This window comes from Carcharhinus amblyrhynchos, chromosome 7, assembly GCF_965287045.1.
Source record: "Carcharhinus amblyrhynchos chromosome 7, sCarAmb.v2.hapA, whole genome shotgun sequence".
NCBI lineage: Eukaryota > Metazoa > Chordata > Chondrichthyes > Carcharhiniformes > Carcharhinidae > Carcharhinus > Carcharhinus amblyrhynchos.
Window position 1 is genome coordinate 124,548,978 of NC_137330.1, and position 130,226 is coordinate 124,679,203.

At 44.0% G+C, this 130,226-nt stretch overlaps 1 protein-coding gene across 1 annotated transcript; it reads right to left on the minus strand.

Moving 5' to 3' along the window:
- Nucleotides 1–42,108: 42,108 nt before the first annotated feature.
- znf318 (zinc finger protein 318) lies at nucleotides 42,109–117,454 on the minus strand. Its single transcript, XM_080193096.1, has 8 exons — nucleotides 116,736–117,454; nucleotides 77,799–79,172; nucleotides 53,230–53,329; nucleotides 52,105–52,376; nucleotides 51,426–51,617; nucleotides 49,874–49,973; nucleotides 48,997–49,115; nucleotides 42,109–46,349 (listed from the first exon to the last, which is right to left on the minus strand). The coding sequence occupies exons 1-8, from the start codon at nucleotides 117,447–117,449 to the stop codon at nucleotides 43,194–43,196; spliced, it is 6,027 nt and encodes a 2,008-aa protein (XP_080049222.1). The 5' UTR covers nucleotides 117,450–117,454; the 3' UTR covers nucleotides 42,109–43,193.
- Between the last annotated feature and the right edge of the window lie 12,772 nt (nucleotides 117,455–130,226).

Sequence of the window (130,226 nt, forward strand, 5' to 3'; positions counted from 1 at the left end):
TCTAAGGGTCACTGCCTCCTAAGGGTTTATCCACCTTAAGTTTCCTTATCAAGTTTGCCTCATTACATGTCACCAAGTCCAGAATTACCTGTTCCCTAGTGGGCACCGCCACAAATACCTATCCGTGGCTGACTCAGAAGTTACGGATCGTATTAGATTAAAGGAAAAGGCTTGCAATGTTGCAAATAACAGAAGAAAGTCTATGCATTGGATGTGTTTTAGAACCAGCAGGCCACCAACAAGTTGTTAAAAAGGGAAAAAATAGAAAGGAAGAAAAACTAAAGTCACCATTGCCCCAGATGACCATAGGCTGCCCTACTCTTTGAGGAGGAGAGCTGACTGGTGGTGATTTAATCTGAGGATTACCACACCGCAGGCGTGGTAATCATAGAAACCCTACAGTACAGAAAGAGGCCATTTGGCCAATCGAGCCTGCACCGACCACAGTCCCACCCAGACCCTACCCCTCTATCCTTACACATATACCCACTAATCCCTCTAACCTACACATCTCAGGACACTTAGGGGCAATTTTAGCATGGCCAATCAACCTAACCCACACATCTTTGGCCTGTGGGAGGAGACCAGAGTACTCAGATGAAACCCATGCAGACACGAGGAGAATGTGCAAACTCCACACAGACAGTGACCCAAGCCAGAAATCAAACACAGGTCTCTGGAGCTGTGAAGCAGCAGTGCTAGCCACTGTGCTACTGTGCCACCCAAATGTTGAGAAGGTGAGCTTTCATGGATAACTTAAGCTGGGACGGGAATTTATCCCACACTGTTGGCATTGTTCTGCATCAGTAATCAACTTTCTAGCCAACTGAGCCAAACTGAAACTAGCCATGAATCCAAGAACCTTTATAAGTATGTACCATAGAAAGCATTCTTTCTTTGCTGTATCACAGCTTGGTATGGCTCCTGCTCTGCCCAAGACTGCAAGAAACTACGAAAGGTCATGAATGTGGCCCAACTCATCACACAAAGCAGCCTTCCATCCATTGACTCTGCCTACATTTCCCACTGCCTCGGAAAAGCAGCCAGCATAATTAAGTACCCCATGTACCCTGGACGTTCTCTCTTCCACCTTCTTCCATCCGGAAAAAGACACAAAAGTCTGAGATCATGTACCAACCGACTCAAAGAATAGCTTCTTCCCTGCTACCAAAAGACTTTTGAAAGGACCTACCTTGCATTAAGTTGATCTTTTTCTACACACTAGCTATGACTGTAACAATGCATTCTGCAGTCTCCCGTTTCCTTCTCTATGAACAGTATGCTTTGTCTGTATAGTTGCAAGAAACAATACTTTTCACTGTATACTAATGCATGTGACAATAATAAATCCAATCAAATCAAACTGAAGTATATTAAAAAGTAGTTAAAAGTAAGCATTGGTCTCTTACAAGCAGAGACAAGACAAATTATTATGGGGAATGATGAAATGGTAGAGGCATTGAAAAAGTATCTTGTGTCTGTCTTCACAGCAGAAGCAACAAGGTGGTAACTGAGGGACTAAAAGGTGAGGAAATTCGTGAAATTAATATCAGCAGAGAAAAAGTACTGGATAAACTTAAGGAAATAAAATCCAACCCCCAGGAATTATGTCTTTCTTTACCCTAGGGTTCCAAAAGAGATTGCTGCAGAAATAGTACATGTGCTGGCTACGACTTTCTGAAATACTTTACATTCAGGAGTGGTCCCATTAGATTAAAACTTAGCAATTGTTATACTTGTGATGGTTCTGTGCCTTAAAGATATTTATATCACTTTTCTTGTAAGAGGCAGTGTTGTTGTTTCAAGTAGTCAATTTGTTTGAAAAACATATGCAGCTCCCTGCTGAGACTGCAGGATAACTCATTTTAGATAATGCTGTGTTTGTCTAAATAGAGTTAATGCATTTGTGTTTACTTTGTTTCCCCCTAGGGTTTCACAGTTGGTTTGATTAGGTCGATTGACGGGAATCAAGTCATGTGCTAATGAGAGAAGCTAAGTTTGCAGAGAAGATATCCAGTTTCTTTTTCAATTTTAAAAACAAGCAGTTTTGCTGCCTGGCTATGAAAGAAGCAAGACGTGTCTCTGTCTCTTTCTCTCCAGAAATGCTCTGAGTGTTCTAGGACTGGCATCCCTAGCAAAAGCATGTAAGCCTGTGTCTGAAGTGGGGTTTTAAGTCTCCTAGAGGAATATTGTTTGAATTGGAACTCAGAGGAAAGGTTAGCAGTTAAGAATTGTATCTTGTAATATTTAAGTATTTTTCAATTGCTAAATGTTAAGCTAATTCATTTGGTAGAGTTAAACCATGTTGTTAAATAAAGTTTGATTTGATAGAAGTTTCTGAGTTTGTCAGTTGGATCACACTTGGAGTGAAACATCATATCCTCACATTCATGTCAAAACAGCACATAACTGGGGTCTAGTCTAACTTCATAACATACCTTGCAATTTTAAAATCGTACCCTAACACACTACTTTTGAAGAAAGGAGGGAGATAGAAAGCTGCGAACTACAGGCAGAGATTAAACACATCCTGCCTCGGGACAGGTGCCCAACCAGGTGGTTTTTGGAGGGGTGTTGGGGTGGTTAGAATTAATTGATTAAAGGCTTTTTTTTACATTCGTACATGTACACTGTAGGTGAAATAAGTCAAACTGCCAAATGAAGAATTGTGAGCAAGAAACAAAAGCAATCAAGTGCTTAATGTGGTTTGTGAATGGTGGGGGAGAAGTGTCCAGCTCCCAAACAATCTTACCGTGGAGAATCGCTCACAGTTTCTGTGGCACTGTGACAATAACAATAGTCAGACGAGGTTGTCTCTCTTTAAACCTGTATCAAAGCCGATTACAGCTGATCTCCCTCTTTTATCGCCTCTTCCTGTGCTTTTCAGCGTGTCTGGGCTCGGTTGCTCTCCCACTCTCGTCCCCTGTTGATGCCATATCTCCGCAGTTAGAGTGGAATTTACTATTGGTTCACGTTTGACCCCTCATTCTCATCCCATTCCTGAGGGGTTTGCTCCTGGTGTCCTATTGCTGAGCCATCTCTTTCTGGAGTTTTCTGGGCTCTCAGTAGCTTTCAGCTTGCTCTCACCTTACGTTTTATTGTGTATGTATATGTGCAGTTGCCTTTCAACTTTGGGCTGTTGGGTTTCTGCCGAGCACTGCTCACTCTGACTCTTTTGAGATAATGATGGGATAAAAAACTAAGAGAAACAGTACATTAGGAGGTCATTTGACCCATCAAGTCTTTACCGACCACAATCCCACCAGGCCCTATTCCCATAACCTCACACATTTACCTTGCTAATCCCCTGACATTAGGGTCAATCAACTTAACCCGCACTTCTTTGGACTGTGGGAGGAAATGGAGCACCTGGATGAAACCCCTGCAAACACGGGGAGAATGTGTAAACTCCACACTGACAGTGACCCGAGGCTGGAATTGAACCCGGGTCCCTGGCGCTGTGAGGCAGCAGTGTTAACCACTGTGCTACTGTGCTGCCCAAGATCCGGAGAAAAAGGAAAAAAACATCTGGTACAATGAGGGACATGCTGTGTATTTAGCTCTGATCGTGGTACAGAGCAGCGAATCATGGTGGTTGGAGCAAGACATGGAGAACAGCAAGTGACAGGACAAGAGGAATTTACCAGAATGTACTCTTCTACTTTGAAAAGGAGCAGAGTAGTAGACCCTTAGGAATCTTTCTGATTGAAGGCTGTAGGTTCAGAGGCTCCCATCCCCAAGCCCCTAATAATGGGTAAGACCACCCTGGAGAAAGGTCAGTATGAAACCCAATTCTCTTCTGAACATTGATGTCAGCACTGGAAACAGGTAATCTGCAATCTTCACTGCATAATACAACTACAGGCATTTTATGGATTTTGGAACAGTTATATCCTGCCATCATTGCAAAATACTCATGGTATTTTTTGGAAACAGTCCAGGAATCAAGTTTCAAGATTTATGCTTTTTGAATGCTCATGTTTGCACTGGGCCAGACATTTGAGCAGTCTCACCAGATTGCAATCTTTGACTTGGCAGCCTGCAGGCTTCATTCACAAGGGTTACAGATGGGGTCTGTGCTTGTCATTTGTATTTACCACATAAATAACAAAACACTGTGAAGTGATGAGGGCACCAGAGTCTGAGAGCTCTGAATTTGCTATGGCAGAATCGGGTTCTGACAGCTGGAGTCCCCATAGAGCAGGAAAACATTGTGTAAGATCATTTTGTGACTTTGAAGCAGAGAGAGCAGGCAATAGGAATGAGGATCCCCTTTATTTAAAGCAGCAACAGTTGAGGTTTCTTAACTAGGGCTGAAGAGGCCACATCACCAGTCAGGTAGGCAGCCTGAGCCAATAGTGAGGTTGTGAGCTTATCTTGTATGGTGTGAGCTTATGGGGGCCAAGCAAGGAGGGCAGGCACCGGCTGGAGATCGTTGAGAGGGTCAGTGGGTCTTGATCCCCACATTGCCGAGCAGAGGTGAGGTGCAAAGGCTAAGGACTGGATGGAATGCATCCGAGGGTTCTGAAAGAAATGGCGGAGGTTATAGTGGATGCCTTGGTGGTTATTTTCCAGACGTCGCTGGATTGCGGGGAAGTGCCGGAAGATTGGAAAACGGCTAATGTTACGCCGTTGTTTAAGAAGGGTGCCAGGCAAAAGGCGGGGAATTATAGGCCGGTTAGTTTAACGTCTGTGGTAGGTAAAATGTTAGAATCCGTCATTAAGGAGGAAATAGCGAGGCATCTTGAAGGGAATTGCTTGATAGGGCAGACGCAACATGGTTTCATTAAAGGGAAGTCGTGTCTGACAAATTTACTGGAGTTCTATGAGGATGTGTCTAGGGCAGTGGATAGAGGAGAGCTGGTGGATGTGGTCTTTCTGGATTTTCAGAAGGCGTTTGACAAGGTACCTCACAAGAGGTTATTGCAGAAGGTCAGGGGACATGGAGTTGGGGGTAGGGTGTTAGCGTGGATAGAGGATTGGTTGTCAAATAGGAGGCAGAGAGTGGGGGTCAATGGGTGCTATTCGGATTGGCGGTTGGTGACTAGTGGGGTGCCCCAGGGGTCGGTGCTGGGGCCTCAGCTATTCACCATTTATATAGATGATCTGGAGGAGGGAACCGAGTGTATGGTGTCGAAATTTGCTGATGACACCAAGATTGGGGGAAAGGCAAATTGTGCGGAGGGTGTGGAGAGTCTGCAGAAGGATCTAGATAGGCTGGGCGAATGGGCCAGGAAATGGCAAATGGAATTTAATGTTGGCAAGTGTGAGGTGGTCCACTTTGGTAGGAAGAATGGTAGGAAGGACTATTACTTACGTGGCGAAAAACTGCAGCAGGCGACGGTGCAGAGGGACCTCGGGGTCCTTGTGCATGAGTCGCAAAAACCCAGCTTGCAGGTGCAGCAGGTGGTCAGGAAGGCGAATGGGATGCTGGCCTTCATAGCGAGGGGGATTGAATATAAAAGTAGGGAGGTCTTGCTGCAGCTGTATAGGGCATTGGTGAGGCCGCAGCTGGAGTACTGTGTGCAGTTTTGGGCGCCGCACCTGCGCAAGGATATTTTGGCCCTGGAGGGAGTGCAGAGGAGGTTTACTAGGCTGATACCGGAGTTGAGGGGGTTGACCTATGAGGAGAGGCTGAATAAACTAGGCTTGTACTCGCTAGAGTTTAGAAGAATGAGGGGAGATCTCATTGAGACGTATAAGATGATGAATGGGATGGATAGGATAGAGGTGGAGAGACTCTTCCCGCTCAAAAAAGACAGTAGGACTAGGGGGCACAGCCTCAAGATAAAGGGGAGGCGGTTTAGAATGGAGTTGAGGAGGAACTTCTTCACTCAAAGGGTGGTGAATCTCTGGAATTCTCTGCCCGTTGAAGTGGTGGAGGCTGCCTCGCTAAATATTTTTAAGAAGCGGGTTGATGGGTTTTTGATAAGAGAGGGGATTAAGGGTTATGGGGAGAGGGCGGGAAAGTGGAACTGAGCCACAACAGATCAGCCATGATCTTATTGAATGGCGGGGCAGGCTCGAAGGGCTAGATGGCCTACTCCTGCTCCTATTTCTTATGTTCTTATGAAACACTGGTGGTTATGGAAGGGAAACAGGGGTGACTCAACTAAGCTAGCAGGGCTGAGCAAAGAGCTGAGGGTGAGATGAAGAGGCCAAATAGGCAGGTGGGTAGCCAGCAAGCCAGCAGGACAGTAAGGTTGAATGAGAAAGGGCAACATGATTTGGACAGGCAAGCCAGGGCATAGCCATACAATTGGAAAGCTGCCAATGAACCAGCATTGAGCCAGCCAGTGAAAATCTGTCTTTGACTGCAGGCGAGTTAGCCTAACATCAGCATTGGGAGAATGTTGGAATCTACTATTAAAGAAGCCTTACTTCATGGAAGTAACCCAGAACTTTGCCATTTTTAAAAATTTACTTTCTGCTGAGCCAAACAAAAAGGCAATGTCAGAAACAGTATTGGCCTGGAGTACCTCCAGCAGTTACAATAATCCTCAACCCTCATGTAGAGGCCACTTGTAATCATGAAAACCACAAGACATCAAAACTCATTCTGCTTGCAGAGTTGCAAAGAGACTCATGTCACCTGGAAATGTCCAGGCCCATTTCAAGCAGGAACTTATTATTTACATCTTGCTAAGGAATAGCGTGAGTCTGCCTAAACCATGGCTTCCCGACACCAGACCCTCAAAATGGATGGTGACTCCTTCAGCAATAAACTGATGTATCAGTCCTGAAATCAAAGCCAGTTTGACACTCCAGACTTTTGGAAGTCAGAGGCAAAGATGGTTACGTGACTTGCGGCCATTTTGAAATCTATATATACCTTGGAGCACTTAACTCTACAAACAACTATTTTAACATCCAATTCAAGAAGCAAATCTGTCTCTCACCACTTACTGATGTAGAACAGCCCATTTGTCAAATAAAAGCAAAATACTGCAGATGGTGCAAATCTGAAGCAAAATACTGCAGATGGTGCAAATCTGAAACAAAAGCAGAAAACGGGGGATAAACTCAGCAGATCTGCAGAAACAACGTTAATGTCTCAAGTCCATATGACCCTTTTAGAAGATTCAAGTCAAAATGTTAACTGTTCCCTCCTTCCACAGATGCTACAAGATCTGCTGTTTTTATGCAGCATTTTCTGATTTATTTCAGACTCCTTCTCAAGCCTGCATCTGCTGGAAGATTGCCTACCACTGCCTGTAGAGCTGACCCAGTGTCTGAGTACATACTTCATTTTGCAGAATCAGCACCAACTATAAAGTGAATTCTACAGCTCCGCACACCGTCCAGGACTCAAATTCATTTGTGAACAAGAATCCTTATTGGACTCCGAATCATAATACCATGAAATAATATTTATTTCTGGAGTTCTTGTACTGAAAACTCCTTTTTCTAACCATTCTGTACCATGGACATGTATAGCAGAGTGGGAAATTGCAGCCACTCCTCTCTGAGTTAATTGTAACACGAGTTTGCTGTGTTCTTTTGGTAAACTGAATCACACCAATTGAGGATTTGGGAAAACACATCACCGCATACTTCAAAAATAATTCAGAACACCTTTTATTGAGGGAGATGAGGGGAAATCCACAAAGTTTGCCCCTCTCTCTCCTACCCATAATGTTATGAAGTTTTAAGTGCATTGTTATCATTAGAACAAGTCAACATGATTTTAATAAAGGGAAATCTTGTTTCATAAATTTGAGTTTTTTTGAGATTTAACTAGTACAGTAGACTAAGAGGAACAATACCGTGAGTTCCACAAAGCATGAAATCAGGTGCCACACAAAAGGCAACATAATGGTTCATGGAAGTGAGTGCAATATTTTAGCATGGATAGAGGATTGGGAAAGCAGAGAGCAGGCATAAATGGGATTTTTTCAGGTTCGCAGGCAAAGATGACCTGTGGGAAGTCATATCTCAGAGAGCTGTGGCTGAGGGGGGTGGGAGCCACCACCAGCGGGGGTGGGGGTGGTGAAGGACAGGCAGTTGCAAGGGGGGGGCACGAAGGGGCAGGTGAGGGTGAGGATGGCTTGGTCAGAGGTTAATGTGAGGGAGATCACATAGCTGGCGGACATATTTGTGCCTGTTTCAAATATAATCATCAACATACCTCGAAAATGTCACATTTTGTTTGTGTTTGCATCTAATTAGTGACAACATCATAAGCCACCTGGGTGTCCTTGTGCATGAACTGCAAAAAGCTGGTTTGCGGGTAGAGCCAGTAATTAAGGCGGCAAATGGAATTTTGTCCTTCGTTGTAGAGGGATGGAGTCAAAATGAGGGGAAGCAGATTTAGGACTCAGTTGAGGAGGAACTTCTTCACCCAAAGGATTGTGGATCTGTGGAATTCCCTGCCCAGTGAAGCAGTTGAGGCTACTTCATTGAATGTTTTTAAGGCAAAGATAGAACATAGAACATAGAACACTACAGCACAAATAGGCCCTTTGGCCCACAAGTTGCGCCAATCATATCCCTACCTACCAGGCCTATCTATAACTCTCAATCCCATTAAATCCCATGTACTCATCCAGAAGTCTCTTAAAAGACCCCAACGAGTTCGCCTCCACCACCACCGACGGCAGCCAATTCCACTCACCCACCACCCTCTGACTGAAAAACTTACCCCTGACATCTCCTCTGTACCTGCTCCCCAGCAGCTTAAACCTGTGTCCTCTTGTAGCAACCATTTCAGCCCTGGGAAATAGCCTCTGAGAATCCACCCTATCTATGCCTCTCAACATTTTATAAACCTCTATCAGGTCGCCTCTCAACCTTCGTCTCTCCAGGGAGAAGAGACCTAGCTCCCTCAACCTCATAAGGCATGCCACCCAATCCAGGCAACATCCTTGTAAATCTCCTCTGCACCCTTTCAATAGCTTCCACATCCTTCTTGTAATGAGGCGACCAGAACTGTGCACAGTACTCCAAGTGGGGTCTGACAAGGGTCTTATAAAGTTGCAGCATTATCTCCCAGATAGATAGATTTTTGGACAAGAAAGGAATTAAGGGTTATGGTGAGCAGGTGGGTAAGGGGAGCTGAATCCACAAAAAGATCAGCCATGATCTTATTGAATGGTGGAGCAGGCACGAAGGGCCACATGGCCTACTCCTGCTCCTAGTTCACATGTTCTTAGAATGCTTGGGATTCTCTGATACATTCGGGAGGTTGATATTCTATAGCGTTTCAAAGAATGAGAAGCTTACCTCATTGAAACTTAAAATGTTCTTACAGGGTGCAAAAGGGTAGATGCAAATAGGTTCCATGACTTGAAAAATATGGCAAACTCTGACTTAGTTAAAGAGACAGAAAATAATGTATCATGGTTTGCTGATGATACCAAACAATGTGGGAAAGTGAACTTGGGGAGGACACAGGGGCTAGAAAGAAACAGAAGACAGGTTAAGTGAGTGGACACCAAGCTGGCAGATGAAGTATAATGTAGGGAAATGTGAAATGATTCACTTATGGATTTAAGAATAGAAATGCAGAATTTTTTTGAAAGGTGTGAAACTTGTGTTGATGCTTAAAGAGACAAGTGTATGCTATAGAATGAACATAGAAGTTAAGCATGCGGATACAGCAAGCAATTAGGAAGGCAAATGGCATGTTGGCCTTTACTACGCCTGGATTAGAGTACAAGAATAAATAATTCTTGCTGTAATTGGACAGTGTTTTGCTGAGGCCACATCTGGAATCTTGTGTGCAGTTTTGGTTTCCCCATTTAAGAAAGAATGTACTTGGATTAGAGGCAGTAGAGCAAAAGTTCACTAGATTGATCCCTGCGAACGCAGGGTACTCTGATGATAAATAAATTGTATATATTCTCTGGAGTTCAGAAAAATGAGAGGCTATCACACTGAAACCAACAAAATTCTGAAGGGACTTGGATAGCCTGGATGCTGAGGAATTGTTTCTGTTGATGGGGAGTCAGTCTCAGGGTAAGGGGTCAATCACTTAGTGCTGGGATGAGGAAGAATTTGCTATCCAAGGATTGTAGATGCTCTGTCACAAAATACATTTGAGGCTGAGATAGACCAGTTTTTGGTCTGAGAGGATTAAGAGATATGGGGAATAGGTGGGAAAGCGGAAAGGTTAGCTGTGATCACAATGAATGGTGGAGTTAGCTCAATAGGTCACATGGTCTAATCCTGCTCTTATTTCATGCATTTATCATCAATGCTAGCTGAGCCAGTGACATCCACAACTCATAAATGATCAACATAAAAACTCTGTTCCATGTTTTACAACCCACATGTTTGGACTGTGGGAGGAAACCAGAGCACTCAGAGGAAACCCACACAAAGGGATAATGTGCAACTCTACAATGACCCAAACCAGGAATCAAACCTGGATTCCTGGCACTGTGAGGCAGCAGTGCTAACCACCGCGCCAATACCGTGATTTAGTGACTGCGTTTTATGGTTCAAATGTTATTGGAGTCTCACTAACCCAGGCAAGTATTCCATCATATTCCTGGCATTAAACAAACTACTGAGAAGTGATTTGATTAAAGTTTTTGGGGTCTTAAGGATAACAGGCCAGTTAAGACAGATAGACACTACTTCCACTGCTATGGAGTTCACAACTAGGGTTGATGATCTAGCAATTAGAGTCATAACATTCAGAATTGAAATCAGAAAAATACTTTTTCACACAAAGTGGAGGCTTGAAACTCTCTTTTGCAAATGGCACTGGTGTTAAATGAAATATAATTTGCAATTAAAAGCAAATTACTACGGATGCTGGAATCTGAAACCAAAAGTGAAAATGCTGGAAAATCTCAGCAGGCGTGGCAGCATCTGCAAGGAGGGAAAAGAGCTGATGTTGAGTCCAGATGACCCTTTGTCAAAACTAAAAGGCATAGGAAGTGGGAGATATTCATACTGCAGGGCGAGGGACTGAAAGATAAGTCATAGCCACAGAAGCCAGGGAAACCTGTTAATAGCTGTCCACAGAGAGAATAATTCTCCATGAATAGATTTTTGTTTGCTCCATGTCCCTGACAGGTTTGACTAAGGTAGGAATATAAAGTTAGTTGCAGATGGGCAATGATCTCACTGAATGGGGGACAGGCTTAAGTCCTAAATGACATTGCCACGTTCCCCCCTCCCTGCAACTTCTCTCGAAGTAATACCTGTAGAAAATGGATGTATTTCTTCAGTGGGCGCAATTATCAGTCCAGGATCACAGCCTGTAACCCAATCTTTGCATAAACAGGAGACTGGAGCCATTCATAGTCCAAACTGACAAAATATTATATAATTTTTAATGCGTTTATATACAAAAATAACATTTAAACAAAGCACAGTAATGATTCACAAATGGAAAGCATTATACAGAGGCTGCTATATTAGACTAGCTGTGCTACTCAGAGACGGACTGAATGACAACCTCTTCTTATAACCAGTCTCTGGTTCTATTTTATAGATCATGAGTGCTAAGATTCAGGTAACTAGTGCCATCATAACATTCATTGTACATTTCATTCCCAAAGTAAAAATTACTGAAACAGCAGAAAAGCCTGTCCAATTTTACATTGTGTTATCTCAGTGAACTGGACTTGTCATTCTCGTTTTGATGTATGGGCTGTGCGTCATTATGTCAATGATAAGAACATTATCTTACTCTTTGTCCACAAATGAAGCATTTTTCTTCTCAAGGTTGCAGGTGCTGCTCCAGAATTTTGACAAAGGAGTCTTGCCTCTTCAGTTTGAAAAGCCAATATGTTTGCTATTTATCACTACAGCATGATTGTATTCGTCTGCATACCAATGTAATGCAAAGGTGCTCAGTAGGGCAAGGGTTAATGTGGGATTGGAGAGTAGCACCACCATGGTATGATGCATAGAGTCACATGGTAACAGACTGGTAGAATACCCTAGAAAGACTGAATCTACTTAGCAGCAATGCTATTCATGACAGTAACTGGGATCTATACATAGTTAAAGACTACCAATAAATGGTTCAAGTGTAAATATACAAGTCTCAAGATCTCATTAGTAAACCAAACAACCACAAAATAACATAATGATCAGTGGTGGTTATGAAGGGTGGCCCTTAAACAATGAACCCAGAACAGAATCCCAAGATATGATAAACTAAAGGGGCTAAAGCCTGAACAGAGACATGTATCCAAGAAGAGAAATTGAAGAAACAGTGGAAGAAGCTTCACTACAGATTCCCAACTTGAGAATCTACCAGAGTGGAGGTCCACTGCAGGATCCTTGGTGACACATCATAAAGAAACCTGGTCAGTTCAGAGACAGTGAGAACATTTTTAAAAATCTGTACTTACATTATCGAACAGATGGTAGTCCCAGGAGCTCAGCAAATGGCAGCAAGTGGAAGGCAGCTGCAAGTAAAAGTTTAAGACTACCAATTATTGGTTCATGTTACAACATACAAGAATTAAGGCCACATAGAACACTACAGCACAAACAGGCCCTTCGGCCCACTAGTTGCGCCGAACACATCAACACCTACCAATCCATAGACCTATCTATAACCCCCAATCCCATTAAACCCCATATACTCATCCAGAAGTCTTTTAAAAGACCCCAGCGAGTTCGCCTCCACCACCACTGACGGCAGCCGATTCCATTCACTCACCACCCTCTGAGTGAAAAACTTACCCCTAACATCACTTCTGTACTTTCCTCCCCGCACCTTAAATCTGTGTCCTCTCGTAGCGACCATTTCAACCCGGGGAAATAGCCTCTGAGAGTCCACCCTATCTATTCCTCTCAACATTTTGTAAACTTCTATCAGGTCGCCTCTCAACCTTCGTCTCTCCAGGGAAAAGAGTCCAAGCTCCCTCAACCTAACTTCATAAGGCATGCCTCCCAGTCCAGGCAACATCCTTGTAAATCTCCTCTGTACCCTTTCAATAGCTTCTACGTCTTTCCTATAGTGAGGCGACCAGAACTGCGCACAGTACTCCAAATGAGGCCTGACAAGGGTCTTATAAAGTTGCAGCATTACCTCCCGACTCCTAAACTCAATCCCTCGATTAATGAAGGCCAGTACACCACACGTCTTCTTGACCACCTCCTCCACCTGCGAGGCCGATTTAAGAGTCCTGTGGACCTGGACCCCAAGATCCTTCTGCTCTTCAACACTACTAAGACTCTTGCCCTTGATAGTGTACTCGTTCATCCCGTTGGTTCTGCCAAAATGGACAACTACACATTTATCTGCGTTGAAGTCCATCTGCCACTTCTCCGCCCAGTCCTGCATCCTATTTATGTCCTGCTGCAACTTTTGACATCCCTCCAGACCATCCACAACACCACCGACCTTCGTGTCATCAGCGAACTTACTTACCCATCCCTCCACTTCCTCATCTAGGTCATTTATGAAAATGACAAACAGCAAGGGTCCTAGAACAGATCCCTGGGGCACTCCACTGGTGACTGACCTCCACTCAGAAAAAGACCCATCCACAACCACTCTCTGCCTTCTGCAGGCAAGCCAGTTCTGGATCCACAAGGCCAAAGGCCCTTGGATCCCATGCCCTCTCACCTTCTCAAGAACATCAAGCACAAAATTGATAACACAACAGGATTTAGGATGGGAATGAGAGCAGGTCACTGTTACAATACTTCAACTGTAACAAGATCTCCTTAATATCACAATTTTGTTGCAATTGACTTTTACTCTTTATTCAGAGCATTTGAAACAGCTTAAATATGCTGGTTGTTTTTGGGATGGGGTTCACAACAAAGGTGTGTTTACAAAGATTATCAGTTTTTTTTTGCTCCTTTTTCTTTTAAGGGATGCAGGCATTGCAAGGCCAGAATTTGTTGCCCATCCCTGACTTGAACTAAGAGACTTGCTGGGCCCTTTGAGAGGGTGGTTAAGAATAAACCATTTTCCTGTGGGTCTGGAGTCACATGTCAGCTAGCCTTCCCTAAAGGATATCAGTGAACCAGATGGATTTTTACAACAACCAATAATAGTTGCCACAGTCACTATGATTGAGACTAGCTTTATATTTCAAATTCATTAATTTATTTTGAAGTCCACTGGCTGGCATGGTGTTATTTGGATTATTAGTTCAGTGATATTACCATTATGCTGCCATCAGCCCCTGACACTGCAGGAAGTCTTCACATAATTATAGTGTATACTAAGTCATAGATTGCTCAAGAGACTTACACGCTTCATCTCAATGGTCTGAACTTTACCAATTGCCTCAACAAATATCACATGGAAAAAATGTCAGCAGATGGGGCAGTTTATGAGGCTTGACACTTAGCATTCCTCAAAGGCTTTTTGTATTGATGTGGAAGGTTTAGTGGCAGTTGCTCTTCTATTCTTGCCATTAACATGGAAGACTGATAGCACTAGTGGATGATGACATTAAAGTACAATTGAACAATCAAACAAATAGTTCATTGAATAATTAATGGACAGGATTTCTATCTTACCCAGCAGAGAAAGGTTGAGCAATGCAAGGTGAAGGCTGTTCCTTTAGATCTGGTTAAATGGATTAAATTGATGAAATGATAGATTTTATTTATTTTCGTTATCTTTAAATCTTTATTTATTTTATTTATATAGCACTCTAAAAACAAAGATATACTGGCATTAGAGGCAGTCCTGAGAAAGTTCACTAGGTTGATCCTGGGTATGGAGGGATTTCTTGATGACAGGTTGAGTAGTTTGGGCCTGTAATCATTGGCGCTTAGAAGAATGAGAGGTGACCTTATTGAGATGTACAGGGGTTCTAAGGGGGCTTCACAAGGTAGATGCTGGGAGGCTGTTTCCCTTTATGGGAGAGTTTAGGACTAGAAGGCAGAATTTCACAGTAAGGAGTCACCTATTTAAAACAGAAATAAGGAAGAATTTCTTCTCTGAGAAGGGGATGAATCTGTGGAATTCTTTATTGCAGAATGCTGTAGGGGCTGGGTCATTTAATATGTTCAAGGCTGAAAGACACAGATTTTTAATCAGTAAGTGAATTGAGATTATGGAGATAAGGTGGGAAAGTAGAGTTGAGGATTATCAAATCAGTCACGATTTCACCGCATGTTGGAGCAGACACAACAGGCCGAACGGTCTGCTTCTGGTCCTACGTCTTATTTTCAAATACATTATATGAAGTGTGCGTGATGAAATGTATGCTTGCAGTTAACAAAGATGCTTATAATACAAAAGCAAAATACTGCAGATGCTGGAAATCTGAAACAACTGTAAATGCAGGAAGTACTCACTAAATTTGGCAGCATCTGTGGAGGGAGAAACAGAGATCACAGTCTGTTTCCAGTGGGGTTCTGCACGTCTCGGCATTGGGGTCCTTGCTATTTGTGGTATATCTTAATGATTTTGACTTAAACGTTAGGAGTATGATCAAGAAATTCACGGATGACACAGAAATTAGAAGAATGGTGAACAGTGAAGAGGATAGCTGTAGAATGCAGAAGGATATCAATGGACTGGTCAGGTGGGCGGAACAAAGGAAAGCTAATAAGACAAAGGATTTGAATGGTAAGGCCCTGGAAAGTATTGAGGATCAAAGGGACCGTGAAGTGCATATCCACAGATCCCTGAAGTGACAAGGCAGATGGATGGTTAAAGAAGTCATATAGGATATGTTGCATGTTGGAGGATGATGCCAGAAGAGGAAAGAGGGATTAAAAACAATGGATCTTTATTTACAGGTGTGTGTTCTCTCACATGGCTGCTTCTTCCCAGTCTGTTTCCTGCACTGGGGACTTGTGGCGTCACTTCCAATAAATAGATGAATACATGAACACAATAGAGCTTCAGGAAGCCAATAAGAACAAAATACATATGTCCTCTGCGCTAAAACGTCCCTAACAAGTTCAAAACAATAACCAGTAAGTTAGTTACCGTTAGTAAGTTAGATGATCTGAAAGTCACCCACTCAACGATTGACAGCAAACCTCTGGTGTCTTCTTTACACTGGTAGTAATCTCTGACATTGATATAGGCACCAGATGTTGTTATCAGTGTCCGGCCCGTAGGTAAGGTGTTGCGTTCCTCAAAAGTGTCCATTTGTGTTGGGGTCATAGGAAAGTTCAAGTCAGGAATTTGTACAGTTGATCATGGAGTCTCTGCAGGTTCCAATTCTGGGGAATCTATTCTCCCAGTCAACAGTTGGTCCATATGTCTTCTCCAGATAACTTAATCTGTGGTCTGAACAGTGTAAGAGATTAAGTCCAGTCTGTGAAAGAATTGTGGCAGGTACCTATTTCGTGGCTGTGAATTAATTCCTAGCCAAAGCAACTTGTCCTTGGAAAACGCTATGCTTTGATTTGCTTACCTGCCACACCATTTGTCCTTGCTGTTGCAGTTGTACAATTTGTTTTGTTTTCAGAGGTTTCAACAGGTAAAATACTGATCGTAGTTGTCTGTTCATTGTAAGTAATGCAGGAGAGATTTTGGTCGTTGAATGACCAAAGGATAGCCCTTCGATCCTCCATGCCTGTGCTGATCATGATGCTCTAAGCTAATAAAAATCCTGCTGCCCTGACTCGGATCATATCCCTTTATTCCCTTCCTATTTATGTACCCACCCAGATTGCTAATATGGCTGCTTCCACTACCTCCTCTGGCAGTGCACCACCACTCCCTGCATGAAAAACTTTCCCCTTCTCACCTTGAACCTGTGCCTTCTTGTAATTGACATTGCTATCCTGTGAAAAAGTCTCTGACTATCCACCCTGTCCATGCCTCTCAGTTTTGTAGACCTCTATCAGATTTCCCCTCAGCCTCTGTCTTTCCAATGAAAACAATACTAGTTAATTCAAGCTTTTCTCATAATAAACACCCTGCGACCAAGCAAAATCCTGGTGAACCTTCTTTGCACTCTCACCTAAACTTTCACATCCTTCAGGTAGTGTGGTGACCGGAACTGCACACAATGCTCCAAATGTGGCCTAACCAAGGTTTTATATTGCTGCAACATGATTTCCTAACTCTTGTACTCAGTGCCTTGGCTGATGAAGACAAGCATGCTACGTGCCTTCTTAATCAGCTTGGCCACCTGTGTTGCCACTTTTAGGGATCTGTGGACTTGCACACCCAGATCCCTCTTTGTGTTCCTAAGGGTTCTGCCATTTACAGTATAATTCACACCTAAATTTGATTCCCCAAAACGCATCTCTTTGCATTTGTCTAGATTAAACCCCACCTGCCATTTCTGTGCCCAAGTCTCCAATCTAAATCCTGTTGTACCCTCTGACAATCACCGTCACTTTCAGCAACTCCACCAATCTTTGTGTCATCCGCAAACTTACTAAGCAGACCACCCACATTTTCCTCCAGATCATTTATATATACTACAAACAGAGGTCCCAGCACTGATCCTTGCGGAACACCACTAGCTACAGATCTCCATTCTGAAAAACACCCTTCCACTGTTACTCTCTGTCTTCTATGACCAAGCCAGTTGTGCATCCATCTAGCCAGCCCACCCTGAATCTCATGTGATTTTAGTTTTTGTACCAGTCTGCCATGTGGGAGCTTAGCAAATGCTTTACTAAAGTCCATGTAAACTATATCCACACGCCTTCCCTCATCAATTTGACACCTCTTCAAAAAACTCAATCAAGTTGGTGAGACATGACCTTCCTCATACAAAACCATACTGCCTGGCACTTTATCAAGGGAGACAATGGCCTAGTTATTATTGTTAGACTATTAATCCAGAAACTCAGCTTATGTTAGTACATTGATAGTCACAGGTGAGGTGCCTGAAGATTGGAGGTTCACAAATGTTGTGCCTTTGTTTATAAAGGGCTGAAGGGAAAAACCTGGGAACCACAGGCTGGTGAGCCTCACATCTGTGGTGATTAAGTTGTTGGATGGTATTTTGAGAGGATCTACAGGCGTTTAGAGATGCAAGATTTATTAGGGACGGTCAGCATGGCTTTGTAAATGGAAAATCATATCTCACAAATTTGATTGAGTTTTTTGAAGGGGTAACCAAGAAGTTAAATGAGGCCAGTGCAGTTGATGTTGTCTACATGGACTTTAGCAAGGCCTTTGACAAGTTACCACATGGTAGGTTCTTGCATAAGGTTAAATCTCACAGGATCCAGGGTGAGGTATCTAAATGGATACAAAACTGGCTTGATGACAGAACAGTAAGAAGTCTCACAACACTAGGTTAAATCGAACAGTTTTATTTGGTAGCACAAGCTTTCCGAGTGTTGCTCCTTCTTTAGGTGAGTGATTGATGACAGAAGCCAGAAGGTGGTTGCAGAAGGTTGATTTTCAATCCAGAGACCTGTGACCAGTGGTGTGCCTCAGGGATTGGTACTGGGTCCACTATTATTTGTTATTTATATTAATGATTTGGATGAAAATATGGGAGGCATGGTTAATAAGTTTGTAGATGGCACCAAGATTGATGGCATAGTGGACAGTGAAGAAGGTTATCTCGGATTGCAACAGGATCTTGATCAATTGGGCCAATGGGCTGACAAATGGCAGACGGAATTTAATTTAGATAAATGCAGGGTGGCACATTTTAGTAGATTGAACCAGTCAAGACTAACTCAGTTAATGGTAGGGCATTGGGGAGAGTTACAGAACAAAGAGATCTAGGGGTAGGGGTTCATAGCTCCTTGAAAGTGGAGTCACAGCTGAACAGAGTGGTGAAAAAGGCATTCAGCATGCTTGGTTTCATTGGATAGAACAGCAAATACAGGAGTTGGGACGTCTTGTTGAAGTTGTACAAGACATTGGCACGTCAATACTGTTTACAGTTCTGATCACCCTATTATAGAAAGGATATTATTAAACTAGAAAGAGTGCAGAAGAGATTTACTAGGATGTACTAGGACTTGATTGTTTGAGTTAAAAGGAAGGCTTGATAGACTGGGACTTCTTTCTCTGGAGCATAGAAGGCAGGCGGGTGGTCTTACAGAAGACAACAAAATAATGACGGGCATAGATCAGCTAGAAAGTCAAAATATTTTCCCAAAGGTACGGGAGTCTAAAATTAGAAGGCATTGGTTTAAGGTGAGAGGGGAGAGAAACAAAAGTGTCCAGAGGGGCAATTTTTTCACAGAGGGTGGTGAGTGTCTGGAACAAGCTGCCAGAGGTAGTAGTAGAGGCGGGTACAATTTTGTCTTTTAAAAATCATTTAGACAGTTACATGGGTAAGATGGGTATAGAGGGATATGGCCAAATGCGGGTAATTGGGACTAGCTTAGGAGTTTAAAAAAAGGGTGGCATGGAAAGTTGGGCTGAAGGGCCTGTTTCTATGCTGTATGACTTTGTTCTGGGGATCCGGGTTCGAATCCTGCCATGCAATTGGTGGAATCTGAATTGAAAAAAAATCTGTAATTAAGAATTTACTGATGACCATGAAACCATTATTGATTGCTGGAAAAAAACCATCTAATTCATTTGCTGTCCTTACCTGGTCTGGCCTACATGTGACACCAGGGCCACAGCAATGTGGTTAACTCTCAATGTGGTAAACTCTTCAGGCCATTTCCTTAGATGCAGCGGTGTTAAAGTTGGCAGGTTTCTTACCTTCATAAGTTAGAACATGTTCTGGCTCTCTCCAATATTTGTATGCAGCCCAGGCCACCAGAAGTAACTCTTCACTATTCCCTTCAAGTGTACGATCCCGCAATGACCCTCACGTAACTTCTCAACCATTCATTTTCTCAATGATGGCAGAATGATCTCTCTGAACCCCCAGCCTGACTGTATTGACAGCTCCAATCTCCAGCAGTATGGTTCCAGGTTAGGTGTTGTTTGGAGGTCTTCTCTCTCTTTTGAAAGTATCCAAGTATGTTGATGAGAAGTGATGAGCATATTATCTACTTGTTCCAAGCAGAAGATATTCCTGCTTGAGTAGTTTGACGAATCACCTGGCAGTGGCAATCTTGAGAGTCCATCTGCATTGCCATGGAGATTTGATCATCAATACTTAAACCGCATTAAGGTTGTGCAGACAAAAGCAATGACCATCTTTGCATTCTAGTTGCTTTAAGTGACTAAATTCCCATGTGTTGTCTAAAATGGTAGCCAAGATGTAGTGATGCTGGCACTGGACTGGGGTGGGCGCAGTAAGAAGTCTCACAACACCAGCTTAAAGTCCAACAGGTTTATTTGGCAGCACGAGCTTTCAGAATGCTGCTCCTTCATTAGCTGATGAAGGAGCAGTGCTCTGAAAGCTCATGTTAGCAAATAAACCTGTTGGGATTTTAACCTACTGTTGTGAAACTTATTACTAAAAATGGTAGTTAGTGGATGATGGTCCATCAATATAAGTTCTCTCCTGCACAGGAACTGATGGAATTTCTTTACTCCAAAGATGATTCCTAATTTCAATCCCTTCCAATCTGAGCTCAGTTGCTTTCAGCATTGCTCAAGGGTCCAGATGCAAAAGCAACTGATCTTTCTTCATGATGTGGAGATCACCACTCCTACACCCCCACAAGCGAACTGTAGTTGAAGATTAGGATCAAAATGCTAAGAAGTTCAGCTTTGACTAATGATTCTGTGGCTTGCATGGAAGTATTACTGTATTGATCCAAACGTTTCCACTCGTTCTAACATAGGAGCTCATGTAATGATTTCAGAATGGTTGCCAAGTTTGGAACAAATCATCTATATTCATTCAACAATCCTTGGACAAACTAATAAATATTCTGAGACGCAAGTGTCTCTGTAATAGAACATAAGAACATAAGAAATAGGAGCAGGAGTAGGCCATCTAGCCCTTCGAGCCTGCCCCGCCATTCAATAAGATCATGGCTGATCTGTCGCTGCTCAGTTCCACTTTCCCGCTTTCTCCCCATAACCCTTAATCCCCTCACTTATCAAAAACCCATCAACCCGCGTCTTAAAAATATTTAGCGAGGCAGCCTCCACCACTTCAACGGGCAGAGAATTCCAGAGATTCACCACCCTTTGAGTGAAGAAGTTCTTCCTCAACTCCGTTCTAAACCGCCCCCCCTTTATCTTGAGGCTGTGCCCCCTAGTCCTACTGTCCTTTCTGAGCGGGAAGAGTCTCTCCACCTCTATCCTATCCATCCCATTCATCATCTTATACGTCTCAATGAGATCTCCCCTCATTCTTCTAAACTCTAACGAGTACAAGCCCAGTTTATTCAGCCTCTCCTCATAGCTCAACCCCCTCAACTCCGGTATCAGCCTAGTAAACCTCCTCTGCACTCCCTCCAAGGCCAAAATATCTTTGCGCAAGTGCGGCGCCCAAAACTGCACACAGTACTCCAGCTGCGGCCTCACCAATGCCCTATACAGCTGCAGCAACACCTCCCTACTTTTATATTCAATCCCCCTCGCTATGAAGGCCAGCATCCCATTTGCCTTCCTGACCACCTGCTGCACCTGCAAGCTGGGTTTTTGCGACTCATGCACAAGGACCCCGAGGTCCCTCTGCACCGTCGCCTGCTGCAGTTTTTCGCCCCGTAAGTAATAGTCCTTCCTACCATTCTTCCTACCAAAGTGGACCACCTCACACTTGCCAACATTAAATTCCATTTGCCAGTTCCTGGCCCATTCGCCCAGCCTATCTAGATCCTTCTGCAGACTCTCCACACCCTCCGCACAATTTGCCGTTCCCCCAATCTTGGTGTCATCAGCAAATTTTGACACCATACACTCGGTTCCCTCCTCCAGATCATCTATATAAATGGTAAAAAGCTGAGGCCCCAGCACCGACCCCTGGGGCACTCCACTAGTCACCATCCGCCAATCCGAATAGCACCCGTTGACCCCCACTCTCTGCCTCCTATTTGACAACCAATCCTCTATCCACGCTAACACCCTACCCCCAACTCCATGTCCCTCGACCTTCTGCAATAACCTCTTGTGAGGTACTTTGTCAAACGCCTTCTGAAAATCTAGAAAGACCACATCCACCGGCTCTCCTCTATCCACCGCCCTAGACACATCCTCATAGAACTCCAGTAAGTTTGTCAGACACGACTTCCCTTTAATGAAACCGTGCTGCGTCTGCTCTATCAAGCAATTCCCTTCAAGATGCCTCGCAATTTCCTCCTTAATGACAGATTCTAACATTTTACCTACCACAGACGTTAAACTAACCGGCCTATAATTCCCCGCCTTTTGCCTGGCACCCTTCTTAAACAACGGCGTAACATTAGCCGTTTTCCAATCATCCGGCACTTCCCCGGAATCCAGCGACGTCTGGAAAATAACCACCAAGGCATCCACTATCACCTCCGCCATTTCTTTCAGAACCCTCGGATGCATTCCATCCGGTCCTGGGGACTTGTCCACAATCAGCCCCTCCAGTCTGTCGAGCAGTCTTGACCTTTGAAGGAGACGTGTGAAGGCCAGGGCATCCATAACATACCCTAAATGCACAACAGAGGATTGAAAAAACTCATTTGTCCTACTAGAATCAGAAGAGTGCCATCCAAATTCGGAAGATCATAGAATCCGCACAAGTGCAGGAGGCGGCCATTTGGCCCATTGAGTCTGCACTAACAACATTCCCACCCAGGCCCTATCCCCGTAATCCCAAGTATTTTACTCACCTATCCCCCTGACACTATTGGACAATTTAGTACGGCCAATCTACCTAACTAGCACACTTTTGAAGCGTGGGAGGAAACCGGAGCACACTATGCAGACATGGGGACAATATGCAAACTCCATACAGATAGTGACCCAAGCTAGGTATCAAACCCAGTCCCTGGCACTGTGAGGCAGTATTGCCAACTACTGTGCTGCCTTCTTCATCTCGTCCACTGACTACGATGGGCCTAAAGGAATCAAAGGATATGGGGGGAAAGGAGGATGGGGAGATCAGGATTCTGAATTCGATGATCAGTCATGATCAAAATAGATGGCAGAACAGGCTTGAAGGGCTGAATGTCCATTTCCATTTCTATGTTTCCAAATAACACTGGACTCTGCCCAATCCATTCAGGATCTGGTCCACTGCTTTTTGAAACAATGATAACAACTGGCAATCTTTGGAAGCATTTGTGTCTCACATTTGTCGCAAGTTCCGGTGACTTGTTCACCTTAATCCTTAAGTAAGCCTGGCTCAAGTCAAGTTTGTTAAAATGCTGGTCTCATGCCAATCCCATGAATGAGTCAATGTAGGGTAACAGATGCTTTTCCACACATAACACTGGATTAATGATGACTTGAAGTCTCCGCAAATCCTTACGGATCTATCCTTCTTTCTTGATGACTATTGGTTTGGCCCATTCACCCCTAATGCCAACAGGTTCCAAGATTCCTGTTTTCACAAGTTGTTCCTAGTTAGCTTCCATCTTTGGCACATGACACAGACCTGACCTTCAAGCACTTTGCATGGCTTCCTTCTTTTATTTTCAGTTTAATTGTAATATCTTTCACACTCCCCAACTTCATAAAACACATGATGCTTTTTTTAGAATTTTCATGAGGCTTGATTCTCCATTGGTCATCACGTTGACTTCAGCTCAGTTCAGTCAAATCTTCCCCAACCATACTCGACCCATCAACACTGGGTAGTCGCCCTATACTACACATTGAGACAGATCTGCTGTTTCCCCATTAAGTTGTATAGCTACTTCGATGTGGTCCTTCAGGGGAACCACCTGACCTATGTACATCTTCAGCACCATCCTTTGATGGCTTCAAGGGAACATAAATAGACTCTGGCATCAGTGAGACCACCGCCCAAGTGTTAACTTCTATTCAGCAGTAGAGTGACCCAGTGTCAGTGTTTAGCACCTGCTAATGGTTAGCAAATTCAAAGATAATTCCTCCTTAGACTGTGAGTCGCTTTGTTTTTCTTGACCCTTTTGTACAGCCGGAAAGTTTCTCCTTTTGTCCTGTTTAAATGATATCATGGTTCGTTTGTTGTTCTTAATTTTACTTGGAGCTTGCCTTTTCATCCAGCAGGCACACTGTGAGTCTTGTCTTCCAGTTTTGATATACCGTATCTTTACACCAGGATTCAGCTACAGAATGTTCTGGCTTAAACACCGGTGACATGTATGAATTTTGAGATTTTTGAGTGTCGATTCAGATTTGTGTATTCAAATACACATACTTAATTGCCAATCTCCTTTTGCAGCTAGTTCCATCGAAACAGCAATTTCCAGGGCCTTTATCAAAGTAAAGCTACTCTTGGTTAGTAAAGGTTTCTGTATTGCTTCGCTGCACAGACCACATTCTAATCGATTCAGAATAATCCAAACACTCAATATTCTGCAAGTCTTTTAAGCATAAACACAAACTATGCAATTGACTCCCCCTCTTTATGGTTTCTTTTGTGGAATCTGAAATGCTCTGCAACCACTAATGGTTGCAGTGAAAAATGTGTTTGCAAAATATCCATGACCTGTTCATACATTTGTGTTTGGCTTCTTGGGTTACACTAAATTACAGAAGAAATTAAGTAATTTCCCCTATCACATTCGGGAAAGTGGGCACCTTGATACCTTGAGCCATTTTGTTTGCCTGCGCAAAATAGTCAAAACAGCCAAAGAGTTCCATTGCTCCAAATTTTCATCATGTTGAAAACTCCTGCCTTTTTTTCACTAATGCGGATTTTGCAATGTGTTTCCAGCAGCTACCTTACAAGGGAACAACCTTGAGCTTCAACCTCTTATTTAACATATCCAGCTCTATAACTGCTGCAGAGTATTGTTACCCACATCCACCTACCCTGTCAGGTTCAGAGCATAAACAAAAAGCTTATTTTCTAATTTTTCTTTTCCCCTACTTTCCTCAGTAAATATGTCTTCCCAGGTGGTTACCAAGAGCCACTTGTTGTCCTCATCGCCAGTTTTCATGTTGTATATCACTCAGGGAGCATGGAAGGTTTAAAAACAAAGAAGCTTCATGTACAGATGGGTCCCTTAACAGCTGACTTTTCTCAGCCTATTTCACACACTAAGGACTTACGACGTCACTTCTGGTGAATACATGAATACAACAGAGCTTCAGTAAGTTCATAAGAATTGATATAAATACATAACACAATTCTTGCCTTTATTAGACGAGGCACAGAATACAAGAGCAGGGAGGTCATTCTGGAACTATATAAAACACTGGTTAGGGTGCAATTGAGGTACTGTGTACAATTCTGATCACTATATTATAGAAAGATGGCAGGGAAATTTACCAGGGTTCAAGCTAGGGAGAAATATTGGGTAGGTTGGGGCTGCTTTCCTTGGAGCATCAAAGTTTAAGACAGGACCTGATAGATAGGTATATAAGACTATGAGAGACAGAGGTAGGGCAGATAGGAAGGCATTTTTACTATTAGTGGAGTCAAACGGGAGCATAGATTTAAATTAAGAGGTAAAAGGCTAAAAGTGGAGTCCAGGGGAAACATTTTTACTGAGAGGGCATTGGGAGTCTAGAACTTACTGCCTGAAAAGATGGTTGAGTCAGAAACTGTTGTAACATTTGATATTCACATATTGCCGTAACCTCCAGGGCTGTGGGCTAAGCTCTGGGAACTGGGATTAGTGCAGTCATATCCTTGCTGACCAGTGTGGACATAATGGGCCCTTCTGTGATGTAAATGTCTATGAACCTACAAAACATTTCAGATTATAATCTTTCATCAGAATTAAAAAAAGTTGACACACAGCAGAATTTAAACAAGTGGCAGAGGGGAGAGGAAGGTGGGAGAGGAAAAACAAAGGGAAAATCTGAAAAAAGATGGAAGTCAGGAGATATTAAATGACAGAAAGATGATCGCACAAGGCAAATAGGGATAGGAATAGGACAAGTAAAGAAACAAAGACAGGGTTAAATGTGGTAGAAACATGCAGAGTCATCACCAATGGCTGCTGTTCTTCATCCAAACATGGGAGCCTTACTTACAGAGATGAGATGAGAGTGGCTGTCCTTGACATCAAGGAGACCTCATAAATCTGAAGGCAATAAAAATCATGGGGGAAATACTCCAGTGTTGGAATGGTGTGGCTGCTGGAGGTAAGTAAGGTCAGCCCCAGAGCAATGGCACAGGAGTTCCTCAGGGCATTGCCCCAAACATAACCATCTTTAAATGCTGCATTTGTGACCTTCTCTCCATGAGTTCTGAAATGGGAATGTCTGTTGATGAATTGCACAGTTCTGCAGATAATGAAGCAATCCAGGTTGGCATGAAGCAAGACCTGGGCAACATTCAGATTTGGGCTGCTAATTGAGAAGTTATATCTGTACCCACCAATACCAGGCAATAAACATTTCTAATTGAAAAATCTAACCATTGAGCCTTTAACCTGGAAGCTGTAACAAGAAAAATTCATAATCACTTTAACTTGTTTATTTTACAAAATGCTTGAGAAGGACTGTAATAGTTTGTACCAACTGTAACAGGAACTATTACAATTTTGGATAAGAAGACATATTGGTTCATATGACCTGGCAACTCCCAATCTGGAAGCAACAACAGCTGGAAATAAAAACAAGCAGGTCACATGGCACAGCCAAGGATACGAAACAGAAGAGCTGGCCTGCAGTAACCTAGCTAAGTCCTACAAAGAAAGGGACTGATGTTTCCGCTCAGAAGGACAATGTGGCTATGTATAGACCTATACTTAGGATATGTCTTTGTTTCTTTACTTGTCCTATTCCAATCCCTATTTGCCTTGTGCGATCATCTTTCTGTCATTTAATATCTCCTGATTTCCATCTTTTTTCAGATTTTCCCTTTGTTTTTCCTCTCCCACCTTCCTCTCCCCTCTGCCACTTGTTTAAATTCTGCTGTGTGTCAACTTTTTTTAATTCTGATGAAAGATTATAATCTGAAATGTTTTGTAGGTTCATAGACATTTACATCACGGAAGGGCCCATTATGTCCACACTGGTCAACAAGGATATGACTGCACTAATCCCAGTTCCCAGAGCTTAGCCCACAGCCCTGGAGGTTACGGCAGTATGTGAATATCAAATGTTACAACAGTTTCTGACTCAACCATCTTTTCAGGCAGTAAGTTCTAGACTCCCAACGCCCTCTCAGTAAAAATGTCTATACATAGGATATGCAATTACTACTAATACCATCAGATGGTCTGTGTTGTATCTGCTATTCAACGTGCAACATATAGTTTGTACCTACCATAATTTGCCTGCGAGTCCTTGTTAAATTTCAGTGATTCGGATTTGTGTTAAGATACAAAAAGAGTGAAATCTTGCCTAGTAATTTTTTAATTCGGGAGGGTGGGGAAAGTTTGTTGGGGGAATTTGATTTTTTTGGTTTTCAGACCACCATAGGGATCATAATAAAACTGCCAGTGAGCATATAAAAGCCATAAGGTTTGTGTATAGTTTGTAATCTCATGCTGTGAACATGCTGTCCTGCACGTATGCAGAAGTGCCATTAATCACACTCTGTAGTCTGGCTGTGCCTGGTACCAAGTGTTTTAACTGTCGTGTAAGGATTTATTGCGATGAGGGTGTGTACAGAGTTAATTGGTTTTCAGAACATTATGAACCGTGCATGCAGCTATACTACTGCTCTACTGGTGTAAAAGAGTCAGGGACAAGTTGTAATAGGCTAATGCTCTGGAAGCCTGCCTACCGACTGGGATAAGTGTTTGGAAAAAGTAGAACATAGAAGTTAGTTTTGCCAGGGTGTGCGGGACCACTGATGCCTGCCCACTCTAAGGAAAACTAGCTCCGACGTCGTAAAAGAATAAAGGTAGGAATCTTCTATCCGGAGTTGACTGATTATTATCAAACCAAGCCGAACTCAGAGCACTGAACCTTAGAAATTGTCACCAGCTCTCGAGGTCAGAACCAGAGACTGAAATAGATTCCCTGGAACTTTCCATCATTTGCTTTTGCTATGCAAAAGGGAAATCATGCTTTAACAATCTACTGGAATTCTTCGACAGCTGACAAGGGGGAGTCAGAGAATATGGTTTGTTTGGACTTTCAGAAAGCTGTCGACAAAGTCCCACATATTTGATTTGATTTATTGTGTATTTGTATGCAATGAAAAGTATTGTTTCTTGAGCACTATACAGACAAAACATAGAGTACATAGAGAAGAAGGGAGGGTACAGTGTTACAGTCATAGCTAGGGTGTAGAGGGAGATCAATTTAGTCAAGTTAAGACATTACATAAGAAATTATTTACATATCAACACAAGAAATTTGTGTGTAAAATTAAAACACCTAAGATTGAAGTAGTGCATCAAAATGGACAGAAAACTGGTTGACAGACGGGAGACAGGAAAAGGTCTTTTTCTGAATAGAAGGCATTGACCAGTGGGGTATTTTAGGGATCGGTGCTGGGACCCCAGCCATTCACAATATATATCAATGATTTAGATGAAGGAACTAAATGCAATATCTCCAAATTTGCGGACGACACAAAGTTCCATGGGAACAAGATGCAGAGATGCTTTAGTGTGATTTGGACAAGTTGAGTGAGAGTGCAAATGAATGGTAGATGCAGTATAATGTGGATCAATGTGAGATTATCTACTTTGGTAGCAAAAACAGGAAGGCACATTATCTGAATGACTATAGATTGAGGGCGGAACATGCAACAAGATGTGGGTGTCCTTGTACACTAGTTGCTAAAGATAAACACGCAGGCACAGCAGGCAGTGAAGAAGGCAAATGGTATGTTGGCCTTCATAGCAAGAGAATTTGAGTGTAGGAGCAAGGATGTTTCGCTGCAATTATACAGGGCCTTGGAATAGCGTGCGCAGTTTTGTCTCCCTATCCTTGCTATAGAGGGAGTTGAGCGAAGATTTACCAGACTGATTTCTGGGATGGCAGCGTTGACATATGAGGAGACATCGAGTCGGTGAGAATTATATTTGCTGGAGTTTGGAAGAATGAGGATGAATCTCATAGAAACTCGTAGAATTCAAACAGGACTAGACAGGGTAGATGCAGGACTTTCCTGACGGTGGGGAAGTCTAGAACCAGAGGTCACAGTCTAAGCATATGGGATAAACCATATAGAATGTTTAAAATTTAATTTAATTCTATGGGCATTTGATGTGTCTGGAAAACAATTAGCTTAAGGATTGTAAAAGTTAGTTAGTTACTGATTTTAGCAAGGAATTTGTGGCTTTGATAGAGATAATGGAGTTGTAATTATAGCTGGAAATTGTTTGAAGACAGAAGCTTTTGCAAGCTATACTGACAGCTTCATGATTGTGTTTGCTAACTGGTCAGTAGAATTACTCCTGGAGTGAAACACTTTATCCCCACATTTATGTCAGAAAGAAAAAACTGGTGGGATTTAGTCTGGTTTTCTAATATAACTGGGGAAGTTCTGGTCCAGGAGCATAACAATAGTCAAAAAAATCTTTCAATATCTTTAGTATTGTGAGACAATTGATTTTAGTCATACAGAATTTCATTTTTACTGAAAAGAGAGACATACTGTCGAAGGGTTTTGTCTTACGCTCATCAGGATAGCTCACAAGAATTTTCCAACACTAATAGGAATAACAATTTACACTGCATGAGAAAAGAGTGTCTTAATTAGTTGGCAAGTGGATGCTTATTGGTGCAGTTGTTGCTATGGGAAACACAGCACTAACAACTAACTGCACAGCTTTGGTTTGTTCACCAGCAGAATCGACTCTGATTGATTAAGTGATTGCCCCAAGGAATGAACCAGTAAATGGCTGTCATTCAAGCTTTTGTTTAGTTATAAAGGCAAGTAAAGCTTCTACTCTCAGAAAATTCATGCAAACTATCCTGATCAGTGCGCAAGGTTTTAATTCTACATCTGCTCTGTGCTAACACTTAATTCACCGACTGTCATACTTACCACAATGGAAATTTGACAGCTCTTACTGCTCACAAACCATTTACCTGCTTTTCTTTGACATCAGTTTACTTTTCTTTTTTCAAATCTGCTCACTTTTGGCTCTCGCTGACTCCCCGCTGCTGCTTTGAACTGTGGATCTACAGCACTGTTCTCTCTCAGACTTACTCGCGCTGGCCTTCGCTGCTGATTATAAGAAGCATTTTCCTCTGTCAGGCTTCCTCGCTCTGGCCCTCACTGACTCCTTGCTGTTGCTTTTAGCAGTGTTTCTCTGGCACTGTTCCCTCAGTCTCGTGCTGTCTCTGGAAATGAAAAAACAGAGGACTCTGCACAGTTTATAAACATAAAATGATGAAATGGTTTAAGCCACAAGCTATCTGTATGTTCACAGCAATTAAACTACTATATTGGGAAATGGTATATTATTGATTATATCATTAGACCAGTGATTCAGAAACCTGGACTATTAACACAAAATGAGAAAATCTGGAAATAAAAATAGAGACTGGCATCAATGGAATGAACAATCAAACACTGAGCCTGCTCCACCATTCAATAAGATCTTGGCTGATCTGGTTATGTTTCAAATTCCATATTCCCATCTACCCTGATATTCTTTGATTCCCTTGCCTAACATGAAACTACCTCCAGCCTAAAAATATTCATTGACCCAGCCTCCATTCCCTGAGACTCGGAATTCCAAAGTTGCACAACCCTCAAACAGTAAAAGATTTTCCTCATCCCTGTCCCATAAGGGTAACCCCTAGATCTGGACTCTCCCACAAGAGGAAACATCTTATCCCAATCTAACATGTCAAGGGCATTCAGAATCTTATATACTTACATCAAGTCTCCCCTCATTCTTCTAAATCCCAATGGAAAAACCCATTCTGTCCAACCAGCTCATTCCGAGTATCAATCTCATAAATCTCCTCAGAATGAACGATCTCCAACGTACTAATATCCTTCCTTAAATGAAACCAGAACTGCATAATATTGCAGGCATTAAGGTCAACAACTTGAATTGACCGAGAATTCTCTCCTCTATTTTGATCTTTTCTAGACTCCACAGGGCCATCTATAACTTGTCTTTCAGAGCTCTGACCCTTCTTAATACATTCTGGTAGTTTATACCATTATTAGCACCTTCTTTACTCTTTAACACGATTAACACTCCCTTTTGTCTTTTGTCCAAGATATCTTTGTCAATTTCTCCTTAGCTCCCATCTATCCCTGACCTTCCATTCTGCTCCACCACTCTCAGCAATATTTGATTTATTATTGCCACATGTATTAACATAGTGAAAAATATTGTTTCTTGCACACTATACAGACAAAACATACTGTTCATAGAGAAGGGAACAAGAGAGTGCAGAATGTAGTGTTATAGTCATAGCTAGGGTGTAGAGAAAGATCAACCTATTGCAAGGTAAGTCCATTCAAAAGTTTTGATTGCAGCAGGGAAGAAGCTGTTCTTGAGTCAGTTGGCAAGTGACCCCAGACCTTTGTATAATTTTTCCAAAGGAAGAAAGTGAAAGAGAGAATGTCCGGGGTGTGTGGGGTCCTTGATTATGCTGGTTGCTTTGTCGAGGCATCAGGAAGTGTCGACAGAGTCAGTGGATGGGAGGCTGGTTTGATATAATTCATCACAATTCTGCCCCGCTTCAGCTCTGGAGTCATGAATTTAGAAAATTAACTGTTTTTCTCTACACGGAGGCTGCCAGACCTGAGTCTTTCCAGTATTTTCTGCCTTTAACCACAAGAGATGTACTCTCATTAAAGCCCTTCATGAGTGAAGCATAACATTTTATATTCAATTCCTTGCATATATAAATGATAGCATTCTATTAGTCTACTTAATTACTTACTCCATTAACTTTTTTGATGGATGCACAAGAGCAGCTAAATCTGTCAGCACCTCTGAATTCTGCAGCTCTACTCCATTTAGATAATACTGTTTCCTTTTTTATTCTTACTGCCAAACTCAACAACTTCACATTTTCCCACACTGTACTCCATCCGCTAGATCTCTGCCCACTCACTTAACCTATGTGCACTGTAAGCTCCTTGCATCCTCTTCACAACATACTTTCATACCTTAGTGTCATCTATAATTTCAGATAGCATTCCTTCACTTCCTTCATTGAAGTCATTGATATAATGAATGTCAGAAATTGCTATAAAAGTCCAAATTGTTCATCATCATTCTTTCCCCAATTTATCCAAATGTCCTTGATCCAATCTAGTTTATATGAGTAAAAGCAAATTACTGTGGATGCTGCAATCTGAAACCAAAAGAGAAAACGCTGGAAAATCTTAGCAGGTCTGGCAGCATCAGTAAGGAGAGAAAAGAGCTGACATTTCAAGTCCAGACGACCCTTTGTCAAAGCTTATGGCAACACTGCAATCCTATTGCATTCATATCAAAGGTAGACGGGTCAGAAACACTTTATGCAATCTTTTTGTAAAGCCAAATGGTTCACATGGCTCTGGTGGATGCTGTTTGTAGAGTACTGCCTCTTCGCCGTACATTAATAATCACGTGCTCTTCTTCACTGGTAAAACTATCTTCTAGCCAATCAAACACCACCTCAATAAGATGTACTTTTCAGAAGTTGAAAATAGAAAGTAAAGTTTATTTATTTGTCACAATTAGGCTTACATTAACACTGTAACGAAATTACTATGAAAACCCCCAAGTCACCACACTCTAATGCCGACACTGAGGGAGAATTTAGTATGACTAATGACCCAACCAGCATATTTTTCAGACTGCGGCAGAAAACAGGAGCACCCGGACGATACCCACGCAGACATGGGGAGAACATGCAGTCTCCACACAGACATTGACCCAAGCCGAGAATCGAACCCGGGTCCCTGGCCCTGTGAGACGGCAGCGCTAACCACTGTTCCACCGTAACGTAGAAGGTAGAAGCAGGAGGAGGCCATTTGGCCCTTCCAGCCTGCTCCGCCATTCATGACAATCATGGTTGATTGTCCAACTCAATAGCTTAATCCTGCTTTTTCCCTGTACTCAAAACCCCTCACAATGAAGGCCAACATGCCACTTGCCTTCTTTATTGTCTGCTACACCTGCATGCTTACCTACAATGACTGGTGCACAAGGACACCCAGGTCCCGCTGCACACTTCCCTCTTCCAATTTACAGCCATTCTGCCTTCTTGTTTCTGCTTCCAAAATGAATAACGTCACATTTATCCAAATTATACTGCATTTGCCATTGATTTGCCCACTCACCCAACCTGGCCAGATCATTTTGAAGTATCTTGCATCCTCGTCACAGTTCACCCTCGCACCCTACTTGATATCATCTGCAAACTTTGAGATATTTGTTCCCTCATCCAAATCATTAATATATTTTGTGAATAGCTGGGGTCCCAACACTGATCCGTGGCACCCCACTAGTTGCTGCCTGCCAATTTGGAAAGCACCCATTAATTCCTACTCTTTGTTTCCTCTCTGCCAACCAGTTTTCTAAACATCTCAATACACCTCCCCCAATCCCATGCACTTTAGTCTTGCACGATAATCTCTTGTGCGGGACTTTGTCAAACGTTTTCTGAAAGTCAAATATACCACATTAACTAGCTCCCCCTTGTCAACTCTACTGTTACATCCGCAAAGGATTCCAACAGATCTGTCAAGCATGATTTCCCCTTTGTAATTCCATGCTGACTCTGGCTGATCCTGCCACTGCTTTCTAAATGCTCTGCTATAAAGTCCTAGATAATGGATTTGAGAATTTTCCCCACTACCAATGTTAAATTTACTGGTCTACAATTACCTGTTTTCTCTCTACCTCTCTTTTTGAACATTGGAATGACATTCATTACCCTCCAATCTGCAGGGACTATTCAAGAGTCTATATATTCCTGGAAGATGACCACCAATGTGTCCACTATTTCTGGAGCCATTTCCTTAAGTACTCTGTAATGTAGATTAATAAGCCCTGGGGATTTATCTGCCTTCAATCCCATCAATTTTCCCAGTACCATTTCTCTACTAATACTGATCTCCCTCAGTTCTTCCTTCTCACTAAAAGTTGTATTCTCCAACATTTCTGACATCTGATTTGTGTTCTCTTTTGTGGAGACAGAACCAATGTATTCAGTTGCTCAGCCATTTCTTTGTTCCGTTATACATTCCCCCATTTGTCTTCACCAATCTTTCTTCTCCATGTATTTATAGAAACTCTGACTGTCAGTCTTTATGTTCCCTGCAAGCTTACTTTCATACTGTCTTTTACCCTTCTTAATCAATCCTTTTGTCCTTCTTTGCCAAATTCTAAGCTGCTCTCAAACCTCAGACCTATTATTTTTCTTGGCCAATCTGTGTGCTTCTTCCTTAGATTGGATACTCTCTCTAATTTCCTTTCTAAGCCATGGACTGGCCCTCCTACCCACTTTGCTTTTAATACTATTCAGATCTACAGTTTGCAGACGATTGGGTTTACAAGGAACTTTTGATCTCTTCAATTATGCATGTAATAAACTCTGCCAGCCTTTCAATGTTGCCAAACACAAATCAACCCACAACTTCAGACACTCTGGAATATGGTGAGCACTTCCCAAACCTTGGCAGTCACTTCTCTCTCTTTCAAAAGGCCACCATTCACAAGGAGATGCAACACTGGATTACCTTCTACAAACCATTCAGTGAGTGTTTGACAACAAACATCTACATAAGTCAACAAAAGTCAGTGTCAGAGCAATTGTCACCACATTCTTTACCACAGTGAGACTTGAACAGTGCATTGGTGACACTTAAGAATGGTAGAGAAAATCCCATCAACAATGTCTCTGCCACATCCACCAAATCCAACGGGAGAAACATCAGACAAACACTAATATCTTTCCTAAAACCAGTTCGACAAGCATTCAGACAAAACTCCAGCAAAATCAAATTTTATGAACTGAATACTGGGCCCGGATAGCTCCAAACTATCTCTTCCATCTGGTCCTGTTCTCTCAGCTCTCAATTGGCCAAGGGGGAGGACAAAGAAAATGCTTCAAAGATGCATTGAAGTTTTAACTGAAGTGTGGCAGCACTGACTAATGATTGGGAAAAGCTTGCTGCCACTCATTCAAAACAGCAACTTATCCATCAAGTTGCATCAGAGTCCCAACATCTTCATCATTAGGCAGAGTGGCTGCCTCCTTCTGAGGTCCCCAGCATCACAGGCGTCAGTCTTAAGCCAATTTAATTCACTCCACCTGACATCACGAAATGGCAAAAGGCACTGGATACGGCAAAGGCTGTGGGCCCTAACAACATTCTGGTAATGTAATGGAAGATTCGTGCTTGGAAGCTAGTTACACCCCCAACCAACTTGTTCAAGTACAGCATTAACACCTATCCTGGGAAATTACTCAGAAATGTCCTAATCATAAAAACACATCCAACTCAGCCAATTACCACTTCCTCAATCTACTCTTGATCAAAGTGATGGAAGGTGTTTCAATGGCACGTACTCTACTCACTGATGCTCAGTTTAGGTGCTGCCAGGGGCACTCAGCTCCTGACCTCATTACATTCCAAACATGGGGAAAAGAGCTGAATTCCAGAGGGGAGGTGAGAGTCACTACCCTCAACGACATGTGACATCAAGGAATTGAGCAAAACAAGAGTTAACGGGAGCAAAACTCTCCATTGTGTGAAGTCATACCTGGCACAAGGGAAGATAGTTGTGGTTATTGAAGTCAATCACCTCAGTTCCAGGACATCACTGCAGGAACTCTTAGCCCCGTCCTAAGCCCAACCCTTTCAGTTGTTCCATCAACGACCTTCTGTCCAACAGAAGGTCAGAAGTGAGGATGTTCTGTGATGGCTGAATAATTTTCAGCACCATTCACAACTCATTGCATATTGAAGCAGTCTGTCCATATGGAAGACCTGCATGCAGACTTAGAAAATGATCATCTCCAACAACAAAAAATCCAACCATCTCCCCTTGATATTCAATGGCATTCCCATCATTGCAACTCTTGAACTTGGTATGTGTGTGTGTGTTTGTGTGTGGGGAGGTGGGGTTCCATTGTCTAGAAACTTAACTGAACCAGCCAAGAACCAGTGCCTAGGGAAACAGATGCATGGGAGCATCACCACCTCAATTTCCTCTCCAAGTATCACGCCATCCTGTCTCAGAACTGTATCATCATTCTCTTACTATCACTGGACCAAAACCCTAGAAACCCCAAACAGAACCGCAGTTGCACCTACACCATATGCACTGCTGTGTTTCAAGGAAGCTCATTACCAGCTTCTCAAAGACATTAGGGATGGACAACAGATGCTGGCCAAACCAGTTTTACCACATCCTAGGAATAAATACAAGACAGAATGTATTAATATTTATGTCAAAGATGGTCACTGTGTGAATTTCAATAGGATTGAAGAGAATTACACAGAGACACATGATATTCACGACTGGCAGACGTAAAACTAAATCACAAATGCAGCTGAGTGTTGTATATAAAATCGCTAATTATTAAATCAATTACTAACAAACTAGACTTTCTTTTATTAACAATAATATAAAAACAGAAAATACGTAATACACTCAGCAGGTTTGGCAGTGTCTGTGAAGAGAGAACAGAGTTAGCGTTTCGGGTCCATATGACTGAAACACACAGGCTTGAAATGTTAACTGTTTTTCTCTCCACAGCTGCTACCAAACCTGAGTTTATCTAGTATCTTTTTTATTTCTTATTTCCAGCATTCACAATGCTTTGTTTTTATTTTAGTTTTGTTCAATTCTTCAGTTCAATCGTTTGCATTACTTTACTCTGAGACATAGCTGCACCTAGCATAGGGATATTGAATGCTAATCATCTTGGCAAATCATCGCAGCAGCTTCTCAGGGTTGAGGGTATAGCCTGATCTGGAGAGTATTGGCTACGAGAGGTTGGATAAACTCGGTTTGTTCTCACTGGAAAAACGGAAGTTGAGGGGTGACCTGATAGAGATCTTCAAGATTATGAGTGGCATGGATAGACTGGATAGTCAGATGTAGAAAAGGGTGGAAAAGTCAAGTACTAGGAGACATAGGTTTAAGGTGCATGGGGAAAAGTTTAGATGAGACATACGAGGCAATTTCTTTTTTTAAAAAGAGGGTGGTGAATGTCTGGAACACACTGCCCAGGGAGGTGGTGGGAGCAGATACGATTGCAGCATTTAAGGGGCAACTAGGCTAATACAGGAATAGGATGGGAATGGAAGGATAGACTCCCTAAGTGCCTCAAGATAAAGGGGAGGCGGTTTAGAACGGAGTTGAGGAGGAACTTCTTCACTCAAAGGGTGGTGAATCTCTGGAATTCTCTGCCCGTTGAAGTGGTGGAGGCTGCCTCGCTAAATATTTTTAAGAAGCGGGTTGATGGGTTTTTGATAAGAGAAGGGATTAAGGGTTATGGGGAGAGGGCGGGAAAGTGGAACTGAGCCACGACAGATCAGCCATGATCTTATTGAATGGCGGGGCAGGCTCGAAGGGCTAGATGGCCTACTCCTGCTCCTATTTCTTATGTTCTTATATGGTTTTAGTTTAGGCAGGCATTGTGATTGACGCAGGTTTGGAGGGCTGAAGCGCTGTTCCTGTGTGTACTGTTCCTTATCTCCGAAGCCTCATCATTTTCAGCTGCTTCCCTCCATTAAAAAGTGGGATGTGTGAAGTTTGCAGTACTGAGTTCCATTCCTTCAATAATGGAGCAATCCATGCTCACATACAGCAAGACCTGGACAACTGTATGGAAGCAGCTTGTCAAAGCTTCTTCAAGCTCATCAGACCGGCCACTTATTAGGTGCATGGAAATGTCATTGACTCCAAATCCCCAATATCCAGACTTGGAAATCTGCTTCTTCATGTGTAGAGTTAAAATCCAGAAACTCTTTATCTAACAGTGGTACCATGGATTAACTTCATCACAGGAACTGCAGCGAGGTTAGGAAGGCAATCAATATTGCCTTTGCCAATGACACATACACCTCATAAAAGAATGAAACCTCAACGTCATATCTCAAATTTTTAACTGATGGAGTCACTGCAGTGGTGCATATGGACATGTACATTGATACACAGCTCCATATCACGAACAATTTGAAATAGCATGCTATTTGAGTTCAGAGACTTTCAAACAATGAGATAACCGCTAGTGCCTTTTCAGAACGATGGTGACCCTCATCTTTTGTGGAGTACTGTAGATGTTGCCAAATTGCAGTCACTTGTAAATTTCCTTACAGTGATAAGGGTGCATATGGACCTCTATTATTAGGTTCCACATGATGTGGAGTTGCCGGCATTGGACTGGGGTGGACACACAACACCAGGTTAAAGCTCTGAAAGCTCATGCTACCAAATAAACCTGTTGGACATTAACCCGGTATCATAGAGTCATAGAGGTGTACAGCATGGCCCAACTTGTCCATACCGCCCTTTTTTTTCTAAAACCCAAGCTAACCCAATTGCCTGCATCTGGCCTATATCCCTCAGTACCCATCTTACCCATGTAATTATCTACAGGCCTCCATTACTACCTCCGGCAGCTTGTTCCAAAAACTCACCACCCTCTGTGCGAAAAAATTGCCCCTCTGGACACTTTTGTATCTCTCCCCTCTCACCTTAAACCTATGCCCTCTAGACTCCACTACCTTTGGGAAAAGGTACTATTTACCTTGTCTTTGCCCCTCATTATTTTATTGACCTCTATAAAATCACCCCTCAGCCTCCTATGCTCCGGAAAAAAAAGTCCTAGTCTATCCAGCCTCTCTTTATAACTCAATCCATCAAGTCTCGGGAGCATCCTAGTAAATCTTTTATGCACTCTCTCTAGTTTCATAGTATCTTTCTATAACAGGGTGACCAGAATTGCATACAGTATTCCAAATGTGGCCTTACCAATGTCTTGTACAACTTCAACAAGATATCCCAACTCCTGTATTCAATGTTCTGACCAATGAAACCAAGCATGCTGAATGCCTTCTTCACCACTCTGTCCACCTGTGACACCACTTTCAAGGAGCTATGAACATGTATCCCTAGATCTCTTTGTTCTGAAACTCTTCCCAACTCCCTACCATTAACTGAGTAAGTCCTGCCCTGGTTTGATCTACCGAAGTGAATGTTGAGCAACTACTTACTGTAAGTTCCACAAGACATGGCATTCACCCCAAATTCCAGGTAGTGTTTTGACACCATGTTCTAATATTAAAAATTTTGCTGTGTATGGGGTGGCACCCCACTGTCGCAATGACACAAGGCCAATAGATATAGGTCTGCAGGATTAGCAAATTCACAATGGTCTAGCTTGTTACCCAAGAAGTATGAACAAACACACAAGACTGGATCGTGTGAAGCAGCATGTCCATTTGTGCTCAGTTCCTTCTCTTGCTCCCTTGAAAAGGGCATAATTTATGGACCAAATAGACAGTTCAATGGTTAGCCCAGAGTATATAAATACTAACTGCTAAGTGACTGCCGTCACTTCTAATATCTCATATTTAAGTTTTATCAGTGGAGTCTGATTCAGTATTCAAAATTTAGATGGCACTCATAAGGGTATACTGATGGGAGAGAAGAGGCTTCAATTCACTTTACTCTAGTCTGGCATTTAAATACTAACTTGATCAAGAGGCTTTTAATTGTTATACCCCTTTCACCAATTATAGATCACCCTTACACAAGCGTCTGTGTTCAGCAGCAATTTCCAGCTGGCTACATTACATCCAAGTGGATGTTCCTTTTTCCTAAGAGTCCAGTGCTAACAGACATCATCCGATGCTTCTCCTTCAAATAAATGGGGAATCAAAGATAAATTGTAACTAAGTTATGGTCAAGTGGGGGGATCTCACTGAAATTTACAGAATGCTGGAAAGCCTGGATGGAGTGAACATGGCGAAGGCGTTCCCATTAATAGGAACTAGGGTCCAAGGACACAACCTCAGAACAAAGGGCCCTTCAGATTAGGAGATGAGGAGAAATTTCTTCAGCCAGAGGGTGATGAATCTATGGAATTCATTGCCACAAAAGGCTGTGGAAGCCAGGTCATTGAGTAGATTTAAGACAAAGATAGGTTCTTCATTGGTAAGAGGATCAAAAGGTTATATGGAAAAGGCGGGAGACTGGGTTTGAGAGACTCATCAGCTATGATTGAAGCAGACATGATGGCCGAATAGCCATATCCTACTCCTATATCTTATGGTCTAAGAGAATGGCTGACAAAATTTAAACAGCTTACAGTGGAGAAAGGAACATGTTGCAACAAGTCAAAAATTATTTATGAATAATCTCAAATATAAATGAAAAATCTTGGCCAATACACAAACCTGTCAAAATAATTTATAGCTTAGAGAGCTGGCTTACCTGATGAAACTGGCGAGGAATTGAGTCCTCACTATTTTCATGGGTCAACAGTTGCTTTATATCACTGCCATAATGATGTGACATCTTAAAAGGACTCAGACATTCACATCCTGGGTTGTAGCCATTTACAATTAATAAATAAAAGAAATAACATTTTTAAAAGGAACATTACAATTAAAGTGACAGAAAGCATGAGTCTTAAGCACATTGTATTGGCAAGCCATTGTTTGAATGTTAGGCAAGGTGACAGTACGACTTGCAGTCCAGTAGTCAATAATGTCTGTTGTCTAGTAATCTGTTTCATTCAATTGTCTGATTTCACCCAACTATTTTGCATTGTCTTGTGTCCCAGTCTATAATTACATCACGTTGGACTACACAATTCAGGATCCCTCTTGGTACAAACGTAACCCTAATTTTACTTTAAAGATTTGTCAGCCGATTATACTAGGAGGGACATACCAAGGATGACTTCATAGATACTTCTGCAGCTTGATGTGCAAAGAACTCTGAATGGCTGGATTAATAATTCAGCTTGTATGTCCCACATTGATCCAAGATCCATAGCCAGCCACATATCCTCAAACAGCAAGCTATGGCCCTCGTGTGAAATTAACAGTGGGGGTATTTTTTCCAAAAATATGTAATATTTTTCAATTTAAGTGTTTTCAACCCGTAGGACTTCCCCTGCTTCACCCAAATTTCCTACATGTCAATAAACCTTCCTCACTCCAAGGGCCTTACAACCTCTTATCCCAGTTTGATCTTTACATGCTGACAACCAACAAGCCTTGGAATCACTTATCATTTATCTCTACTGAAGATTTTATGGTTTATTTTCTCCTCAATGCACAATGGGTTTGGACTTTCAAACTGATTTCACAAAATAATTGCATAGGAATCAGTAAAGAAGCAGTATTTTGACTTTTGCATCCAAATGCTAAGAAAAAGTATTAAAAGTACATTAGATGACAGAGCCAAAAGAGTATCTAAAGAAGACATCTGACAAAACTAGATCTTGTAGAAAGGAAAGCCCTAGCTAATTTCAAGATGATTTCAGGACTGGGTTCTAGCACATACATTACTCACACCATACCACAAAACCTTTGCAAATTACCTTTTCTCAAAGCATTGTCAACAGTTTTCCTTGAAAGATCTGATCTTTAAACACAAATCACATCACTATTCAATCAGATAAAATCAAATATTTAACCCTGATTGCACAACCTTAGGATCAAAGCCATTTGAATTGATATCTTGCTCTTCACAAAGGCAAGTTATATCTTAAATGTTGCTTGCTGAGATTTAGGCTGGCAAAGTACAGTAAGATGGTAAAAATAATAAGTATAGATTTAAGACATTCTATGAGCAGAACCAGACAAAACAATGCTGGCTAACCCTGAAGAACCAAGAAATTAAAATGTATAAAGGAAGAGAACCATGATATTAAAAAATAACCATGGTTATCTCTGCTTTTAAAATTGGCGTCACACGTGCACAGTGAACATACTTAAGAACATAAGAAATAGGAGCAGGAGTAGGCCATCTAGCCCTTCGAGCCTGCCCCGCCATTCAATAAGATCATGGCTGATCTGAAGTGGATCAGTTCCACATTCCCGCCCTCTCCCCATAACCCTTAATTCCATTGTCTGTCAGAAACCTATCTACCCATGACTTAAATATATTCACCGACAATGATCCCAGCTAATTTAGTTTTCATTCTATCGCAAGTTTTCTGAATTCTAAACTTACAATTCTACTTTGATAATATTGTAACGCTCTGCACGGAAGGTACAAGTAAGAACCCTTTACTGATTTTTCACATTTTTCTCCATAACTCTCAACCTAGTTGCGTTAAATCAATGGGAACAATTACATTCAAAAATATTGGTGCTCTGTGGTTCTGAAATATGCCAAACTTCTATCTAGCCATTCCAGAACATTCTGTAGCTGTAAACTGATCAAAGACGAGACAGATCCTTGTACAACTGAATGGGGTAGTTTTATTTATAACGTTTTAACATAGCAATTATGCAAATAAGTATCATTCAAGCAACTTTTGATTACAGTCCATCAAGTTCACAGGGTGTTTCTTTTTTAACATTACTGTTTCAAACAGAATTGTACAGAAATTGCCAATGCAATGATACTGTGATATTTTGTTCAGAGGGGAAATGAGTTCAGTATCTTCCTTTCTTGGTTTCCGTTTCATCAGTTCTGCATTGCTCTATTGACCGTAACAGAAGAAAGTTACTGGAAAAACTAGTAAAATTACAAAGCATAGCATTTACAAAAAAAGTGAAAATCTTAATTTGGGTCCATGCTCTTGTCCTGTCTTACCAACTGACTTCGCACTCAGGATGCTAAGATACACTGGTGAAGTCAATCCATTAGCGGAAACAACACTGCAGAATTGTGAAACAAGAGAACAAAAGACAGACACACAGACTTGACAACACTGTTTAATGCACAATATTGGGAATAAAACAGAATTGAACTATAAACTACTTAAAAAACATCTAATGTTTTATCGTAAATGACAAGATGATTTCTTCTAGCCTGTACAATAACAGCATCCAATTACAGAAGAGCAGTTTGTTTAAAAAAATTGGAAACATATTCCTCCAACCCAGTTTACAAATGTTGCAACACAAAGCCTTCTATCTTCTTAAGCAGCTTAAGTAGTAGTTTAGAAATATCCCACACTTAATCAAACATCGATTTTTTTGAAGTGGAATGCCTGTGCCCTAGGTGCCCGTTGCAACATAATGCAGCACCATGCAAAAAGAAAAAAAATACAATGCTACAGAGCACTTAGAAAATGATTGGAAACCTTTGCTGGAACTTTTACAGCTTGCATACCTAAAAAGAAAAATAACCCCCGACCCCCTCTGCTAAAAGAAAATCACAACCTCTTTAAAAATTAGGAAGGCAGAAATGAGTAGAAATCAAAGCTGAGGCCTACTCTGCAGATCAGAACAAAGATGGTTTTGTGTGCCTCATTATCTTCAATGAATACAATATTTGCAGTTATTTTGCTCTTATGTCAGTGCTACTTTCCAATTTTACTTTGCTGACCGAAGGTTTCTTGCACTTCGGCGACGTGGCTGCTTGGCAGATTCATCTGATTCACGTTTTTCTGTTTTTTTACCAGGATTCTGAGAGGCCAAAGCACCCTTTCCAGTTTGTGCTGCTCGTCTGGAGCAGGTCCGTGAATTACCAGTGCTCTTGCATTCCTCTCTAGTGCCTGCCTTGCTTCTACCACCAGCTTCTGTTAGCTGTGGTTTACTTTCCTTCTGTGCCATTTCTGGTGTGCTCACATTAACATTTTGAAGCACTGGAAGTTGCTCTAAGGTCTTTTCTACACCATCTGCTGTCTGAACTTCAGGGTTGAGGGTGCTAATCTGACTATCATTATTATGCCTGGTTTGATCTGAAATATTAACTTTATTACACTCAGACAGATCTTCCGCTTCAGGAAAGCTGCTCCCACCATAATGTTGACCCTGCTCTGTGACCAGGAAACTCATCTCACTATTATCATGCTGCTGAGCTTGTTGTGAACTGCTCATTTCCCTGCACTGTTCTGCAGGATTTGGAATACTCTGCTCAGCATCTGCACCCGGCTGCTCTGTAAAATGGGTAATCCCCTCACCACCACAAGATTTAATTTGCAAAGTGCCAGTCAGTTTAATTTCTTCCTCAACTGGGATAGGTGCATTTATCACATAATTATCACACAGGTCAGTCTGTACTGAATTGCTCATTTCATTATCTCCAATTTGATCTACTTTATAGCCATCCATTTCTTCAGCCTTCACTGCATCAAATTGTTGATACTGCATGATGCCATCTAATATTGGGTTATTTAATTCTACACTTCCCATTTCATCCATTGGATTGATACTGAACCCAACTTCATATTGCTGTTTTGCAATGCTATCAGATATAAAAGCATCCACTTTTATATCCTTAACCTCACCCACTGGTTCAAAGACATTTAATTCAGTATCACACTGTTCTGGCTGATCGACAATGGCAGCAACATCCACTTCAACATCTTTAACCTCATCCACTGGTTCAGAGATTAAGTCAGTATCACATTGTTCTAGCTGATCTACTGTACTATCTAAGGCAGAGATATCCACTTCAACATCTTTAACCTCATCCATTGGTTCAGAGGTTAAGTCAGTATCACACTGTTCTGGCTGATCTAAATTGTCTTCTAAGGCAGAGGTATCTACTTCCACATCCTTAACCTCATCCACTGATTCAGAGGTTTTTAAGTCAGTATCGCACTGTTCTGGTTGATCTACAGTGCTATCTAAAACATGACCATCTTTTTCCACATCCTCAACTTCTTTTGTTGCAGTAGGAAAAATTAAAACAGCATCGCGATGTTCTAGGTATTGTTCTGCATTACTGTTCAATGTATGAACTTCATCTCTAACCTGTTCATCTTGATTGGAGATGTTCAGGTCATCATTCACAGCACTATCTAGCGTGGGATTATCAACATCGCTGAATTCCATTGCAGTGAGGATACTTAAATTTGTGTCAACACATATAGGATCAACCCGTTCTACACCCTTAACCTGAAGTGCATTTGAACTACTCAAATCACACTGTCGATGTTCTGAATGTTTATCTGATACCACAGCATCAATTTCCACGTACTGAACTTGTTCAACTGTGTTGAAGATGTCATAATGTTGAGACTGTTCAACAGTGTCATCTAATTTGGAGGTATGCAATTCCACATCCTTAGACTCCTTGTCTGAATTGGTGGTTACATCATCACACTGCTGTGGTTGTCCTATAGTGGCTTGTATAATAGAGGCATTCACTTCTTCATCTTCAACTTTTTCTGATGGATTGGTGAACCCTAAGTTGCCATGACCCTCTTCTGGTTGTTCTATAGTGCCAACCATCCATTTTTCAGCTGGGCTCCCTTGTTGCGCAGTTATTTCACTACTTTTATTTTGCAGTTTTGCTACAGAGGTGCTTAAACGATCGTCTTCACATGGCCCCATATCTTGAGTATTTGGTATGTCCATGCTTTTAGACTGTTCACCTGTATCGGTTTCGTTGCTCTGACCTGGGATAGGCTCTCCAGAAGATTTTCCATCCCCGTTTTTGACTTGCCCCGCTGCTGGTTTCAGTGTACCAGGCATCAATTTGGCACCTTGGGCATTGCTGCCAAGTCTATCAGCTGGACCCTTGCCTGAGCTACTGTAGTAAATACCATACAAATCTTTAGCATTAGCAGCAGCTAGGCAGCTTTTAGGTTTCTCTGTTTTCTTGCTGGAGTCAGAGAGAGATACAAGTGGCGGTGGTGGGCGGACTGGAACAGCCAATATGGTTTGCTCACATGCAGAGACTCCAGGAGCTGGTTCTTCAGCCAAACGATCTGGCTCTCGATGTACATCCAGAACACTTCCCTTCAAAGTCACTTCCTCTCCACCAAAGGCCCTGGAGATCACATCAGGAGGCAACAACACTCCAGCCTTAACTACAGGTAGTGGTTTGTTGGAAGCCCCTGAAGACCGAATGGAAAGGAATGTGTCCAAAGGTGCTGGTTTATTGACAGATGACCCACTAGCCTTCCTCAGTGGCATGTTAGCCACAGGAAGATTGGGCCGGATTTTTGCCTGTGTAGTGGTGCTTACTGAAGTGAATGGTACCCATGGGGTGGTGTGAGCGATAAGAGTTTTTCCCGAGAGTTTAATTTCAATGGTCTTGGAGGCAGATTTTCCTCCCTGTCCCTTGCCATCATCTTTTTCCTTGCTACCTTCACTATTTTCTTCCTTGACTCCCACTGTGCTGCTTTTCTCCTCCTCTTTGTCAGGTTTCTTCCAGCTAAATTTGCCAAAGGATGAACCTTGTTCCTCATCTTTCTTGTCTTCAACCTCATCCTTTTTCAGCATCAGTTTTATGCCTGGCTTGTTATTGAGCTCTATTTTGTGGGAGGATGAACGGTCACTTCTTTCCTCTTCCAGCTCAGTGACGCTCTCACGCTCTTCCATATCCAATCGCATTAGCTTTGCCTTCCTCTCATCACTTTCTTCCAGCCTCTTCTGTTTCTGAACTGCTTTCTCATCATCTATTTTCCTTTTCAGGCTTGCCTGACGTCGACGCTCTGTCTCAGAAATCACTACTAAGCCAGCCTGGCGATCTAAGTTTCTTCGCTGTTCATAGACAGGATTCACATTTAAGTATTCCTATGAAAATAATACAGAAAGAAAAGCTGTAATTCTTGGAAAATATACACCATTTACAGTTTTAAAACAAAGAAAAGTTTACTTACGTCTCAAACAACCCATACTTAAAAACTCAACAAAACGTCAGTTGTTCTGTGCAATAATTCTTCTCCTTGACTAAAGGAAGTAAAATAGTTTATTCTTTGGGGAGTTTTTAACACCACACCTCCCCCCCCGATCCCAAACAATCTTCCAATATATTGTCGGTATTTTCTAGAACATCTGAACAACCCTTTCACATCTCAAAACACAACAAATGCATGAGCAAAGATCACAGATCAGTCATATGAAGAGACAATGATGGTGACAGAATGAATAATTAACTCATTAAAGGAACCCTCAAGAAGATGGGGTGAGCAATCTTGGTCAAGTGCAGTTTCTGTGGTGATGGTACTCTTCTTATGCTGTTAAAGGAAGCAGTTTCAGTATTTTGACCCAGCAATGAAGAAGTAATCTACTTCCCAAAGCAGCATGGTACATGATTTGAAAGGGAACTTAAGGTATTGATTTCTCTCCATTTCCGTTCAAGTGGATTTGGGATGTACAGGCTCACCATGGGAACTGAAAGAACATATGCAAAGCATGAAGCAATTTATAAGGATACAGGCTCAGCATAGGTCATTTAAGAATCAAAGTGTAGTATCAGGATGATAAGTAAAAAAGGGGGAAGGAAAGAGAACGATACATGAAGCAGGAAAGAAGATAGATGCTGAGCATGGGGAAAAACATAAAGATACCAGGTAGCATTGGATAAGACAGCATTAAAACTGGTTTTCAGTAAATCGACTTCAAAATCCCCTTTTCCCCCTCATCCCTTTCAAACTAGGACATGGTATGCAGAGACACCTTTTCCTTGGGGAAAAGATGTACTGTGATAGGACTCCATACGCAACTGAAACCTCCCAGCAAAATACCACTTTTTACTTCAGAGTTTTCATCTGAATATCAGTGGGCCCTGTGAATGGGAACAAAGGGGTCAAAAAGAAAAATCACACCCAAGGCAAATCCAGCCTATTTCAACTAAGATCTGGAGTATGATAAATACAGCACCTTTTGGTTTGTACAGGTGAGTCTGACACCATCGAGCTTTCAATGATCAGGCCTATACTGAAATTTTACAGCAGCTTTGTCTTTCTTCTAGAACTGACTGGAGATCTAGCAGTCAAATTTGTGCTTAGTTGGGTGAAAGAAATGCAATTTGACATTAATATGCAAAGTTTCATGGAGCTAGCATCATGGTGCACACACATGTATACACGTGTAAACACACACGCACACACACCACACATATGTGCAGAGTGGATGGCTTTGGATTACATGGGCAAAACACTTTACAAGTTCTTTTTAAGAAAAAATACAATTGCACAGTACATTAGACACCAAGCCTCAATGATACTCCATGCTGAAATTAAACATACAATCGAGGCAAACAAAGCACATCCAAAGCACTACACTCTGCGACAATAAGCAGCAGCATCAGGCCTTCCTGAACTTTTGCACATCCAGAAATATTATCTTCAGTAGCTGTATTACTCCATGTGGTATCTGAGTCATTAAAAATTACACTTTAACTGGCATGGTAGGAAAGAAACTTCTAATATACTTGTGAATAAAATCAAATTGAAGAATTCAAGTTCCCATCTTACACAATTGTTCTGCACAAAGGGCAGTGGGCGTTTCAGTTACTGCTGACATTACCCAAAGACCATGCTTCAATTATTTTGTCATTTCAGGTTTACAGTATTGAGTAGGAAGACAGAAAAATATCACTACTCATAAATAGTGTTATGTTACACCATTTTATTTTGCAATTAATTATCATGGGTCATTAATTCATTTCTGGTCCTTAAAAACCGACTAAATGGGAACACCACTAAATTTTATTTTGATCTTATTTGTACTCATACTGCAGTAAAGTCAAGAAGAAACACAAAAAGCCCTGCTTAGACATGTGTGAGCTGCAGTTGAATTGTTTTTATATTAGTTGGTCCATAAAGTCAAGACTGGTCAAAAATAGCCATTTTTTCCTTCCATGGAGTTTTATTTCCACTTAAAAAGTATTATAACAATGATTGAGGAATACTTCACCATGTATTGTTGGATATTGAAACTTGTCCAACACCAAATCCATTTGCGTTAGAAAACAGAATAGCTCTGATAGTTGGGAATGGCATCAAAGCTGTTCTCTCCAATCACTGTGTATTTTGAACACAGGTATTGGCATCCCCTAAAAGCTTCATAAATAATTTCCATCAAATGGAAATGAGATGCTTCATAGAAAATGCAAGTGCTTGTCCTTCTTGCATCATATCTGCAAAAAGATATTTTGAAAAATAAACTCAATTAAAACAAACTTGCATTTTTATAGCACCTTTCACAATCTCAGGATGTCCCAAAGAACTTTAATGTTAGTGTATTAGAAGTGTGGCTACTGTTGTAATGTAGGAATTACAACATGGAAAGTATGAAACATTTGTGTGTGCCATACAGTGCATATATGCCTTAAAGAGTATGTGCTTTAGATAGAAAGAACACATAACTAGTGTACTATGTCCCCACGTTGCTATCTCCATTCTGGAAATGCTTTATAATCTGTTTTCTTCCTAACCTTATACTTATCATTGTGACCACGTGATTTGACATGATCTTCAGCACAGATCTGATCTCCATAGAACTCTTCACAGAGCTGGCAGTAAAATCCTGTGACTGGCATCAGAAATTCTGAACCTGAGGCAAGGACAAGTATACAGTCAGGAGATTAGATGAAATACAGAAAATAATTCATCTATTGTATGTCACAAGAACACAATCCCCAGATTTTTAATATATTTAGTTGGTGGTGCTGTATTCCAAGCTATACATATCTACAAGATGCCACCCTGATTAGAGCCCTTCGGCAGGTTGACAATCCCCTTTTCCCAAATGGCAATGAAGTGTTAGACCATGTGTTATAGTCATTCATGGTTTGTTGAGACCACGGCCAAGTTGAACACCAATGAAGAGGATTAATTGATCTATTGGGCAACGAACCTAGTCTCATCCTCATTTGTATCTTCAGATGTGCATTATATAGCGATCAGGTCTTTTCCCACCGAGTCAATAAGGTGCTGAAGCCAATTGCAACAATCTCTGCATGTGTACAGTTTCAATATTTGTAGATCAACTCTGATTATTACCCAAACTAACCTGCCTTATGACAGATGGTTCCCTTACGTAGAACCATGCAACAACTGGAATTTTGAACAAGAACTGAGGTAGAGATTAAAGGGAAATACTGAAGAATTATATCAGGATCTCGTCCCCCACTGGCCAAGCACAAGTACCTATCCTACTTCACTGTATGAAGAACATGAAAAGTAACTAGGCACAAATATGTAGCTGAATTCCAAACTGAGTTCAATTCTCCAACTCCTCTTTCCATAAAGCAGCTAACTATAGTAAAGCAGTCAGGATAGTTGGCAAAACGAAATAAAACACAAACTCACCTTTTGCTGGCAGTGTTATTTTATCAGTTCGTTTAACAGAAGCATTTTTGTCTTCACTTGACATCTTTGCTGTCCATGGTCGATCATAAGGATCCAGTGTCTAGTTGCATAGTGACAGAGGTACATGGTGGATTTGTACATTAATTTATACAGAGTACAACTAGTACATACCAGGAAATACAATTACTCGTTACAACACAACAATACATTACAGGTGTGTATCAAATGCATTTTTCACATTGTAGTTTATCGATGCACTTGCTGTGGAAAATATAAAAACAGATCAGAATGGAAAGGACCAAGGAAAAGATGAACTTTTTTTTGTAAACTGCTTTAAACAGAGAAAGCTGTATTACAGAATTCTACATATTGAACTCTGGGTTTCATACCACCTTCCATTTATTGCATTAGCTACTGGAAAAGGTTTGTAGCTGATATTGCGAATTTGGAAACGAATTGCAAGTTGGTTTTCAATTTTTGAAAATCAAAGAGACATGCCCAGTGTTCCAAATACAGGACAATAGGTTTCTGTGTAGAGACAGCAAATGTGCAGTTTGGCACAAGCTAATTTTGCATGTTAAGGATTTTAAATTACACCTTTTAAAACAGACAAAGGGACAGCACAGGTACACAACATCCGTTCATAACCTCCAAACCGCAATTTCAAGACTTAACATTTTTTGAAATTCAACAAATCTCTCTTCCTTTGAATACCAGATATAAATTTGATATTTATGTTTCTCCCCCTTCAACGTGAGAAAAGAACAATTGAAATATAAAGCTTGACTTATTGTATAAAATTCAAGTTTAAAAAGCCAGCATACTGCAGAAATGTAGGTTGAGTTGTTGTAATAAATTCCAGAAGTTATACAACATTTTCAGGATTTTTCATTTATTAAATTCTAATACATGTTTCCCATTTGACTCTTTAGTTTTGGGAGTTTCATTCTCTGCAAAACTGAAGACTTCCCTTTGCTGCTACTTCTTCCTTGACATTTCATGAATTTTTTTTGACCCATCCCTCATTACCAAACAATGAAGTATCACCTCACAAATATTGTTATTTAAAAGCTAAGACTTTCCCTGGTCTTCAACTTCTCTCGTTACTTCAAATGTTATAACTGTAACCAAGTTGATCCTGGATTTTAAACCATCACTGTCATTCAAATTTTTTTGCAGCATCATACCTACATTTTCACAATTGTTGTATCTCTCTAAACAATCAATAATTTAAAAAGTATTTTTAGAGAAGTTTCTAGGATTGTAATCTTTTTGTTGATTTTTCAGTTTTGGTAGGAAATTTTAATGATTTGGCATTTGGGATGGGTGGGGTCAACTATTTGTACTTCCCAGAGTTTTCCTGATTTGACTCAAATAGAATAAACTCAAAACTTCTCTATTTTAAACTGCTTTACTTTTTCTTTTATTTAATTCAATTTCCAAACAAATTATAGCTTGCCCATGATACATTTTCCACTGTGTTGCCTACATGAAGTGTGACTTTTCAAATTAAACTTTTGTGCAACTAACAGAAAACGGTGTATATACGCACCTGCCTATGTCGTTTGTTATGCATGTGAGTGAAAAAGTCAAACAGTGTCCCACAAATGGTGTTGCAATTTTTGCACCAGTGGTTCCCTGCATCATAGTATTCGTACACACCCCCAGATTCTGGAAGGTTGGCACGGAGCTTCTTTGTTTTAGCATCCAACTCCTCCAAAGATCCTTTTCTTGTTGAAATCTCCTGTATTAAGACCCACAGAGATAGTCATATTCCAAAGCACAAATCAAATTTCAAACAAGTCCAAATTCACATGGTAACTCCCTTAAAAAGGCCGTCATGATATAATAATAATGTGCCATGTGGCCTTCCATCTGAACTGTTGGAATTGAAGTTGGGTGTTAAATATGTAACAGTTCTGGATCACTGTCATGATCTGCAGACAGCTGCTTCAGGAATGGTTGAGTGGGGGAGAAAGAGGAAGCTGGAATGATTTTTATATTTAGGGTCAAAAGAGCTGGGAATAGTTGTCCCATCTAAATAAACAGAAATGTTTGCTGCTGCTGCAGGAGATAAAGCCATTAACAAAATAAAAATGGAAACAGAAATGTAATTTTTCAATTAAGACAAAATATGGCCAAGATTATATTATGACGTCCTTTGTACGGGTCCAACTTGTTCAGCATATTTTGATAAGTACTTTTTGAATAAGTGTTTCAAAAGTCACTACCTTTGACGATGACAACTTTTCTTCTTTTAGCAGCACTTTTTCCAAGATATCATCTTTCCGTTTGTCAGACGATTTAAAACTTTTATCTTGAATCACCACCCCCAAGATTTGAGCCACTTTCTCCAGCTCAGATAGCTTTTTAATCGTCTCCTCAACCTGCTTGCGAACTAAAGACATCTGGCGCACAATGTCTTCCTGGAGCTTGCCATTTTCAACAAGAAGAGGATCCTTGTGTCCATCTTTCTCACGACGTTTCTTTCTTAGCAATTCTCCTTTGCACATTTAAGGTGGAAGGGAGAGGTGAAGATTTAGTTTCAAAACTTATCACCTCATTTAATGCACACCCCTTGAGTATATCCCCAGTTAATAACAGTGGATTCACCAAGTTTTTCAGCTTATTCCATTCTCCATTGACCAAGGGGAGTGTAGGTCAATGAAGTTGCTGTACAAGTTCAGAGACGATTGGTGTTCTGTGGCTAGGTGGTTTGTGGGTTCAAGTTCCACCTAGAGGGGTGGGGCTGAAACACCCATTTGTTAACTACAGCAGAAATTATTACATTAAAGAGGCTCTGTCCTCAGCATTTGAAGAGGTTCCCTTCCACCTCTGTTGATTGGCAGTATAGACTCCACTTAGTCAATACCCCAGCCAGATGTCTTTTGGTTGTTGTTTTCCTCCCCTGTTTCCCCACTGCTTCAACATAAAAATCTTGGCAATAAACCAATGTTCATAGTGATTCTTACCTTGTTACAATGATGTGTTCATAGTACAGTATGCAACAGTTAGCTCATCTTCCTAAGTACAAAACTCAACACAGTAGCCTGCAAAGTGGCTACTACTGACATTTCAGTACACAAAAATGAAAAAAAAGGTTTTTTTTTAAATACACTACAAAGTAAACAAATCCCACAATAAAGCAAAAATGATGGCCGAACATATACAGCAAGGAACAGTATGACTAACCACTATTATTTTATGGAATAAGGATTTAAAGGACAAGGTGGCTATTTTAAAGCAGCTGGTCAATAAAAGGATGACAGAAATAAACATTTGTAGCAACTTCTGTATAAAACATGCAGAACAGTTTAGCACAGAGTCGAAGGAGGCAGGCCCATGCCAATTTCTACCTTGTTGCTTTCGAAGCTTCTGTAGCTCATTTGCAAGATAATCCAGACGTTTCTGCCGAGCTTCTTTCTCTTTCAGGAGCTTCCCTTTCTCTTCCAAAACCTGGAATTAAACCAATGTGACGTTCACTTTACACTATAACCATATAGAGCATACCACCTAACTCACCAAGCACACAGTCACTAAACCACAGGCTAAGTAACTATTTACTGAGAGAAACAAACTGGGAGAACTCTCACTTTTGGGTCTAGCATTGAAAGCAAGGCTAATTGTGCAATAAAGATGATGAGAAAGACAGAGGGTGCAAGAAAGAAAGAGAACAGAAAAGATATACACACACAAACATTGTCTATGGCAGTACAACATATATAGTAGAGGCCTAATGGCTCAATCTGTGTCACAAAGTTTATTTTTCAGTACTGATCTCACCTGATCCAGTGTGCTCAGAATCATGCTCTGCTCATCACTTTTCTGATGATATCAATGAGCAATTCATCAGGAAAGCAATCTTCACATTCCAACGACCATCATCTTGTGTTTTAATCGTATGTATGACATATGTTTTCAATCAGTATGTATGAACATATGAACATACAAGATAGGGGCAGAAGTAGATCAATCAGCCCCCCAAACCTGCTTCACCATTCATTAAGATAATGGCTGATCGGTTCATGTTTTGAGTTTCACATTCTCCCCTTTCCATGATAACCTTTGATTCCCTTGCCTAACAAGAATCTATAAGAGCCTTAAAAATATTCAGTGACCCCGTTTCTTCTGAGACACAGTCCCAAAGTCGCACAACCTTCTGAAAAAAGTTTTCATTTCTCTCCTGCATTACCATCCCAGTTTCCGAGTTTACATAATATCCAACAATAAGCTGATCAGAATATCCACTGTCCAGCAGAATATCTTTGATGAGCTTTATTTCGGCATCAAGCCAGCAATGTGAGCAAATAGCTAGGGTACTATTTATGAGATTGCTGATAAAGCTAAGCTTATAGCACATGGAATTATTTGGCATCCCAAAGTTTATGTTGACAGAAAAAGATCAGTTTGTGGAAAACAGTGGTGGAGAATCCATTCATTGACTTCTTAAAGAGAGCATGTTAGACTGTTCCATCTCAAAAAATGCCAATCAGAATTCCTTCTCTCCTGTAGTATAAATTATTGTGATTGGCATTTTTGCATTTGTCTTAATGAGTGAAAGACAAAAAATTTTGGCATGTTTTTCTACTCAACAATATTTAAGTTCTGTACTATCAATTAACTGCTAAGTAAATATTTCAATGACAAGATGATTTAAAAAATTCTGAAACTACAAATTGAAAAAAATGAAATATTGGGGAAAATTTAGTTCTATAAGTTACCAAACTTCCTTATTTCTGTTTGTATTTTCAGCAGGGTCTTCAAACTAAGTTACTTTCTTTTTTGCCAACTTACAGGTGGTTGTTTTTAAACATTCTTCGTATATTGTGTAAACTTTTACATAAGGCCTGCCTCCCTCACTTGAAACATGACCTTTAGAACCAGGTGTGAACTTTGCTTCATTTATAAGAACATAAGAAATAGGAGCAGGAGTAGGCCATCTAGCCCTTCGAGCCTGCCCCGCCATTCAATAAGATCATGGCTGATCTGTCGTGGCTCAGTTCCACTTTCCCGCCCTCTCCCCATAACCCTTAATCCCCTCTCTTATCAAGAACCCATCAACCAGCTTCTTAAAAATATTTAGCGAGGCAGCCTCCACCACTTCAGCGGGCAGAGAATTCCAGAGATTCGCCACCCTTTGAGTGAAGAAGTTCCTCCACAACTCCGTTCTAAACCGCCTCCCCTTTATCTTGAGGCTGTGCCCCCTAGTCCTACTGTCTTTTTTGAGCAGGAAGAGTCTCTCCACCTCTATCCTATCCATCCCATTCATCATCTTATATGTCTCAATGAGATCTCCCCTCATTCTTCTAAACTCTAACGAGTACAAGCCTAGTTTATTCAGCCTCTCCTCATAGCTCAATCCCCTCAACTCCGGTATCAGCCTAGTAAACCTCCTCTGCACTCCCTCCAAGGCCAAAATATCCTTGCGCAGGTGCGGCGCCCAAAACTGCACACAGTACTCCAGCTGCGGCCTCACCAATGCCCTATACAGCTGCAGCAAGACCTCCCTACTTTTATATTCAATCCCCTCGCTATGAAGGCCAGCATCCCATTAGCCTTCCTGACCACCTGCTGCACCTGCAAGCTGGGTTTTTGCGACTCATGCACAAGGACCCCGAGGTCCCTCTGCACCGTCGCCTGCTGCAGTTTTTCGCCACGTAAGTAATAGTCCTTCCTACCATTCTTCCTACCAAAGTGGACCACCTCGCACTTGCCAACATTAAATTCCATTTGCCATTTCCTGGCCCATTCGCCCAGCCTATCTAGATCCTTCTGCAGACTCTCCACACCCTCCGCACAATTTGCCTTTCCCCCAATCTTGGTGTCATCAGCAAATTTCGACACCCTACACTCAGTTCCCTCCTCCTACAATTTGGGTCAAACATTGTCACTTGGGGCGCAGTCAATGAGTTAGGATCAGATTACATTGTCACAATAGTACATGTCAGCACACAAGCAGTCTTTATAACCAAGCCTTACCAATTCTGACAAGAGTCGGTTCATGTTTTACAAATGGTTCAGTGAACTGAAACGATACGACAGATTGGCAGAGTTAGTATTTCAGGTCTGCGATCTTTCATCACAGTTTCATTAAAGTTTCTCTCTCTCCATAGATGCTGTCAGATCAGAGTGTTTCCAGAATTTTCAAATTTCTAGCATAGGGATTTTGCTCTTGTTTGACAGATTGGCAAGCGGTTGAGTAATAAACTAATGTGAAACAAGCTTTTAAATTTATTTCTGAGCTCCATTAGTTATCTCTATTTTACAAAGTTGTTGAGGTTAATTCTCTCTATAATTGCAGTTGTATATATTAAAATTTCAAACTGTAGCTCACGTGCCCCAGTTTTAAGTTCCTAAAAATATGAGTTCTGAAGAACAGTTGTATCATTAAGTCTGTTTTGCTCTACACAAATGCCACCAGACCTGCTGAATTTATCCAGAATTTATTTGCAGTATTTTGCTTTTATCCCAATATTAAGTTCTTTATGTTCTCCTCTACATAGAGCATGTTTTTAAAAAGTTGAATGTTGGCACTGAACCAGAATCCGAGAGTACATTATGAAGCCAGACTAGACCTCAACAATTTTTCTACTTTGGCATAAATGTGAGGAAGAGATGCTTAGCTGCAGGACAAATTCTACTGACAAATTAGGGATCTGTAATCAAAACCTGTTTTTATCCATAACGCAGTTTAAGTATAACTTTAACAAAATAAGTTGAACAACCTTTAAACATGAAAAGAAACAGCTCTAATTTCTAAGTTATCACTATCTTAGTTCCAAATGGCCAACATTCTTCTTTCTGACTTAAAACTCTAAATATAGTTAGTAATCACAAATGTACTTGCTATAATAAGAGTAGACAGCTGTGGAATTTTCAAAGCTTTCCAAAAGCCTGCAAAATTTTCTTTAATTTCAACAAGAATAGCCAAACTCCCAATTTCTTTCCAGGACTGCATACAAGCCACCACCACATGTGACCCTGTCGATCACTAATCTGAGATCCCGGGGAACTTTACCTAACCTCTTGCAAGGTTGCAATGAATGATTATCATTCTTTCCCAGCACGTGAGCTGTGTTCCTTCCAGACATACTGACCATCTGTAGGAAAAACTGAACTTCAAAATATTCTCCTGAAACACACAAAGCCACTCTTTTGCACAATTTCATCACAGGCACCTTTATAACTGCTGTCTATGAAAATTGTCATATTCTCTGTGTACGTAAGAAATAGGAGAAAGGGATGAATTTTTGGCCCTTGAAGCTTTCTCTGCCTTTCTGTAAAATCATGGCTTATCTACCTCCATTCTGCTTTCTGGCTGTATACCCATGCCCCTTGATTTGGAATAATGGTAGGAAGGACTATTACTTACGGGGCGAAAAACTGCAGCAGGCGACGGTGCAGAGGGACCTCGGGGTCCTTGTGCATGAGTTGTAAAAACCCAGCCTGCAGGTGCAGCAGGTGGTCAGGAAGGCGAATGGGATGCTGGCCTTCATAGTGAGGGGGATTGAATATAAAAGTAGGGAGGTCTTGCTGCAGCTGTATAGGGCATTGGTGAGGCTGCAGCTGGAGTACTGTGTGCAGTTTTGGTCGCCGCACTTACGCAAGGATATTTTGGCCATGGAGGGAGTGCAGAGGAGGTTTACTAGGCTGATGCCGGAGTTGAGGGGGTTGAGCTATGAGGAGAGGCTGAATAAACTAGGCTTGTGCTCGTTAGAGTTTAGAAGAATGAGGGGAGATCTCATTGAGACGTATAACATGATGAAAGGGATGGATAGGATAGAGGTGGAGAGACTCTTCCCGCTCAGAAAGGACAGTAGGACTAGGGGGCACAGCCTCAAGATAAAGGGGGGGGCGGTTTAGAATGGAGTTGAGGAGGAACTTCTTCACTCAAGGGTGGTGAATCTCTGGAATTCTCTGCCCGTTGAAGTGGTGGAGGCTGCCTCGCTAAATATTTTTAAGACGCAGGTTGATGGGTTTTTGATAAGTGAGGGGATTACGGGTTATGGGGAGAGGGCGGGAATGTGGAACTGAGCCACGACAGATCAGCCATGATCTTACTGAATGGCGGGGCAGGCTCGAAGGGCTAGATGGCCTACTCCTGCTCCTATTTCTTATGTTCTTAAAATGTTTCAGGAAATCTATGAGTTTCAAAGTTTTACCTAAATTAGCTCATTTTACATGCAGGGTATTTTTTTAAGAGGATTTTTAAAAAACGTCCCACCATTAAGGCCGGCGACGATTGTGGCGCTTCCTCCTGTTGTGAATCTAAAAAATTATGGCTGGCCTGAAACTCAAGTTGATGGAGGGTAGAACCTATCTAAAATTCTGGCTGTTTCCTAACTTTCAAGTCTCATTCATCCATCACCCCTCTGCTGACTGACTTACAATGTTGCTCTGTTCAGCCATACCATGATTTTAAAATTCTCAACCCTCTTTACAAATTCCTCCATAGTCTCATTCCAGCCTTCAGGAATCTGTGCTCCTTCAATTCTGGCCATGCCATCAGTTGCAAGAATTTCTTCTCTAAGCCCTCCTCGACCATACTTTCCTCCCCTTGACATGCTCCTGAAAACATAAATCTCTGATCAAGTTTCTGGTCATTTGTCTGCCTAAGTGATTATGACTTAGTGTCAACTTTAAGTTAATAAAAGCCAATAAGTTAACAGTGAAGTACCTTAGGACTTTTTAGTGTTACAGGTACAAAGAGGTACTTGTGATAATGGTGGAAACTATACCCTGGGTCACAAATGGAAGAAATACAATTCTAAATATGTACTGTACATCGCTAAACAGAGGGATAATAAAAGAGAAATTGGTACAATTAGAGAGATGCTCATCATGTTTACTGATTAGTAGCAAGTAGCTTGTGTTAACACTGTAATGAAGTTATTGTGAAAATCCCCTAGTCATCACACCCTGCGCCTGTGTGGGTACACTGAGGGAGAATTTAGCACGGTCAATGCACCTAAACAGCACATCTTTCGAGTTGTGGGGGGGAAACCCGCGCAGAACATGCAGACTCCAATCCAACCTGGGTCCCTGGTGCTGTAAGGCAGCATTGCTAACCACTCATGACAGCTCAATAATATTGTATGATCTGAAATTTCCTGGAAGGATGAAATAAAGGCTTTGCATGCAGTCATGACAACAATACTGTCTCACCAGGCTGCTTTACAACTATTGTTTTTGTAAACAAATATAGATTGGCAGACCTTAATATAATTTCATCTGAACAAAGATTTTTTTATATATAGTTTATTCCAATTCAATCCAATCAAAGCAAATCCACTTCAGAGTCCCAACAAGTTGGGACATTCCCAATCCAAGCTGACAATACAGGGCTCTCACCTCCTGTCTTGGGCTTGATCTATATGATCCAAGCTGATTGGATAGGCATTGCTTCTTCTCCTCCAAGGCTTGATCTTATTTGCACCTTAGCCAAAAGACCAAGATGTCGCTTGAAAAAAATTGCTTCAAATGAAGCTGAAATGTAACCTAACGACTTCAACCAAGCACAGCATGTCGATACTATAGTTGATCTTAGCCAAAAGGCCGAGAAGTTTTCCAGGACGCCCCAATAAAGTTTGTTACATAAATTTATTGTTTATGATGAGGAACCCAACATTTATTTCAGTTGCTTTTTGTCACTTAACCAACAATGCTCATATCTACCCCAACCTAGTCATCCCTATATCCACTGGTTTCCCTTTATCTGCTAATCCTATACTCAATAACGTCAAATAGATTCCTCAACCACAATTTTTGTTTCATAAAGACAAAAGACATGGTGACTCAGTCGAACAGATTCCAGCATTAGGGTCTGCAGCTCACCACCACTATCTCATGAGCAATTAGGGATGGGCAATAAATGCTGCCCTAGCTACATCCCATAAATGATTTTTTAAAAAGTTCCAGGTAACTCCTGTCTTACTGGCCTGTGGTGACCAGTTTTCTCTATCCCTTCTTTCTTGCAGTATGACATGGTTGTGGGGAAGGTGATGGCCAAGTGGTATTATCATAGACTATTAATCTAGAAACTCAGCTGATGTTCTGGGGACTCGGATTCAAATCCCGCCATGGCAGACGCTGGAATTTGAATTCAATCAAGAAAAATTATTTGGAATTAAGAATCTACTGAAGATCATGAAATTACAGTCGATATGTGGTTCACTAATGTCCCTCAGGAAAGGAAACCTGTCATCCTTACCCTGTCTCGCCTATATGTGACTCCAAAGCAACAGCAGTGTGTTACATAGAACATTACAGAACAGTACAGGCCCTTTGGCCCTTAATGTTGTGCCAAGCTATGTCCAATCCCGAGATCAAGCTATCCCACTCCCTATCATTCTGGTGTGCTCCATGTGCCTATTCAATAACTGCTTGAAAGTTCCTAAAGTGTCTGACACCACTATTACAGCAGGCAGTGCATTCCACAACCTAACCACTCTTTGAGTAAAGAACCTACCTCAGACATCCCTCTGATATCTCGCACCATGAACCTTATAGTTATGCCCTTAGTAACAACTACATCCATCCGAGGAAATAGAATGGGTGTTCAGAGACTATCTATCCCCCTCATCATCTTATAAACCTCTATTAAGTCGCCTCTCATCTTCCTCCGCTCCAACGAGAAAAGCCCCAACTTCCTCAACCTTTCCTCATAAGACCTACCCTCCAAACCAGGCAGCATCCTGGTAAATCTCCCCTGCACTCTCTCCAATGCTTCCACACCGTTCTTATAGTGAGGTGATCAGAATTGCACACAATTTCCAAATGTGGTCTCACCAAGGTCCGGTATAGTTGCAGCATAACCCCACGGCTCTTAATCTCAAACCCCCTGTTAATAAACGCTAGCATACTATAAGCATTCTTCACGGCTCTATCCACTTGAGTGGCAACCCTCATAGATCTGTGGATATGAACCCCAAGATCTCTCTGTTCCTCCACATTCCTCAGAACCCTGCCGTTGACCCTGTAATCCGCATTCAAGTTTGACCTACCAAAATGAATCACTTATCAGGGTTAAACTCCATCTGCCACTTTTCGGCCCAGCTCTGCAGCCTATCAATGTCTCTTTGCAGCATGCAAGAGCCCTCCATCTCATCCACTACTCCACCAATCCTGGTGTCATCAGCAACTAACCCACCCTTCAGCCCCCTCTTCCAAGTCATTGATAAAAATCACAAATAGCAGAGGACCCAGCACTGACCCCTGTGGTACACCGCTGGTAACTGGCCTTTCTGAAAATTTTCCCTCCGCCACTACCCTCTGTCTTCTATGACACAGCCAGTTACTTATCCAATCGGCCAAATTTCCCTCTATCCCACATCTCCTTACTTTCTTCATGAGCATACCATAGGGAACCTTATCAAACACCTTATTAAAACTATGTATATGACATCAACTGCTCTACCTTCATCTACACACTTAGTTACCTCCTCAAAGAATTCAATCAAATATGTGAGGCAAGACTTACTCTCAAGAATCCATGCTGACTTTCCTGGATTAAGCTGCATCTTTCCAAATGGTCACAAACCCTATCCCTCAGGGCCTTTTCCATTAACTTACCGACCAAAGTAAGGCTAATTGGCCAATAATTACCAGGGTCATTCCTATTTCCTTTCTTGAAGAGAGGAACAACTTTCACCACTCTCCAGTCCTCTGGCACAATCACTGTGGACAGTGAGGACCCAAAAATCAAAGCTAAAGGCTCCGCAATCTCATCCCCTGCCTCCCGAAGCATCCTAGGATATATCCCATCTGGCCCAGGGGACTTATCAATCCTCAGGTTTTTCAAAATTGCGAATACATCTTCTCTCAGAACATCTACCTCCTCCATCCTATCAGCCTGTATCACACACATCCTCAAAAACATGGTCCCTCTCCTTAGCGAACACTGAAGAAACGTATTCATTCAATGCCTCACCCATCTCTTCCGACTCCATGCACAAGTTCCCACTACTATCCTTGACTGGCCCTAACCTCACCCTGGTCATTCTTTTATTTCTCACATAAGGGTAAAAAGCCTTGAGGTTTTCCCTGATCTGACCAGCCAAGGACTTCTCATGCCCCCTTCTAGCTCTCCTAAGCCCTTTTGTTTTAAACTCATTCCTTGCTACTTTGTAACCCTCAAGCAACCCAACTGAACCTTGTTTTCTCATCCTTACATACGGTTCCTTTTCCCTCTTGACAAGATATTCAACCTCCTTTGTAAACCATGGTTCCCTCATTCGGCCATTTCCTCCCTGCCTGACAGGGGCATACCTATCAAAGACATGCAGTATTTGTTCCTTGAACAAGCCCCACTTTTCGTTTATGTCTTTACCGGACAGTTTCCATTCCCATCTTATGCTCCCTAATTCTTGCCTAATCACATCATAATTACCCCTGCCCCAATTATAAACCTTACCCTGCTGTGTGACCCTATCCCTCTCCACTGCAATAATGAAAGACACTGAATTGTGGTCACTATCTCCAAAGTGTTCTCCCACAAACAAATCTAACACTTGGCCCGGTTCATTATCCAGTACCAAATCCAACGTGGCCCCACCTCTTGTCAGCTTATCCACATATTGTGTCAGGAAACTCTCCTGCACACACTGTATAAAAAGTGTCCCATCCGAACTATTCGGCCTATAAATGTTCCAATCAATATTTGGAAAGTTAAAGTCACCCATGGTAGATAACTATCCTGTGACCTCCACACCTATCCATAATCTGTTTTGCCATTTTCTCCTCCACATCTCTATTACTATTTGGGGGCCTATAGAAAACTCCTAACAACGTGACCAATCCTTTCCTATTTCTAACTTCAGCCCATATTACCTCAGTAGGCAGATCCCCCTCGAAATGCCTTTCGGCAGCCGTTAAACTATCCTTGATTAACAATGCTGCTCCTCCATCTCTTTTACCGCCTTCCCTACTCTGACTGAAACACCTATATCCCAGAACTGCCAACACCCATTCTTGTCCCTGTTCTAACCATGTCTCTGTAATGGCCACAACATCATAGTCCCAAGTACCAATCCACGCTCCAAGTTCACCTTCCTTATTCCTGATGCTCCTTGCGTTGAAGTAGATACACTTCAATCCACCATCCTGTCTGCCTGTAACTCCTGCGACCTTGGTACCTTCCTCAGTATCTCACCACCCTCAACACTAGCTTCTGGACGACAGCTCGTTTTCTCATCCCCTTGACACCTTTGTTAAAGCACTAAGCCAGAGCAAATTTCTCTCCCAGGATATTGGTGCCCCTCTGATTCAGGTGCAAACCGTCCTGTTTGTACAGGTCCCATCTTCCCCAGAATGTGCTCCAATTATCCATGTAAATGAAACCCTCTCTCCTACACTATCCCTAGTGTCACATGTTAATCTGCACTCTCTCCCTGTTCCTCAACTCACTAGCATGTGGCACCGGCAAGACTAGAGATAACAACATGCTTTATCCTAGCTCTCAGCTTCCAGCCTAGGTCCCCAAATTCCTGTTTTAAATCCCCATCCCTTCTCCTACCTACATTGTGCACCACAACCTGCGGCTGATCCCTCTCCCCCTTAAGGATCCTGAGAACACAGTCTGAGACATCACGGACCTTTGCAGCCAGGAGGCAACATACCATCCGTGAATCTCTTGCTGCCGCAGAACCTCCTATCTGTCCCTCTAACCATCGCATCTCCAATAACTAGTGATCTCCTGCTCTCCCCCCTTCCCTTCTGAGGCACAGGGATGGACTCAATGCTGGAGATCCGGTCACCCTGGCTTACCACTGCTAGGTCGTCCCCCTCCACAGTATCCAACACGGTATACTTGTTGCTGAGGGGAACGACCACAGGGGCTCCCTGCACCGGCTGCTTCCTCCCAGCCCCTCTCACCGTCACCCATCTATGTTCATTCTTCGGAGTATATAAATCCATGAAGCTTTTATCTATAATCACCTCTGCCTCCCGAATGATCTGGAGTTCATCCAGCTCCAGTTCCCTTACGCAGTTTATGAGGAGCTGGAGATGGGTGCCCTTCCCACAGGTGAAATCAGCAGGGACACTGACAGAATCCCTCACCTCAAACATTCTGCAGGAATAACGTTGCACTGCCTCTCCTGCCATTCCCTCTAGATAACTTGCTGATAAAAAGAAAGATCTTGCCTGATATTCCCTCACCCCTGTTAGGTTAGAAGAAGAAACGAAAAAAAAGAAAGAAGAAAGCTTACCTGCTCTCACTCCAAGACTTTTTTTATAGGTTAGACGAGGGGGGAGGGTGGGAGACGCCACACGTGCAGTGTCTTGGGTTTCCTCCCGGTTCAAATTTATTGGGCAAAAAAAAAACTTCCCAGGTCTCACTGGGGCCTACTTCTAATTTTACACTTTGGGCTGCCTTAAAAAAAACTCTGAAAAAAAGTAAGTTAAAAATCCCTCTTACCTACTAGCTCTCCTCACTTGAATCACCTCTCTAGCTGCTCCTCCGGAACAATGAGGTTGACTCTCAAATGCCCTCAGGCAACCAGGGATGCGCAATAAATGCTGATCAGGCAGTGATGCCCATGTCCCATGAAAGAATAAAAATAAATGTGAAGTTATCCACTTCAGAAGGAGAAGCAGAATGGCAGAGAATTATTTAAATGGTGATAGGTTGGAAAATGTTGACATAGAAAGGAACCTAGGTGTCTTCGTACACCAGTCAATGAAAGTGTGTAGATACTGTACAGTAAGGCAAATAGTACGTTGATCTTCATTGCAAGAGGAGCAAAGGTGTCTTTCTCCTACTGTGCAGGGCCTTAGTGAGAACACACCTGGAGTATTATGTGTAGTTTTGGTCTTATCTAAGAAAGCATATACTTGTCATAGAGGGAGTGCAGCAAAGATTCACCTTATTGATTCCTGAAATGGCCAGTTGCATTTATGAGGAAAGATTGGGTCCACTGGGCCTGTATTCACTGGAAATTTAAAAGAATGCAATGGGATCTCATTGAAATGTATAAACTTTTGGCAGTGCTGGACAGACTTGCTACAGGGGTGATGTTTAATCTGCCTGGGTGGTGGTGGGGTGTTCTAGAAAAAGGATCACAGTCTCAGGATATTGGGTAGGCCAATTACAACTGAGATGAGGAGAAATGCCTACACTCAAAAGGGGAGCGAACCTGTGGAACTCTCTCTCACAGAAGGCCATGGAAGCCAAATCACTGAATATATTTAAGAAGGAAATAGATACATTTCTGGACTCTAAAGAAGTCATAGGGTCAGAGAAGTGCACTGGAAAATAGGATGAGACAGAGGGTCAGCCATGATCATGTTCAATGGCACAGCAGGCTCAAAAGGCCAAATCATACATGTCTGCTCCTATTTTCTATGTTTGTTTGTTACATCTGCTAACTTCCTAATTGCTGTAACGATCCCAGAATCTGATCATAAACCAAATCCATGCCTGAAAAGGGATATTAGTGAACCAGATGGGTTATTACAACAGCCAGTAATATTCATGGTCACTACAACTGACACTTTTCATTACAGACCTAGAGTCAGAGTTATAGAAGTTTACAGCATGCAAACAGGCCCTTTGGCCCAGCTTGTCCATGCCGACGTTTTGTTTTAAACCCCTAAGCTAATCCCAAATGCCTGCATTTGGCCCATTTCCCTCTATACCCATCGTACCCATGTAACTATCTAAATGCTTTTTAAAAGACAACACCCTATCACCTCTCCTACTACCTCTGACAGCTTATTCAAATACTTAACCACCCTCTGTGTGAAAAAATTACCTCTGGATCCTTTTGTATCTCTTCCCTCTCAACTTAAACCTATGCTCTATAGTTTTAGACTCCCCTAGTTTTGGGAAAAGATACTGACTATCTAGCTGATCTGCACCCTGCATTATTTTATAGACCTCTATAAGATCACCCTTAAGCCTTCTAAGCTCCAGAGAAAGAAGTCCCAATCTATTCAGCCTCTCCTTATAACTCAATCCATCAAGTCCCGGTAAAATCCGACTAGATCTTTTCTGCACTCTATCTAGTTTAATAATATCATTTGTATAATATGGTGACCAGAACTGTACACAGTATTACAAGTGCAGCTTTACCAATGTCTTGTACAACTTCAACAAGACATTCCAACTCCTGTATTCAATGTTCTAACCGGTGAAATCAAGCATGCCGAATGCCTCCTTCACCATTCTGTCCACCTCTGTCTCCACTTTCAAGGAGCTATGAACCTTTGTGTCTGGGACAAGCTGCCAGAGGTAGTAGTAGAGGCAGGTACAAGTTGAAATGAGCCATGTTATGAGCTTGGCTACAAAAGAACAAAGAAAATTACAGCATAAGAATAGGCCCTTCGGCCCTCCAAGCCTGTACCGACCATGCTGCCCAACTGAACTACAACCCCCGACCCTTCCGGGGGCCATATCCCTCTATTCCCATCTGATTCATGTATTTGTCAAGATGCCCCTTAAAAGTCACTATCATATCCGCCTCCATTACTGCCCTAGGCAGCGGGTTCCAGGCACCCACTACCCTCTGTGTAAATAACTTGCCTCGTACATCTCCTTTAAACCTTGCCCCTCACACGTAAGAACATAAGAAATAGGAGTAGGAGTAGGCCATCTAGCCCTTTGAGCCTGCCCCGCCATTCAATAAGATCATGGCTGATCTGAAATGGCTCAGTTCCACTTTCCCGCTTTCTCCCCATAACCCTTAATTCCCTTGCCTACCAAAAACCTATCTACCCATGTCTTAAATAAATTTAGCGAGGTAGCCTCTACCACTTCAACGGGCACTTCCGGTATCAGCCTAGTGAACCTCCTCTGCACTCCCTCCAAGGCCAAAATATCCTTGTGCAAGTGCGGGCGACCAAAACTGCACACAGTACTCCAGCTGTGGCCTCACCAGCACCCTGTACAGTTGCAGCAAGACCTCCCTGTTTTTATATTCTATCCCCCTCGCTATAAAAGCCAGCATCCCATTCGCCTTCTTGGTCACCTGCTGCACCTGCAGACTGGGTTTTTGCGACTCATGCACAAGGACCCCCAGGTCCCTCTGCACCGTAGCATGCTGCAGCTTTTCACCCTTTAAATAGTAATCCCTCCTACTATTATTCCTGCCAAAGTGGGTAATCTCACACTTGCTAACATTATACTCCATCTGCCAGGTCCTCGCCCACTCTCTCAGCCTATCTAGATCCCTCTGCAGACTTTCCACACCCTCCGCACAATTTGCTTTTCCACTCATCTTTGTGTCACCAGCAAATTTCGACACCCTACACTCAGCCCCCTCCTCCAGATCATCTATATAAATGATAAATAGTTGAGGCCCCAGCACCGATCCCTGGGGCACTCCACTAGTCACCAACTGCCAATCAGAATAGCACCCATTGACACCCACTCTCTGCCTCCTCTTTGACAGCCAATCCCCTATCCACGCTAACACCTTACCCCCAACTCCATGCCCCCTAACCTTCTGAAGCAACCTTTTGTGCGGCACCTTATCAAATGCCTTTTGAAAATCGATAAACACCACATCCACCGGTTCCCCTCCGTCCACTGCACTAGTCACATCCTCATAGAATTCCAATAAATTCGTCAGACACAACTTCCCCTTAACGAATCCATGCTGCGTCTGCTCTATCAAACAATTCTTCTCATGGCACCTCGCTATTTCTTCTTTGATGACAGATTCAAGCATTTTTCCTACAACAGATGTTAAACTAACCGGCCTATAATCTATGCCTTTTGCCTGCTACCCTTTTTAAACGACGGCGTAACATTAGCTGTTTTCCAATCTTCCCGCACTTCCCCAGAATCCAGCGAGGTTTGGAAAATAATCACTAAGGCATCCACTATCACCTCTGCCATTTCCTTCAGAACCCTGGGATATCCGGTCCTGGGGACTTGTCCACCATCAGTCCCGCTAGTCAATCAAGCACTACCTCTCTAGTGACAGTAATTGCGTTCAGGCCCTCAACTCCTACCATCCTTCTATCTTTAATACCCGGCAAACTATCCTTAAACCTATGTCCCCTAGTAGTTGACAGTTCCACCCTGGGAAAAAACTTCTGACTATCCACTCTGTCCATGGTCCTCAATCTTGTAGACTTGTATCATGTCACCCCTCAACCTCCACTGTTCCAGTGAGAACAAACCAAGTTTTTCTAACCTTTCCTCCATACAAGGCAACATCCTGGTAAATCTTTTCTGTACCCTCTCCAAAGCCTTCACATCCTTCTGGTAGTGAGGCAACCAGGATTGAATACTATATTCCAAGTGCAGCCTCAATAAGGTTCTATAAATGCAACATGACTTGCCAATTTCTAAACTCAATGCGCTGGCCAATGAAGGCAAGCGTGCTGTATACCTTCTTGACTACCTTCTCCACCTGCATTGCCACTTTCAGTGACCTGTGTACCCCGATGCCTCTGTCTATCAAAACTCTTAAGGGTTCTGCCATTTACTGTATATTTCCTGTCTGTATTAGAACATAAGAACATAAGAAATAGGAGCAGGAATAGGCCATCTGGCCCTTCGAGCCTGCCCCGCCATTCAGTAAGATCATGGCTGATCTGTCGTGGCTCAGTTCCACATTCCCGCCCTCTCCCCATAACCCTTAATCCCCTCGCTTATCAAAAACCCATCAACCCGCGTCTTAAAAATATTTAGCGAGGTAGCCTCCACCACTTCAACGGGCAGAGAATTCCAGACATTCACCACCCTTTGAGTGAAGAAGTTCTTCCTCAACTCCGTTCTAAACTGCCCCCCCCCCCCCCCTTATCTTGAGGCTGTGCCCCCTAGTCCTACTGTCCTTTCTGAGCGGGAAGAGTCTCTCCACCTCTATCCTATCCATCCCATTCATCATCTTATACGTCTCAATGAGATCTCCCCTCATTCTTCTAAACTCTAACGAGTACAAGCTTAGTTTATTCAGCCTCTCCTCATAGCTCAACCCCCTCAACTCCGGCATCAGCCTAGTAAACCTCCTCTGCACTCCCTCCAAGGCCAAAATATCCTTGCGTAAGTACGGCGCCCAAAACTGCACACAGTACTCCAGCTGCGGCCTCACCAATGCCCTATATAGCCGCAGCAAGACCTCCCTACTTTTATATTCAATCCCCCTCACTATGAAGGCCAGCATCCCATTTGCCTTCCTGACCACCTGCTGCACCTGCAAGCTGGGTTTTTGCGACTCATGCACAAGGACCCCGAGGTCCCTCTGCACCATCGCCTGCTGCAGTTTTTCTCCACGTAAGTAATAATCCTTCCTACCATTATTCCTACCTAAGTGGACCACCTCGCACTTGCCAACATTAAATTCCATTTGCCAGTTCCTGGCCCATTCGCCCAGCCTATCTAGATCCTTCTGCACACTCTCCACACCCTCCACACAATTTGCCGTTCCTCCAATCTTGGTGTCATCAGCAAATTTCGACACCATACACTCGGTTCCCTCCTCCAGATCATCTATATAAATGGTAAATAGCTGAGGCCCCAGCACCGACCCCTGCGGCACTCCACTAGTCACCAACTGCCAATCCGAATAGCACCCATTGACCCCCACTCTCTGCCTCCTATTTGACAACGAATCCTCTATCCACACTAACACCCTACCCCCAACTCCATGCCCCCTGACCTTCTGCAATAACCTCTTGTGAGGTACCTTGTCAAACGCCTTCTGAAAATCAAGAAAGACCACATCCACCGCCCTAGACACATCCTCATAGAACTCCAGTAAATATGTCAGACACGACTTCCCCTTAACGAAACCGTGCTGCATCTGCTCTATCAAGCAATTCCCCTCAAGATGCCTCGCTATTTCCTCCTTGATGACGGATTCTAACATTTTACTTACAACAGACGTTAAACTAACCGGCCTATAATTCCCCGCCTTTTGCCTGGCACCCTTCTTAAACAACGGCGTAACATTAGCCGCTTTCTAATCTTCCGGCACTTCCCCCAAATCCAGCAACATCTGGAAAATAACCACCAAGGCATCCACTATCACCTCCGCCATTTCTTTCAGAACCCTCGGGTGCATTCCATCCGGTCCTGGGGACTTGTCCACAATCAGCCCCTCCAGTCTGTCGAGCACCGCCTCTCTAGTAACAGTAATGTCATCGAGACCCTCCAGTCCTACCACCTTTCCATCTCTAACACCTGGCAAATTATTCACGTCCTCCTCTGTGAAGACCGAAACAAAAAAGTTATTCAAGACCTCAGCCATTTCCCCATCCCCTACCACTAAGTCTCCCTTCTCATCCTCTAAGGGTCCAACGTTCACCCTAGCCAGCCTCTTCCTTTTTATATACTTATAAAAACTCTTGCTATCCTTTTTTATATTAAGCGCTAGACCTTCCAAAATGCATTACCTCACATTTGTCTGGATTAGACTCCATCTCTCTGCCCAAGTCTCCAACTAATCTATATCCTGCTGTATCCTCTGATGGTCCTCATCACTGTCGGCAAATCCACCATCCTCTGCGTTGTCTGCAAATCTACTAATCAATCCAGTTACATTTTCCTCCAAATCATTTATATATATTCCAAACAGCAAAGGTCGCAGCACTGATCACTGAAGATCACCACTTGTCACAGCCCTCCATTCAGAAATGCACCCTTCCACTCCTACCCTCTCTGTCTTCTTTGACTTAGCCAGTTTTGTGTCCACCTTGCCAGTTCACCTCAGATCCCATGCGACTTCACCTTCTGCACCAGTCTGCCATGAGGGACCTTGTCAAAGGCCTTACTGAAGTCCATGTAGACAACAACCACAGCCCCATCCTCATCAATCATCAAGTTCGTCACTTCCTTGAAAAACTTGATCAAGTTAGTTAGACACGACCGCCCCTTCATAAAACCATGTTGCCTCTCGCCACTTATTTCCAAGTTAGAGTAAATCCTGTCTCGAAAAATCCTCTCCATTAATTTCCCTACCACTGATGTAAGGTTCATCGGCCTGTGATTACCTGGATTTTTCTTGCTACTCTTCTTAAACAAAGGAAGAGCATTGGCTGTTCCCCAATCATCTGGGATGTCCCCTGTATCTAGTGAGGACACAAAGATTTCTCTCAAGGCCCCAGCAATTTCCTCCCTTGTCTCTCTCAGTATTCTGGGGTGTGTCCCATCAGGCCCTGGGAACTTGTCTACCTTAATGTTTCTCAAAAACCCCAAAACCTCTGCCTTTTTGATCTCAACATGATGCAAACAATCTACACATCCTTTCCCAGGCATCTAGCTTCACACAGATTCCCTCCCCTGTCCTTGAGTGGGCCAATCCTTTCCCTGGCTTTCTTCTTGCTCTTCACATATGTATAAAAAACCTTGGGATTTTCCTTAATCCTGCTGGCTAATGTTTTTCTCGTGACCCCTTTTAGCCCTCTTTACTCCTTGTTTAAGTATCTTCCTACGTCTCTTGTACTCCATACTTGCTTCATGTGTTCCCAGCCTTCTAGCCGTGACAAATACTTCCATTTCTTTTTTGACTAGTCTCACAATATCTCTCGTTTTCCAAGGTTCCCAACATTGCCATACTTATCCTTCATCCTTACAGGAATATGCCAGTCCTGAATCCCTATCATCTTACACTTGAAAGCCTCTCACATGCCAGATGTTGATTTGCCCTCCAACATCTGTTTCCCGAATCTACATTCTTCAGTTTCTGCTTAATATTGTTGTAATTAGCATTCTCCCAATTTAGCACCTTAACTTGAGGGCTACACTCATCTTTATCTATCAGTACGTTAAAGCTTACTGAATTGTGGTCACTGTTCCCGAGCTGCTCCCCCACTGAAACAATGACCACCTGTCCTGGCTCCTTCCCCAATATCAGTATGGCCCCTTCCCTCGTTGGGACTATCAACATACTGTTTCAAGAAGCCCTCCTGGATGCTCCTTACAAACTCTGCCCCACCAACGCCCCTAGCTCCAAGTAAGTCCCAGTCAATACAGGGGTAGTTAAAATCTCCCACCACAACAACCCTGTTACTTTTACACCTTGCCAGATTCTGTCTACATATCTGTTCCTCTATCTCCCGCTGGGAGATGTAAATTGTATCCACCGGCTCAAAGTGAAGAGGACCTTCAAGATGACTCACCTAATGAAGGAGCAGTGCTCCAAAAGCTCGTGCTACCAAATAAACCTGTTGAACTTAAACCTAGTGTTGTGAGGCTTCTTACTGCATCTTAGCTTGGTTGTTAGTACAGCTATTAGTGCACGCAGGATTATTCAGCAAGTGCTCAATAATGGAATCACATTTAACATTAAATGTTTTGTTTTGGACTTTAAGAGCATGCATTGGTTCAGCATGGTTTGTACACTGCTGATCACAAATAGATGGGCTAATACCATTATTTGATTCGATCAGCCAATCACCAGAACATACAGCATATAAATCTGACATCACATCGGCACTGGCGGAATAATCCAACTTTTGTTTAAAATATCATTTACAATTAGAGGCCAAAATAACGCTGCTAGACCAAACCTTATCCAAGAGTAATATTATCTGTTCTTGACATTCATTAGACTAGTGGGCTACAATCTCTGCTGTTCCATTTTATTTAATTCAAGACAGGAGAAAACTTATTTTTAAAACTATCCAGTACTCCACATCACATGATTCCATTTAACCAGTTAGAAAGTGACAGTGTTCCAGATTTGACTGAAATCAATAGTTCTACCTCATGTATGATGCATGGCATTATCAAATCTGTGCATTTTTCCCCTTCTGTAGTTGGGAAAATGCTGGAATCCATCATTAAAGAAATAGCAGTAACCTGGAAAAGAATGGTTCAATCAAGCAGACACAGCATTGATTCATGAAGGGAAAGTCGCGTTTGACGAATTTACTGGATTTTTATGAAGATGTAGCGAGTGCAGCTGACAGAGCGGAACCAGTGGATTGGTGTTTTTAGATTTCCAGAAGGCGTTTGATAAGGTGCCTCACAAAAGGTTGCTGCGGAAGGTTAGGGTACATGGAGTTGGGGGTAAAGTGTTAGCATGGATTGAGGATTGGCTATCTAACAGGAAGCAGAGTGTTAGGATAAATGGGTGCTTTTCTGGTTGGCAGTTGGTGACCGGTGGAGTGCCGCAGGGATCGGTGCTGGGGCCTCAACTGTTTACCATATACATAGACGATCTGGAGGAGAGAACTGAATGTAGGGTAACAAAGTTTGCTGATGACACAAAGATGGGTGGGAAAGTGAATTGTGTGGAGGACATGGAAAGTCTGCAGAGAGATTTGGATGGGCTGAGTGAATAGAACATAGAACATAACAGCGCAGTACAGGCTCTTCGGCCCTCAATGTTGCGCCGACCAGTGGAACCAATCTAACCTAAACTATTCCAATGTTATCCATATGCCTATTCACTGACCATCTGAATGCCCTTAAAGTTGGCGAGTCCACAACTGCTGCAGGCAGGGCATTCCACAACCTTACTACCCTCTGAGTAAAGAACCTACCTCTGACATCCGTCCTATAATTACCACCCCTTAATTTAAAGCTATGTCCCCTCGTGTTAGCCATCACCATCTGAGGTAAAAGGCTCTCACTGTCCACCCTATCTAACCCTTTGATCACCTTGTATGCCCCAATTAGGTCACCTCGTAACCTTCTTCTCTCTAATGAAAATAACCTCAAGTCCCTCAGCCTTTCCTCATAAGACCTTCCCACCATACCAGGCAACATCCTGGTAAACCTCCTCTGCACCCTTTCCAATGCCTCCACATCTTTCTTATAATGCGGCGACCAGAACTGTACACAATACTCCAAGTGCGGCCGCACCAGAGTTTTGTACAGTTGTAACATGACCTCACGGCTCCGAAATTCAATCCCTCTACCAATAAAAGCTAACACACCGTACGCCTTCTTAACAACCCTATCAATTTCCAGACGTCGCTGGATTCCGGGGAAGTGCCGGAAGATTGGAAAACGGCTAATGTTACGCCGTTGTTTAAGAAGGGTGCCAGGCAAAAGGCGGGGAATTATAGGCCGGTTAGTTTAACGTCTGTGGTAGGTAAAATGTTAGAATCCGTCATTAAGGAGGAAATTGCGAGGCATCTTGAAGGGAATTGCTTGATAGGGCGGACGCAACACGGTTTCATTAAAGGGAAGTCGTGTCTGACAAATTTACTGGAGTTCTATGAGGATGTGTCTAGGGCAGTGGATAGAGGAGAGCCAGTGGATGTGGTCTTTCTGGATTTTCAGAAGGCGTTTGACAAGGTACCTCACAAGAGGTTATTGCAGAAGGTCAGGGGACATGGAGTTGGGGGTAGGGTGTGAGCGTGGATAGAGGATTGGTTGTCAAATAGGAGGCAGAGAGTGGGGGTCAATGGGTGCTATTCGGATTGGCGGTTGGTGACTAGTGGGGTGCCCCAGGGGTCGGTGCTGGGGCCTCAGCTATTTACCATTTATATAGATGATCTGGAGGAGGGAACCGAGTGCAGGGTGTCGAAATTTGCTGATGACACCAAGATTGGGGGAAAGGCAAATTGTGCGGAGGGTGTGGAGAGTCTGCAGAAGGATCTAGATAGGCTGGGCGAATGGGCCAGGAAATGGCAAATGGAATTTAATGTTGGCAAGTGTGAGGTGGTCCACTTTGGTAGGAAGAATGGTAGGAAGGACTATTACTTACGTGGCGAAAAACTGCAGCAGGCGACGGTGCAGAGGGACCTCGGGGTCCTTGTGCATGAGTCGCAAAAACCCAGCTTGCAGGTGCAGCAGGTGGTCAGGAAGGCGAATGGGATGCTGGCCTTCATAGCGAGGGGGATTGAATATAAAAGTAGGGAGGTCTTGCTGCAGCTGTATAGGGCATTGGTGAGGCCGCAGCTGGAGTACTGTGTGCAGTTTTGGGCGCCGCACCTGCGCAAGGATATTTTGGCCCTGGAGGGAGTGCAGAGGAGGTTTACTAGGCTGATACCGGAGTTGAGGGGATTGAGCTATGAGGAGAGGCTGAATAAACTAGGCTTGTACTCGTTAGAGTTTAGAAGAATGAGGGGAGATCTCATTGAGACGTATAAGATGATGAATGGGATGGATAGGATAGAGGTGGAGAGACTCTTCCCGCTCAAAAAAGACAGTAGGACTAGGGGGCACAGCCTCAAGATAAAGGGGAGGCGGTTTAGAACGGAGTTGAGGAGGAACTTCTTCACTCACAGGGTGGTGAATCTCTGGAATTCTCTGCCCGTTGAAGTGGTGGAGGCTGCCTCGCTAAATATTTTTAAGAAGCGGGTTGATGGGTTCTTGATAAGAGAGGGGATTAAGGGTTATGGGGAGAGGGCGGGAAAGTGGAACTGAGCCACAACAGATCAGCCATGATCTTATTGAATGGCGGGGCAGGCTCGAAGGGCTAGATGGCCTACTCCTACTCCTATTTCTTATGTTCTTATGTAACCTGCGTGCCAACTTTCAGGGAGCTATGCACATGTACCCCGAGATCTCTCTGCTCATCCACACTACTAACAGTCCTTCCATTAGCCCTATATTCTGCACTCCTGTTACTCTTACCAAAGTGAATCACCTCACACTTTTCCACATTAAACTCCATCTGCCACCTTTCGGCCCAGCTCTGCAGCTTATCTATGTCCCTCTGCAAACTGTAACATCCATCCTCACTGTCTACAACTCCTCCGACTTTGGTGTCGTCAGCAAATTTACTAATCCATCCTTCTACACCCTCATCTGGGTCATTTATAAAAATGACAAACAGCAGTGGCCCCAAAACAGATCCTTGAGGTACACCACTTGTAACTGAACTCCAGGTTGAATATTTCCCATCAACCACCACCCTCTGTCTTCTATCAGCTAGCCAATTCCTGATCCAAACTGCTAAATCACCCTCAATCCCATGCATCTGCATTTTCTGCAATAGCCTACCATGGGGAACCTTATCAAATGCTTTGCTAAAATCCATATACACCACGTCAACTGCCTTACCCTTATCCACCTCTTTGGTCACCTTTTCAAAAAACTTGATAAGGTTTGTGAGGCACTACTTACCCTTCACAAAACCATGTTGACTATCCCTAATCAATTTATTTCCCTCTAGATGATTATAAATCCTATCCCTTATAATTCTTTCCAAAAACTTTGCCCACAACAGAAGTAAGGCTCACTGATCTATAATTCCCAGGATGGTCTCTACTCCCCTTCTTGAACAAGGGGACAACATTTGCTATCTATTGAATGGACGAGGACCTGGCAGATGGAGTATAACGTTGGCAAGTGTGAGGTCATCCACTTTGGAAGGAATAGTAGTAAAATGGACTATTACTTAAATAGTGAAAAATTACAACATGCTACTGGACAGAGGGACCAGGGGGTCCTTGTGCACGAATCACAAAAACTCAGTCTGCAGGTGCAGCAGGTGATCAAGAAGGCGAATGGAATGCTGGCCTTTATAGCGAGGGGGATGGAATATAAAAACAGGGAGGTCTTGCTACAACTGTACAGGGCACTGGTGAGGTCGCAACTAGAGTACTGTGTGCAGTTTTGGTCCCCTTATTTGTGAAAGGATATAGTGGCCTTGGAGGGAGTGCAGAGAAGGTTCTCCAGGTGGATACTGGAGATGAGGGGATTAGATTATGAGGAGAGATTGAGTAGACTGGGCCTGTACTCATTAGAGTTTAGAAGGCTGAGGGGAGATATTATAGAGACATATAAGATAATGAAGGGGCTACACAGGTTAGAAGCAGACAGAATCTTTCCACTTAGAAAGGAAACAAGAACTAGAGAACATAAGAAATAGGAGCAGGAGTAGGCCATCTAGCCCTTCGAGCCTGCCCCGCCATTCAATAAGATCATGGCTGATCTGTCGTGTCTCAGTTCCACATTCCCGCCCTCTCCCCATAACCCTTAATTCCCTTGCCTACCAAAAACCTATCAACCCGCGTATATCAACCAGCCTATAGAGGACTCAGCCTCAAAATATGGGGGAGTCAGTTTACAACAGAGTTGAAGAGGAACTTCTTCTCTCAGAGGGTAGTGAATCTCTGGAATTCTCTGCCCATTGAAGCAGTGGAGGCTACCTCGTAGGATGTGTTTAAGTCACAGGTAGACAGATTGCTGAGAAGGGAATTAAGGGTTATGGGGAGCAGGCAGGTAAGTGGAACTAAACCACTATTAGATCAGCCATGATCTTATTGAATGACGGAGCAGGCTCGAGAGGCGAGATGGCCTACTCCTGCTCCTATTTCTTAAGTTCAATTGATTTTCTGACAATCACTGCTGATCAAAAATGAATCTGATGATCATGAGTTTATTCTACATGTTTCCCCTTCTCCTTTGTATCTTTAAGGTGCTGCGGTCAAACATCTGAATGGACCTACCTAGCATTAAGTTGATCTTTCTCTACCCCCCCATCCATAACTGCAGCACTACATTCTGCACTCTCTTGTTTCCTTCTCTATGAATGGTATGCTTTGTGCACCAGAATCAATGCTCCCTAAAATCTTCTATTCATCAATGGGTCCAAAACTGCATAGCAAGGGCTAAGAATTTACAAGACTCTATGCTCTGCAGTACACCAGGATGATTAATTAATGCATACATTTGCGACTGTTATGTAATTCTTCTCTCAAAGGCACTTAGTTTTGCTGGAAAATGATTCCATAGGTAAGCATTTCACGCCTCACCCAAAAGTAATTTATCTGAATCAAAATAACAAATGTAAGTAGGTTACTTGGCAATGAAGATAGCACAGAGTGCAAAAATCTTATTTGCAAAGGACAAGAGCAACTGTTCAACATAATTTTTTCACACCAAAAAACATTAAATGAAAACAGGTCCAAACTCGTTTCCCTCCACAGATGCTGCCAGACCTGCTGAGCTTCTCAAGCATTTTCTGTTTTTATTTCAAATTTCCAGCGCCCACAGTACTTTACTTTATTTGGAGAACAATATTAAACTTTCTTCTGAGCTATTTTAAAAAAAAAGCAAGTGACACTGACAAACCTTTTGTTTCTGTTCAGATTTCCTCTTCTCCTCCTCAGCAGATTTAGGCATCATCATCATTTGATTTGTGGGTGCTTTCGGAATAAGGGGCAAGGTAGATGTTGTCTGCACTTGCACCGGTACAGGATTCTCTTGTTTGAGGTTTGCAATATCTTGGGGATCCTTGACAGTTTCAATGACACGCAAATTTGGTCGGGTGCCCTTTGGCTGCCGCATAACCATCACCAATGGACGATTTGGTTGCTGAACATATGGTTCAGAAACTTGTGGGGGTTGGTACATTGGCCAGGCAGGTGTAGGTGTAGGGAACGATTGGTAAGGATCGTATTGATTATAGTTGGGAGGTGGTGCACCCGGCGGATAATGTACTGGAGGTATTGGATATTGCCTATAAGGTTGCATGACATAGTTTGGCGAGGGGAGTGGTAATAAACCAGGCTGAGGGTTTGCTGAAGTGATTACAGCAGGACATCGTGGTGCTGCCCTCTTAGGTTCTTTAGTTGTCCCAACTGTTTCTCGACTAAATAATTCCTTGCTCTCTTTCACCCCAGGACCAGGGATGTTTTCTTGTTTGTAAGATTTTGCTCGAGTTTGTTTATGAGGGTCTGGTGATTTTTTCTCATTTTGACTTCTCTGTTTATCCCAAGAACTAGATTTATGATGTTCCAAGGGATGGTCAGGTGATCGAGAAGCAGGTTTTTTCCCATGGAGCCTCTCCTGAGTACGGGCTGCCAGTTTGCTGATCTCTGTTACCCCTATATCCAGTCCAATGGTTTTCAGCAAATCATGGATCTTTTCATACTCCTTATCAGGTTTCACACTTGCTAAGTTAGACGCACCCTCGGGCAGACTAGTTTGCCTTACAGGAAGGAGATTCCGGCCAGGAGGAGGAGGAGCAACTCTAGGTTTTGCAGATACTGCCTTCTCTTCATCATCCTCTCCATACAGAAATTTTTCCTCATCATCTATATCTGGCAAGTTGCATTTCCTCCTTTCTGCTAAGTTGCTGTTCTCAACTTCTTCCAAAAGGCTAAGTATACGAGAGAAACCACTTCCATCCTGACTGGCCCGTTCATGTGGAAGAAGGAAGTCTGTGGCCCGGTCCTTGATTTCAGAAGATCTGTCAGGTTCAGATTTTGTACCATGCTTAGCTGAAATGTCCCGCTCAAAAAGGAAATTGGTATTTGCTAGCCCAGGAACACCACTCTGCTCTGTAATTCGATGTATTTCTCTGGTATCTCGTATGAAAGAGAATTGTTCGGTGTCAGTGAAGCTCGAATCATGCAGTGGTAACCGTGTGAAGCTTTGAGGTGCAGCATAACTTTTCTGATGTTCAGGACTCTTCTTGACTGTGATACCATGACACTCGTTGAACTGAAGCAAAAGGAATAAAAGAGTCACACAAAGTCATTAAGACATCATACATTCCAGTCCACGTTCTTTTTAACATTGCTTTTAAAGAGCATGCAAGCCAAATTGCATCTTTTGAAGAACTGAATGAATAAACAAAGGTAGTGTCAATTGTGCATCTGCAGTCTATTTACTACTCCCAATCCTCTAATTGTTTCTGTTCTTGAACGCCCGCAAAAGTTTAAAATTAAAATTTAAAGTTCTTTAAAGTTTATTTATTAGTGGCAGGAGTAGGCTTATGTTCACACTACAATGAAATTACTGTGAAAATCCGCTCGTCGCCACACTCTGATACCTGTTAGGGTACACTGAGGGAGAATTTAACATTGCCAACCAGCTGGACTGTGAGGGGAAACGGAGCGTCCAGAGGATCTGTCCTTGGACCCTTGCTGTTTGTCATTTTCATAAATGACCTGGATGAGGAAGTGGAGGGATGGGTTAGTAAGTTTGCTGTCAACACGAAGGTTGGTGGTGTTATAGATAGTCTGGAGGGATGTCAGAAGTTGCAGCGTGACATAGATAGGATGCAAGACTGGGCAGAGAAGTGGTAGATGGACTTCAACGCGGATAAATGTGTAGTGGTCCATTTTGGCGGGTCCAATGGGATGAAGGAGTTCAATATCAAGGGTAGGAGTCTTAGCTGTGTTGAGGATCAGAAGGACCTTGGGGTCCAGGTCCACAGACTCTTAAATCGGCCTTGCAAGTGGAGGATGTGGTCAAGAAGGCGTATGGTGTACTGGCCTTCATTAATTGAGGGATTGAGTTTAGGAGTCGGGAGGTAATGCTGCAACTTTATAAGACCCTTGTCAGACCCCACTTGGAGTACTGTGCGCAGTTCTGGTCGCCTCACTGCAGGAAGGACGTGGGAGCTTTTGAGAGGGTGCACAGGAGATTTACTAGGATGTTGCCTGGATTGGGAGGCATGCCTTATGAAGATAGGTTGAGGGAGCTAGGTCTCTTCTCCCTGGAGAGACGAACGTTGAGTGGTGACCTGATAGAGGTTTATAAATTGTTGAGGGGTATAGATAGGGTGGATTCTTGGAGGCTATTTCCCAGGGCTGAAATGGTCGCTACGAGAAAACGCAGGTTTAAGGTGTTGGGGAGTAGGTACAGAGATGTGAGGGGTAAGTTTTTTTACTCAGAGTGGTGAGTGAGTGGAATCGGCTGCCATCAGTGGTGGTGGAGATGAACTCGCTGGGGTCTTTTAAAAGACTTCTGGATGAGTACATGGGATTTAATGGGATTGGGGGTTACAGATAGTTCTATGGCCTGATAGGTATGGATATGATCTGCGCAACTTGTGGGCTGAAGGGCCTGTTTGTGCTGTAGTGTTCTATGTTCTATGAAACTCAAGCAGACATGGGGAGAACATGCAGGCTCCACACAAACAGTGACCCAAACGGAGAATTGAACCCAGGTCCCTCGTGCTGTGAGGCAGCAGTGCTAACCACTCTGCCTCTTAATTTTGCCAGACAAGGGAATCCAAGGAAATCAAAGGTCATTTGGGACAAAGGGAAGCATGAAACTCAAAACAAGAACAGATCAAGCACAGCCTTATTGATTTTGGAGCAGGTCCCATTTCTTATGTAATGGCATGAGAGCAGGATGAAACACATTTGATGATGATGTTCTATGACCGCAGAAGTGAAAGTGGGTGAAGTCAGGTCCAACGAACTGGAAAATGAAGGAGGTTGGAGTTATTCTTTGGAATAACTCCAATTGGTGGATTGATAAAAATGCTTCCATGTAAAAAGTAGATTTGGGAATGAAGCATTTTTAAGGACCAAGTTAAAATGAAGCTGAAGGATAAAAGGGTTGAAGAAGAGATTTATTTTGAAAAGGGGTGATGGTGACTGGTTCAAAAAAAGCAACAGGTTAATGGATCAAGGCAGCAGGAATTAGGTCTGAAGAACTGAAGGCATCAGGACAAGACAGAGGAAGGCTGGAGTGAGAAGGGAGGTAAGCAGCCAAGGCAACTGAACAACAGATCTCCATTTTATTGCCAAAAGAATTTAATCAACTTTCCAACATTACTAGAGATTAATCTGAAGATGAGGCTAGAGGACCATTAGACAACAATAGAAAAAGCAGCTTGGGGAGGGGTTGGTGTCAATCTTTGCTTGCCAGGTTCCTGGAATAGTGGACCATTTTAGTGAATTGTGCAACCTGGTGATGGATAACTGAACTAGGGTTGGGATGGAGACTGAAATTGCCAAGGATGAGGACTCAGTTATAACAGGATGATGTTGTACTTTACTAATATGGTCACTATTATAGAGAGGGTTACAGTAAACATCTTCCTATTTGAATGTATGTACTGATACATTGGCACCAATGTAGGAAAAATGCTTGAATCTGTCATCAAAGAAGAAATAGCGAGGCATCTTGAGAAGAATTGTTTGATAGAGCAGACACAGCACGGTTTCGTTAAGGGGAAGTCGTGTCTGACGAATTTATTGGAATTCTATGAGGATGTGTCTAGTGCGGTGGACGGAGGGGGACCAGTGGATGTGGTGTTTCTCGATTTTCAGAAGGCGTTTGATAAGGTGCCACACAAAAGGTTGTTACAGAAGGTTAGGGGGCATGGAGTTGGGGGTAAGGTGTTAGCGTGGATAGAGGATTGGCTGTCTAATAGGAGGCAGAGAGTGGGTGTCAATGGGTGCTATTCGGATTGGCGGTTGGTGACTAGTGGAGTGCCCCAGGGATCAGTGCTGGGGCCTCAGCTATTTACCATTTATATAGATGATCTGGAGGAGGGAGCTGAGCGTAAGGTGTCAAAATTTGCTGATGACACAAAGATAAGTGGAAAAGCAAATTGTGCGGAGTGTGTGGAAAGTCTGCAGAGGGATCTAGATAGGCTGAGCGAGTGGGCGAGGACCTGGCAGATGGAATACAATGTTGGCAAGTGTGAGGTTATCCACTTTGGCAGAAATAATAGTAGGAAGGACTACTACTTACAGGGCGAAAAGCTGCAGCATGCTACGGTGCAGAGGGACCTGGGGGTCCTTGTGCATGAGTCACAAAAACCCAGCCTACAGGTGCAGCATGTGGTCAGGAAGGCAAATGGGATGCTGGCCTTCATAGCGAGGGGGATTGAATATAAAAGTAGGGAGGTCTTGCTGCAACTGTACAGGGCACTGGCGAAGCCGTAGCTGGAGTACTGTGTGCAGTTTTGGTCGCCGCACTTGCGCAAGGATATTTTGGCCTTGGAGGGAGTGCAGAGGAGGTTCACTAGGCTGATACCGGAGTTGAGGGGGTTGAGCTATGAAGAGAGGCTGAATAGACTGGGCTTGTACTCGTTAGAGTTTAGAAGGATGAGGGGGGATCTTATAGAGACGTATAAGATAATGAAAGGGATGGATAGGGTAGAGGTAGAGAGGTTCTTCCCACTCAAAGGACAGCAGGACTAGAGGGCACTGCCTCAAGATAAGGGGGGGTGCAGTTTAGAACAGAGTTGAGGAGGAACTTCTTCACTCAAAGGGTGGTGAATCTCTGGAATTCTCTGCCCGTTGAAGTGGTGGAGGCTACCTCGCTAAATATATTTAAGACACGGGTAGATAGGTTTTTGACAGACAAGGGAATTAAGGGTTATGGGGAGAAAGCGGGAAAGTGGAACTGATCCACTTCAGATCAGCCATGATCTTATTGAATGGCGGGGCAGGCTCGAAGGGCTAGATGGCCTACTCCTGCTCCTATTTCTTATGTTCTTATGATGTCTTCAGTGGCCATGAACATACATCCACGAGTGATGGCATCAGTAGTGTGGGCTTTAGTTTTACCATGAGAAACCTGTGTATCTTGCTGTTGCCAATTCAGAGTCCAGTCTGTACTGTATTTTGATATATGTACAAATGCAGAAAACTGAATATCACAACGTGTTGAGCTATCTTTTTGCGGCCAGGTTACCACATCTTTTTGGCAATGAGGAAACAGCAAACTAAAAGAAAAATAAAAATTTGAGTTCAGCATAATGAAACAAAGGTTTACACAGTGAGTTGCTAGTTTGCAAGGTGAAATGCAGTCCAGGGCTCTGATCAGTGGGTTCATGAATTTACTGAAGAAAACAGGTCAGCATCACCGTAACTATGTTCAGAAATATCAGTGAGTTTGTAGAAGGGAACAGAGACTGGACTGAATATGTGGAAAGGTTGGAAAGAGTTCCTTGGCAAATGGAACTGCAGACGAGGTGAAAAAGCACTCAGTTTTCCTGTGTGTGGGGTGAAGATTTACAAACTGAGGAAGTTAGCAACATTACAGAAACTGGAGATATTTCATACTGCAGATTTAGTTGCACTCATTCAGAATTGCCACAGTCTTAAGCTCTTAGTACTTGTTAAATGGTTCAAGTTCCGCAGTCGTTTTCAGAAGATGGGACAGTTTGTAGCTAACTATTGCTACATTAATGCTACTCTCTTAACGTTTGAGAGTTTGGAGCAGTATTGGAGGACATGCTTCGGGACAGATTAGTCTGTGGCATTAACGAGGACAGCATTCACTGTTGTTTGTTGGGAGAAGCCACGGCGACTTTCAAGGCATCTCTCAAAATTTCTCAGGGCAAGGAAATGGCTGCCAGCAATGCAAAAGATATTGAAAAGGCCAATGGCAGTGCACAGGCATCTAGATGCAATGCACCAAGGAAAGGAATCGGCTGCAAGCAAGAAGGTGAAATCAGTGGAATGTTTCAAGTGCGAAAGACACTGTGAATCATTACAAATTTATAGGCCTTATTTTTCACCATTGCAACAAAAATGATCATTTAGCTGAGAAATGCAGGGGTGCTAAAAGCAAGTTGAAAGCTGAGCAAGGAAGTTCAAAACTGAAAAAGCCTCATTCAGCTATACTTTACCTGGAAAGCTCAGAAGAGAAAATAAGGACTACTCTTACAATATGATTAATGTGAGTAAGGTGCTCGTGGAGCCTATGTTACAATGGAGGTTGACACTTAACAAATCAAGATGGAGGCAAACGTGAGAGTCTCTACATCTATAGTGAGTGGAGAGGCCTGAGGAAGGCTTGAGACTCTAAGCAGGCACCAGTCCTTACCTAGGCAGGGATCAGATGTACAAATGGAGAGACTATACAACTGCTCCAGAAATTGCATACAAGAGCCAAGAAGCAAGAGCATGGCTGCAGGTGGTAAATGGAAGGGGCCTAGTCTTCTAGGATGTAACTGGCTCAATAAAATTCCAATGAACTGAATATGAGAAAGCATACACAGTGACAGAGAATGGCATTCAGAAATATCCTGAGGTTTTCAAAGATGGACTGGGTATATTGCGTAACACTACAGTTAATTTGTTTGTAGATCCTATGGCTACTCCTCACTTTTTTCACAGCCAGGACAGTGCTCTATGCCAGTGGTTCCCAACCAGTGTGCTGCATGCCACAGTCTGCCATGAGCTTTAAACAATGCATGCCATCAGAGCTCAGGATAAAAATCAGGACTTGGAGCTGATGAGAGCAGACGGAGGGGGAACCAGGAGCATAATGGTGAGAAGAGCAGGGGGGGAAAGAGTAGCAGGAATATGGCAGACCCAGAGCTCTAATTGCTGCTGTGAGCCCAGTGTAATTGCATTCTTCCGCAATCACTTGACAGGCACAAAATCTCCGAGGGGCAGGAAGATTTGCCTGATGCTGCTGAAGCACTTACCTTCCAGAAACTTGTTAATTTCTCAGCACATACCTTGGAGGCTTCACTTGTAGGTAAGAAAGTTTCCCATGCTACTGCAAAAGTAACAAGGGAAAACTGATTTTCCCTTGACTGATTTGTTATGCACGGTAACAGCAACAGCACGGGATCAATTGCTGTGACGGCTGAAGGTATCCACGAAGGCCCCACCTTCTCAGCCTTGCTGCTCGCCTGAGGCATGGTGGTCCTAAGGGTTAAATCACCACCAGTCAGCTCTTCCTCTTTGGTCATCAGGGATTAACCACAGAAAATGTGGCATTTATGAGCAATAAATTCAACTGAAAAAAAGGGTGTGTGCTGTGGAACTGTTTGCCTCATTCAGGTGTGCCTGAAAGTGTTACTAAGTTGGGAACCACTGTCCTGAATCGAAGTGGCTACAGAAGCTTGGAATCATTGAGCCCTTCAATTCTCTGATTGGGCAGCTGAAATTGTTCCTGTTTTTAAGAGTGATGGTACTGTGCGCATATCCGGAGTTAATCAGGCCTCCAAGCTGGATACTTGCCCTTCGTCACAGGTGGAAGATGTTTTCAGCCCTTGCAGGAAACCAGCTGTTCTTAAAACCTGAGCCATGCCTACCAGCATTCAAAGAGGACTTCTCAAAATAATAAGTCACAATCAACACTCAAGGGTTTGTTCGATACAGCCATCTGATTTTTGAAATATCTGTAATGCAGGAGGCCACCATTCGGCCCATCATGCCTGCACCAACAACAATCCCACTCTGGCCCTATCCCTGTAACCCTACATATTTATCCTACTAATCCCTTTAACATCCCCCAACACTAAGGAGTAATTTCGCACGGCCAGTCAACCTAACCTGCACATTTTTGAACGGTGGTAGGAAACCCACGCAGAAATGGGGAGAAAGTGCAAACTCCATAGAGACAGATCTAAGCCGGGAATCGAATCCAAGTCCCTGGTGCTCTGAGGCAGCAGTGCTAACTATTGCGCAACCATTCTGCCCAGCCCAGGGATTTTTCAGAGGATAACGGACAATCTGTTACAAAGGATTCCGCATGTAACAGTTTACTGATTCTGATCACAGGGAAAACTGAGTTTTCCTCAGCAACCTAGGTCAAGCGTTAACAAGATTTTCAGAGGCAGGGCTACACCTAAGATGCAGCAAGTGCATCTTCCAGGCATAGAGTGTGGAATATTTGGGTCACAAAACCACAGTGCATGGTCTCTGCAGTGGAAGACAATGGGACTCTGTGTGAGAACCTCTCCGGCTACATCGAGGGCATCCTGAAACCCACTGTACAAAGAACCCCCAGCTTTTGTTGCGACACTACGGACTTCCTACTGAAACTCAGCACACATGGAGCAGTTGAACCAGGGACACTCCTCGTCACAATGGATGTCTCGGCGCTCTACACCAACATCCCCCACAACGATGGCATTGCTGCGACTGCCTCAGTACTCAATGCTGACAACTGCCAGTTTCCAGATGCAATTTTACAACTCATCCGCTTTATCCTGGACCACAATGTCTTCACCTTCAACAACCAGTTTTTCATCCAGACACATGGAACAGCCATGGGGACCAAATTTGCACCTCAATATGCCAACATCTTCATGCACAGGTTCGAACAAGACTTCTTCACTTCACAGAATCTTCAACCAATGCTATACACTAGATACATCAATGACATTTTCTTCCTTTGGCCTCATGGTGAAGAATCACTGAAACAACTATATGATGATATCAACAAATTCCACCCCACCATCAGACTCACCATGGACTATTCCCCAGAATCAGTTGCATTCTTGGACACACGCATCTCCATTAAGGACGGTCACCTCGGCACCTCACTGTACCGCAAGCCCACAGACAATCTCACAATGCTCCACTTCTCCAGTTTCCACCCTAAACATGTTAAAGAAGCCATTCCCTATGGACAAGCCCTCCGTATACACAGGATTTGCTCAGAGGAGGAGGATCGTGACAGACACCTCCAGACCTTGAAAGATGCCCTCATAAGAACAGGATATGGTGCTCGACTCATAGATCGACAGTTCCAATGCGCCACAGCGAAAAACCGCACCGATCTCCTCAGAAGGCAAACACGGGACACAGTGGACAGAGTACCTTTTGTCGTCCAGTACTTCCCCGGAGTGGAGAAGCTACGACATCTTCTCCGGAGTCTTCAACATATCATTGACGAAGACGAACATCTCGCCAGGGCTATCCCCACACCCCCACTTCTTGCCTTCAGACAACCACACAACCTCAAACAGACCATTGTTCGCAGCAAACTACCCAGTCTTCAGGAGAACAGTGACCACAATTCCACACAACCCTGCCACAGCAACCTCTGCAAGACATGCCGGATCATCGACATGGATATCATCATCACACGTGAGAATACCATCCACCAGGTACATGGTAAATACTCTTGCAACTCGGCCAACATTGTCTACCTGATACGTTGCAAGAAAGGATGTCCCGAAGCATGGTACATTGGGGAGACCATGCAGACGCTACAACAACGGATGAATGAACATCGCTCGACAATCACCAGGCAAGACTGTTCCCTTCCTGTTGGCAAACACTTCAGTGGTCACGGGCATTCAGCCTCTGACCTTCGGGTAAGCGTTCTCCAAGGCGGCCTTCACGACACACGACAGCGCAGAGTCGCTGAACAGAGACTGATAGCCAAGTTCCGCACACATGAGGACGGTCTCAACAGGGATCTTGGGTTCATGTCGCACTATCTGTAACCCCCGTGACTTGCCTGGGTTTGCAAAACCTCACTTACTGTGCTGTCTGGAGACAATACACATCTCTGTAACCTGTGATCAGTGCTCCTTCCACTCACATTGTCAGCCACATCAGGTCTTGAACAGCAGGTTAGGTGTAAAGATTCGCATTCTAATCAGTAATCTCTAAACTGTCTGTGCTTTATATGCTCTGTCTGAGGCCAGAACTCTCCATTCACCTGACGAAGAGGCAGTCCCCTCGAAAGCTTGTGAGTATTATCAAATAAATCGGTTAGACTAAAACCTGGTGTTGTCAGACTTTTTACTGTGGAAGACAAAGTCAGGGCTAACAAGGAAGCCCCTAACCTCAGAGCTCAAGTCATTTTTGGGCATGGTAAATTACTTGGTAAGTTTCTGCCAGGCCTTTCAACAATACTGGAGCTTCTTTATCTACTATTTAATAAAGAAGCAAAATGGAAGTGGAGGCTGGCACAAAAGAAAGCGTACAAGTGCGTGAAAACACTGCAACAATCAAAAAATCTGCTGGTTCCCTTTGATCAAAACAGAGAACTCGTCCTTTCATGAGATGTCATGCCCTACGGTGCTGGTCAGTACTATCTCATCTGATGGAGGGTCAGAAAAACACAGTGGTTTTACATCACATATTCTAATAGCTGGTAAGGGCGATTCAGTGAGACAAGGAAGGTATAGCCATCATTTTTGCAGTGAAATGGTTTCATCAAGATCTTTGTGATCATCCACTCGCCATATGCATGAATTACAAGCCATTGATAAATCTTTTCAGTGAAGCCAAATTCATTCCATCCCCCCTCCCCCCAATGATCTCAGCGAGATTACATTACTGAACTCTCACATTGTCAGTTTATCAGCACAACAGCCTGCACAGGACAGGGAAAGATAATGCATACGCAAGTGTTGAGTCATCTTACCAGACATGGCAACAAAGACATTATTTCCTCCAAGGACAATTTTCTTGCTCAAGAGACTTTCACATTCTCCGGGGAATGCTAAACAGATTAATCAGTGAACAGACCAGGACTCTGTTCTATCCCAGGTGAAGAGATTACTCATGCACAATGGCCTACAGTTACAGCGGATGAGGAGTTGAAACCATATGCAAAGTGGAAAGATGAACTAAGTTGAAGGATGGTTATATTCTTCGAGTGGTTGTCCCATCCTCTGCTCATTCACAAGTCTTGGATGAAGTTCATGAGGCTCACCCAGGTGCTTCACGAATGAAAAGTCTGGTTGTACCTTTGGTAGATCAAGGCTTAGAGACCAAGGTGAAATTGTGCTCTGCATGTCAGATCAACCAGGTCCAGTATTGCATCAGGCCACAAACAACAGAAGAACTCTTAGCAGCTGAATTACTGATGGGCTGGAACACTACATCCAAAGTCGTGGGAGTGGCCAGATCGTTCATGGTGTAGACTTCATGGGACTTAGCAATGCCATTTATGGGTAATATGTTTGGTTATTGTGGATGTGCATCCTAAGTGGTTAGAAGTACATATCAAGAGCAACATTACAGCTCCCATTACAACAGAGAAACTGCTCCAAGTTATTGTAACTCAGGGTTTACCGGATTCTCTTATTTCTGATAATGGAATGATATCTATGAGTGATTTGTTCCAAGAGTTCATGCAAAGGAATGGAATATATCATGTGCATACTGCAGCTTTTCATTCAGCTTCAAATGGTTTAGCGGAGTGAGCTGCTTAGACACTGAAAGGAGCAAGGAGGACAATGGCAGGGAAGCAAACACTCATGGTGGTTTCAGTATTATATCACGCCACAAGAACAACAAAACTCTCAGCAGCTGAATTACTGAAGGGCAGGAAGCCAATGTCGCACCTGCATCTGCCACATCCAGATATCAAAGTGAGAGTGGAAAGAAGACAGGAAAATCAGGAGAGACATGACTTCCACGTGAATGAGAGATATTTCAACCCAATCGATTGTGTCAATGTAAGCAATTTTGGCAGGAACCAACATTGGCTACCTGGAATTCTTCTCAACCAAAGTGGACATGTATCTTTGGTAGTGAAACTGGCCAATGGAAGATTTATTTGCAAACACTGGGATCACATTTCTATACCATGACCTGGAGACAGCAAAAGTTCCAACATTTCCAGGAAAAACTGTTTTGGACATTTGACAGAAAGTGGTTCCTGATATAGAGGATTTCCAGTGGACTCTACACAAGCTGAAGGTGAGGGATATTTACGCACAGATACTCACCCTACTCCTGTATCCACAAGTTCAACATCACTGAAACAAGCCTCAAGTGTCCATGAAGTTACCAGTCTCAGAACAGTGCAAAAGGAGGCCATTTGACCCATCAAATTTGCACCAACTCTGCAACAGACCATCTCACCCAGGCCAACCCCATAACCTTCCTTATTTACCCCACTAATCCCCGTAACCTACACATCTTGGGACACTAAAGGGCAATTTATTATGGCCAGTCTGCATAATCTGCATATATTTAGTCAGTGGGAGGAAAACCGGGCCACTGGTGGAAACACATGCTGACATGGAACACATACAATCATCGAAGGTCAGAATCAAATCTGGGTCTCTGGTGCTGTGATTGAATAGTGCTATCCATTGTGACACTTTATCAGTACCAGTGGTACTGCACAATTCACAGCACAGTTGCCAAACTCCTGAAAGATGATCTACAGTTGAGACGAGTTCCATCATGTTTTCTTCCTTAAGGGACACTGAAATTAAAGGGGGAGGTGGGGGGGGGAGGTGGGGGGGGGGGGGGGGGGTGGTGGTGAAGGAGGAGTGTTATAGTAAGCATTTTCCTATTTGAAAATATGTACACTGATGCCTTTAGTGAGTACAAGCATGCATGAGTGACATCATTAGTAGCACAGGCTTTAGTGGGATTAATCTTACAAGAGACCTGTGTAACTAACTACCTCCAGTTCTGTATTTCAATATTTTTATTAGAAGACTGAATGTCACAAAGCATTTGACTACCTTTTTGTAGCCAAGTTACCACAACTGCCAGATTTTGTTTTTAAAAAACGTTCTTCCATTGAAAATCAGGGATTGGAAGTCAGTAATATATTAAGTTCTAAGCAGCAGCCAAATCTATGGCACATCACCACGACAATAATGTAGCCCACAGTGGTTAAAATTGCTTCTAACAAAAATGTTCTGAGCATTTAGTACAAAATACAATCCTGACGTAATATTTTGTAATACTTACCCCTCCAAGTTTGCAAACAATACAAAGTTGGCGAGAGGGTGAGCTATCAGGAAGATGCAGAGATAATTCAGCCTGACTTGGACAGGTTGAATGAGTAGGCGTACGCAAGGATGGAACAACATAATGTGGCACTGGTAGCAATAATAGGAAAGCAGGTTATTATTTGAATGGGTATAAATTGGGGGAAGTAGATACTCAGCAACACCTTGGAACCCTCATGCATCAGTTGCTGAAAGTAAGCGCACAGGTACAGCAGTCAGTAAATAAGGCAAGTGGCTTGTTGGCCTTCAGACTACTAAAGGAAGTGGTCCTGGAAATAGTAGATCAATCGGCAGTCAGTTTACGAAATTCTTTGGATTCTGGACTGGTTCCTACTGACTGCAGGGTAAATAATGTAAGCCCACTATTCAAAAAGGGAGATAGAGAGAAAACAGGGAACCATAGACCAGTGAGCCTAACGTCAGGACTGGGAAAGTTGCTAGAGTCCATTATCAACGATTTCATAACTCAGAATTTGGAACGAAGTGGTATAATCAGACAAAGTCAGCGTGGAATTACCAAAGAGAAATCATGCTCAATGAGTCTACTGGAATTCTTTCAGGAAGTAACTAGTAGAGATGGCCAGGAAGAACTGTTGGATGTGGCTAATTTAGACTTTCAGACTTTCTATGAGGTTGCACATAGCAGACTATGTAAAGTTAAAGCACATGGATCACAGGTAATGTTGTGAGATGGATAGAAAGCTGGTTAGCCATTAGGAAGCAAAGACTTAACATAACTGGGGCTTTTTCCAATTGGCAGGTAGTGACTAGTGAGGTTCCACAAAGATCTGTGCTAGGACCCCAACTGATTAGGATTCCAATAATTAGGAAGAGGGAACTAAATGTGTTACCTCCAAATGTCCAGACGATACAAAGTTGGGTGGGAGGGTGAGCTGTGAGGAGGATGCAAAGATGCTGAGGCATGATTTGGACATGCTGAGTGGTGGGCTTATGCATGGCAGATACAATATAATGTGAACAAATGTGAGGTTATCCGCTTGGAACGCAAAAATAGGAGGGTAGATCATTATTTAAATGGCTGTAAATTGAGGGAGGTGGATACTCAACGAGACACTGGGTGTCCCCATGTATCCGTCAATGAAAGAAAGCGCACAAGTATAACAGGCAGTAAAGGCAACAAATGTTATGCTGATCTTCACAGCAAGAGGATTTGAGTATAGGAACAGGGATGTTTTACTGCAATTGTACAGGGCTTTGGTGAGGCCACACCTGAAGTAGTGTGTGTAGTTTCGGTATCCTTATCTGAAGATGTCCTTGTTATAGAGGGAGTGCAGCAAAGGTTACCAAGCTAATTTGTGGGTAGCCCAGAATGAGGGGTCATATTTCAAAGTTTTTAGAGCTGAGGTGAGGAAAAATTTCTTCACTCAGAGTGTGGTGAATCTCTGGAATTCACTCCCTCAGAAAGTCTTGAGGCCAAAATGTTTTGAGATTTCAGGAAGAAATTAGATATGGCTCTTCGAGCTAAAGGTATATAGGGATTTGGGGGAAAAGGTGGGAGCAGGATATTGAATTTGATGAGCAGCCTTGGTCAAAATGAATGACAGAGCAGGCTCAAAGGGCTGAATGGCCTACTCTTGCTTCTAGTTTCTATACTTTTATCTTCTCAGTTTTCTCCAAGTTCTGGATATCCCTTCCCCTGCCAAAAGTGCTTTTTGTTTTTCATTTATCCTCTGGAGATATTTATTATTTCATCTTGATCTTGTGCTTCTATTTCAACAGATTTATTAATTCTATTGACTGAGACAGTCATAATATTAGTGGATTGGATGGAAAGAAACTTGTTTAGTGTATTCAGGAGGAATTTCTCCTTCAGTATGTGGATGGCCCAACTAGAGAGGTGGCAAAACTTGACCACGTCTTGGGAAATAAGGACGGACAGGTGACAGAAATGTTAGTGAGGGATCACTTTGGGACCAGTGATCGCTATGGAGAACAATAGGTTTGGCCCAAAAGTTAAAATTCAAAATTGGGGCAAGGCCAATTTTGATGGTATTAGATAGGAACTTTCAGAAGTTGATTGGGGGAGTATGTTGGCAAGCAAAGGGACATCTGGTAAGTGGGAGGCTTTCAAAAGTGTGACCAGGGTTCAGGGTAAGCACATTCTTCTTAAGAGTGAAGGGCAAGGTGAGCAGGAGGAGGGAATCTTGGATGACTTGGGATATTGAGGCCCTGGTCAAGAAGAAAAAGGAGGCATGTGACATGCATAGGCCGCTGCGATCAAATGGATCCCTTGATGGGTATAGGAAGTGCAGGAGTAGAGTTAAGAGATAAATCAGGAAGGCAAAAAGAGGACACAAGATTGTTTTGGCTGATGAGGCAAATGAGAATCCAAAGAGCTTCTACAAATACATAGAGGGCAAAAGAGTAACTAGGGAGAGAGTAGAGCCTCAAGAATTAACAAGGTCATCTATACATGGATCCACAAGAGATGAGTGAGAGAGATCCTAAATGAAAATTTCTCATCAGTACTAATGGATGTGAGAGAACTTGGAGAAATAAATAGTGATGTCTTGAGTGGTGTACATTTTGCAGAAGTGGTGGTACTGGAAGTCTTAAAGTGCATGAAGGTAGGTAAGTCTCCAGGACCTGATGAAGTGTATCCCAGGATGCTGTGGGAGGAAATCGCGGGTCCCTTAGCAGAAATACTTGAATCATCGACAGCCACAGGTGAGGTGCCTGAAGATTGAGGGTAGCAAATGTTGTGTCTTTGATTAAGAACATAAGAACATAAGAAATAGGAGCAGGAGTAGGCCATCTAGCCCTTCGAGCCTGCCCCGCCATTCAATAAGATCATGGCTGATCTGTTGTGGCTCAGTTCCACTTTCCCGCCCTCTCCCCATAACCCTTAATAATCCCCTCTCTTATCAAGAACCCATCAACCCGCTTCTTAAAAATATTTAGCGAGGCAGCCTCCACCACTTCAACGGGCAGAGAATTCCAGAGATTCACCACCCTTTGAGTGAAGAAGTTCCTCCTCAACTCCGTTCTAAACCGCCTCCCCTTTATCTTGAGGCTGTGCCCCCTAGTCCTACTGTCTTTTTTGAGCGGGAAGAGTCTCTCCACCTCTATCCTATCCATCCCATTCATCATCTTATACGTCTCAATGAGATCTCCCCTCATTCTTCTAAACTCTAACGAGTACAAGCCTAGTTTATTCAGCCTCTCCTCATAGCTCAATCCCCTCAACTCCGGTATCAGCCGAGTAAACCTCCTCTGCGCTCCCTCCAGGGCCAAAATATCCTTGCGCAGGTGCGGCGCCCAAAACTGCACACAGTACTCCAGCTGCGGCCTCACCAATGCCCTATACAGCTGCAGCAAGACCTCCCTACTTTTATATTCAATCCCCCTCGCTATGAAGGCCAGCATCCCATTCGCCTTCCTGACCACCTGCTGCACCTGCAAGCTGGGTTTTTGCGACTCATGCACAAGGACCCCGAGGTCCCTCTGCACCGTCGCCTGCTGCAGTTTTTCGCCACGTAAGTAATAGTCCTTCCTACCATTCTTCCTACCAAAGTGGACCACCTCACACTTTGAAGAAGGGCTGGGAAAAGCCTGGGAACCACAAGCCAATGAGCCTTACATTTGTAAAGGGTAAGTTGTTAGAAGGTATTCTGAGAGACAGGATCTACAGGCATTTAGAGAGAGACACAAGGGCTGATTAGGGACAGTTAGCACGGCTTTGAGTGGAAAATCAAATTTGTGAGACATGATTTGAGTTTTTTGAAGGCGTAACCAAGAAGCGGAGGGTGTGGAGAGTCTGCAGAAGGATCTAGATAGGCTGGGCGAATGGGCCAGGAAATGGCAAATGGAATTTAATGTTGGCAAGTGTGAGGTGGTCCACTTTGGTAGGAAGAATGGTAGGAAGGACTATTACTTACGTGGCGAAAAACTGCAGCAGGCGACGGTGCAGAGGGACCTCGGGGTCCTTGTGCATGAGTCGCAAAAACCTAGCTTGCAGGTGCAGCAGGTGGTCAGGAAGGCGAATGGGATGCTGGCCGTCATAGCGAGGGGGATTGAATATAAAAGTACGGAGGTCTTGCTGCAGCTGTATAGGGCATTGGTGAGGCCGCAGCTGGAGTACTGTGTGCAGTTTTGGGCGCCGCACCTGCGCAAGGATATTTTAGCCCTGGAGGGAGTGCAGAGGAGGTTTACTAGGCTGATACCGGAGTTGAAGGGATTGAGCTATGAGGAGAGGCTGAATAAACTAGGCTTGTACTCGCTAGAGTTTAGAAGAATGAGGGGAGATCTCATTGAGACGTATAAGATGATGAATGGGATGGATAGGATAGAGGTGGAGAGACTCTTCCCGCTCAAAAAAGACAGTAGGACTAGGGGGCACAGCCTCAAGATAAAGGGGAGGCGGTTTAGAACGGAGTTGAGGAGGAACTTCTTCACTCAAAGGGTGGTGAATCTCTGGAATTCTCTGCCCGTTGAGGTGGTGGAGGCTGCCTCGCTAAATATTTTTAAGAAGCGGGTTGATGGGTTCTTGATAAGAGAGGGGATTAAGGGTTATGGGGAGAGGGCGGGAAAGTGGAACTGAGCCACGACAGATCAGCCATGATCTTATTGAATGGCGGGGCAGGCTCGAAGGGCTAGATGGCCTACTCCTGCTCCTATTTCTTATATTCTTATGACCAGTGCAGTTGATGTTGTCTGCACAGACTTTAGAAGGTCTTTGACAAGGTACGGTATGGTAGGTTGTTGCATAAGGTTAAATCTCCCAGGATCCAGGGTGAGGTGGCTAAATGGATACAAAATTAGCTTGATGACAGAAGATGAATATAGACAGTTGCTTTTCAAACTGGAGGCCTGTGACCAGTGGTGTGCCTCAGGGATTGGTGCTTTTATATTAACAATTTGGATGAGAAAGTAGTAGGTGTGGTTAGTAAATTTGAAGATGACTCCAAGATTGGTGACATAATGGACAATGAAGAAGGTTAGCTAGAATTGCAACAGGATCTTGATCATTTGGATCAATGGGCTGATGAATAGCAGATGGAGTTTAATTTACATAAACGCGAGGTGATGCATTTTGGTAGATTGAACAATGGCGGGACCTGTGATAATGGTAGGGTGTTGGGGAGAGTTATTGAAGAAAGATCTAGGGGTACAGATTCATAGCTCCTTGAAAATGGAGTCACAGGTGGACAGGGTGGCATTCAGCATTCTTGGTTTCATTGGTCAGAACGTTGAATACAGGAGTTGGGACGGCTTGTTGAAGTTGTACGAGACACTATTAAGGCCACACTTGGAATACTGTGTACAATTCTGGTTGCCTGATTACAGAAAGGACATTGTTAAACTAGAAAGAGTGCAAAAAAATTTACTAGTACGCCACCAAGACTTGATGGTTTGAGTTATATGGAGAGGCTGGATAGACTCTGAGCTTAGGAGGTTTAGAGGTGATCTTACAAAGGTCTACAAAATAATGAGGAGCATAAATCAGTGAGGTAGTCAACATCGTTTCCCAAAGGTAGGGGAGTTTAAAACTAGAGGGCATAGGTTTACGGTGAGGGGAAGAGGTGCAATTTTTTTTTTAAACAGAGTGTCGTTGAGTGTCTGGAACAAGCTGATAGAGGTCGTAGTAGAAACGGATACAATTTTGTCCCTTAAAAAGCATTTAGACACTTACATGGTTAAGATGGGCATAGAGATATGGGACAAATGCGGGCAATTGGGACTAGCTTAGTGGTTAAAACAAAAGTCGGCATGGACAAGTTGAGCCAAAGGGCCTGTTTCCATGCTGTAAACCTCTATGCTCTCTCATAAATGTTGAGCCTAGACTTTCCCACTCCTCCTCAGTGTTTCAAATTTGAATCCCAAGTTGAAAGATCCACAGATCAAATTAATGAAGCAGTCACATTAGTAGGTTCTACATAGTTGAATGAACAAATACCATCTGACCATAGAATTCTACTTCAGCCGTTGAAACACAAGAACTTGGACGCAAGTCACAGCCAGAACTAAGAATCTGCCAAAAACATAGTTATGAACAAAGAAAAGTACAGCACAGGAACAGGCCCTTCAGCCCTCCAAGCCTGTGCCGATCATGATGCTCTACCTAAACTAAAGAAAAACCTTCTGCCCTTATTTGGTCCGTATCTCTCCATTCCTTCTCTATTCATGTAACTATCCAGATGCCTCTTAAATTTCGCTGATGTGCCTGCTTCCATCACCTCTTCTGTCAGTGTGTTCCCACCACTGTCTGCATTAAAAACTTGCCCCGCACATCTCCAAGTCACAGAGGTTTACAGCATGGAAACAGGCCCTTTGGCCCAACTTGTCCATGCTGCCTTTTTTTAAACCCCTAAGCTAATCCCAATTGCCCGTATTTGGCCCATATCCCTCTACACCCATCATACCCATGTAACTGGCTAAATGCTTTTTAAAAGATAAAATTGTACCCACCTCTGCTACTATCTCTGACAGCTTGTTCCAGACACTCACCACCCTCTGCATGAAAAAATTGTTCCTCTGGACACTTTTGTATCTCTCTCCTCTTAAACATATGCCCTCTAGTTTTAGACTCCCCCATCTTTTGGAAAAGATATCAACTGTCTACCTTGTCTATGCCCCTTGTTATTTTATAGACCTCTGTAAGGTCACCCCTCAGTCTCCTACGCTCCAGAGAAAAAAGTTCTAGTCTATTCAGCCTCTCCTTATAACTCAATCCATCAAGTCCTGGTAGCATCCCAGTAAATCTTTTCTGCACTCTTTCTAGTTTAATAACATCCTTTCTATAATAGGGTGACCAGAATTGCACACAGTATTCCAAGTGTGGCCTTTAAAATTTCCTCCCTCACCTTGAAACTGTGTCCCCTTGTAATTGACTCATCCACCTGGGAAAAAGCCTCTGACTATCCACCTTATCTAGCCTCTCAACTTTGTAGACCTCTATCAGGTCACCCCTCAGCCTCTGTCTTTCCAATGAAAACAATCCTAGCTTATTTAACCTCTCCTCACAGACAACATGCTCAACAGCAGGCAGCATTCTGGTGAACCGCTCTGCATTCTCTCCAAAGTTTCCACATCTTCTGGTAGTGTGTGACCAGAACTGCATGTAATGCTCCAAATGCGGCGTAACCAAGATTTTATATCGCTGCAACAATTTGCCAACTCTCGTACTCAGTGCTCCGGCTGATGAAGGCAAGCATGCCATATGCCTTCTTGGTCACCTTGGCCACCTGTGTTACTATTTTTAGAGAACTATGGACCTGCACGTCCGGATCCCTCTGTACGTTAAGGCTCCATTGGGTTCTGCCACTGGCAGTATAATTCACACCTAAATTTGATCCTCCAAAATGCATCACGTTGCATTTGTCTGGATTAAACGCCATCTGTCATTTCTGGGCCCAAATTTCCAATCTATCTATCCTGTTGCATCCTCTGACAACCCCCAGCATTATCAGCAACTCCACCAATCTTCGTGTCATCCGCAAACTTACTGTGATCAGACCACCCACATTTTCCTCCAGGTCAATTAGACAAACAGAGGTCCCAGCACTGATATCTGCAGAACACCACTAGCTACAGATCTCTATTGTGAAAAATACCCTTCCACTGCTACTCTCCATCTTCTATGACCAAGCCAGTTCTGCATCCTTCTAGACAGCCCACCCCAAATTCCATGTGATTTTAGTTTTTGTGCCAGTCTGCTATGTGGAATTGAGTGAGGTCCTCACTGCTTATTCAGATAGGACCACATGACCTTTTAAGACATTGGCTTTAAAATATTATCTGCTGAGCAAGAGATTTAGCCCAACTGGAGTTCTGGAGTATGTTTGCTTCAATGCAAGAAATATAACATATTTTATATTAACTTTACTATATTTACTATACAATATTAACAATTTTATATAACATATTTTATATTAACTTTACTAATATTGATTGGAATAGCTATAGCTCTAGCTCATTAGAGGGGTCAGTTTTTGTACAAAGCATGCAGGAAGGTTTTTTGACTCAGTATGTAGATAGGCCAACTAGAGGTGAGGCTATATTGGATTTGGTGCTGGGAAATGAGCCAGACCAGGTGCTAGACTTGGAAGTTGGTGTGCATTTTGGTGATAGTGACCACAATTCGGTTACGTTCACCTTAGTGATGGAAAGGGATAGGCATGAACCTCGGGTCAGTAGTTTTAGCTGGGGGAAGGGTAATTATGAGGCTATTAGGAGAGAATTAGGAAGCATAGGTTGGACTAGGAGACTACAGGGTCTGGGAACGTCCGAAATGTGGAGTTTTCTCAAGGAGCAGCTACTGCGAGTCCTTGATATGTATGTCCCTGTCAGGCAAGGAGGAAATGGTCGAGCTAGGGAACCGTGGTGCACTAAAAAAGTTGATTCGCTGGTTAAAAACAAAAAGGAGGCTTATGTCCAGATGAGACTTGAGGGCTCAGGTAGGGCACTAGAAAGCTTTAGATTGGCTAGGAGGGAGTTAAAGAGTGAGTTAAGAAGGGCGAAAAGAGGACATGAGAAGACTTTGGCTGATAGGATTAAGGAGAATCCTAAGGCGTTCTATAGATATGTTAAGAACAGAAGGTTGGTTAGGGCAAGATTAGGGCCAGTTAGAGACAGCAGTGGGAAGTTATGTGTGGAACCGGAAGAGATTGGAGAGGCATTGAACCAATATTTCTCTTCGGTATTCACGCAGGGGGACATAAATGTAGCTGTGGAGAACACTGGGTTACAGGGTTGTAAACTGGACAGTATTGCAGTTGATAAGGAGGATGTGCTAGATATTCTTGTGGGTTTGAAAATAGAAAGTCCCCTGGGCCGGACAGGATTTACCCTAGGATTCTCTGGGAGGCAAGAGAGGCGATTGCAGAGCCTCTGGCTCTGATCTTCAGGTCGTCGTTGGTCACAGGTATAGTGCCAGAAGATTGGAGGATAGCGAATGTTGTCCCATTGTTTAAGAAGGGAAACAGAGACTTCCCCGGGAATTATAGACCGGTGAGTCTTACTTCTGTTGTGGGCAAGGTTTCAGAAAAAATTATTAGGGATAGGATTTATAGTTATTTAGAGACTAATGTATTGATTGGAGATAGTCAGCATGGTTTTGTGGAGGGTAGGTTGTGCCTTATTGAGTTCTTTGAGAAAGTGACCAAAGAGGTGGATGGGGATAAGGCAGTTGACGTGGTACATATGGACTTTAGTAAGGCGTTTGATAAAGTTCACCATGGAAGGCTTCTGCAGAAAATGCATATGTATGGGATTGAGGGTGATTTAGGTAATCGGATCAGGAATTGGCTAGCAGATTGGAGACAGAGGGTAGTGGTTGATGGTAAGTATTCGTCATGGAGTTCGGTTACGAGTGGTGTGCCTCAGGGATCTGTTTTGGGGCCACTGCTGTTTGTAATTTTTATTAATGATCTGGATGAGGGTATAGTTGGGTGGATTAGTAAATTTGCTGATGACATCAAAGTCGGAGGTGCGGTAGATAGTGAGGAAGGGTGTCATAGTTTACAGGGAGACTTGGACAAGTTGCAGAGCTGGGCCGAGAGGTGACGGATGGAGGTTAATGCGGAAAAGTGCGAGGTAATTCACTTTGGCAGGAATAACAGATGTGTAGAGTATACGGCTAACGGTAGGACTCTGAATAGTGTGGATGAACAGAGGGATCTAGGTGTATGTGTACATAGATCCCTGAAAGTTGGGAATCAAGTAGATAGGGTTGTTAGGAAGGCATACGGTGTCTTGACGTTTATTGGTAGGGGGACTGAATTTAGGAGCCGCAGCGTCATATTGCAACTGTACAAAACTCTGGTGAGGCCGCACTTGGAGTATTGTGTGCAGTTCTGGTCCCCACATTATAGGAAGGATGTGGAGGCTTTGGAGAGGGTGCAGAGGAGGTTTACCAGGATGTTGCCTGGTATGGAGGGGAGGTCCTATGAGGAGAGACTGAGGGATTTGAGGTTGTTTTCGTTAGAACGAAGGTGGCTACGAGGGTACCTTATTGAAGCATATAAGATGATTAGAGGTTTAGATAGGGTGGACAGTGATAGCCTTTTTCCTCGGATGGAGAAAGCTAGCACGAGGGGGGATAGCTTTAAATTAAGGGGTGGTAGTTATAGGACGGATGTCAGGGGTTCTTTACCCAGAGGGTGGTGAGGGATTGGAATGCCCTGCCTGCTGCAGTTGTAAATGCGCCTAGTTTGGGGGCATTTAAGAGATCCGTGGATAGGTTTATGGGTGGAAAGGGATTGGTTTAGGTTAGAGGGTCATTGCTTTTTAACTGGTCGGCACAACATCGTGGGCCGAAGGGCCTGTTCTGCGCTGTAATGTTCTATGTTCTATAACAGGTAAGACAGATGAACTGAGAGCCTGGACTGCTGCACGGAATTATGATGTTATTGCAATTATTGGTTAAAGGAGGGACAGGACAGGATATTGTTGTTTCAGACTGGATAGAAGGGGAAACAAAGGGGTTGAGGGAGTTGTATTGTTGATTAGGGAGCACATCATGGAAGAAGACATTGGAGAGATCTTGTAGTGATTCATTATGGATGGAGCTCAGGAATAGGAAGGGTGAAATCACAACGTTGAGAGTGTACTATAGACCTCCCAACAGCCTGCAAGAGACAGTGTGTTGACAATCCAACCAGAAAGGGGGCCATATTAGATTTGGGAAACGAGCCAGGCCAGGTGATTGATGTTTCAGTGGGACAGCATTTTGGGTATTAGTGACCATAATTCCATTAGATTTCGGTTAGTCATGGATAAGGACAAAATGTCTCTTGCGTGAGGGTGCTTAATTGGGTGAGAGCCAATTACATCCAAATTAGACAGGGACTTGGAGTGGCTATTTGAGGGCAAAGCCACATTGGACATGTGGGAGGCTTTTGAAGGCCAGTTGATAGAAGTGCAGGACAGGAATTATGGTACTCACTGGGTGAACCCTTCCATTGTTTGCTGGAGCAGGCGGAGTGAAGGAGCAGTGAGTCAGGTAAGAAATTACCTGTTTAAAAACTGTTTAAATCATTTAATAGCATTTTTGTGGGCTTTTTAGTGTTTAGTAAGAACTTACCTGTCAGATTCATTTATAAGCATTTTCGCGGGCTTTTTGTGTTTACCGCTTTAAGAATTCAAAGGGAGTGGATAGCAGGGGTTTGTGGGTAAGCAGGCTTTAAACAGCACCAGGTTTAAAAGGAGGCCTGGTGTAGACAGCGGGCAGTGTCGGAGCGGGCAGTGGAGTGAGAGGGAAGCTGAGTGAGCTACTAGGACTTAGGAACAAAGGGCTTGACAGAAAAGGGCCAGGTAAGTTTGCGTTGCAATCGTTGCTCAATATTACTACAGGGAATAATGGAAGGGCATGTGATGTGCTGTTTCTGTATGATGTGGGAGCTGGTGGACCGCAGGGTCCTTCTCAGTGACCATGTCTGCAGAAAGTGCAGGTTGCTGGAGGAGCTCCAGCTCAAGGTAGATGAGCTGACCTCTGAGCTACAGACACTGAGGCTCATCAGGGGGAGAGAGGGTGCCACTGACAATGGGGTGCAAGGGACATCCACCCCTAGACTGGCTAACACTAAGGTTCAAGAACAGGAGGGTGGGGACCAGAGGAAGGCGGGTGGGGACCGGAGGAAGGAGGGTGGGGACCAAATGCCTCAGCCTCTCAATCTGCGTAACAGGTTTGAGGTTCTTGCTTCCAGTGTGGATGAGAACGAGGGCTGTGAGGTTGGTGAGCAAACTGCACATGGTACAGTGATGCAGACACAGGCAAAGAGAAGGTGAAAAGGAACGTAGTCGTAATTGGGAATAGTGGGGTTAAGGGTATTGACACTGTCCTTTGTCACAATGACAAAGTGCACAGAAGGGTGTGTTGTCTGCCTGATGCTTGGGTCCAGGATGTCGCATCTGGGCTGCAGAGGAACTTGGAGTGGGAGGGTGAGAATCCGGTCATTGTAGTACATGTGGGTGCCAACGACGTAGGCAAAATGCGAACTGAGGATTTGGGGAGGGAGTATGAAAAGCTGGGAATGGAATTAAAAAGTAGAACCGACAAGGTGGTTATCTCTGGATTACTACCTGAACCGCGTGCAGATGGGCGTAGGGTAAATAGAATTAAAGAGGTGAATGGGTGGCTCAGGGATTGGTGTGGGAGGAATGGGTTTGAATTTATGGGGCATTGACATCAGTATTGGGGTAGGTGGGACCTGTTCAGGTGGGATGGGGTTGGTCTGAACCGTGCTGGGACCAAAGTCCTGGCGAATCATGTAGATAGGACTGTAGATAGAGCTTTAAACTAATTGGGGGGGGAGGGTGCGAGGGTGCGAGGGTAGGTGAAATTACAGGGCCTAAAGTAAAGGAGAGGGTACTGGTAAGGGAAGAGGCCAAGGATGTCCCAAAAATAAAGGGAGTAGGGGGCGTGAGTAACGTTGGAGGCGTTCCGGCTAATAGGGTCCAGGTGAAGGCTGGGACGAAGGCACTTTATCTAAACGCACGAAGCATTCGGATTAAAGTGAATGAGCTGGTGGCACAGATCAGCACAAATGGACATCATCTGGTGGCCATTACAGAGACGTGGCTGCAAGGTGACAGGGACTGGGAGCTGAATGTACAGGGGTATCAAGTGTTTAGGAAGGATAGGCAGGAGGAAAAAGGTGGGGGGGGGGGCGTAGCTCTGCTGATTAAGGATAGCATCAGGGTGGTAGTAAGGGATGATATAGGAGCCAAGGAGCAGAAAGTGGAATCGTTGTGGGTAGAGATTAGGAACAGCAAAGGGAGGAAGATGCTGGTGGGTGTCATCTATAGGCCCCCGAATAATGATCTGGAGGTGGGGCGGGCTGTTAACGCGCAAATAAGTGCGGCATGCAGGAATGGAACGGCGATAATTATGGGGGATTTCAATCTACATATTGATTGGTCAACCCACGTTGGACGCAGTGGGCTCGAGGAAGAGTTCTTGGAATGCTGCCGGGATAGTTTCCTTGAACAGTGTGTGTTGGAGCCGACGAGGGAGCGAGCTATCTTGGATCTGGTGTTATGTAATGAGGCGGGTAGAATTAGGGACCTTGTGGTGAAGGATCCTCTTGGGAAGAGTGATCATTGTATGATGGAGTTTCTGGTGCAGATGGAGGAGGAGAAAGTGGGTTCCCGGACACGCGTCCTTTGTTTGAACAGAGGGGAGTACGATAGGATGAGAGAGGAATTGGCGAATGTTGATTGGGGGAGCGCGTTGGAAGGTAGGTCTGCTGAGGAACAGTGGAGGATCTTTAAGGAGATCTTTCTTGGTGCTCAGCAGAAATTTATTCCGATGGTCAAAAAGGACCGTAGGAGGAGAGATAATCAGCCGTGGATAACAAAGGAGGTAAAGGAAAGTGTTAAATTAAAAGCGGAGGCGTTTAGAGTAGCTAAGAGTAGTGGGCGAGAAGAGGATTGGGAGAGGTTTAAATATCAACAAAGAATGACAAAAAAATTGATAAAGAAGGGTAGGATAAACTATGAAGCTGGGCTAACGCTTAATATAAAAAAGGATAGTAAGAGTTTTTATTAATATATAAAAAGAAAGAGGCTGACGAGGGTGAACGTTGGAGCCTTCGAGGATGAGGGGGGGACTTAGTGGTAGGGGATGGGGAAATGGCTGAGGCCTTGAATAACTTTTTTGTTTCGGTCTTCACGGAGGAGGACATGAATAATTTGCCGGATGTTAGCGATGGAAAGATGGTAGGAGTGGAGGGCCTGAATGGCATTATTGTTACTAGAGAGGCAGTGCTCGACAGACTGGAGGGACTGATTGTGGACAAGTCCCCAGGACCGGATGGAATGCATCCAAGGGTTCTGAAAGAAATGGCGGAGGTGATAGTGGATGCCTTGGTGATTATTTTCCAAACGTCGCTGGATTCCGGGGAAGTGCCAGAAGATTGGAAAACGGCTAATGTTACGCCGTTGTTTAAGAAGAGTGGCAGGCAAAAGGCAGGGAATTATAGGCCGGTTAGTTTAACGTCTGTTGTAGGTAAAGTGCTAGAATCCGTGATCAAGGAGAAAATAGCGAGGCATCTTGAGGAGAATCGTTTGATAGAGCAGACGCAGCACGGTTTCATTAAGGGGAAGTCTTGTCTGACGAATTTATTGGAGTTCTATGAGGATGTGTCTAGGGCGGTGGATAGAGGAGAGCCGGTGGATGTGGTCTTTCTTGATTTTCAGAAGGCATTTGATAAGGTGCCACACAAGAGGTTATTACAGAAGGTCAGGGGGCATGGAGTTGGGGGTAGGGTGTTAGCGTGGATTGGCTGTCAAATAGGAGGCAGAGAGTGGGGGGTCAATGGGTGCTATTCGGATTGGTGGTTGGTGACTAGTGGAGGGCCCCGGCGATCGGTGCTGGGGCCTCAGCTATTTACCATTTATATAGATGACCTGGAGGAGGGAACCGAGTGTATGGTGTCGGAATTTGCTGATGACACCAAGATTGGTGGAAAGGCAAATTGTGCGGAGGGTGTGGAAAGTGTGCAGAAGGATCTAGATAGGCTGTTCGAATGGGCCAGGAACTGGCAAATGGAATTTAATGTTGGCAAGTGTGAAGTTGTCCACTTTGGTAGGAATAATGGTAGGAAGGACTATTACATGGCGAAAAACTGCAGCATGCAACGGTGCAGAGGGACCTCGGGGTCCTTGTGCATGAGTTGCAAAAAGCCAGCCTGCAGGTGCAGCAGGTGGTCAGGAAGGCTAATGGGATGCTGGCCTTCATAGCGAGGGGGATTGAATATAAAAGTAGGGAGGTCTTGCCGCAGCTGGAGTACTGTGTGCAGTTTTGGTCGCCGCACTTACGCAAGGATATTTTGGCCTTGGAGGGAGTGCAGAGGAGGTTTACTAGGCTGATGCCGGAGTTGAGGGGGTTGAGCTATGAGGAGAGGCTGAATAAACTAGGTTTGTACTCGTTAAGAGTTTAGAATGAGAGGAGATCTCATTGAGACATATAAGATGATGAAGGGGATGGATAGGATAGAGGTGGAGAGACTCTTCCCGCTGAGAAAGGACAGTAGGACGAGGGGGCACAGCCTCAAGATAAAGGGGGGGGGGGGGGGGGGGCGGGGCGGGGGGGGGGGGGCAGTTTAGAACGGAGTTGAGGAGGAACTTCTTCACTCAAAGGGTGGTGAATCTCTGGACTTCTCTGCCCGTTGAAGTGGTGGAGGCTGCCTCGCTAAATATTTTTAAGACGCGGGTTGATGGGTTTTTGATAAGAGAGGGGATTAAGGGTTATGGGGAGAGGGCGGGAATGTGGAACTGAGACACGACAGATCAGCCATGATCTTATTGAATGGCGGGGCAGGCTTGAAGGGCTAGATGGCCTACTCCTGCTCCTATTTCTTATGTTCTTACGTACCAACCTATCTATATCCTGCTGTGTCACCTGACAGTCCTCCTCGGTATCTGCCAATCCTGCCATCTTGGTGTCATCTGCAAACTTGCTGATCACACCATGTACGCCCTCTTCCAAGTCGTTTCTATATACTACAAAGAGGAGAGGTCCCAGTACTGAGCCCTGCGGCACACCACTGGTGACTGGCCTCCAGCCAGAAAAGGTCCCCTCGACAACTACTCTCTGTCTCCTATTGCCCAGCCAGTTTTCGATCCACCTAGCTACCTGTCCTTGTATCCCATGTGCCTTAACCTTTTCTACCAGCCTACCGTGAGGGACTTTGTCAAACGCCTTACTGAAATCCATATCGATGACATCAACGGCTCGCCCATCGTCAACTGTTTTTGTCACCTCCTCGAAGAGTTCCACCAGATTCGTAAGGCAAGACCTCCCCCGAACAAAGCCATGTTGCGTATCCCTAATCAGATCACAACGCTCCAAATGCTCATACATCCTATCCCTAAGAATTTTTTCCAATAATTTTCCTACCACCAGTGTCAAACTCACTGGTCTATAATTACCAGGGTTATCCCTACTACCCTATTTAAACAGCGGTACCACATTAGCTACCCTCCAGTCTTCTGGGACCTCACCTGTGTCCAAAGAAGAGACAAAGATTTGCGTCAGGGGCCCAGCAATTTCATCTTTCACCTCCCTAAGCAGCCTGGGATAAATACCATCAGGCCCCGGAGCTTTATCCGTTTTTATGCTACCTAAAAACCTTAGCACTTCCTCCCTCGTAATGGATATTTCCTTCCACTGATCTGCAGCTCCCTCCAAGACACTACACGACACCGATCCCCTCTCCTTCGTGAATACCGACACAAAGTATTCATTCAGGATCTCCCCCATTCCCTCAGACTCGATACATAGCACCCCTCCCTTGTCCCTAAGAGGACCAATTTTCCCTCTAACCACTCTCTTGCTCCTAATATAAGAGTAAAATGCTTTTGGATTTTCCTTAATCCTATCAGCCAAAGCCATTTCATGCCCTCTTTTCGCCCTTCTAACTCCCCTTTTTAGCTCCCTCCTACTCTCTCTATATTCCTCCAGCGCACTCTCCGTTCCCAGTCGTTTTGACCTAACATATGCCTCCCTCTTCTTCCTGACCAAGTCTTCGACACCCCCTGTAATCCACGGCTCTCTAATCCTGCCTTTCCCATCCTTCCTCTTTACCGGCACGTGCCTTTCCTGCAACATTTTCAGTTTGCCCTTAAAAACCTCCCACTTACCAACCGTAGACTTGCCAGCTAACAACCCCTCCCAATCAGTGTCCTTCAGCTCCCTCCTAATCCGGCTATAGCTCGCCTTCCCCCAGTTCAGCACCCTCCCCTTCGGACGGCACTCATCCCTTTCCGTTTTTATCCTAAAGTAGACGGACTTGTGATCACTGTTAGCCACATGTTCGCCTGCCTCAACCTCAACCACCTACCCCGGCTCATTTCCCAACACTAAATCCAGTATAGCCCCTTCCCTAGTCGGGCTAGTTACGTACTGCTCTAGGGACCCTTCCAACACATTTTACAAACTCCTCTCCCTCCGTACCCCCAGCTCTAGGCACTTTCCAATCCACTCCAGGAAGATTAAAGTCACCCACTGCAACCACCTTATTCTTTCTGCACCTATCTAAAATGCCTCTGCAAATACCTTCCTCCACTGACCTCAGGCTGTTGGGTGGCCTATAGCATACCCCTAGCATCATAATCTCTCCCTTTTTATTCCTCAACTCCACCCACAGCGACTCAATCCCTAACTCCTCCATATTGTCCTCCCTCTGCACTGCTGTGATGTGCTCCTTTACTAACAACGCCACCCCACCACCTCTCTTCAACCCTCCTCTGTCACACCTAAAACACTTATACCCAGGAACATTCAGCTGCCAATCCTGCCCTTCACGTAACCACGTCTCCGTTACTGCCGCCACATCTAACTTCCTCACAAACATCAAGGCCCTAAGTTCATCCGTGTTACCCGTCACACTCCTCGCATTGAAACAGATGCAGTCCAACCCACCAGTGCCTCTCAGAACCTCCTTCTCCCTGATAATTTTCCTTTCATCCAAACCTACCCTATCACCCAACTCACTCCCGACCCCCAGTGTCTAATGAGCTATCAGTCACATCCCCACGCCCCCTCCCTATTAATTTCAACCCTGCCTAAACACTCCAGCTAACCTCCCTGCTAAGACATTTGTCCCTCTCCCATTCAAGTTTTCCCCATCTATCTGATACAGTTGCCCTTCTCTCAAATACCTCCCAGTGGTCTACAAAAGTGAAGCCCTCTACCTTGGATATAGATAGGTTGGTACATTGGGCAGATAGGTGGCAGATGGAATTTAATCCTGACAAATGCGAGGTGATGCATTTTGGAAGGAATAATGCAGAGAGGAACTACGTGATAAAAGGTAGACCGATTAGGAGTATAGAAATACAGAAGGACCTGGGAGTGCAGGTTCACAAGTCTATGAAGGTTGTAACATAAGTGGAGAAGGTTGTGAGGAAAGCTTATGGAATGCTAGCCTTTATAGGAAGGGGTACAGAGTATAGGAGCTGCCGTCTAATGCTTCAGTTGTACAGAACGTTGGTTAGACCGCATTTGGAGTACTGCGTCCAGTTCTGGTCACCTTACTACCGGAAGGACGTGGAGACTCTGGAGAGGGTGCAGAGGAGGTTTACCAGGATGTTGCCTGGCACGGAGGGACTGAGTTAGGAGGAAAGGTTGGAGAAACTGGGACTTTTCTCCTTGGAAAGACGGAGATTGAGGGGAGACATGATAGAGGTATATAAGATACTGAAGGGAATAGATAGAGTCAATCGTGAGAGATAGCTCGCTAGACTGGGTACAATTACGAGAAGTCATGATCTAAGGGTGAGGGGGGAGAAGTATAATTTGGATGTGAGAGGAAGGTTCTTCACGCAGAGGGTCGTAGGGGTATGGAACGCGCTACCGAGTAGGGTGGTGGAGGCAGGAACGTTGGACTCGTTTAAGGTTTACTTAGATAGACACATGAGCGAAACGGGGATGGAGGGTTATAGTAGGGGGTATTAAATAGGGTCAGATCCTTGGGAGACACCGGAAATGCAGACTTGTATGTTAACGTTTTTGTCTTTTTATTCTGAAGGTGGAGGTCCACCTCGTGTCAAAGGAGGGGCATGCACACGGTGGGTCGTGCGTGGGCTGCTCTTGGAGGTTCCGGGAGTGGCCTAGTACTTCGTGTCGGTGTGTGTGCTTGATCCTAGACCGGTAGACGGGTGCCGCAACAGCTCGGTGACTAGCACTGCTAGCTGTGCAGATACATGGATTTGGGCCTGTGTCTGTGGGAGTTTGTGCATTCTCCCTGTGGTTGCGTGGGTTTCCTCCGGGCGCTCCGGTTTCCTCCCACACCCCAAAGATGTGCTCTTAGGCTGATTGGTTTACCAAATTGACACTATTCTCCCCTGAATCTGGCTAAGTTAGGGGTTCCACTCGTAGACACGCAGGGTAGAATAGGTGTAGGGTGATGCGGCGGCGTGGGCTCGTTGGGCCGAAGGGCCTGTTTCCCGTGCTGGGTTGTTCTTTGTTCTTTGCACCAATCCCTCAGCCATGCATTCAGCTGCATGATCTCGTTATTCCTAGCCCTGCCGGTACTAGGCAGCAGCCCAGAGAATGCCACCCTGGAGGTCCTGCTCTTCAGTTTGGACCCCAACTCCCTAAATTGCCTACGTACATCTGCCCTATTCCGCCTTCCTACGTCCCTCTCCCCTGCGTGTATTATTACCTCTGCCTGGGTCCCCTCCCCTTTCAAAATTCCCTCTATCCTTTCCGTTATAAGAACATAAGAAACATAAGAAATAGGAGCAGGAGTAGGCCATCTGGCCCTTCGAGCCTGCCCCGCCATTCAATAAGATCATGGCTGATCTGTCGTGGCTCAGTTCCACTTTCCCGCCCTCTCCCCATAACCCTTAATCCCCTCTCTTATCAAAAACCCATCAACCCGCTTCTTAAAAATATTTAGCGAGGCAGCCTCCACCACTTCAACGGGCAGAGAATTCCAGAGATTCACCACCCTTTGAGTGAAGAAGTTCCTCCTCAACTCCGTTCTGAACCGCCCCCCCTTTATCTTGAGGCTGTGCCCCCTAGTCCTACTGTCTTTTTTGAGCGGGAAGAGTCTTTCCACCTCTATCCTATCCATCCCATTCATCATCTTATACGTCTCAATGAGATCTCCCCTCATTCTTCTAAACTCTAACGAGTACAAGCCTAGTTTATTCAGCCTCTCCTCATAGCTCAACCCCCTCAACTCCGGTATCAGCCTAGTAAACCTCCTCTGCACTCCCTCCAAGGCCAAAATATCCTTGCGCAGGTGCGGCGCCCAAAACTGCACACAGTACTCCAGCTGCGGCCTCACCAATGCCCTATACAGCTGCAGCAAGACCTCCCTACTTTTATATTCAATCCCCCTCACTATGAAGGCCAGCATCCCATTCGCCTTCCTGACCACCTGCTGCACCTGCTGTTATGTCCTGTACCCCTGCTCCACCATCCTGGAGTCACGCCTCTGCCCACAGAACCTCCTGTCAATTCCTCTGACCTTCCCATCCCCTACCACTATCACATTGTCAGCCCCCTCCTGTCCCTCTAAGTCATTCTGGCCCACCTGTCTATCCTTTTGTGCCCGTCGATGAACCTTGGGGGGCCACTGGGGAGGTCTGAGGACCAGGACTATTCTTCTTCTTCCTCTTAACAGTTGTCCACCCATCCTGTTCCTCAGCCCCTGGGACCTCCTCTTGCTCATGGTTCCTAGCCATTAACTCCTCATTTTCCCTGACCAGAAACGCATCCTCTAAACGCACCTCTAGTTGCCTGACCCGGGCCCTCAAGCGCTGCAACTCTAAACACTTAACACAGATGTGGGCCTTCGGGAGACGTGATGCCTCCAAGAACTCCCACATGTGGCACCTAACACAGCTTATGTTCCTCCCCATAGCCCCTGCCGTGTCCCAACCTTCCTTGGGTTTGTATGTGCCGAAAACGCAACCCAGGAAAGACAGAAACTGCAACTCACCTTCTCTAAGCCTGCTCTCGCCTAAGCCCAGCGAGCCAAAGCCCTTCTAACTCTCACTCAGCTCCCCACTCACTCCGCTGCCCGCTGTCTATCACTACCTTCTTTTTATACCCCCCGCTCCTCCTTCCCAACAATCCCCTCGCCTAACTTCCGGTACGGAAGTAAAATACACACACAGAAACCCCGCGAACCAGAAGTGCAGTCAGAAAGTGATTCCAAGTAAATCCAACACTCACCAAAGCCACCAGGTACACTACTCCGGAGAACAATGAGGTGGATCCACGGGTGAGTATCAGATTTATACTCCCCACTCCCCCTTCCCGACTATCCCCTCGCCTAACTTCCGGTACGGAAGTAAAATACACAAGACCGGTTGGAGACTTGGACAGAGAAATGGCAGAGGGAGTTTAATACAGACAAGTGTGGGATAATGCATTTTGGAAGGTTCAATGCATGTAGAAATTATAAATAGTAGAATTCTTTGGCACATTGACAGGCAGAGAGATCTGGGTTTACATGTCCATCTATCACTGAAAGTGGCAAGGCAGGTAGATAATAGTCAAGAAAGCATACTGCATGCTTGATAGAACATAGAACATAGAACATTACAGCGCGGAACAGGCCCTTCGGCCCACAATGTTGCACCGACCAGTCTTATTTTAAAAAAAAACATTGACCCACTAATCTAAACCAATCCCTTTTCGTCATGGCAGATTGGTCGAGACATTGAGTATAGAAATTCACAGGTCATGCTGCAGCTGGACAGAACCTTAGATAGGCCTCATTTAGAATACAATTCTGGTCACCACACTAACAGAAGGTTGTGGATGCTTTGGAGAGGATACAGAAGGGTATTAGCTATAGATGTTGGATAAACACGGTTTGTTCTCATTGGAACGACGGAGGTTGAGGGGTGACCTGATAGAGGTTACAATTATGAATAGTATGAACTTAATGGATAGTCAGATGCTCTTTCCTAGGGTAGAAAAGTCAAGTACTCGGGGGACATTGTTTTAAGGTGCATGCGGAACAGTTTAGAGGAGATGTGCGAGGTAAGTTTTTTTTTTACTCAGAGTGGTGAACGTCTGGAGCACACTGCCCAGGGAGGTGGTGGGAGCAGGTACGATCGCAACATTTAAGGGGCAACTAGACAAATACACGAATAAGATGGGAATGGAAGTGTACGGACTCCCTAAGTGCATACTTTATTGATTTGATTCAAAACGTATTGGAATACAGTGAAAACTATTGTTTCTTGTGCAATATACAAAGCATGCCATTCATAGAGAAGGAATGAGAGAGTGCAGAATGTAGTGTTATAGTCATAGCTTGGGTGTACAGAAAGAGCAACTTAATTCAAGGTAGGTCCATTCAAAAGTCTGATGGCAGCAGGGAAGAAGCTGAAATTGAGTCGGTTGGTACAAGATCTCAGACTTTTGTACCTTTCTCCCGATGGAAGAAGGTGCAAGGGGGATGCACGCAGTCCTTAATTAGGCTGCCTCCTTTGCCGAGGCAGCAGGAAATATGGACAGAGTCAATGGATGGGAAGCCAGTTTGCAAGATGGATTGGGCTACATTCACGACCTTTTGTAGTTCCTTGTGGTCCTGGTCAGAGCAGGAGCCATACTAATCTGTGATACAACCGGAAAGAATGCTTCCTATGGTGCATATGTAAAGGTTGGTGAGAGTTGTAGTTGACATGTCAAATTTCCTTAGTCTTCTGAGAAAGTAGAGTTGGTGGGCTTTCTTAATTCTAATATCTGCATGGGGGAACCAGGACTGGTCACTGGTGATCTGGATGCCTAAAAATGTGATGCTCTTGAACCTTTCATTATTGCAATGAAGAAGGATAAGGTCACACAGCAGGGCAAAGTCTATAATTGGGGCAGGGGAAATTATGATGTGATTAGGCAAGAACTAGAGAGCATAAGATGGGAACAGAAACTGTCAGGTATGGGCACAAACGAAAAGTGGAGCTTGTTCAAGGAACAAATACTGCAGGTCCTTGATAGGCATGTCCCTGTCAGGCACAGAGGAAATGGCCGAGTGAGGGAACCATGGTTCACAAAAGAGGTTGAATGTCTTGTCAAGAGGAAAAAGGAAGCTTATGTAAGGATGAGAAAACAAGGTTCAGTTAGGTCACTTGAGAGTTAAAAGGTAGCAAAGAGAGAGTTAAAAAAAGAGTTTAAAAGAGCTAGGAGGGAGCTTGAGAAGTCCTTGGTGGGTCGGATCAAGGAAAACCCAAAGGCTTTTTACTCTTATGTGAGAAATAAAATGACCAGGGTGAGGTTAGGGCTGGTCAAGGATAGTAGTGGGAACTTGTGCATGGTGTAGAAGAGATAGGTGAGGCGTTAAATGAATACTTTTCGTCAGTGTTCACTAAGGAGAGGGGCCATGTTTTTGAGGATGAGAGTGTGATACAGGCTGATAGGATGGAGGAGGTAGACGTTCTGAGGGAAGATATATTAGCAATTTTGAAAAATCTAAGGGTCGATGAGACTACCCAGCCTTCAGGAGAATAGTGACCACAACACCACACAACCCTGTCACAGCAACCTCTGCAGGACACGCTGGTTCGTCGACACAGATGCCATCATCTCATGTGAGAACACCATCCACCAGGTATATGATACAAACTCTTGCAACTCGGCCAACATCGCCTGCCTGATACGCTGCAACCATGCAGACGCTACAACAACGGATGAATGAACAATCACCAGGCAAGACTGTTACCTTCCTGTTGGTGAGCATATCAGCAGTCACAGGCATTCGGCCTCTGATCTTCAGGTAAACGTTCTCCAAAACGGCCTTCACGACATAAGACAGCGCAGAATCTCTGCTGAGCAGAAACTGATAGCCAAGTTCAGCACACATGAGGATGGCCTCAACCGGGATCTTGGGTTCATGTAACACTATCTGTAACCCCCATGACTTACCCGGGCTTGCAACATCACACTTACTGTCCTGCCTGGAGACAACACCCATCTCCTTAATCTATGCTTAATGCTATCTCCACTCACATTGTCTGCATCTTTAAGAATTGATTAGCTGTAAAGACTCACATTCCAATCAGTATTCTGTAAACTGTGTGTGCCTTTATACGCTCTGTTTGTGACTCGAACTCTCCACTCACCTGACGAAGGGGCAAACCCCAAAAGCTAGTGGTTTTACTATCAAATAAACTTGTTGGACTTTAACCTGGTGTTGTGAGACTTCTTACTGACGGGGATTGTGCCAGAGGACTGGAAAGTGGCAAATGTTGTTCCTCGCTTCAAGAGAGGAAATAGGGATAACCTTGGTAATTATAGGCCAATTAGCCTTGCTTCGGTGGTCGGTAAGTTAATAGAAAAGGTCCTGAGGGATAGGATTTATGACCATTTGGAAAGATGCAGCTTAATCTGGAAAGTCAACATGGATTCGTGACGGGTAAGTCTTGCCTCACAAATGTGATTGAATTCTTTGAGGATGTAACTAAGTGTGTAGATGAAGGTAGAGAAGTTGATGTCATATATATAGATTTTATTAAGGCGTTTGATAAGGTTCCCCATGTTAGGCTCATGAAGAAAGTAAGGAGGTGTGGGATAGAAGGAAATTTGGCTGATTGGATAAGTAACTGGCTGTCTCATTGAAGACAGAGTGGTGGTGGAAGGAAAGTTTTCAGACGAGAAGCCAGTTACCAATGGTGTACCACAGGGGTCAGTGCTGGGTCCTCTGTTATTGGTGATTTTTATCAATGATTTTGAAGAAGGGTGGGTTAGTAAATTTGCTGATGACACCAAGATTGGTGGAGTAGTGGATGAGGTGGAGAGCTCTTGCAGGCTGCAAAGAAACACTGATAAGATGCAGAGCTGGGCAGAAAAGTGGCAGATGGAGTTTAACCTTAAGTGTGAGGTGATTCATTTTGGTAGGACAAACTTGATGCTGATTACAGGATCAATGGCAGGGTTCTGAGATCTTGGGTTCATATTCATAGATCTCTGACGGTTGCTACTCAAGTGGATAGCGCCATGAAGAAGCTTATAGTTGTTAACATCTATTAACAGGGGGTTTGAGTTTAAGAGCCGTGGGGTTATGCTGCAACAATACAGGACCTTGGTGAGACCATGTTTGGAATAGTGTGTGCAATTCTGGTCACCTCACTATAAGGAGGATGTGGAAGCATTGGAGAGAGTGCAGAGGGAATTTACCAGGATGCTGCCTGGTTTGGAGAGTAGGTCTTATGAGAAAAGTTTGAGGGTGCTGGGGCTTTTCTCTTTAGAGCGGAGGAGGATGAGAGGTGACTTAATAGAGGTTTATAAGATGATGAAGGGTTACATAGAGTGGACATTCAGAGATTATTTCCTCGGGTGGATGTAGCTGTTACAAGGGGGCATAACTATAAGGTTCATGGTGGGAAATATAGGAGGGATGTCCAAGGTAGGCTCTTTACTCAGAGGGTGGTTGGGGTGTGGAATACACTGCCTGCTGTAATAGGGGAGTCGGACACTTCAGGAACTTTCAAGTCGTTATTGGATAGGCACATGGAGCACACCAGAATGATAGGGATTGGGATAGCTTGATCTTGGTTTCGGACATAGCTCAGCACAACATCAAGGGCTGAAGGGCCTGTACTGTGCTACGCTGTGGTGTTCTATGTTCTTTCTACTACAGTTTTGGTTTAGGCGTGCATCATGATCGGGGTCTTGAAGGGCCTGTTCCTGTGCTGTACTTCTTTGTTCTTTGAAAGCGAGAGGGGGGAAAGCTTACAAAAGAGACGTAAGGGATAAGTTTTTCACACAGAGAGGTGAATGCCTGGAACATTCTGCTGGAGTTGGTGGTAGAAGCAGATTCTGGAACAACATTCAAGAGGCATTTGGATAGACACATGAACCGGCAGGGAATAGAGGGATACGGACCACATTGAGGCAAGAGATAGGAAGAGACATCACATAGCGAGAGACATCTATGTCAGCACAGATTTGGTGGGACAAAGGGTCTGATCCTATGAAGTTCTTTGTTCTAGATTCCATACATATGCCAGGCTGACATCTGCAGAGACTTGCCTTTGCCATCAATTACAGAAATCATAAACCCTCTCCAATGCCAATATACACTCCCTGTCGTGTGGTGCCTGGTAATGAAGATAATATTCTGCATGTCATCTAATCAAAGTTCTGATCAACAGAAGGATCATTTCGTTCTCATTGCATTTCAGTCCTGCGAATAATTTCAGTTTTAACTGGCTGTTGTGTATGCGGAGGGCTGCAAAAGAGGGGAGGCTTTGACTTGCAACTCAGCCTCAAATAGTCGTCATGCCAGAGGAACCTAATGCAAAATTTCACATCGGAAAATACCTGTGCAAAATGTTTAACCAAAATAATGTGAAATAATGTAAAAGTGTGGTACAGATTTAAGACAAACAAGCTGCAAACCATTTAAAAATAGAGCAAATCAAACCTGCATTGGGTTTGGGGGCTCCAATCCCGGCTCAGTGCGCTTCTTCAGGATAGATTTCTTGGGCATTTGTGGAGCCTCATCAGGTCTATGCAAAACATAGCCACTATCAGGAGACTGCTGAATACCTAATACACTCTTGTCAAAATGCTCAGATAGACTGTATGTGGAGTTTGAGAGATCCCGCTGAGAGGGAGGTAGCATTTCCGCGATGATCCTCTCCTCTTGCTCTTTCCTTCTGCGAGCAATTTCCAGCTCACGAAATTCATCATTTTTACTCTTACTGTATGGAAAATGTTCTTGAGCATGACTGTTGCTTGGATTCGGAAGTGGACTGAGACTCCTTCGCCGGTCAGGACTTCTGGCTCTGTAATTCCTATGTCTTTCTGGACTGCGGCTACGGCGCTCTCTGCTATGACGATCTTTGCTGCGGCTACGGTGTTCGAGCCGCGAACGCTTAGAATCCCTTCCTCGATCATCAGACCTTGAGTGGGGGTAAGAAATTTTCTTTAACTTGTCACCAACACGTTCACTTGATCGTCGCCCTTCTTCTCTGTGAGACAAGCTCTGCAAACTATAATCAGGCCTCCGTTTAAATGAGTCACTGGAGGGCATCATGTCTAGATAGCCTTGTGGTTGGTCATTATGAATTGGATATTTCCCCTGCATGTGAGTGGATCGTGGCAAAGGACTTCTGTAAATGAGACCCTCAGCCATTTCATTCCTGTTGGTCATAAACAGCAAATGAGAGAAGATACAACATAAACATCTGTCCTAACTGATGCTTCCTACTTCTGTGTTTTAGGCAACACTGCAGACAAACCAAGCCTTGTTCATTACTGCCAGAAATGGTCTGTGGTTATTTAATAAAGATATAATTCATAGAATCCCTACACTGCAGGAGACGGCCATTTGGCCCATTGCCTACTCTCTGACAGAATATCTTTCGCAGTCTCCCCCCCACCCCCATAACCTTTCACATTTACCCCACGAATTCCCCTAACCTGGGCATCTTTGGGACTAAGGAGCAAGCTGCATGGCCAATCCACTGAATGAGCACATCTTTAGACTTTACACATTCTTTGTAAGGTTAAACATTCCAATCATAACTACATCTTAGCTCCTATACTTCAATCGTTTTAAAGCGCTTTGGGATGTCCTGAGGTCACGTAAGGCACTATATAAATGCATGTTCTTTAGCACCAGAAGAGGAAAGCTGCTTATTGCTGAGCTTCTTGCAATCTGACATTAAATATAGTTCAGAAAGTCTTTGAAATAGCATTGATAATCAAGTCTAATTTAACATTAGAACAAGTCTGCCAAACATGCTGAAGGTTTGCTCATAATTGCTGGAAACAGTTGAGCTACACCTTTTGCATTACCTTGTGAACATAAGAACATAAGAACAAAAGAAATAGGAGCAGGAGTAGGCCATATTGCCCTTCGAGCCTGCCCCGCCATTCAATAAGATCATGGCTGATCTGTCGTGGCTCAGTTCCACATTCCCGCCCTCTCCCCATAACCCTTAATCCCCTCTCTTATCAAAAACCCATCAACCCACGTCTTAAAAATATTTAGCGAGGCAGCCTCCACCACTTCAACGGGCAGAGAATTCCAGAGATTCACCACCCTTTGAGTGAAGAAGTTCCTCCTCAACTCCGTTCTAAACCGCCCCCCCTTTATCTTGAGGCTGTGCCCCCTAGTCCTACTGTCCTTTCTGAGCGGGAAGAGCCTCCCATTCATCATCTTATATGTCTCAATGAGATCTCCCCTCATTCTTCTAAACTCTAACGTGTACAAGCCTAGTTTATTCAGCCTCTCCTCATAGCTCAACCCCCTCAACTCTGGCATCAGCCTAGTAAACCTCCTCTGCACTCCCTCCAAGGCCAAAATATCCTTGCGTAAGTACGGCGCCCAAAACTGCACACAGTACTCCAGCTGCGGCCTCACCAATGCCCTATACAGCCGCAGCAAGACCTCCCTACTTTTATATTCAATCCCCCTCGCTATGAAGGCCAGCATCCCATTAGCCTTCCTGACCACCTGCTGCACCTGCAGGCTGGCTTTTTGCGACTCATGCACAAGGATCCCGAGGTCCCTCTGCACTGTCGCCTGCTGCAGTTTTTCGCCCCATAAGTAATAGTCCTTCCTACCATTATTCCTGCCAAAGTGGACCACCTCGCACTTGCCAACATTAAATTCCATTTGCCATTTTCTGGCCCATTCGCCCAGCCTATCTAGATCCTTCTGCAGACTCTCCACACCCTCCGCGCAATTTGCCGTTCCACCAATCTTGGTGTCATCAGCAAATTTTGACACCATACACTCGGTTCCCTCCTCCAGATCATCTATATAAATGGTAAATAGCTGAGGCCCCAGCACCGACCCCTGGGGCACTCCACTAGTCACAATTCAGAACAACAAAAGTTTGAAGTTACTGAAGTATCAACTCGGATTTGTATGAACAATGTCACTTCAATAAAAAAGGATTCAATCAGGACTTGAGTCCATTAAGGAGGCTGAAATTTCACAGCAGCACTGAGGGAGCATATCATTGAGAGGCGTTGTGTCCTGGATCAGACATTAAAGAAAGGGCCTGTTTAGATCCAACAACTATATTTCTGAAGCAATGGAAGCTCTTACCAAAGTCCTGACCAACATTTATACCTCAAAAACACATTAGAACAGGCAGCAGAGAGGAAGCCCATTCAGCCAATCACATCTGTGCCAGCATATTGAAAGAGCTACTCAGTTCCCTGCTCATTCTCCTTGGTGACGCAAATTCTTCTGTTTCAAATACATGATAAACTCCCTCCTGAACATTACCACTGATTGTGCTTCTACCACCCTTTAATGCAATTTATTCCAGATAACTCTGACGAAGCATCATTCAGACACTAAATGTTGGCTCTATTCTCTCTCCACAGAGATGCTGTCAGATCTGCTGAGATTTTCCAGCATTTTCTGTTTTCATTCCAGATAACTTCTACAGTAAAATAAATTCTCATCTCTCCATGGTCTATCGCCATTTAGCTTAAATCTGTGTCCTTTGGTCATCAACTCTGTCGTCAAAAGAAAGACTTTGTTTTTTTTACTCTACCAAAACCCCTTAATTTTGAACACCTTTGTTAAATCTCTCCACAAATGGCTGAGAACAATCTTAGTTTGCTTGTATAAATGAAATCCCCTTTTCCTGAACCATTCTAGTAAGCACTTATACGTTCTCTTCAAGGTAAGGCCTCAGCTTTAATATTGCTTAATTCTGAGCATCGCCTTTTAGGTCCAAACCTTGAAGAGAGCGTATAAGTGCTTACTAGAATCTTACAAACTTTCCTGCTACCTTCTGGGATTAGTGAAGCCCAGGTTTCCTGGAGCTACTTTAAAATTGTACATTCAGTTTATATTGCTTCTCATTCTTCACTCCAAAATTCTTCACTTCTCCTTTTCAGTCATTGGATTGCATGCTATGTGTTTGTAAATGACCTCTTAGGCCTGTTATAACCTTTTGCACTGTTTACTTCCTTTCTATATTTTTGTTTTCAACAAATTTCAAAATTAAACCATCTCCATTATTTCAATGAAGAGCTCAAATTTGTCACATTTTAACAAATCCAGGTGGACTATATTAATTCATCCATGCTATGAAAGGTGCTGTGTAAATGAACGTTTTGTTACTGTTTCATGAAATGCGGGCATCACTGCCTAGTCCAATCTTTACTGCCCATCCCTAATTGACATGGAGGTGGCGGTGAGCCAGCTTCCTGCACCATTGCAACCTCTGCAGTGAGGGTGCCCATACAACGCTATCAGGGAGAGAATTCCAGGATTATGACTCAATGACAATGAAGGAATAGCAACACATTTCTCGGTCAGGATAGTGAGTGACTTGGATGAGAACTTGTAGATGGTGGTAGTGTTCCCTGCAGCAGTTCTTATTCTTCATGGTGGCAAAGGTTATGTGTTTGAAAACTGCTGTCTAAGGAGCTTTGGTGAAGTCTGCATTGTATATACCGGAGGTCACATTTCAACCAACTCAAAACAGCTTCTTCCCTGCTTTCCTCAGACTTTTGAATGGACCTACCTTTATTAAATTGATCTTTCTCTAAACTGTAGCTATGACTGTAACACTACATTCTGTACATTCACTTTTCCTTCTCTATGAATGATATGTTTGTCTGTATAGTGTGCAATAATATTTTTCACTGTATACTATACATATGACAATAAATCAAATCATCTTGTAGATGGTACACACTGTTGCACATTGGTGGAGTGAGTGAATGCTTGTGGATAGTGTGCCAAACCAAGCAGGCAGCTTTGTCCTGGATAGTGTTAAACTTCGAGGGTTGGTGGAGTTGCCCTCATCCAGGCAAATGAAAGATACACTATTACATTCCTATTCATGCCTTGTTGATAGTGGACAAGCTGAAGGAGTCAGCCTTTTTCATCCAATTTTCCCCACCCTTAAATGGTAGAAAGAGCTGTTTTTCTACCACTGTAATTTTCTTTCTTCTTTTGCAGATGATGCCAATTTGTTCACTTTTAAATTATAAGCATTAGCCCAGACTGTAACACCTTGGCTGAATTGTCATTCTTTACTCATTGTGTGTTGGCAGACACCTGCTCAGTCCTCTGCCCATTTGCAGCAGGGATTAACAGTCCAGGAAGCTTCACTGATAAACCAAGGTTAACTACACCTGGTCTTTTTTCTCCATTCATGGGATGTGTTCATCACTGGCTAGTCCACCATTCATTGCCCATCCATAATCCATATGGCTTAGTCCCAGATTCAGAAATCCAGAGTGTGTTTTTTTTTAATTGAACTCAAATTCAATAAAAGTCACCAGGTTTGAATTCCGCCATGGCAAATGGTGGAACTTGAATTCAATAAAAAAAATCTACTGATGACCATGAAATCATTGCTGATTGCTGGAAAACCCATCTGCTTCACTAATGTCCTTTAGGGAAGGAAATCTGCCACCCTTACCTGGTCTGGCCTACATGTAACTCCAAAGCCACAGCAGTGTGGTTGACTCAACTGCCCTCCAAGGGCAACTAACGAGTGGCAATAAATGCTGGCCAGCCTGTGATGCCCATGTTCCACGAATGAATAAAAAAGAGAAAGTCCTTTAATGATGGATAGTTCAATTAAGATCCTGCCTGATTACAGTCCATTCCTAAAAATTAACCAAGACTCAGAGATTCAAACTTGACAGCATTAGGTTTGTCAACAGTGTTGCAACTACTTGAGTTACCAAACAGTCTCACATTCACCTTAAGTATTTGTCACCAAATATCACAACCCAAATTTACTGCTAATTTAAGAATCATCTAACATAATGAAAGTTAATTTTAACCACATAACGCCTTTTGTTTTCTGATACTCAACCTGTAGTTGAGAAGAAAGCATTATGATAAATTACAGACCACCTAGAAACCATGTAGATGGTTAGATGCTGCCCGCAGCCAGTCAGGTTTTTAATGTTCAGTTTGCATTCAACAATTTGAACTGTTTTGAGGTTCTAGCATGGAACACATTGAATTCCAGAACCTTACATTGCAGCAATTGAAATTTTCTCTTGATTCCCATCATTAATGAATACAAAAATTCTCAGTAAATACAACACCTGCTGAATTCACAGAATCATTACTGCGCAGGAGGCTGTTTGACCTTTCACTAATGTAGCAGGTCTCCACTTGAGCTATTTAAGTTGTACCATTTCCCAGACTTCGTCCCATTGCTGTGCACATTCCCTTTCAGATAACAATCCAATTAACGCCTTGATTGAAATGGGTGGCACTGGTTAGCACTGCTCCCTCACAGTGCCAGGGACCCAGGTTTGATTTCTAGCTTGGGTCGTATCTGTGTGGAGTTTGCATTCTCCCATGTCTGCGTGGGTTTCCTGCGAATGCTCCAGTTTTCCAGTCCAAAGATGTGCAGGTTAGATGAATTGGCCATACTGAATTGCCCCTTAATGTCAGAGGAACTAGCTAGTATAAATGCAAGGGGTAATGGGATTAGGGCGTGGGTGGGATAGTAGTCGATGCAGACTCGATGGGCTGAATGGCCTCCTTCTGCACTGTAGGATTCTATGATTCTAACCTGCCTCTACCACATTCACAATTAATTCTAGATCCTAACCACTCATTGCACTTTTTCTCACATTGCCATTGCCTATTTTGCCAATTCTTAAATCTGACCTCTCCTTTTCTATTCTTCCACCAACTGGAACTGTTTGTTGTATGTCAAACTTGGGTTAACTGATATTCCAGACAAAACTCTCAAATATTGCATAGTTGATATTTTTGTACCTTATCATGTTAACACAAAAGTATCAAAATTCCACCACAAAAGGTATCGAAAGCTCTATTATACGAAGTATTAACACTCTTTCACAAAAGATGTCTAAACTTACGGCTTGCACCTAAATACCACCCGTTAAGAGACAAGGTAGTCAGTTTCTCTCTCTTGGTGGGTTCTGGTGTCCTGAGTCACACACCCAGGGCACTGCTTCACAAAGGTGTTTCCTGCATACAGTTGTTCCTGATGTTTTCCCAGGGGAAATCCACACAGTCATAAGGAGAACATGCAAACTCCACAGAATCACTCAAGACCAGAATCAAATTAGGTCCCTGGTGCTGTGAGGCTGTGCTTACCACTGTGCCTCTAAAAAGTTAACAAAAGTCATTGTAAGTCAAGATGTTAGGCTAACTGGCCTGTAGCTTGCCGCTTTCCACCTTTCTTTCTTGAATTTAGAAGTTATATTCGCTATTTTCCAATTTGATGGGATCTTTTCAAAGAAATATGGGAAAATGATAACTAATGCAATTACTATTTTCAGCAGCTACTTTTATTAAGAACCGAGAATGAAATCTATCAGGTCCTGGGGACTTGATAGTCATTCAGCCTTAAAGCTTTCTCAGTGCCCTTTCCCTGGTGTTTCCAAATGTTTCAAGTTCCTCTCTCTCTCTTTTCCCCCTTTTATAGTGGGACATTATTTGCATCTTCTACAGTGAAGGCAGATAACATAACTATTCAACGCTTTCACCATTTCATTTTCCGTTAATAGTCAAGACAATCTATCTGCAGAACCAATGCTCACTTTAGTATTTTAATACTTACGAAAAGATAGAAAGAGTTTCTACAGTTCTAGCTGGCCTCCTCCTATTTTCTAATTTCTCCCATTTTGTTAAAAGTCACTCTTTGCTATTTTCAAATTCTGTCCAATCTTTTGACCTCCAACGAATCTTTGCACAATCACATACATTTTCTTTCAATATAAATTATCTTTAACTTCCTTCAGTTAAAAATAATTTAAATTGTTTGAATAGAGGAGAGTATGGTAGGATGAGAGAAGAATTGGCAAATGTGGACTGGGGGAGCGCGTTGGAAGGTAGGTCTGCTGAGGAGCAGTGGAGGATCTTTAAGGAGATCTTTCTTGGTGCTCAGCAGAAATTTATTCCGATGGTCAAAAAGGACAGTAGGAGGAGAGGTAATAAGCCGTGGATAACGAAGGAGGTGAAGGAAAGTGTTAAATTAAAAGCGGAGGAATTTAGAGTAGCGAAGAGCAGTGGGCGAGAAGAGGATTGGGAAAGGTTTAAATGTCAACAAAGATTGACAAAGAAGTTGATAAAGGAGGGTAGGAGAAGCTATGAAGCTGGGCTAGCACTTAATATAAAAAAGGATAGCAAGAGTTTTTATAAATATATAAAAAGGAAGAGGCTGGCTAGGGTGAACGTTGGTCCCTTAGAGGATGAGAAGGGGGACCTAGTGGTAGGGGATGGGGAAATGGCTAAGGTCTTGAATAACTTTTTTGTTTCTGTCTTCACGGAGGAGGACGTGAATAATTTGCCGGGTGTTAGCGATGGAAAGGTGGTAGGACTGGAGGGTCTTAATGACATTACTGTTACTAGAGAGGTGGTGCTCGACAGACTGGAGGGGCTGATTGTGGACAAGTCGCCAGGACCGGATGGAATGCATCCGAGGGTTCTGAAAGAAATGGCGGAGGTGATAGTGGATGCCTTGGTGGTTATTTTCCAGACGTCGCTGGATTCCGGGGAAGTGCCAGAAGATTGGAAAACGGCTAATGTTACGCCGTTGTTTAAGAAGGGTGCCAGGCAAAAGGCGGGGAATTATAGGCCGGTTAGTTTAACGTCTGTGGTAGGTAAAATGTTAGAATCCGTCATTAAGGAGGAAATTGCGAGGCATCTTGAAGGGAATTGCTTGATAGGGCGGACGCAACACGGTATCATTAAAGGGAAGTCGTGTCTGACAAATTTACTGGAGTTCTATGAGGATGTGTCTAGGGCGGTGGATAGAGGAGAGCCGGTGGATGTGGTCTTTCTGGATTTTCAGAAGGCGTTTGACAAGGTACCTCGCAAGAGGTTATTGCAGAAGGTCAGGGGACATGGAGTTGGGGGTAGGGTGTGAGCGTGGATAGAGGATTGGTTGTCAAATAGGAGGCAGAGAGTAGGGGTCAATGGGTGCTATTCAGATTGGCGGTTGGTGACTAGTGGGGTGCCCCAGGGGTCGGTGCTGGGGCCTCAGCTATTTACCATTTATGTAGATGATCTGGAGGAGGGAACCGAGTGCAGGGTGTCGAAATTTGCTGATGACACCAAGATTGGGGGAAAGGCAAATTGTGCGGAGGGTGTACTCGTTAGAGTTTAGAAGAATGAGGGGAGATCTCATTGAGACGTATAAGATGATGAATGGGATGGATAGGATAGAGGTGGAGAGACTCTTCCCGCTCAAAAAAGACAGTAGGACTAGGGGGCACAGCCTCAAGATAAAGGGGAGGCGGTTTAGAACGGAGTTGAGGAGGAACTTCTTCACTCAAAGGGTGGTGAATCTCTGGAATTCTCTGCCCGTTGAAGTGGTGGAGGCTGCCTTGCTAAATATTTTTAAGAAGCGGGTTGATGGGTTCTTGATAAGAGAGGGGATTAAGGGTTATGGGGAGAGGGCGGGAAAGTGGAACTGAGCCACGACAGATCAGCCATGATCTTACTGAATGGCGGGGCAGGCTCGAAGGGCTAGATGGCCTACTCCTGCTCCTATTTCTTATGTTCTTAAATTAGTCAGACAGTGCATTCTGCTCCCAAAATTTTTTTCTCACTGGAATGCATTTTGCTGAGCTTATGAAATATCTCCTCATATCTACTACTGTATTTCCACCGACCTACCCCTTAACCTAACTGCCCACCTCACTTCAGACGGCTCTGCCTTCATATCCTTACATTTTAAACTTAAAGACAATTAATTACTAGTCTTAGATCCACACTTCACACTCGCAAATTGAATACAAAATTTAATCATGTTATCACTGCTACCGTGAAGCTCATTTACTGCGATGTCGTTAACTAATTTGATGTCATTGCACGTATCAGCCTAGAATAGCTTGTTCTCTGGTTGGCTCTAGAAAATTGTCCATTAAACAATAAACTCATCTTCCAAGATACCTTTACAAATTTGATTTATTTATAGATATATTGAAAACACCTACAATTGTGGCACAGTGGTTAACAACAGCATCAAGAACTAAACCAGACACTAAATAGCACAGGGAATGTTCAGACAAATGACCAAATGTTTGGTCAAAGAGCCGGGTTTTACGGAACATTTTAAAATAAAGATTTGAAGGGCTATAGGGGAGCTTTGAGAAGGAATTCAACAGCTGAGAACATTGGCAGATGCAGGTACAGTGAGTAAGAGAGATTCTTCCCGCTCAGAAAGGACAGCAGGACTAGAGGGCACAGCCTCGGGGGGGGGGGGGGGGGGGGCAGTTTAGAACAGAGTTGAGGAGGAACTTCTTCACTCAAAGGGTGGTGAATCTCTGGAATTCTCTGCCCGTTGAAGTGGTGGAGGCTGCCTCGCTAAATATATTTAAGTCACGGGTAGATAGGTTTTTGACAGACAAGGGAATTAAGGGTTATGGGGAGAAAGCGGGAAAGTGGAACTGAGCCACTTCAGATCAGCCTTGATCTTATTGAATGGCGGGGCAGGCTCGAAGGGCTAGATGGCCTACTCCTGCTCCTATTTCTTATGTTCTTATGATGGAGCAATTAAAATCTAGGATGTGCTTGGAGCCAGGATTAAAAGAATGCAGATATCTTGGACACGGAGAGCTGAAGGAGATCAGCAAGATAGGGAAGGACAAAACCATAGAGGGATTTGAAAATAGGGATGAGAACTTTAAAATCAAGATGATACTTCACCATAGAATACATCTTGGGCGGATGGAGGCCATCTGGTTCATCGAGCCTGCGCCAACAAAATCCCACCCAGAGTTCCAAAATCACACAACCCTTGCAAAAAAACTCTCCTCACCCGTCCCATAACAGCAGCCCCTAATTTTAAAATAGAGCCCCCAAGAACTGGGCTCGCACACAAGAGGAAACATGTTTAACATCCACTTTGTCAATACCTTTAAGAATCTTGTGTACTTCAAGAGAGTCAAGTCACTCCTCAGTCTTCTAAACTCCAGTGCACACAAGCCCAGTCTTTTCAACCTACCCAACCCACTCATTCCAGGTATCAACTTAGCTAATCTACAAAGATCAACACTGATGTGACCTAAGCCTGAAAAGAGCACTTTCTGAATGGTAAATTCAAAACAGTGAAGGTTCAGAGAAATGGAGTCCACCATTTATATAGATGATCTGGAGGAGGGAACTGAGTGCAGGGTGTCGAAATTTGCTGATGACACCAAGATTGGGGGAAAGGCAAATTGTGCGGAGGGTGTGGAGAGTCTGCAGAAGGACCTAGATAGGCTGGGCGAATGGGCCAGGAAATGGCAAATGGAATTTAATGTTGGCAAGTGTGAGGTGATCCACTTTGGTAGGAAGAATGGTAGGAAGGACTATTACTTACGTGGCGAAAAACTGCAGCAGGCGACGGTGCAGAGGGACCTCGGGGTCCTTGTGCATGAGTCGCAAAAACCCAGCTTGCAGGTGCAGCAGGTGGTCAGGAAGGCGAATGGGATGCTGGCCTTCATAGCGAGGGGGATTGAATATAAAAGTAGGGAGGTCTTGCTGCAGCTGTATAGGGCATTGGTGAGGCCGCAGCTGGAGTACTGTGTGCAGTTTTGGGCGCCGCACCTGCGCAAGGATATTTTGGCCCTGGAGGGAGTGCAGAGGAGGTTTACTCGGCTGATACCGGAGTTGAGGGGGTTGAGCTATGAGGAGAGGCTGAATAAACTAGGCTTGTACTCGTTAGAGTTTAGAAGAATGAGGGGAGATCTCATTGAGATGTATAAGATGATGAATGAGATGGATAGGATAGAGGTGGAGAGACTCTTCCCGCTCAAAAAAGACAGTAGGACTAGGGGGCACAGCCTCAAGATAAAGGGGAGGCGGTTTAGAACGGAGTTGAGGAGGAACTTCTTCACTCAAAGGGTGGTGAATCTCTGGAATTCTCTGCCCGTTGAAGTGGTGGAGGCTGCCTCGCTAAATATTTTTAAGAAGCGGGTTGATGGGTTCTTGATAAGAGAGGGGATTAAGGGTTATGGGGAGAGGGCGGGAAAGTGGAACTGAGCCACAACAGATCAGCCATGATCTTATTGAATGGCGGGGCAGGCTCGAAGGGCTAGATGGCCTACTCCTGCTCCTATTTCTTATGTTCTTATGTTCTTATGAAACATTAGTTGGGAGGCACAGTGGTTAGCAATGCTGCTTCACGGTGCAAAGGGACATCGGTTCAATTCCAGTTTGGCTCACTGCCTGTGAACAGTTTGCAAATTCTCCCTGTGTATACGTGGGTTTCCTCCAACAGTCCGAAATGTGCAGGCTAAGTTGATTGGCCTTGCTAAAGGAACTTGTGAGTCAAGCGGAACAGCAAGCTAAATGAGATGATTCCAATAGGGCCCAGGTAGAATTGTGGTCAGTGCAGAATCAATGGGCCAAATGGCCTCCATTATCACTGTAGGGATTCTATGATTCTGTCACACGAACCAGAACACAAGTTGCGAAAGTCAACGTTACAGTTACACGCATCACAATTCAATCACACCTAAAGAACAAAGAGGAGGAAGCCAGTTAGCCCGCGGTTAAACAATCAATAAGATCATGGACGGTCTGCTACAGATGCATCAGGACGGAGGTTCAGCAAAAGTGCGCGGGCGGGGGGGAACGCATGTGAGATGGGGTAGGGAAGGGCAGCGTGCCGGGCGGGGGGCGGGAAGGGCAGCGTGCCGGGCGGGGGCGGGAAGGGCAGCGTGCCGGGCGGGAGGAAAGGGAGGGAGGAAAGGGAGGGAGGAAAGGGAGGGAGGAAAGGGAGGGAGGAAAGGGAGGGAGGAAAGGGAGGGAGGAAAGGGAGGGAGGAAAGGGAGGGAGGAAAGGGAGGGAGGAAAGGGAGGGGAGGGGCGGGAGGGAGGGGAGGGAGGGGCGGGAGGGAGGGAAGGGGCGGGAGGGAGGGGAGGGAGGGGCGGGAGGGAGGGGAGGGAGGGGCGGGAGGGAGGGGAGGGAGGGAGGGGAGGGAGGGAGGGGAGGGAGGGGCGGGAGGGAGGGGAGGGAGGGGCGGGAGGGGAGGGAGGGAGGGGCGGGAGGGGCGGGAGGGGAGGGAGGGAGGGAGGGGCGGGAGGGGAGGGAGGGAGGGAGGGGCGGGAGGGGCGGGAGGGGCGGGAGGGGCGGGAGGGGCGGGAGGGGAGGGAGGGGAGGGAGGGGAGGGAGGGAGGGAGGGAGGGGCGGGAGGGAGGGGAGGGGAGGGAGGGAGGGAGGGGGGGAGGGGTGGGAGGGGGGGAGGGGGGGAGGGGGGAGGGGAGGGGGGGGGGGAGGGGACGGGAGGAGAGAAGGGGAGTGGGGAGGAGCGGGAGGGAGAGAAGGGGAGGGGCGACCGCGGGAGGGAGAGGGGAGGGGCGACCGCGGGAGGAGAGGGGAGGGGCGACCGCGGGAGGAGAGGGGAGGGGCGACCGCGGGAGGAGAGGGGAGGGGCGACCGCGGGAGGAGAGGGGAGGGGCGACCGCGGGAGGAGAGGGGAGGGGCGACCGCGGGAGGAGAGGGGAGGGCGACCGCGGGAGGAGAGGGGAGGGGCGACCGCGGGAGGAGAGGAGGGAGGGGCGACCGCGGAGGAGGAGAGGGGAGGGGCGACCGCGGGAGGAGAGGGGAGGGGCGACCGCGGGAGGAGAGGGGAGGGCGACCGCGGGAGGAGAGGGGAGGGGCGACCGCGGGAGGAGAGGGGAGGGGCGACCGCGGGAGGAGAGGGGAGGGGCGACCGCGGGAGGAGAGGGGAGGGGCGACCGCGGGAGGAGAGGGGAGGGGCGACCGCGGGAGGAGAGGGGAGGGCGACCGCGGAGGAGAGGGGAGGGGCGACCGCGGGAGGAGAGGGGAGGGGCGACCGCGGGAGGAGAGGGGAGGGGCGACCGCGGGAGGAGAGGGGAGGGGCGACCGCGGGAGGAGAGGGGAGGGGCGACCGCGGGAGGAGAGGGGAGGGAGACCGCGGGAGGAGAGGGGAGGGGGCGACCGCGGGAGGAGAGGGGAGGGGCGACCGCGGGAGGAGAG

Coding starts and splice junctions, on each gene's coding strand:
- znf318 (XM_080193096.1), bottom strand. CDS start 117,449: ATGGCTGAGGGTCTCATTTACAGAAGTCCTTTGCCACGATCCACTCAC. Junction 51,618..52,104: donor AAAAGTTGTCATCGTCAAAG/GTAGTGACTTTT, acceptor GTCTTAATACAG/GAGATTTCAACAAGAAAAGG. Junction 49,974..51,425: donor ATAACAAACGACATAGGCAG/GTGCGTATATAC, acceptor CTATGCAACTAG/ACACTGGATCCTTATGATCG.